Below are 144179 nucleotides of genomic sequence, written 5' to 3' on the forward strand. Positions count from 1 at the left end.
TAGGGTTTCTCGGACGTTTACGGCTTAGCAGTTTGCGGCCCAGCAACACCTTGGCCCAACACGTGTTCGGCCCCCTTGCTCGTTCATGTGACAACCCGAAAGATATTCCGTTAACATAACCCATGTCGTTAATAAAATTTATTTTATTTTGGGTTTTTCCGTTCACTTTCAAATTAAATAATTCATTTAGAATTATTATTATAATTTCCTATGTGTTGAAACGAAATATTTATTTGAGTGAAAACACTCTAAATAATCTTTTGAAAATTTCTAGACTATGACTAGTGCGGGTAATGGCTATTTACCCGGGTAAAATATTAAGCTCCGTTTAATGCCGGTATTGGGTGTATTCCCACCGGGTCACTAACTCTAGTCATATATAAAGGATGAGTGGGCACTTTTGAGCCCTTTTCCCCACTTCAACTTTCTCTCTCTACTCTCTCTCTAGAAATCGAACTCTCTCAAGAAATCTTCACTTTCAAGCTCCAATTTGGTAAGTGATCCTTCCTAACTAGTTGTTTATCCTATCATGCATGCAAATCTATGTTTGAACCTCCCAAAAATCATCAAAAGTATGTGTTTACGGTTTGGGGGAGCCTCTCAAAACCGTAAACTCCTTCAATGGGGGTTTTGAAGCCCCAAAACCCTTCCAAACCTCTTCTAATGCTTAGATTCTTACATGCATGGAGTTAGAACCACAAGATCATGAATTTTTGGCCATGAACATGAGTTTACGGTTCTTGAATGTTCAAGAACCGTAAACACCCTTTCATGGGGTTTTGATGCTCCTTAACCCTTCCAATGCATGTCTAATGGCCTTGAAACTTGCTTGGATGATCTTAGAACCCTAAAACATGTCCAAATGAGCATAAACTTGAGTTTACGGTTTGGGAACATCTCCCAAAATCGTAAACACCTTCCAAGGGTGTTTTAATGCTCTAAACACCTTGCATGGCTTGTATATGAGTCTAGAACTTGCATGAATGGCCTACAAACCACCAAAACACATGGAAAATGGACAAACATGGACAAGGGTGGGTTTACGTCCGTAAACCCATGAGTTTACGACCGTAAACTCCCCAAGGATGGTCCAAGAACCGTAAACCCTAATTCCTAGGTCATTTCATGTCCCGATCACTTCCTAAGCCCTCGAATCAACCCTAGATCCTTCCTATGTGCAAGATGAGACCTTGGATCACTCAAACCACCACACCCATGAGTTTACGGCCGTAAACTCATGGGGGATGTGGTCTTTGAACCGTAAACTCCCCTAAGGGTTTACACTTGAAGAGTAAACACCTTATCTAGGCCCTACACTCCTTAGATACAACCCGTACCATCCCTAACACTTGAATTGAAGTGTTTTCGTGCCTCGGAGTGTATTATCCTGCTATCTTAGTAAATCAAAGTCTAATTAGATACAATTATGTATCTCTTCATGTTACATAGGAACCTCACGCGTGTTCAAGCCCTAAACTGATACTTAGCATCTAAATCGGCACATTCTCGTCAGGTGAGTTCATACCCCTACACCATTTTCTGTGTTTTTCATGTTTTCAGGGGGGGAATACAAGCAAAAGTACAAGGAAACTTGTACTCAAATCTATTATTTCGTATAACATAACTACATGTTCAATATGTTTTAAACATTGAAATCCGTATTAACCAACCGTCTAACTCGTGGAGTTAGTTTTCAAAACCAATTGTGAAACTCATTATAAAATGTTACATTTTTACATTTCACAAGGATTTCATGTCATTTCATAAACCGGGATTTTCTATACTATTACTTGTAAAGTTCATTATTCTTATGATTGGAGACACGTCCTCGGTAACACTCCACATGGATACGAGAGTGGAGGACTACCCCCGTAACCAGAATCTCTTGGAGGGAGAGCGTGACTTGAGTGTATAGATCTATACGGGGCTGACTACCCCGCACCCTGCTGCTAGCTACAGTAGGATCGTCAGGTCCATGGGTGACAAAAGTCATAAAATGATGATGGACTTCTTATTGCCATATCTAGTCTATCGTATGGTTATGGAACTCGCAACTTAGATAATGGAGATTTACCGATAAAGTAATAACGAACCTAGTGAACTAACCTCCTAGTAATAACTGTCTTTGATTACTACTAGTTCACTACTTACTTATTAGTTTTGTGTACGTGTCAAAACTAACATACTTACCACGGGATAACTAGTCATTCAGTATGCTTCACTTAATCGATACAAGTATGGTAGATACTTGTACACATCATTTCAGAATCGATAACCAGCGAATATTTTCATAAGAAAACATAGGGTTTTCTTGGGATAACGTAACTTTTCATAAACAAGGTTGTATGGCACATCTAACGAGAAATCAAATCATATTTTTATAAGGAAACTTGCAGGATTTTCTTAATTCAAATTGTGTAACAAAGGGATAACCAAACTACCTTTATGAGAAAATACGGGATTTTCTTGGATATCAACTGTTCATGAAACTAAAGGAAACTGAATCTTTTTCCAGAAAACAAACCGCTTATGAACTCACCAGCTTTATGCTGATATTTTAAAACTGCTTGTATTCTCAGGGCATCCATAGACAGGTATTCCTACTAACTTTTGAAGAAGACGGAGCATATAGAAGACTCGTCTTTACTTTTGTTCTAACCAATGTATCTAAGAAAACTTGTAGTACTTTATTTTCAAACAAATGTAAAACTTTCTCATGTAATGTAATGGTTGTGTTTACTATGCTTGCTATGTACATTGGTTGTGATACTCTACATGACGTCACTCCGCCCCGGAACGTTTCCGCCATCGGTTTCGGGGTGTGACAGATTGGTATCAGAGCCCTTGTTTATAGTGAACTAAGTATACCGAACCTTACATGGTATACAACTATAAACACTAAGGGGCCTAAGAGCTCTAAACTAAAAGTATGCTTTTAAAATATAAGTATTTTTATAAAAGTATACAAGTATACCCGAGTACCGAAATCCGTATCGCGAAGAAGAATAAAGCATAAGTAATTTGGGTGTTGTGCACTATGGTTAAACCTACGCAGTTATGTAGTCATGTCTAGGGTCAATATAGCCTGATCAACTATATTCATTCGAGACACGGCCAACATGTGCTTGGGAGTGACTGTGGTGTACAGCAGGCCTATAACTTACCTAATATCCATTCAACATAAAATACTATGGGAGCATTTTAGTCCGAACCAAATACCTCATGGAAATCCATTCCGAGTGTTACTACTCATTCCTCCCTTAGCGGTAGTTTACTTACTTTAAGTAATTTTCCTGTCCTATCGCTTAGTAGAACACTCTAAAAATTATTATGAGATATATCCTTGCTTCATATCTCTAAATTCCATCCTCCTCTTTCTTGGTCATTTCAGATCAAGATGCCTCCCCGAAGGAGATCTACCAGGAGAAACAACGACACTCCTCCACCACCGCCTCCTCCCCAATTTGATCCTGTCATGTTTCAGGCAGCTGTTACTGCTGCAGTGGCTGCTGCCATGTCGCAAATAAATTCCGGTGGATCTGGTGGTCAGGGAAGTGGTGTGCATCCTCAATTACAGGAAAGTGGTCAGGGACACCAAAAGGAGTGCTCCTATAAAGACTTCATGAACGCAAAACCCACATCTTTCGACGGCAAAGGAGGTGTTATTGCTCTGACTCAATGGTTTGAAAAGATTGAGTCCATATTCGAGATTTGCGCAGTCTCCGAATCCAACAAAGTGAAGTACGCCGCTTGCACTTTCCTCAACAAAGCATTAACCTGGTGGAACGATCGGGTCAAGTCCTTAACCCTGCCAGTGGCAAATGCCATGGGTTGGGACAAACTGAAGGAACTCATGATAACCCAGTATTGCCCACGGGGCGAGATGCAGAAACTCGAACACGAACTCTGGACCCTAAAGATGAAGGGTTCTGACATTTCCTCCTACACTTCTAGGTTCGAGGACCTAGCACTCCTTTGTCCGGGAATGATATCCCCGGAAAGCAAAAAGATCGAACGATTCATTTGGGGGTTGACCCAGCCAACCAAGGGAAATGTTTTGTCTGCAGAGCCGGAAACCTTCGATAGCGCCAAGTGTTTGGCACAAATTCTGATTGATCATAGCGACGATCCCGAGGAAATAGCCACCGCCTCTGATCCGGCTAAAGGGAGCGTTGAAAACAAGAAGAAATCCTGGAACAAACGAAAGGGTCAGGGTTCGCAAGGATCCTCAAAGAAACAGCAAATTGTGGCGGTCCACGCTGCTACTACCCCTGTTGCTACTCCTGCCACCCAGGCTCCTACCAGCAGGTACAATGGCACCCTTCCTCGGTGTGACAAGTGTAACTACCACCATAATCCCGGCCCGTGCCGGGAGATGTCATGCACAAGCTGTGGCAAAAAGGGGCACACGATGCGATTTTGTAGAACCCCAGCCCAACCAACAAATCAAGCCTCTGGAACGGGTGTTGGTTGAGCCTGCTACAACTGTGGGGAGGTCGGGCATTTCAAGAGGGACTGCCCCAAAGCAGCAACAACCAACAACACCGGGAGAGTTCTAACCATGGGACAAGAAGAGGCAGTCGCTGACCCCACCGTTGTCACGGGTACGTTTCTCCTCGACAACTCTTATGCATGCATTCTTTTCGATTCTGGTGCTGAAAGGAGCTTTGTTAGTCATGCATTCAAACAATTTCTTAAACAAAAATCCCAACCATTAACCGAAAAGTTTACCGTCGAAATGGCTAACGGTGAGAAAGAGAGCACTAACGAGATATACGTAGGGTGTACCCTATCCTTAAACGACCTTTCATTTCTCATTGACCTTATGCCAGTCTCCATAAAAAGCTTTGATGTCATCGTTGGCATGGATTGGTTGAGCCCCAATCATGCAGACATCCTCTGTTTCGAAAAAGCTATCCGTCTCAATCTTCCTTTGGATGAAATTCTTGTAATCTACGGGGATAAACTCAGTTCAAACCTTCGCATCATTTCGTGCATCAAAGCCCAGAAACTTCTGCGGAAGGAGTGTTATGCATTCTTAGCCCATGTCGTTAACGAAAAGCAGGAAGTTAAAGACCTCGAGAGCATCCCCGAAGTCTGCAACTTTCCTGATGTCTTTCCAGAGGATCTCCCAGGAATCCCTCCTGAACGCCAAGTGGAGTTTCGTATCGACTTAATCCCCGGAGCTACCCCCGTAGCCAAATCTCCTTATCGATTAGCTCCGGCAGAAATGCAGGAGTTATCTAGTCAGCTTAATGAGCTGCTCAGTAAAGGATTCATCAGACCGAGTTCCTCGCCGTGGGGAGCCCCGATCTTATTCGTGAAAAAGAAAGATGGATCTTTTCGAATGTGTATCGATTACCGAGAGCTGAACAAGCTCACGATCAAAAACCGTTATCCTCTTCCTCGAATAGACGACCTCTTCGATCAACTTCAAGGAGCTAGCTACTTTTCCAAAATTGATTTAAGATCAGGGTACCATCAGCTGCGAGTCCATGAGGGTGACGTTCCCAAAACAGCCTTTCGGACTCGATATGGTCACTACGAATTCGTAGTTATGCCCTTCGGTCTAACCAACGCGCCGACGGTGTTCATGGATTTGATGAACCGGGTGTGTCGTCCATTTCTGGACAAGTTTGTTATCGTGTTCATCGACGACATACTTGTCTATTCCAAAAGCGAAGAGGATCACAAACAACACTTGAGGCTAGTGTTGGAAACTCTTAGATCGGAGCAACTGTACGCAAAATTCTCCAAATGTGAATTCTGGATCCGGAAGGTTACTTTCCTTGGTCACGTGGTAAGCAAGGAGGGCATACACGTGGATCCTTCCAAGATCAAAGCGATAGAAAACTGGTAAGCACCAAAGACACCCACCGAAATCCGTCAATTCTTGGGTCTCGCTGGCTACTATCGCAGATTTATCCAAAATTTCTCCAAAATTTCCAAACCCTTAACCACTCTAACTCAGAAAGGTGTACCCTTTTGTTGGAGCGAAAAGCAAGACGCTGCGTTCCAAACACTGAAGCGAGCCTTGTGCAGCGCACCTATCCTGTCCCTTCCCGATGGGACGGAAGACTTCGTTGTCTACTGCGATGCGTCCAATCAAGGTCTCGGTTGTGTCCTAATGCAACGAGGCAAGGTCATCGCCTATGCCTCCAGACAACTAAAAGTACACGAAGTCAACTACACGACTCACGACCTAGAATTGGGAGCAGTGGTCTTCGCATTAAAAATCTGGAGACATTATCTCTACGGAACTAAGTGCACTATCTTCACTGACCATAAAAGTCTACAGCACATCCTCGACCAAAAGGAGCTGAACATGAGACAACGGCGATGGGTTGAACTACTCAACGACTACGAGTGTGAAATCCGCTACCATCCCGGCAAGGCCAATGTGGTGGCAGATGCCCTCAGCCGGAAAGAATACTCAGGTCGTAAGGTGAAGGCACTGACTATGACTATCCATTCCCACTTATCCGCACAAATCAAAGAGGCTCAGCTGGAAGCCTTAATACCAGAAAACGTGTCAGGCGAAGCCCTGAGAGGAATGGATAAGAATCTTGAGATCAGAAACGACGGAGTCTATTGTTTCATGGACCGGATCTGGACCCCAAATTTCGGAGGCTTCAGAGAGGTTGTCATGAACGAAGCTCATAATACTAAATACTCCGTACACCCAGGTTCGGATAAGATGTACCTGGATCTCAAGAAACTGTACTGGTGGCCAAATATGAAGGCAGAAATCGCTACCTTCGTGGGCAAGTGCCTGACTTGCGCCAAAGTGAAGGTCGAATATCAAAAACCCTCCGGTCTACTCCAACAACCCGAAATACCTGAATGGAAATGGGAAATGATTACTATGGATTTCATTACCAAGTTACCCAAATCTCCGAGTGGGTACGACACCATTTGGGTAATTGTCGACCGACTGACCAAATCTGCTCACTTCCTTCCTATCAAGGAAAACTTCAAAATGGGAAGACTCACGCGAATCTACATCCAAGAGGTGGTCCGACTGCACGGTGTACCTGTGTCCATCATTTCCGATCGGGATAGCAGGTTCACTTCTAGGTTCTGGCAGTCACTACAGAAGGCTCTTGGAACTAAGCTGGATATGAGCACAGCTTACCATCCTCAAACAGATGGACAGAGTGAGAGAACCATCCAAACCTTGGAAGACATGTTGAGAGCCTGCGTCATCGACTTCGGCGCGTCATGGGATACTCATCTTCCTTTGGTTGAATTTTCTTATAACAACAGCTACCATACCAGCATCAAGGTTGCGCCGTTCGAAGCCCTTTATGGCCGCAAGTGCAGATCCCATCTGTGCTGGGCTGAGGTGGGTGACACGCAGCTGGTCAAGGGACAAGTCCCTGACAGCACTCTCACTGGTCCAGAAATCATCCGCGAAACCACTGAAAAGATCGTACAAATCCGAGAACGACTTAAGGCCTCCCGAGATAGACAAAAGAGCTACGCCGATAAACGACGAAAACCCTTGGAATTCCAGGTTGGAGACCGTGTCTTGTTGAAAGTCTCACCCTGGAAGGGCATGATACGCTTCGGAAAGCGTGGAAAACTTAACCCAAGGTACATAGGACCTTTCGAAATCCTAGCCAGGATTGGTCCCGTGGCTTACAGACTCCGTTTACCTCAGGAACTTAGCAATATTCACCCTGTCTTCCACGTCTCAAACCTTAAAAAGTGTCTTTCTGATGAGACCCTTGTGATTCCTCTGGATGAGATCGAAATCAACGAAAACCTGAACTTTGTGGAAGAGCCCATCGAAATCATGGATAGAGAGATCAAACGAACGAAACAAAGCCGCATCCCGATAGTGAAGGTTCGCTGGAATGCCAAGCGGGGACCCGAATTCACTTGGGAACGCGAAGACTCGATGAAAACGAAATACCCGCATCTCTTTCCAATTCCATGATTTGTATCTAAATTCTAAATTTCGGGACGAAATTTCCTCTAACGGGGGGATAATGTGACAACCCGAAAGATATTCCGTTAACATAACCCATGTCGTTAATAAAATTTATTTTATTTTGGGTTTTTCCGTTCACTTTCAAATTAAATAATTCATTTAGAATTATTATTATAATTTCCTATGTGTTGAAACGAAATATTTATTTGAGTGAAAACACTCTAAATAATCTTTTGAAAATTTCTAGACTATGACTAGTGCGGGTAATGGCTATTTACCCGGGTAAAATATTAAGCTCCGTTTAATGCCGGTATTGGGTGTATTCCCACCGGGTCACTAACTCTAGTCATATATAAAGGATGAGTGGGCACTTTTGAGCCCTTTTCCCCACTTCAACTTTCTCTCTCTACTCTCTCTCTAGAAATCGAACTCTCTCAAGAAATCTTCACTTTCAAGCTCCAATTTGGTAAGTGATCCTTCCTAACTAGTTGTTTATCCTATCATGCATGCAAATCTATGTTTGAACCTCCCAAAAATCATCAAAAGTATGTGTTTACGGTTTGGGGGAGCCTCTCAAAACCGTAAACTCCTTCAATGGGGGTTTTGAAGCCCCAAAACCCTTCCAAACCTCTTCTAATGCTTAGATTCTTACATGCATGGAGTTAGAACCACAAGATCATGAATTTTTGGCCATGAACATGAGTTTACGGTTCTTGAATGTTCAAGAACCGTAAACACCCTTTCATGGGGTTTTGATGCTCCTTAACCCTTCCAATGCATGTCTAATGGCCTTGAAACTTGCTTGGATGATCTTAGAACCCTAAAACATGTCCAAATGAGCATAAACTTGAGTTTACGGTTTGGGAACATCTCCCAAAATCGTAAACACCTTCCAAGGGTGTTTTAATGCTCTAAACACCTTGCATGGCTTGTATATGAGTCTAGAACTTGCATGAATGGCCTACAAACCACCAAAACACATGGAAAATGGACAAACATGGACAAGGGTGGGTTTACGTCCGTAAACCCATGAGTTTACGACCGTAAACTCCCCAAGGATGGTCCAAGAACCGTAAACCCTAATTCCTAGGTCATTTCATGTCCCGATCACTTCCTAAGCCCTCGAATCAACCCTAGATCCTTCCTATGTGCAAGATGAGACCTTGGATCACTCAAACCACCACACCCATGAGTTTACGGCCGTAAACTCATGGGGGATGTGGTCTTTGAACCGTAAACTCCCCTAAGGGTTTACACTTGAAGAGTAAACACCTTATCTAGGCCCTACACTCCTTAGATACAACCCGTACCATCCCTAACACTTGAATTGAAGTGTTTTCGTGCCTCGGAGTGTATTATCCTGCTATCTTAGTAAATCAAAGTCTAATTAGATACAATTATGTATCTCTTCATGTTACATAGGAACCTCACGCGTGTTCAAGCCCTAAACTGATACTTAGCATCTAAATCGGCACATTCTCGTCAGGTGAGTTCATACCCCTACACCATTTTCTGTGTTTTTCATGTTTTCAGGGGGGGAATACAAGCAAAAGTACAAGGAAACTTGTACTCAAATCTATTATTTCGTATAACATAACTACATGTTCAATATGTTTTAAACATTGAAATCCGTATTAACCAACCGTCTAACTCGTGGAGTTAGTTTTCAAAACCAATTGTGAAACTCATTATAAAATGTTACATTTTTACATTTCACAAGGATTTCATGTCATTTCATAAACCGGGATTTTCTATACTATTACTTGTAAAGTTCATTATTCTTATGATTGGAGACACGTCCTCGGTAACACTCCACATGGATACGAGAGTGGAGGACTACCCCCGTAACCAGAATCTCTTGGAGGGAGAGCGTGACTTGAGTGTATAGATCTATACAGGGTTGACTACCCCACACCCTGCTGCTAGCTACAGTAGGATCGTCAGGTCCATGGGTGACAAAAGTCATAAAATGATGATGGACTTCTTATTGCCATATCTAGTCTATCGTATGGTTATGGAACTCGCAACTTAGATAATGGAGATTTACCGATAAAGTAATAACGAACCTAGTGAACTAACCTCCTAGTAATAACTGTCTTTGATTACTACTAGTTCACTACTTACTTATTAGTTTTGTGTACGTGTCAAAACTAACATACTTACCACGGGATAACTAGTCATTCAGTATGCTTCACTTAATCGATACAAGTATGGTAGATACTTGTACACATCATTTCAGAATCGATAACCAGCGAATATTTTCATAAGAAAACATAGGGTTTTCTTGGGATAACGTAACTTTTCATAAACAAGGTTGTATGGCACATCTAACGAGAAATCAAATCATATTTTTATAAGGAAACTTGCAGGATTTTCTTAATTCAAATTGTGTAACAAAGGGATAACCAAACTACCTTTATGAGAAAATACGGGATTTTCTTGGATATCAACTGTTCATGAAACTAAAGGAAACTGAATCTTTTTCCAGAAAACAAACCGCTTATGAACTCACCAGCTTTATGCTGATATTTTAAAACTGCTTGTATTCTCAGGGCATCCATAGACAGGTACTCCTACTAACTTTTGAAGAAGACGGAGCATATAGAAGACTCGTCTTTACTTTTGTTCTAACCAATGTATCTAAGAAAACTTGTAGTACTTTATTTTCAAACAAATGTAAAACTTTCTCATGTAATGTAATGGTTGTGTATACTATGCTTGCTATGTACATTGGTTGTGATACTCTACATGACGTCACTCCGCCCCGGAACGTTTCCGCCATCGGTTTCGGGGTGTGACAGTTTAGCAGCCTCGGTCTCGGTCAGCAGCGTGTGCGAATCTCCGATTAGAGGGTCCGAAGTTCGCAGCATCTTCTTAAAAAAAGGGCGAAACGATTTTGGGGGTTGCAAGGGATCGAACCCGGGTGCCTCGCCTCGTCAACAAAGCACCTTACCAGTTGATCTAGCTTGCTAGATATTACTTTCCTTCCCTTTTTAACTCAAATACCATATTTTCGATTCCAATTTCGCATTTTTAATAGTTTTAGCCCAAAAATCAATTTCCTTTTATTTTAAAAATTCCATTTTCAACCCAAAATTTTAGTTTTAAATTTTTCACTTTTAATTTTGACTTTTTCCTAAAATTTTGACTTTGACTTTTAAAGTTTGACCTTTGACTTTAAACTTTGACTTTTTCGTTTAACTTTTAAATTTTCTAATTTAGCTTTTCGGTTTGACATTTAAGTTTGACTTTTCAAGTTTGACTTTTAAGTTTGACTTTTTAAATTTGACTTTTGAGGTTTCAAGTCAAAGGGCATTTTTAGTAAACAATGAGTTCTTCAAATATCAAAGTCAATGAACTTTCCTTGGAGAATTTACGTGAACACTATGAATTACTACGTAGAGAGAACGAGGAACTAAAATACGAAGGGTACCAACTTAGGAAAGGCCAGAAACCATTGAAAGATCAAGTAGAGGTCAAAACAAATGACTATAAGAAATTACAGGCAGAATATAGTGACAAGTGTGTCCATTATAGATATCTTAAGAAAGAATTTTGATGATGTAACTACCGAACTTGATGCATTAAAAGCCAAATATAAAGATGCTCAATTCAACTTTAAGAAATTTTATGTGTCAAGTAAGGTAGTTGTGTCCATGATAGAAAAACAATTAACATTTAAAGATAATCAAAACAAGGGTCTAGGGTATCATGATGTTCCACCTCCTTTCAATGATCACTAAACTTTCACCCCTCTAACTAAGGAAGGAATAGCAAATGAAGCACACCTTAAGTATGGCCAACCCCCTACTTCAGCTTCAGTTAATAGTGAACAATCAGGGCCAACTGAGGGTGCTGAGATGAAAAATACTGATGTTTCTACTTCTTGTGTAGGTAAAGTAGTGGAAGAAGAGAACAAGGAGAACACTTTTGAATAAACCAATGTCTCCTTGAACTCTGAACCTTTTGCTTCTAACTCAGTCACTCCTAACAAATCTGTTGTTGAGAAGTACAAGCCACCAATTCAAGCCAAACAGCCAGCCTGCTGCAAGTGTGCTTGTGGGAACAATAAAAGACAAGGCAAGGATACACCACCAGGGGCAGGAAGAAACAACTTCCCAGTGAAGAAAAAGACTTGCTTTCACTGTGGAACACCTGGACACATTGCCAGAAATTGTCCAAATCGCGCATACGTTCCCTACTACGCACAAGGCTGGCAGAACGCGCCAAGAGGGAGAAACCCAAAAAGAAGCCCTTCAAGGTCAAAATCGCGAAATGGTGACTGGAATGCGAAAAAGGCCAAGGATTCATCTTCCAACAACCAGAAGGGTATGCCGGCCAAGAAATCCAATCCAAGAGATGCTCCAGCGAAATCAAGATCAGTCAAATCAAAGTTATCTCAATGATCGGCTTCCAGTTCAAAAGCAAGTACTGAGGCACCCATCGGATCGAACAAGAAATGGGTTAAACCCAACTACAGATGGGTACCAAAGGTTCACTCTCCCAAATCTTCTAATGATTCTAATATTTCTACATCTTCTATTTGTGATAAGCAGGACATGTCATGGGAGAGAGTAACTTGCAAAGATGACAAAGGTCAACCCAGTTTCAAAATGGACTGGGTTCCAAAGACCAACTGATCCCGCTCTGTGTCGGAGCAGCTATGGAGGCATATCATCAGACTTCGGTTTGTTGGTAGTGGCTGTTCCACGCACATGATAGGAGACATCTCTCAACTGTACAACATTCAGAACTTTGTTTGAGAGTATGTGTCCTTTGCGGGAAAGGAAGAAAGGAAGGGATCACTCATGGGGTTTGTGCTTAATGATGTGAAGAATTTTCGGATCTTTTCTGAGATTATGCGTGCTGTTCTGAGACCTTCTGGATGCAAATTCAATCGGTGACTTACGGTTTGAGTTTTCTTCTCTATACTCCTGAGCTTATCTTAAACCGATTCATTTTGAAGACAATTTGTTATTTCCTTATATGTCTTTCTTTAGTAGGTTGTTTTAGGAAGTGATATCAAGATAAAGTGATAATAGGCAGTCTAAAACATGTGTAAGGGACAGAATCAGAATTGTCTAGACTCTGTGTTCAATGTGCTGGTAGGCACGAAGGATTTGACAGTGTGGATTTAGATAGGATTGTTTGGACTGACCATATGACGCTCGGGTAGATTGAGCAGTGAGATAAACACGGGAACCCACATGATACACTAAATTAACACGCATGTAGAACTGTGATTCAACTTTGCCTTGATGTACGGACTTATGTCCTTAATTCTGGTTCCGATAGGGCAACTGGGGGGTTCTGATAAACTAGGTCTGTAGGAAATTATTTTCTTGCTTTCTATCTGTCAGTCATATGTTGCTTCCTCTGTGTGATTGGAAGAGATCCGACCTGGAATGCAACATCTGCAACTCTATTTCTATGCATCTTCTTTATCGGTGCAATTCTTCCTATCTGTTAGTCATATGCTGTATCCTCTGCGTGATTGAAATGATCCGACCTGGAACACAGCGTATGCAATATTCTACCTCTCAATCCCTCTATCCTAGTTAGCCATATGCTGTCCCCTCTGCGTGATTGAAAGAGATCCGACCTGGGACACAACATATGCACCTATCTCTAAATCTGTGTTCCTCCTTAATAATTGTTTACTCACCTAAAGTAAGGAGTTCTTTGGAAGCTCTTGATAACCAGGGTATATCGGGAAGTGGGGAACACGTTCTAGTGCAACTAAAATTGAACCATTTAGATGTTGCCTTTAGATCTCGCTGATTAATTTAAGTGGACAACAATACCCGTGGTCGTCGTCAGCTAAATGGTTTATTTAGAAAAGTTTGTCGATATCCTTCGTGTTTAAGTGGACCACAATACCGACAATTGACAAGATCTATTCATGAAGGCGAAGGTACTGATAAACAAAGTTAATACTGTCTCACAACTTTGATCCCAATTAATTTTTGTTTTTATTAAATTTGTTCATTGTTTTCCTCTATGCACAAATTTAGGGGGAGAATTAAAAAATTTTCAAAAATCAAACAAAAATCAGAAAATTCAAAAATCAAACAAAAATCAGAAAAATTAGAAAAATCCAAAAATAGTGTTATTTCTATTTTATTTCTTGTTCAGAAAAATCAAAAATCCAAAAATATTCTTGTTTATGTTTTTATTTTTCCAGAAAATATGAGAAATCCAAAAATATTGTGTGCTAAGTTTTCTTTTAGTTTTTGCTTTGTCTTGAAAATTGAATTCAGATGCATATGAGACTCATGGAGACTGTATCGAGATTTTCTAAGCCAAGGCTTCGTCCGTGATCATCGAAGAATTCTCATTCGAAGGAGCAAGAAATGAAGACTATTCTTTCAACATTCAATCCTTCAACCCCAGAAGCAAGGTGACGCTGACTTGAAGATCATGTGACAGATTGCATTGAAGCCTCCTCAATCAATTTGCTGCTATTCTTGTACTTGCTGAAGTGATCCAGAAGAGTAGATCTCTCTATTGTTCTCTCTGAAGATTCTCAAGCTGAAAACGCCATCTTTCAAGAATCTTTTCAAGAAGCCTCCTCACCCAACGTGCGTTCAGAGTCAAATTTTGAAGAAAAGCCCAACTGCTCAAGATGAAGTCATTCATTGAAGATTCATCAAGTTCATCTTGAAGTTGTGAAAAATTTGAAGATTAATGTTGAAGCCAAGCTCCAACTGAAGATTGACAAGAAAAGTCAGCTACATTTTTAGGGGGAGCTTGTTGGGTGAATTAGAAAAGAAAGCTATAAACCAAGGGGGAGATTGTTGGGTCTAAAATATTGGTTTATACTTTACTTTTCTAGGAAAATGTATTTTTCTGTAAAGTAATATGTGTTTACGGTTGTGTTTACGGCCGTGAACTGGTTCACGGCCGTGAACCCATTCACGGCCCATGTGTCATATATATATAGATGTTAGGTGGGTGATGAGTTAACGGCCAGAGGAGCTTAAGTGTGTGTATTCTAAGGTGTTCTAGAGAGAGAATCAAGAAAAAAAAGGTGCAAGTGTGTGAATCTTGTGTATTGTTCATCATTCCAATCTTGAATACATCATAGATTCATATTATTCTTCTTCTCCTTCTCTTCTATTTTGATCTGGCATCATCCGTTTGATTGGGATTCCGCACCATCAAACGGATCTGATTGATACACAAGGAAATTGGGGATTTACACTCTTTGAGTAAATCAGAATGTCATGTATGAAAACTATTACAGATTTATCGAGTAATGGTTTACAAACCCTTTTCATCAAATCCATAAATGTTGTTGGAGCATTGTTTAGTCCAAATGACATAACCAAGAACTCATAGTGTCCGTATCTCATTCTGAATGCGGTCTTCTCGATGTCTTGCTCTCTTACCTTTAACTGATGATATCCTGACCTAAGATCGATCTTTGAGAAATAGCTCGAACCTTGCATCTGATCAAATAGGTCGTCAATCCTTGGCAATGGATACTTGTTCTTTAACGTTGCCTTGTTTAGTTCCCTATAGTCCATGGACATTCTCATGCTTCCATCCTTCTTCTTCACAAATAACACCAGAGCTCCCCAGGATGAAGAACTAGGTCTAATGAAACCATTGTCCAACAACTCCTGAAGTTGCATCATAAGCTCTTTCATCTTCGTCGGTGCTAATCGGTATGGTGCTTTTTCTATTGGCGTCGATCCTGTCAACAAGTATATTCAAAACTCTACTTGTCTATCAGGGGGCAATCCAAGAAGATCTTTGGGAAAGACTTCCGAATAGTCACACACCATTGGTATTCTTTGCCTATCTTTCTTATCCTTTTTTGCGTCGATCACAAATTCCAAGTATGATGTGTATCCTTTGGACAAACACTTTCTGTCTTTCATCAAGGAAATGATTCCAGAATTTACTCTACGTTAGTCCCCGTACACCATAAACAACTATTTCCAGGTGGGTTTACTCTCACCATCTTCTTCTTACATAGTATCTCAGCATCATTCGCGCTAAGCCAATCCATTCCCAGTATGACGTTGAAACCGTTCAATTCAATGGGTAACAAATCTTCGTCGAATTTATTCCTATTCAAGTCGATGACGATGTTTTTAATGCAATCACTAATAGGTATGAATTTGCCACTAGCAATTTCTATAACTAGAGCATTATAAAGTTTATCTACATGAAATGCTAGTCTTCCACCAAATTTATGCGATATAAAGGAGTAATTAGCTCCAGAATCAAACAATATATTGGCAGACAATCCATTTACAAGAAAGGCACCTGAAGCGACATCTTCTTCATCCCTTGCTGCTTCCGGGGTCATCTGGAATGCTCTTGCCTTTGGCCTTGGCGGAACAATAGGCCTTGTTGCCTCTTTCTTTTTCGGGCAATCCCTAGTAATATGTCCTTCTTCATTACATCCGTAACACACCTTCTTGTTGAATGTACACTCATTGGCGTAATGCTCGGTCCTCCCATACTTGAAACAAGTCACCTGCTCGCCACATTTTCCAGAGTGTTTCTTTTTTCTCTTCTCACACAATCTTCCTTCACCTTCTCCTCCTCCAAACTTCTTAGAACCAGACTTCGAGAATTTTCTTTTCTTGTTGGACCTTGAAGATCCTTCAAACTTCCTCTTCTCTCCTACCTCGGGTCTCTCCAGACCCTTCTCCCTTAACTGGATCTCTATATTCTTAGCTGCCCAGACAACGACTTTCAAGGTTGTTGCTTGTTTGACCATTGGGCCAAAGTCTGCTGGCAATCCATTAGAAAACTTGTTGACCTTGGAGAGTTCAGTTGGAACCAAATAAGGAACAAGCTTCATTTTCTCCATAAAACTTACAGCATACTCGCTGACACTCATCCTTCCCTTCTTCAGATTCTGAAACTCATTGTTGATCTCCAGAAGATCATGCTCAGAGCTGTACTGCATTTTTAGTTGTACCAAAAAGTATTCCCAAGACATCTTGCTAGCTTCTCCTTTGGGCATGGTATCATCTAGTAGCTTCCACCAGCTTAATACCCTAGCCTTCAACAGTGTAACTGCGAGAGAAGTCTTCTGTTTGTTGCTACAGTCGCAACTTTCAAACATCATCTCCATCTCGGAGATCTAATCCATGACTTCCACTGGTGTTGGGCTTCCAGAAAGACTTGGTGGCTTGGATGCCATGAAATCCTTGTACTTGCACCCACGTCCATCATTTCCTCAATTGGGTTGGTTTCTTCTACCCATATGGGGTTCAACTTGACTCACAATACGACTGTCATTACCCTCCTCTGACTATTCAATGTTTAGTTCAGGTTGTATAATGGGCACAATAGGTTCATCCCTATTATTATGCAACATTTGTCTCATCTCCTCCCTTTGTTCGGCCATCATAGCCCGAATCATTGCTTGGATTCCTGATATCGTGATTGGCTCAGGTGCAGATGCTACTTCTGGTGCACACTCAATCCCTCGTGGATTAGGTTCCAGGTTTCCATTAGCATTTCCTAATCCAGTGCGAGTTCTCACCATGTCGATCTATACACAAAAGCATGTGAATTTAGATCTTTATTTACGATAGACGTTTAAATCCCCCTTGTCTCTCCGAAAAGTTACATGTCAGTTCTAATATCGTAATTAAACATTTAGAAATCTGAACACATAAAGTTTACAGATCCGGTTGGCAATAGACCATAGATCCGATCAAATATTAGCATCATAAATCATATAATGTATTTTATAGCTATACGTAAATCACTGAGCATATAAAAGCAATTTAGGCATCTTTCCTAAAATAAGCTAGTGCTCGTTTCTATATATTTCATAAATATAGCAGACACTCATCTCACAATCATCGCTTAGCATTCTAAGTTTAAGTCTAGAAAGCCTACAAATTCCTAGTTCGCTCAAGCTAATGCTCTGATACCAACTGTGACATCCCCAATTTCACAGTCAGAAAAGACCAATTTGTTTATGCTTTATTTTAAAAATCAGAGTATCTTTTTGAAGAATAATATTGCGGAATTTGTTTCCAAAATATAATAAAGATATTATCAAAGCATTTTTGAAGAAATGTATATAACTATATTAAAAAAGTTGGGATGCCATCGTCAATACAGTACATAAGCATACACGGAAAATAACATAGTCCTTACAAACATCTATTATTCTAATGGCCTACAATCCATAGATCTCTCATCTGATCATCACATATGTGCTCTTATGCCACTACATGTAACACAAGAAACTGAGTGGTTCAGGCTTGGGAGCCTGGTGAGCACATAGGGTTTTCAACCCATAATAATTAAGTTCTTTAATTTTCATCAAATCATACAACCCGATTACCCGTTCTCGTTATCCTCACTTTCTGTCCCTAAAGCATCTAATTTAAGGGACCTGGCCTAAGTATTATCTTTAGGATTGACAATAATGCTTAGGGGATTCGTTAGCAGTATATGTCAGCAAGGAAACCATGAGGGGATGGAGTACACCTGGTGAACACGTCGTTCACAAACACCTACAGGTTGTGAGCATGTCAGCGTTCCACTGGATTGTCTAGAATAGTCTGTGGTTGTCATCTATACTCTGCTAGATGATTAGATCAGCTTTAACATCAAGGTCTCACATCATTTATTTCATCTTTCATCATCTATATCATCTGCCCATCTTTACCCAACATAATTATAGGTATAAAATACATAAGTTTAAATGTAGTAAAACATGTATAAATCGTTCATCTAGCATAGATATCAGGAACACATATAATGGGCACATATAGCACATAATTTATATTAAATACTTCATATCTATGTGTAAGATGAAAGTAACTATGCACTCACTTTTTAAAGTGATAACTCGAAATTTGGGCAGCGCTTCGCTTCTAACAATTGTCTTTTCCTTTGACGAAACCTAGTATCATTATCACTAAGTTTTAGTCTATTATTTATTGCAACTATTTATTAGTCTAGATTCATCATTAACTCAAAGTCTACTTCAAGATCTATCAAGTAAGTAACAACCAGGTAGGATCATATCGAAGGTAGGGTCCGTTTGGTATACGAAGTATACTGTTTGGAAATCCCACTTTAAACACCTCACTAAGTCCAACCTAGACATCATCCCCTTAAGTAGATGAATCATTATAACGACTTGGAATCACTGATAAATCTTGTTTATAGGTTCATAATAACGATAATGAACTTAAACACAAGTTATACTTAAAGTATGGTAAGCATAACTCACTTACAAGGGGGTTTAGCGAGGAACCACGCTCTACGTGGGCGGAACTTCTGAGCTGAAAGCTCTTCTTCTCAGGGCCTTTTGGCGCTCCGAGACTCGCTACTAACACCTAGGAGGTGCTAAGGAAAGGCTTAGAGGGTTTAGGGGTGTTTGAGAGAGAAATGGGTGAAGAGGTGTGAAGAAATGAGTGAAAAACGAGCTCTATTAATAGGCTGGGAAATCCACTTACGCGGGGCGTAATTGAGCTGTACGTTGGGCGTACGCATGCTACGTGTCACAATCTCGTTCTAATCCATGGGGAAGAAGTTGTGGCCCAGATCATGCGATGTGTCACTCCGGGGTTTAATCCAAAATTTATTTATCTTCTAAAATCCGTAACTTTTACATACGAGATTTGTTTTTGACGTTCTTTATATCCACGTGTAGGTAGCGACGTTATCTACAACTTTCATTTAGACTTCGTCACCTAATTTTGACTTTATTTTTAAAGTTATATTTTAACAGGCTAATTTTGACTTCCGGTAACGAAGTCAAATTTGGACGTTCTCTATATGTACGTTCTCGGTTTAACGTATACTACGACTTTGTTTAGATCTCTAAGGCTAAAAAGTAGTTTATCAAAAATTCACTTTTTACAATACGCCGCATCGTGCCGGTTTATTCGCGAAACTTCGATTGGTCATAACTTCTTCGTTATAAGTCGGATTTCAGCATTCTTTATATCTCCGGAATCCTTGTTACGACTACTTCAACTTTCTTCAAAGATATTGGGTCTAACTATTATTTTATTTTAGACGCGTATTTTTTTCCTATTTTATTATATCGTTATAAGCATATATATTGCACATAAATCACATAATACTCAAATAAATTTTCTTCATTACATAAAATAGGTTACAACTGTTGACCCTAACTGTTACATCATCATAATAATGCTTAGCCAGAAACAAGGGTGTGACAGCATAGTTGCTTGCATCACAGATGATCTCAATGGGGAGATCCCAATTAGGTGCGTGTATGATAGGGGAGATGTAAGCAAGTCCTTGAGCTTGTCAAAAGCCTCATTGAACTCGAAATCAACTTCCTTTTGGAAGAGTTGGCACATTGGTCTTGTTATCTTTGAGAAATCTTTGATGAACCTTCGGTACAACCCGCATGACTTAAAAAAGAGCGTACTTCCTGACACAAGTCGGGTAAGGTAAGCTTTGAATAACATCAATTTTAGATTTATCTATCTCGATTCCTTTCTTTGACACAATGTGACCGAAAATAAGACCTTGACTCACCATAAAATGTCATTTTTCAAATTCAAAACCAAATTTGTTTCAATGCATCTTTTCAAAACCTTGGTGAGAAGTCCAACACTCTTGAAAGGAGTTTTCGTATACCGTAAAATCATCCATAAAAACTTCAATAATGTTTTCGAAATATTCCGAGAAAATACTAACCATACAAAGTTGGAAAGTGGTCGGGGTATTACACAATCCAAAGGGCATTCTCCGGTATGCAAAAGTGTCAAATGGACATGTAAAGGTTGTATTTTCTTGGTCTTCCGGTTCCACCAGGATTTGGTGAAAACCGGAATACCCGACTAGACAGCAATAATGAGATTTCCCGACCAACCTTTCTAACATTTGATCAATGAAAGGAAATGGTAAATGGTCTTTTCTTGTGCTTGCATTGAGTTTTCGGTAGTCAATACATACTCCCCACCCGTTTTGCACATGGGTGGGGACCATAATACCTTTGTTGTTCTCGGCCACCGTGATTCCTGTCTTCTTTGGCACCACTTGTACCGGGCTCACCCACTTGTTATCCGAGATTGTATAGATCATCCCCACATCAAGAAGCTTCAATATTTCTTTCTTCACAACTTCCATCATATGCGGATTCAATCTTATTTGCACATCCCGGCTTGGCTTGCATTCATCCTCCATCAAAAACTTATGCATACAAGTGGAGGGGCACAATCCTTTGATATACGCAATCGTCCAACCCATGGCTACTTTATGTTCCTTCAACACTTTGAGGAGTTGCTCTTTTTCAAATTCGGTTAGGCAAGTGGAAATAATAACCTGAATAGTCTCTTTCTTTCCCAAATAAGCATATTTCAAGTGTTAAGGTAGGACTTTCAATTCCAATTTCGGTGGTTGAACAAGGGAGGGTGGAAACTTTGTGTGAGTTTAACGCAACTCGATTTTCTTCACACTAAATTGTGTAGATTTTTTGACCTCCAAATTGTTAACCAACTTTTGATTTCCGGTTCTAGAGAATAGAGATTCAATTTCTTGGCTAGTTTCCCGCAATGGAATCCTTTGCCTAGAACCATCCCTAACATGCCACCATTAGTCAACTCAAACAACTCTTGGGTTAGTGGTTCAACAAAATCAACAAAATATAGAAATGAGACATCACTAGGATATCTCATAGCATCATATATATTCAAGCTTATTGTTTCACCATCAAATTCCATTGTTAAACTACCCGCATACACATCGATTTTTGTCTTAGTCGTTTTCAAAAACGGTATTCCAAGCAAGATTAGAGCCGATTTGGAGGAAACTTGTTCCTCTAAATCAATCACATAGAAATCCTTCAGGAAGACTAAGTTATTCATTTGCACCAAAACATCATCTAAGACACCTCTAGGAAAACACTTGATTTATCCGCAAGTGAAATTATGACACCTGTTTCATTTAATGGACCAACATTTAGCGATTCATATATCGAATAGGGCATGACATTAATAGAAGCACCAAGATCAAGCATGGAACTACTAAAGTTGACATCCCCTATTTTGCAAGGAATCGTAAACATTCCCTTTCATTGAAATCTTTTCATTCCGCGGATGCATTTTCATTCATTGAAATCTTTTCATTCCCTTTCAATTTTCTTTTGTTTGTGCAAAGTTCTTACAAAAATTTTGCATATCTAGGGATTTTTTTGAGTGAATCAAGCAAAGGAATGTTTACCTCCACCTTTTGGAAGGTGTCCAAGATCTATTTCTCCTCTGAAATGGTGGTTGAGTGGCTATTGGAGTCACTAGAAGGGTAGTCTTTTTTGGTACTCTGGTTTGTGCATCATTCTTGATAATAGGATCCTCAATGTGAGTGATCTTTATTTCTTCCTCATCTTCCCTTGACCTATTCTTTGAGCTACTATCTCTGGTTTATTTACCACTTCTCAAGGTCACCACATTGACATTGGGATTCTTTTCGGTTTGAGAAGGTAGTTTGCCACGGTACTCCAAATTGCTTAGGGATGTAACTATATCTCCCATTTGTGCTTCAAGGTTGGAAATACTATTTCTTGTCTCTTTTTCGGATTATTGGATGCTAGTGGCAAGGGATTTGACAATGTCCTCAAGAGACATTCTAGGGCTACTTGGTTGGGATTGAGGAGGTTGTTGGTGATGATGTGGAAGGTGTGGTTTGGGTTGATAGTGAGGTTGTGGATGTTGGTAATGGGGTTTTTGTGGTGGGTAAGAAGGTCTAACCAATACATTTTGAGGCAATGGTCTTGGGTTATAGCTGATATTGGGATTTGGCTTCCAACTTGAATTGTATGCATTTTGGTAACCGGATGGTTTGTTGTGGTAGTTTTGGAATTCTATGGTGGCATTTACATGTTCCGCATCTTCTTGGAGAATGGGACACATATCTGTGGGATGTCCCATTGTTGCACATATTCCACAAACCATCACTTGTGGAGTTTGTCCCATGGCTAGCTTTTGAACAACGGATGTTAGATCTTTAAGTTGAGACTCGAGGTTTGATGTCACCACTTCGTTGACTTTTTAATGCGTGTCTCTCTTCATGTCTTGGCGGGGGCCAAAGTGTTGAGAGTTGGTGGCTATGGTGTTGAAGACTTGTCTTGTTTGTTAAGGAGTTTTGCTAAAGACATCTCCACAACTTGAGGCATCAACAAGTCTTCTCTCCATTGGTAATAATCCCTCATAAAATTGTTGAATGAGGAGTTGTTATGGAATTTGGTGTTGTGGACAACCATAACACAAGTTGTTGAACTTATCAAGGAAAGCTCATTTCTAAGACTTGAGACTCTAAAGGCAGGATAGAATTTATCAAGGAAAGCTCTTGGCATATCGGTCCATGAGTTGATTGACCCCGGTGGAAGATAGAATAATCAATCTTTTTCTCTATTGGCCAATGAAAAGGGGAATGCCCGTAACTTGATTTGGTCATCGGTTGACCCTTGTGTCTTAATGCTAGTGCAAATGATGTGGAACATCTTCAAGTGTTTGTGAGGGTCTTCATTCTCCAATCCACGGAAAGTTGGAAAGTGATGAACTAGGATTGACTTAAATTTCGAACCTCCTTCCAAAACGGGGTAATTGATACCGGTTGGAGTTTGTGTTACATCGGTTTCCATCATTTGTCTCATGGTTCTTTCAGGAGCTTCTTCTCCTTCCGCCATTGGAATTTGGTTTATGATGGGTGGATTTTGTTGTAGGGGTGGTGTTTTGGGAATTTCTTGGCGAGGGTCGGGGCTAGAATTGGGTTCTAATTCGGGTTCGGTGTCACTAGAGGAAGCGGTTTCAACCTCCGGGCCCCCGTTAGGTTTTGAAGTTTGACCACGTTCTATTCTCCTTTCCTTTGCCAAATGCCTTGCTTTTTTTTTCAATTTCTGGATTATAAATCAAAGCACATGTATGTTGATATGTGGGCATAGAGAAACAAATTAATTAAAAATAAACCAATCCCCCGCAACGGCGCCAAAATTTGGTGGTTGCCGAGGCCAACAAAATAAATACCAGAAATATTACACACTAAAATAGTGTATAGTGGTAAAGGGATTGTATCCACGAAGATTGGTTCAATTTATATCTCTACGAAAATCACTTGTTCAAGTACTTGTGAAAAAAAAAGTAAAATGGGGGTTTAAATCTTTTTTCTTGTTTTGAGAAAACTAAAACTATGCTTGAATGTAGAAATTACAAATAAACAAATAAATGATTTGATTTAAAATCAATGAAGGGAAATTGGTTGATTTTGGAATAAACCACATGGATTTCTTAGTTAACTTATCATTAGACAAAATGGAACAACACTTGTGATTTAATTTAACTTGGCTATAGCAATTCATAAGCACAAATCACGTCAACTCTGCTTTGTTATTAAAATGGTCAGAGGAGCTCAAAACACATTTCCTTAATCAAAGTCACAAAAGCAATGAAGCATGTAATTTTGTGAAAATCAACTAGCATTAAGCTTTAAGAGTTACCAAGCCTAAAAGATAATCAAATGCTTACATTATCATTATGGAGGAAATATTCCCATGCTTTAAATGAAATGAAAACAAACATATAAACCATTTGTTGCTTAATAATTTGAGGTTCCATTACTTAACCAAGAAATTAGCCAACAAAATAAACATTCATTGATCCAAGTTCATGATCAAGGACAAATAAACACAAGAAGATGTTTAACTAGAAAACATTCCCATAAATTTCAAGCAGAAGTTCATAAGAAGTCTTCAAAGTAACTAATCATCCATAGGTTAAACCAACATCAACCAAAGGTAAATATAGCCTAGCATGACTAAGATTAAAGAAAAACAAGTTTGATTAAATATATGAAGCATTGTTCAAGATGAAAGATGAAAGAAATCCACAAATCTTCAAGTCTTCTTAGAGTGCAAAATGAGTGTGTCTCCTTCAAGAGTTCTCCCTCTTCCTCCCTTCAAAAACCCAGTAAAATGGTTTAATCTCGGATCAAATATTTGCTCAAAAGTATCCCACCAACTTTCCCCAAATAGAGGCTAACGGCTAAAATCTGGGTCCTTCACAACACGATCCACGCAGACTGTTTGTAAATCCACGCAGACCACGTGGGTGCGGCTGAGTGCGCTATTTGGCCCATTTGATTTGTCTTTTAGTTTGCTCCTCTATTTCTTGGTCCAGCCCACAAGCAAGGTTATTGATATCCCAAATGTGTCTTCTAAACTCTCCCAAGATGGCCCATTGCTTCCTTGATCTTCTATAGTTCAAATTCTCTTCACATCATCATCATTCTTCAACAAAGATTAAGCCCACCTTGCTACATCATCATGTTGAAAATAAGTCAAATTGCACCACTTCAAGCCCTCAAGTAAACCACAAGCTTCCAAAGGTCATGTATTCCTCCATGTTGAATAGTCTTCGAAAAGATCCTGTAATTAAGCTCAAAAGACTAGAAAGCACACGATAAATATGAAAAATAACAAAAAGAGAAAATATGCATGAAGATTAACTAAAACGAGATGGAATGAACTAAAACAAACTACGAAAAGAAGTAATAAAATGAAATGATCAGTGGTCATGCATCTTTGAAAAGTGGAGGGGGCGTTGCACAACCCGAAAGGCATCTGACGGTAGGCGGATATCCCATAAGGACATGTGAATGTCATCTTCTCTTGGTCTCTTGGATCTATAGGAATTTGAAAGTAACCTGAAAATCCATCTAAGAAACAGTAGAAAAGGAGACTAGATAATCGTTCGAGCATTTGACCAATAAAAGGCAAAATAAAATGGTCTTTGCAAGTGACATCGTTTAACTTGCGATAATCGATGCACACCTGCCAACCGATTACCGTTCTTGTTGGAATGACTTCGTCTGTAAATAGGGCTCACCCATGGACTATCTGAAATGGAATAGATAATTTTGGCATCCATCAACTTTACCACTTCTTTCTTGACCACCTCTTGCATCTTTAGGTTTAATCTTCTTTGGTGTTGTACCACAGGTTTTGCGCCTTCTTCCAAGTTGATCTTGTGTGGACAATAAGAAGGGCTTATTCCCTTCATGTCAGAAATATTCTAAGCAATTACATTCTTTCGTTTCTTCAAAAACCTCAACCAATATTTCCTTCACTGTAGGTTCTAGATCAGCTGCAATAATGACCAGCATCTGTTCATTTTTTTCTAGGAAGGTATATTCTAAATGCCCAAGCAAAGGTTTTAATTCACAATTTTGAAGTTGCCTAGTTTCCACGGCGTGGGAACTGCCCCTCTACACCGTGGGAATATCTTCAAGCTCGACTGATCATGACTTTTCTGTGTCACACGTCGTGGGAGTTCTTCAAATCAAGTTTACAGCTCGTTGTATTCTCTTTCTTCCAAAAGTCTGTCCAGTTCTTTGAGGATGTTTTCTGCATCAAACTCATCTTCTTTCAATGTCATGTGTTGCTATGAATTGTCCTTCTTCCATTCTTATATCTCGTTCTCCATAAATGTATCAAAAATATAAACCGAGAAGACGGTATCATCACTAATCTTTGAATGCTTCATTCCTTGATCAACACCGAACGTAATAGCATCCGTTCCTACCCGAAGTATCAACTTTGTTCTCTGATATCCACCAATACTCGTGCGGCGCTAAAGAAAGGTCTCCCGAGAATGATCGGAATTTGATTGTCTTCTTCCATATCAAGCACCAGAAAATATGTTGGAAACAAATATTTTTCAATTTTAACAAGAAGATCTTCACAAATACCTCTCGGAAATGTGAACGTTTTATCAGCTAGATGAATTGCCATTTGGATCGGCTTCGGCTCCAGTAGATTGAACGTTTTGTAGAATGAATATGGCATGAGATTCACGCTTGCTCCAGAATCGCCACGAGCATGGCTTGTGACTAGACTGAAAAGGAAGTGTCAAGCTCCTTGGATCCCCCATCTTCTTCGGTAACTAGTTAAGCATAGCAGCTGAACAATTATGGTTTAAGATCACAGTTAAGGCTTCCTCCAATTTCTTCTGGTTTGTGAGAAGATCCTTCAAAAATTTCGCATATTTTGGCATTTGAACAACGGTTTCTACGAACAGAATATTTATTTGAATGGATTTGATATGCTCAAGGAATTTTTTGTAATCTCCAGCTTGTTTATCTTACTTTGCACGACTTGGGTACGTAAGAGGCGATTTGTAAGCCTTAACCAGAGGTTGTTCGGAATTTTTCTCGTATGCCCACGTCGTGGAAGTTTGCTCCCCACGCCATAACGATTGGGTATAATCCTTTTCTTTCTTCTTTTCTTCTTGTTTTTGCACATTAGATGAATTGTTGTTAGCTAACAGAATCAAAGGAGTAATAGTCTTACCACTTCTGGTTTTCACGACTTTAATGTGGGCCTTTGGATTGGGTTTCGTGTTGCTTGGAAGTGTTTCCGGTAGACGCTCGTGGAGTAATCTAGAGAGTTGTCTGACTTGTTGATCTATCTTGAGGATAGAGGCTTGCTGATTTCTTAGGATAACATCAGTCATGTCTTGTTTCTTCGCATATGCAGCTGCAAAACGTGCTAGCATGGACTCAAAGTCGGTTTTCTTTTCGGGGTCCGGTTGCTTCTTTTGATAGAATCCCTGGCCTTTTTTCTTAAACTTCTCTTCCTTATCCTTGCTATACTCATTATAGGGTTTCCACTACTTCTTAGGCTTCCTCCAATCTTCGTCATATCTATCCCCACTCGAATAACAAACTTGAGCCTTCCGGTTTTCGTTCTCGTCTAAGTCGTAATCCTTTGTTAAATGTGGACCGCTACAATTATCACAACCCACTTGAATCGCGTGTATGGATTGACCTATTTTTGTTATCCTCTGGTCCATCGTTTCGAGTTTAGAGATAATGGATGCCAAATTTCCCGATTCTTCATCTCCGTTCGCCTTGCTTCTTGTAACAACGTCTCTTGGATTATGATGCTCCCATGAGTGTTTTGCAAATTTTTCTATGAGTGCCTTATTGGTTGTAAGATCCTTCTTCTTCATAGGCCCTTAGGAATCAAGTAGTTGGTGACGGCACACATTGATTCCATTGTAGAAGGTGGAAATCTCTTGTTTCATGTTCAAGTCATGTTAATGGCAGTTCCAAAGCAATCCGGTGTATCATTCCCATGCCTCGTATAGTGACTCCCCATCGAGTTGTTGGAAGTTTTGGATATTCTTCTTTAGCTTGGTTGTCTTCGAATAAGGGCTAAATTATTGAATAAACTCGGTTCGTAAGTTGGCCCATGTCATATCGCTCCGGGTGGAAGTGAATTTAGACAATCGTTAGTCGCTCCTTTAAAGGTTACTGGAAGCATCCTTAGCAATACTGCATCCTTTGTAACGTTTGGCATGTTGAAGTAGTTCGCGATATCCAAAATCTTTTCAATATGCTTTTAGGTGTCCTCGTGGTCTTTCCCATCGAATGGAATATATATTTGAGCGTAGTAAGAATGCCTCTTGTTCACTTTCTTCCTCTAATTCGGTTTCGGGTTTGTATCCACTCTCGTTCTCGTCCGATTTCCTTTTAAAAAGTGAGATTACGTCTTTCTTTGTTTCGTCTTCTTCTACTTTCTTCTTATCCCTTTTCTTATTAAACAAGGATTTCAGATTGTCAAAACCAGCAACTAATTTGGATGAAGATCCTCGGGTCATGTACTACTAAAACAAACAAGTAAAATGTGCGTAAAACGAACAAAAACGAGAAAAATACAAATTGTTAGAACAGTTCCAATGGCGTGGACAGTCATGTCCTCGACGTGGCTACTGTAAAAAAAAACATAAAATTAACTTTAACATAAACAAAAAATTAACTTCTTATGGAATTAACTCCACAAAAAGGATCGATAACATATAGCAGATAAAATTAACTAAAATAAAACCACTCTCCGACAACGGCGCCAAAAAACTTGATACGAATTATATACTAGTTTTTCATTTATAAACCAAACAAATGTTAGCTAGCTAAAATGTAATAGGCAGTGTACCTAATTGAGCATTAGAATAGTTCAGTTAAGTCGGGTGTCGAACACAAGGGGAACGGAATGATTAAAAGCTAAAATCTCTACTAAAGTTAACTAATCTAAATTAAGTAAATAAGGGGGTTATTCTGATTTTTCAAGTTCAGAAAACTTAATTAATAGCAATAAACAAAAGGTAACTTAAACTTAAGCAGAAAAACGGTTTTTAAGACAATATTAAAGAATACTTTCGTTTAGATACGATTCATCTATTATGTATGGTTGATTTATGGATAGTGCAATGGATTTAAGTTCCGTTGCTTACCGATTCCTAATATAATTAGAATTATGTTCAAAGTACCAGTTCTGTGATTTAATGACATTATTTATTTAGTGATCAAGTGGACAAACAATCTAATAAATCAGTATTGAGTTCGAATTATGTAAAACTTGAAATAATGAATGATATTAATTGTAATTAACACCAATTCTATATATGAATGTTCATCATATACTAGCTACCAAATTAATTTACCAACTTGTCTATTTAATCCTAGGTTTTTTTTATCAAAACACTAGACCTATAATTTCATAAGTCACAAAATCATAAGATTTAAGCATATCAAGATAGATAGTTCATCTAATCCTAATAAAACTCAGCAATAAACAGAAAAGTTGATTTTGTTAACACAATAGGTTCTTTATCAAACAAGCATAATGAATAAGCAACTAACATAAATCCCAAATCCTTTAAATCAACATATAGAAGTAAGGATCCTCTACTATAAATGAAAGTTAGGGTTTTTAGCTCATAACTAATGCCAATAAAGTGGTAAAAACGATATAAGCTTTGCAAGTCATAATGATAACAAAAAAAAAACAAGTGTTTAGAGGTAATTTTGCCTTAGTTCTCTTCAATTCAAGCTCACAATCGAAATCTGGTCTCCAAAGCCTCCAATGGATGTCTCTGGTCATCAAAAGTCGGAAGTTGCTTTATGCATAAGTTAGGGTAAAGAGCATAAATGTCCTTTATATAGTTTCCAAATAATGTATCCCACGTCGTGGAGAATAGGTCTCCACGCCATGGCTTCCACTTTTCATGTGTAATCTCCAAGTCAGCTTTTCGTGATCGCGTATAAACACATTGCCTCGACGTGGTAGGCAGATGTACATGCCGTAGGAACTTTAGAATCCATAGCTTTGGATTTTGGCTGACTCTATCCAATCTTCCTGCTTCGAGCTCCGCATTTTTCTTCCTTTTAATCACAAGCATGAGTTCACTGCTACAAAATATAATTTGATCATTATAAGTACCTTTTATCCTAAATTAGACACAAATTTAGCTAAAAATACTAAGATAGTGCACAAATTATATGAATAAATATAGCAATATCATGTACTATATTGATGTGACATATGGCATGCTATCTAGTTTCCATGCTATGTAGATGTAAATGGTATTTTTGTTATATTATATAATAGTATAATCTTTGTGATGTGATCTATTATGTTTAGAACTCGTTCGGTATTCCATAACAAAGGTGATGTGTCTGAAATTGTCACTCGAAATAAATCCCGACTGGTAGAAAGGGGTTATAGTTAACAATAAGGAATAGACTATGATGAAACATACGTGTTGGTTTCTAGGCTTGGGAAAATAAATATCTTCATGGTATATGTGACACATAAGAATATAAAGGTTCACCAAATGGACATTAAAAGTGTGTTCCTCAACCATGAATTAAAGGGAGATGTGTATCTTCGACAACCTTATGGGTTTAAGAATGTGGATATTCCGAACCATTACTACAAGTTGATAAAAAAAACAATATATGGCCTTAAACAAGACTATCGTTCTTGGTATGAGACTCTAAGAAAGTTTCTTGAAGACTTCAAATTTTTTTACAAGTTGTTGATCCCACCCTTATCTGAAGATCCAATAATAAGCATCTCATGCTTTTCTAGATTTTATGTTGATGACCTTGTCTTCGGGGTCTACAGATGAAACTATGGTTGTTGACTTCTCCATACTTATGGTAAGTAAAATTAAAATGAATGTGAATAAGGAGATGAGTTTTAGGTATGTAGGTCAAACAAACGATGATAGATACATTTTTTATATCAAGAGGTGTAAACTAAGAAGTTATTAAAGCAATATTCTATAGACAATTGTGATGTTGCAAAGGTTGTAACATCCATATTTTGGGAGCTAGTTTTTTTTTTCTTTTCTTTCTTTTTAAGTTTTAAAATGTCCTCCAAAATAGTTAAATCAATGTGCTATATTACGAGTTATAGTTAGAATTCATTAAACGTGAACTAATTATATACATATATTAAAACCCAACACGTCTGTGAACAGTAAACTTCACAACTTTCAGACTTTCACCACGTTACTTTGTATGTATTCACTCTTTAGTCCTTCTATGTTTTCACCATCTTACTTTACCAATCCAAAACCCTACCACCATAGCTTTTCAAATTCTTTGGACTCATGTCTTTCTTCGTTCCCGACCCTATTCCAAGATGTGATATGACATGTAGAGAAAGCACCTAATGGTGGTGGACTAAACATCTCTGGTATGTATAAATGAAAGTTGTGAGGATGAGGCTTGTCATATCCTTGAGCATTGATTCTGGTCCACTCCTCATGGTATTTTCGATCATATAGGACAGCCTTCTTCTCAATAAAAGGTTCCTATGTCATATAGAAATGAAATTCCATGATTTTTTAATATTTAAGTATCATGTACAAAGATACATAATTACAACATTACTCAGAAAATCAGATGATATTTGATACCTTCATAGTTTTTCTTCTCAATATCCATTGTCTTTTTTCTCAGCATCCTGATAGAATAAGGCACCACCCATCCGAAGTTTCATTGAAGTAATGGAATTGAATTGTTGTATATCTCTTGTGTTATGTGTTAAGGTCAGTTTCACCATCTAGGGCAACTGTCTAAAAAATATCTTGTATGGTTAGAAGGTATGATAGGAAATATATAGTAGAAAGAAACAAAGAAAAAATTAGAATGCCAATTTGTTTCTTTAAATTTAAAAGAAACAAAGGGAAAGACTCAAAACTTTCCAATGCTTTAAGGACTGAGACATAAACCTAGAATATGATTATTGTGATGACCGGGTGAGATCAAAGTATTGAAGCATAAATATGTGAAAGGAACAATCTAGCAGAATCAGGTACTTACAGAGTAATTTACATGATGAGACAAACATTTGCTTCTTCCGTATATCTTTAGCTATACCTAAAACAGTTATTACCACAATATGAAATATGAATATAGCTCCCTTGCTTCCAATAACTGAGTACACCAACGTTACCTGAAAAACCTGAGATGGTTCAAGGATAGAGTTCGTGGAGGCTGACTTGAAAGAAATCAACAAAAGTGGCATTGATTTGTCGTCTGGTGGTGGTAATACTGGTTTTCGAGATCAAACCCAGAGATTGGGACCCATCGCACAAAAAACAGAAGGAAGAGCAATTGAACAGAAAATCAAAATCAAATGGAAACAACATACAACATACAACATACCGGAATTCCAAACAGCAACAGAGCACAGGTAGTTGGTGGCGGACGATTGGTGGCGGCAATAGAGCGCAGCCAATTGTTGGCGACAAAAATCGAAATCCTAAATTCTTAGACGGGAAATAGTCAGAAATGTCAAACCCACAAAGTCAGAGCCATCACACAAAAAAACAGAATGAAGAGCAATTGAACAGAATATCATAATCAAATTGAAACAACATACAACATATCGAAAGTACAAACAGCAACAGAGCACAAGCAGTTGGTGGCGGCAATAGAGAGCAGACGATTGTTGGCGACAGAAATCGAAATCATAAATTATTGGATGAGAAGTCGTCGGAGAAGTCAAACCAATAGGGTCGGGAACGAAGAAAGACATGAGTCCAAAGAATTTGAAAAGCGATGGCGGTGGGGTTTTGGATTGGGAAAGTAAGATGGTGAAAACATAGAAGGACTAAAGAGTGAATATGTACAAAGTAACGTGGTGAAAGTATGAAAGTTGTGAATTTTCCTGTTCACATACATGTTGGGTTTTAATATATGTATATAATTAGTCCATGTCTAATTATATAATATTATTAAGTATGAAAATATTACAGATAAGTAAAATTTATTGGGAATGTTACGTAAGAGGTCCTTGTAAAGAATATATTTTGACAAAAATGATCATTGAATTTACAAAAGAAGTTCCTATTTTACTGAATGTTACAAACGACGTCCATGTGCAGACAAGAAAATTTATAGAATTAGTCCTTGTAAGAAATAGAGAAAATGCCCACATGAAAATTTTGGTTCATATATATTATAAATAAATTGTATGATATAGTGTTTTAGTCCCTATAATTTTTAACAGACATTGTCTCAATGTAAAAACAAATTATATAATGTTCTTTAAATGTGCTAACAGTTTTAGAAATGGTTCTTGACTATTTAGATTAAAAAAAAAAAAAAAAAACCTCCTCACAATTATTAGTAATGTTACAAAAAATTCTATGTACAGACAATAATTAATCCTTGTAAAAATAAAGAAAATGCCTACATGACAATTTTGGTTCCTATAGATTTTCAATTTTAGGCAGAATTTCATATACCTCATTGCTAAACAGCTAAATATCCTATTCCCTACCTAAACCTTAAATATACCTCATTGCTAAACAGCTAAATATCCTATTGCCTACCTAAACCTTAAATATTATATTTGTCCTTCCTAATATTTTATAATATCATATATATCCAAATCTATTTTTTTATTATTTGTATTGATTTTTAAGCTTTTTTTATTATTTTAAAATCATTAAAACGAAAAAAAAAAAAACATTTTAAGTGGACAATATTGCCCTTATTTCTAAATTCCAATTCAATACACAGATCACGTTTTTTGTTCCACAATCACGTTTTTTTGTTAATCACGTTCACAACCTACTTCTTCCTCACAATCGCTGCTTCTTCCTCACGATCGCAGCTGCTCCTGTTGTCACACACACATCACGAACACGCATAAGGTAATTGATTTCTACCTTATTCCTATTTTCCATAGTTTCAATTTCGTTTCAGTTGATTTTGTTGCTGTTGATTGATTTGTCTACGTGAAAAGTATTCATACATATATGTGAATGTGTAAAAACCTATCAACTACGCATGATCATAAACCCATGCTATATTGATGATTCAATTTCGTTGTTGCTGATTTGAAAAAAACACTAATAAATACATTAAAATTAGAAAAGAACCTACTTATGAAGGTGACCTATATGAATCAGATTTATGTTTGTGTAGAAAGTCCAGATGTTCTCAGAACTGTCACCTGCAATTAGTGTTCACGTCACTTTCAATAAGCATCCCAGAATTCACCATCATTCTAAAACCTAAATAAGGACAAACTATTTTAATGGAATTAATCATTCCATTCCTTCCCATGATTGTAAATTGAATAGTTTTATAACTTTGAGTAATGAAGGTCTGGTGTCACAATCGAACATACATATAACTACTTCGCCTGGGCTTTTCATCGAATACCTGGAGTGTAGGTTTGGTGACACAATCACACCTTATCAAGAACAAAATCAAACGTGAGCATTTGAAGGAGGAGGCGATGGCACTTGATAAGTTTGACCACATTCAGTAATAAATATCAATAACTTCACGTCGACGATTCAATAAACAGCAACGAAATTGGAGAGATGGAAAATAGGTATAGGGTTGAAGCGACAAAAGGATGCGATTACCTGATGTTGTGCATGCGATCTCATGCCGATGGAGGATTGGAGTCTGAAATTGCAATCGTGATTGAGATGGAGGATTGGGCAAAACGTATCTGAGCACATAAGTATCAAGGGGCATTACTGTCCATTTAAAATGTATTTTTAATTATAATTATTTAATATTATGAAAATGAATTAAAAATAAACAAAAAAATAGATTTTGGTATATATGGTATTATAAAATATTAGGAATGACAAATACGATATTTAGGATTTAGGCCCGACAAATACGATATTTAGCTGTTTAACAAGGGCATATACAAAATTTTACCTAAATTGATATACAGTTTTAGTCCATATAGTTTTAAAGAGACATGATCCCTATCCAAAAACAAATTATATAATTGTCTTTAAATATGAAACAATTATGGAAATAATTATTGTCTAATTTTGTAATGGTCCTTAACTACAAGGACGAACCTAGGGGTTTCCCTTGAATTTCCCGGGCCAATATAATCCTCTCTAATAAATGAATGTTTTTTTTGCCACTTATCACACTCTCATTCAATTTGTCAAATGTTATTTTATGGTTATTTTGAATTAATTTTTTTTTTCACATGTCATTTTATTAGTTTTTCTATTTTATTAAATTCCATATAATATTTTAATATAACAATTGCAATAAATGTAGTAATAAATGGATATCAATTTCATTAATAAACTTACATTTTAATTTCAAAATTTCTAAAATTAAAACTCATTAGTTTATTTTCTTTATTTAAATTATTTGTTTAAATTTAAAAGATAAAAAACATTTTCATTATAATAATTCATTATTTTTCTTATTTTCTTATAAATTGAAAGTTCTCAAATATTTTGACCTTTATATTTAACTTTTTTTTTTAAATTAACTCATGTAATACATGGGTTTCACAACTAGTTTTTATTTTTAAAAAAAAATTCAACGTAATGTAAATTTTCCGACGGATTATCCCTAAAATCCTATGTGCTACATATGAGATTTTGTTATGGGTCACCACAACTTAAGAATGATAAAAGAAAATCTAAGATTACTCCTTACATTTATGACGAAGTAGAAGGGTTTCCCCGCGTTGCGGGGATTGGACAGTGTTGCTTTTATGTGAAACTATAGTACATTGCCTAGCCACTTTTAGGACACTACTTTTTATGGAAAACTATAATACATTCCTCAACAATTATGCTAAATTTAGGACACTTCTTTTGATTCCTGAGGATGCTACCATCAAGATCATCTCCATTCACATGTCAAGCTTCAAACAACCCAATTCCTACATAAAATGAATGAAATAATCGGTATAAACCACGAATGATTTATTAGAATTTCCACATTTCTGAAACTTATGGTTTATCTGAAATTATTACCTGAAACTGATCATGAAAAAAAAACCCCTAAACTATTAATTGACCTTAAAGGGGGTAAGTGAAGGGTGTAGTACCTTTGTTTAGTACTGTTACATTTTAAACAAAATTATGAAAATGCATTACTATTTCTTGTATTGACAACATTATAATTAAATATACATTTTTTACTGCAATTTTCAGCTCTGCTCCAGTAGTTTGCAACTATACATATTCTAAACTAACAATCCAACATGAAATTACAGTTAAGCACATGAAATGGGAACGTACTTTTGTGTGTTTGTGTATTTTAGCATCCTACTTTCACCCATTACTATTATAGAATTGGACTTTGTGAAAGTTATGGTTAGTGTTACCAAGGGCAGTTTGGTTGCTTTTGGAAATTACAGGGGAAAGGAAAAAGTAAGCTGCAGTGAAATGGTTTTGGATTTTAATTTTATTTATATATTTTAGAGTTCAAATAATTTTGAAAGGGCTCTATAACGGTTGGCTGAAAAGGGCATTTTGGTGAAAAGAATCCATTTTTACCTTTCTAAAACATTTTGAAATTGGTACCAATTTAAAAATATATTTATATTATGATAAACATATATGTAGACAAAACTTCTTGAGTACCTCTTCCCTCTTCTTGAAATTGGCTTCCCTAGCTTGCAGCTTCTATGTTTCTTCTTGAAATCCTTCAAAAATAATCATAAAAAACCAACAATTGTTATTAAAAAGAAGCGAAAATACTTCAGAAATAAACATATAAAGAGCACCTTAACCAAAATTATAGGTGATGATCTAAGTGAGCGCTATTTTGTTTCAAGGACTAAAATCAAAATACAATCTTTGATGTTTGCATGCTCTAAAAGAAAGAAAGTACACTTCTAAATTTGGTTATTACAAGGTTATATTTAGGTATATTTAAAAAAAAAAATTGAAAATGCAATGTTATATGATGATGGTTTCGAAAAAAGTGAAGATAAAATGCTAGATTTCTATATATCTTCCAAAATGGGATTAAATACATTGCTATATCAATGTTGTTTAAATAAAATCAAAATACAATGCTATATTCGGATAGATTTAAGAAATTATGATGCAATGGTATGTAAACATGGTATTTAGAAAAATGAAAGAAAAATGGTAGCATTGAATGGTATATAATGGTGCTTTCGAGAGTATAATGTTAAATTTGTGTATTTTGAAAAAAAATCAACATGCCAAAGGTAGGTTCTAATATTTTTCAAAAAAACATGAATATGAAATGTTATATCAGGACAATTTTCATCAAGTGTTTCTGAAAAAGTACCGTGTTTTAATTTCATTTTTTCTAGGAGTTCTCTCAATAGTGGAAACCTGAAATTAAAAGTAGCAAACAACATTAAATTTCCAAAGTTGACTGGGATATAACAAAAAAAATGGATTGATTATAAAACTATGCAGCCAAACCTCCAATCTATAGGTTTCTTCATGAACATGGAGACCTGTCACACCCAAACTTATGTTAACTTCACTGAGAATAATGACCAATGTGTATTTGTTATCAAGAATCCAAGATTAACCACTTACCAGAGTAGTGATGACACTACAATAGTGGGAAAAAAGTGGTCAAGCATTACTATGGACTGTTGATTGAATTTCATAAAGTTCATCCAGCTTAACAACCCAAACAACTCTAAATTTATCAGGACGAACTAGATAACATTAACATGCAATAGTTGAGGCATTTGAATACCATATTCTAAAATATGTACACTATGTAGTAACCGGAACATTTTACTAACTTATACCATTGAATTTTTTTTTTCATAATACTTTGTAATTTTTCATTAGTTCCTTACTTGTAAGCTACCACATGGCAATCTTGAACCCCTCGTCTTCATTAACTCCCAAACTTCATCAGTTTAATACCAGTTCCCTCCTTCTGCAAATAAAAATAAAACAAATTAAAAAAACATATCTCAAAAAGAACGACATGATATAGTCAGATGAAGATGAGATAGAATAAATCAGCTAAAAACAGGTGAAATTACGTGACAATACTTTTAAATTACTAACATCATTGATACACAAACCGTACAGATCACCATGGTTGCATCAATCAAAGGAAAAATATATGTGAAAAAACATAGGGAACGATTGGAACCCTAACCCATCCACTGAGGTACACGCCGACAATGATGTATGTCACATAGATATGTGAGTGGTCGGTGGTGGTAACTGCATTGGACGGAGGTGAAGGCGGTCTACAACTGGTGGCAGTGTTGCTTGTTATGGTGGAGCAAGGGAGTTGCGGTGGGCGGAAGAAAGGAAGAAACTTTACCCGTAATGAGAGCGTCTCTGTCTCCACTGTGGTAAATCAACCCTAATCAAGTCAGAGAAAACTGCTAATTGCGAGTAGTGAAACGGGAAATCGAAAATTGATTTTTTGGAGCAGATGAAGGGGTTCCGGTGTAATCAAACGACGTCTGTCGCACACCCTGAAGATCCCAGACCTTCAATCTCGAAGTAGATCCTTCTCTCTGGCGACGATGGAGGCGAGAAGCCGAGAATAGTGGTAGAGATTGGAGCGGCGGGAAGAGTGGAGGAAAGAAGCGGTGGATTACACATGCGTACATCCGATTTATGCCAAATGTGAGAAGGTGAGACAAGCGGTGGGGCGGTGGGGGATTCTAGAAAAAAGATGAACACTGGAAAATGATATAAAAGGAAGACATGAGCAATTGAGCATCTGGGAGAAAATCCTCCGATCCAAAAAGGAAAAAAAATTAAAAGAAAAAAAAAAGGTTTGGTCCAATCAGATCACATTACTGTTCCGTAAGGAACATGAAATTATTAGTATAATGTATAATGTTACATGACAGGTCTCTATATAGAAATCGTTTTGACATATGTGGTCCTTAAATTTACAGAATAGATCTTTATCAATGTTCTAAAAAAACTAATGAGTTCTAAATAAGAAAAATAATGAATTATTATAATGAAAATGTTTTTTTTATTTTTAAATTTAAACAAATAATTTAAAACTCTTTTTTTTTTTTAACTTGGATTATCCTTATAATTAGTTTTTGTTTTATTTTTAGTCCAAGAGTTGAAATGACTATTACGTGTTAGTGTTATTCTTTAAGTTTTATATCAATTTTTTTTTAATTATTATATAAAATAAATTATTAAATAAACCACCCCTAATCTAAGACACCACCCACACCTCGTCTCTACATCACCCCCACTATAAATTGTCGGCGTTAAAATTACAACTTCCCCATGTTTCCGGAGTATTTTAGTGAATTGTTTATGAGTTTTTCGTCGAACAAAAATTTCACCTATTTTTCTTGCCCTACCTTTGTAAAACCCTAACAAATATAAATCCTACACACGGATCCACCCCATTCTAAAACGCCGACGTAACTTTGAATGGATTGTTAGGGACCAAAATCAATGCCTCTCTTGCTATTGGTTCCATCATATCTGTGTTTTTAACGGTGTAAGAGAACCAAAAGAAATAGTTCTGATCTAGTGAAAGCAATCCTAAAAATATACGGAGTAATAGACAGTGTTCTTTCTCTTTCTCTATAGCGATAATGATTTAGAAAAAAATGGTTTTGATCTACGAATGATGGTGCCGACGAGCTTTCTAATGAGAGACTGTAAGAAATAGATTTAATCTAGATAAGGAAACCAAAATAAATGGGTTACAAATTGAAAAAAGGATATGAAAGATGTAGGAGAGTCAAGTCGTTTCCATCAGAGGCTACACATAGGTGAGAGGTGGAGATGATTCACTCTAGTTATTTTGAGTGTCATAATGATGTCACTTAATGTTGGAATTTGTTTTCTTTAGGTTTATGAGTTTTGAACAAAAATAAGAGAATTATGTTTCAGTTGGGTTAGCGAAATGGTGTTGGATCTATTTGAATTTTATAAACATCAATAAAAAATACAAAAAAAATCTATTAAGGGTAAACTAGTAATTTCAAATCGACCACCAACCAAAACAGAAACAAAACAAAATATTGCGATGATCTGAGTTAAAAAATAGTTAGGGAACAAGAATGAAACTATCCTCAACCATAAGGACCATGGTGTAATTAACTCTTTATTTTATTTCATGAAAGTTAGATAGCAAGTATTAATGGGATTAAAACCTCAATGTTAGTATTTATGTCGCTTTGAACGATTAAAGAAGGAAAAAGGAAAAGATATCAGCGATTTTGAACAGTCAAGTGTGAAGGAGCCTAGATTTGGTCACTATGGTAACCTTTAGACTGTACTTTGTGCTACCATAAGACAAGAATGACATGAAACGTAAACTATTTATTTCAGCCTTCGTGATGTGGTTTTTGGGCAGAAAAGTAAACTAGTTATTTCAGCCTTCGTGATGTGGTTTAAGACATAATAACCATGAATTTCAGGACTTTTCAAGCTAGTTGTTTGACATCTTTTGCAAGCAAAACAACCACACAATAAGCCATAGAAAAAGACACATAGGGGCTATTATGAGAACCATTTGAATGGTTCAAAACATGATCTTTATCAAGAAAAATATCACAGATGAAATTACTAGAATTAGAGATAAAAGAAACAAGAATTATGACACCAAAAGAGAGAAATCGACTTCACAATTCCAACTAATTTTTAAGAATCATCAACAACATATAAAGGAGTGCTTTTAGAAGGATTTTGACAGCAAGAACTAACCTAGAACACACATAATGGGCTAGAAATTAGGTCATCCGTAGAGCCAAAAGGATTGAAGTGAAACTAGGTTGTCAAAACGCACAAAAACATAAAACTTGGCTTCATAAACTCAACTATAAGTTTAGAAATTGAACCCTAGAGACTTGAGGAAGAAGATACGAAGAAAACTTACCAACTAATGATCAATTTTCTGCTTCAATGGCTATACTCCAAAATCCCGTCGACCTCCTACACTCAATGCCTCTCAATCGTCGTCCCCCCTCCTCACGATCGTTATTTTTATTTTTTTTATCCTTCCAACCGATCGACACAACATCAAGAGTAACAACCCACGATTTAGCTTAGGTCCGACTCAATAATGCAAGTAGTAGGCCAAAGAAAGAAATAGATGTATTCAAGTAAGGGCTAATGTCATAAAAACCCTCAAGTTTTCAGGGTTTTGTCGGTTTTGCCTAAAGTTGAATTTTATGTCCGGTTTTTATCCTAACATTTTCCAAAAAATGTTTGGTTTTACCCTTTTACCGGTGATAACAGGTTTTCCAAGTTACCATTATATTAACATCGCAAAAAAACTCTTAATTTTACTGTTTTTTTTACGTTTTTACCCTTAAGTTTATAATTTTTATTACAATTTTACCCTATATATATTTTTTCATATTAAACGTATTAATGTAGAAGAATCATATTTATATACGAAAAAAAATTTAATTAAATATTGTATTTACATTTTTTTAATGTTATTTCTTATATATATATATATATATATATATATATATATATATATATATATATATATATATATATATATATATCCATATATAAGTTTTTTTTCCTAGATAAACCATTTAAAATGTAAAAAAAAAACAAATTAATATGTTTTTAGAACTACAAATTCGTATTTTTATGTATTTAACAATATATATATCAATAAAAAAACTTGTTCAATCATAAACATGTTTAAATAAGTATATACATATATTTTTAGAAGTGTAAATATGTATTTTGATATATGTTTTTTTTAATTATAAATATATTTTTAGAAGTATAGATACATATTAATATTATAAAAATGTAAAAATATGTATTTATACTTCTAAAAACTATATCTATAAAATATGTATTCATAATTCTAAAAATATTATTTATCTTTTTAAATGGTAAAACCTTGCAAACACACACACACAAACAAATATATATATATATATATATATATATATATATATATATATATATATATATATATATATATATAACATTAAAAAAAGTATATAAATACAATATTTAATTAAACATTTTTTCGTATATAAATACGATTTTTCTACATGACTACGTATAATATGAAAAAAAATACTTAGGCTAAAAGTGTAAAAACAATTATAAACTTAAAGGTAAAAACGTAAAAAAAGGGTAAAATTAAGGACTTTTTTGCGAATTTAATATAATGGTAACCTGGAAAACCTGTTATCACCGATAAAAGGGTAAAATCGAACATTTTTTAGAAAATGTTAGGGTAAAAACGGACATAAAATTCAACTTTTGGCAAAACCGACAAAACCCTGAAAACTTGAGGGCTTTTATGACATTAACCATAATATTCTATTCGAATATTCTGAAGTATTTTACAATAATTATTGCATAATATTCTATAATAATATTTTGAAATATTCTAAAAAAAAATTATAATGTAATATTGTAGTAAATTAATAAACGTACATACATATCCATAAACGTACAACTACTATTTGGTTAGAATATTTACATGTATATATCAAAACAATAATTTATTTTAATTTTAATTTATTTTTTTTTCGATAAAAAAAGTGTCAAAAATAGTTATTATTTTTATTTTCATAATTATCCATTTATTTTAATATTGCTTTGTGACAGTCGAAATAATTGGCCAGGAATGTGTTTTTAATGTATTTGGATTGATCTAGAACTTATTTTTAGGTATATTTTTAATATTTCGACTAGTAAAAGTCAAATTCATGATTTATATATGTATGTATGTGTAGGAAAATAGAAAAAAATATGAAAATTATAGAAACCGGTTGACCCGGCGGTCGAACCGGTTAAACTGGAAACCGGTCACCATACCGGTTGAACTAAAAAACCGGTTTTTAAAACATTGTGTCTAACAAAATTCTGGTCACATTTGAGTCAAACGATATATATATATATATATATATATATATATATATATATATATATATATATATATATATATATATATATATATATATATATATATATATATATATATATATATTGAGAGAAAAGATTGTGAACACAAGAATCTATATAGCCACACATTATTTCATTGGCTCTTAAGCATTCATGTGTAACGACGCGATGGGAAATGTAATATTTATATATAAATATGCAACGTCATAACCACCTTTTTCGTGTACCGCTTCCTCCAACTCTACAACCGCCACCATCACCATCACTACTACCGACACCTCTGTCGCTACCTTCTCTACCAACGACAATAATCATATATAAATTGTAACACCCAGTTCCAGGTTAGCATCGCTTTTAATTATCTATTAAGTATTAAAGGATAAAGACCTGACCAGGACATGACCATGTGTATGTCACGACATGGAAGTGGCCAAGGATGAACGCGCATTCCATTAGGTGTTACAATGTGACACTATGTTGGTCACGACGTGACAGCCCTTGCGAGCAAAACCCTAATTTTTCGTGATTATGTCCCTATTTAAGGGAAGTGAGGGCTAGGGTTTGCACACCCTGTAGAGTTCGAAGTTTATAGTGAGGTGTCGAAGTATAGTTAGACCTGGTTTGAGTCGAAGTCATTGTATTATATTTCGAATGTATGTATTACATAAGGCATTGTTAGATGTCGAAGTTTTCATGTCTGGTCCTTATGTTTTTTTGTGTGCGTCTGTATGACCCTATAAATAGGGGGAGAATAGGAGTGAGAGGAACTTTTGCATCCTTGTGAGAACGAGAGCACTTTACTCTTTCAGACGTAATCAAAGAGCCAAAAAAATTATATTTACATCTTTGTTCTTAATTCATTCTGTACTCTGACTTTGTTCTTAATACTCGATACATACGAACTACATTTGGTATCAGAGCAGGATTCAATCAGTCATTTTATGGTTTTCTTGTCTTTTCAAAAGTTTTGAATCCCTATTTCTGATTCAACAGATTTCCGCACTTTTGATTAAGAAAACCTTATCTAATCAACTGATTTGATTCGATTTTGCGTTTTGTTTGAAAAATCGAGTGTTCTCTAATCTTTTTCTGAAAGAATCATCTGTTAGATTTCATCTTCTGAAGTTTTTTTTGTCATTTTGTACGTACATCAATGACACGTTTCAACATGAACACAATGTTTAGTTAGTCTCATCTTCTTGAATCTTCTACCAAAATTCCTATGTTGATTCCAGAATTCTATGAACAATGGGCGGATCGCATTGAGGATTACCTTAACGGTATAGACGAGGATCTATGGCGATGTGTTACGAGTGGTAATTACAGTCCAGGAAGGCTTGAACAAGTTGGAACAGTTGGTTCCTCTGCTAATGTTACATTGCAAGCTGACAAACAGAAGACAAATGACAAGAGATGTTTGCGTGAATTTCGCGGTACTCTTCCACAGGTGGTTTACAATTATGTTCGAGGCTGCAAAACATCAAAAGAGATTTGGGATACTTTGAAAGAGAAGTATCAGGGAAACGAGAAGATGAAGAAGAGTTCAGTAAATCAGTGTCTACTTGAACTTGGTGAATTCAAGCAAAAGGACGGTGAAACCATCGAATTTTACTATGATCGTCTCAATGAGTTGATCTTCAAATGCACTCGTTATGGGGTTACATGTTCAACACTTGAGCACAATCTCATTTTCTTAATGGGACCTCGAAAGGAATGGATAAACATCAGCTTGATGATCAAGACACAGAAAAGCTTCGATAACTACTCATTGGGAGACATTTACAATGTTCTCAAAGCTTATGAGAATGATATCAATGAGATAGCGGAAGACGGAAAGATGAATTCGGGAGGTCCTCTTGCATTGATGTCAAAGGTGTCTGGAAAAGAATTTGAGATCGAAGTAGCTGAGAAAGTTGATTCTGAAGACGAAGGTTTCCTTGTGAATTCGGAGGATGAAGTTGTGGCTTATTACTCAAACAACAAAGTAAAGAAGTTTTTTAAGAAGCCATTTAATCCGAAGTTTAAAGGAAACAATGATTTCAAAGGAAATTCGCCTTCTAGGAAAGGAATGAGACAGGAATCAAAGGTAGAGAAAAAGGAGAGCAAGACTGTGATTGAGAAGGCTGAAAAGAAACTGAATGGAGATTCTGGTTTCGACTGCAACTACTGCAATGGGGCGAACCATCTGGTAGTTAATTGCATGCTAAGGAAAAAAGAGGAGAAGAAAGAAAGAATGAAAGACGAGGCATATTATGTCGATAGGTTGGAGGAAGTAAGAGCAAGGATTAAAGGATTGTCACTCGTTGCTAAGGGAGGTGCTGATAGGGATGGTACATACCAGATCAGGCCGTCTAGCATCGATGATGAGGAGATAAGGAACCCCACACACGGAGCAATGTATGCGAGGTTTTGAAGAAGGAAGTTCTGATGAGGAGAAGGTGACTGGGAAATGCTTCGTGTCGACTAGAACAGACAAATCTCCGATGACATCTAAGGTACGTTCTCTTCTTGAATCTTTTGGTATTCCTTTCAGTTCTTATAATACTATTTTATATTACTTCGAGGATACTCTTTCTTATGTTAATGACATGCTTATTTCTTTTAGTAGTGAAGCTGAGAAATCCAAATCATTGTTGCTAGATACACATAAACTTTTGGAGTCAAAGAAGAGTGGAGTAGATAATCTAGAATTGCAATTGAAAAACATTACTCTAGATAGGGATGTTGTTAGAACAGACAATTTTGTGTTAATGATACAGCGTAATATTTACCACAATAGTGCAAAACGATTGTATGCTAAACTAACAGATCTTCATCACTCCTCTTATATTAGCAAAGAACAACATAGGAAGCTATTTCCCTTCTTGGTTTTCGAAAGAGAGAAAATAGATACAACTTCCTATGATTGTGAGAAAAAGATTTCTGAATTCGACAAAGTCCCCAATAATTCTTATGCTTATGTGGTTGTAAAAATTGATGCATGTTTAGATGCTAATGATTTAGTACATATTGTGAATGAGACTTTGACTAAGACTGAACAAATCAAAATTTTGAAAAAGACTGAGAACTCGACATTTGACTCTAAACACAATTTTGCTGATATCGAAGATGATTCTTACAATATCAGTGAGATTGGGGAAGAGGAAATTGTTGATTATTCTCAGTTGTCTGTCCTTATGTAACTTCGATGGACAAGGGTAAAGAAATTTGTAATGATTCATTGGAAAAGGTTAACACTGACCAACCCTCGAAATCGAAAGTTCATGATTATGATGATGTGGAAGTCAAAGATTATGGTAGTGATAACGAGGAGGACGAAACAACTATTCCCAGAGTTGTTGTCCAACAGATGTATGAGGAAACAGAGAAGTTCGCCAAAGTAAAGAATGAAAGGGTCCTCATTACCTTGAATCTAACTCAGTCTTCTATCTGAATTTCAAATGCACCGATGATGTGGTGTTTCCAAATCAGGTGTTTGTCACGACAGGAAATGGAGACAGTGAATCCTGAAATCAACAAAATTGTTGATGACGACAACAAAGGAGAAACAAAAGAAGGGTTTTCTCAAACCAAAGCACGGTTAAAAACACCCTAAACAAGAACACTTTAACTTTTCAAAGGCAAAAACAAAAAAGAATTTAGGAAGTAAAAACAGAAAAAGCAAAAGTTGATAAACAAACAAGTGAACCAGTTTTGAAAAATCAAAAGACGAAAGCACAAATTTTCAATGAAGAAATTCAAAAAGTTTCAAAAGAAGAAGGAGTTTCGATGTCAAAAGCACGAAACAAAGTCTATTGGAAAAAAGTCAAGTCTTTTAAGAAACAAAAAGTTTTTTTCACAAAAATCGTATGAACAAAAATCGTCTGAACAAAAAGCGACCGAACATGTTAAGACTTTTCCACAAAAGAAGACTTTTTCTCAAAATAAGACTTTTGATCAAAAGAAACCCACTCAAAAGCAAAATGGTTTTTCAAAAAGTCCATCTAAGGTTCAAAAATCAATTCGAACACCAGTTGTTCAAAAACAAAGAAATGAAAATTTTGTTCAAAACCAACATCCAAAGAATTTTGTTCCTAATTCAAAAAATGAAAGGTTTTCACAAAACAATTTTCAAAGAAATGGTGTTCAACATAATGTACAAAGAAATTTTCATCAATTTCGAGGTCAAAGAAGTTTTCCAAAAGAACAAAATGTTTTTAATCGAACATCAGTCGGTTATAACAAACATTTTCAAAATCGGTTTCAAAACCCTCCAAAACCATCAGATCCAAAAAAAAATCTTGAAAAGTTGGAAATTAAAGGAAAAAGAAATGAACCATTTAAACATACACAACCTCACTTTCCAAATCCGGATTTAAAGCAAAAAGTTAAATCTTCATTTGTCAAAAGGAAAACTGGTATAAAGAATATAAACCATTGGCTCGATGGCAAAGGCATGCCATATCAATCAGGAAAGTTTTCTGAAGAGGAAATCAGGTATGCTTACAAAGGCTACTTGAACGAGTCTCAAACTGGAATTTTTTCATCAAAGGAGTCGAATCCTTCAGTTAGAAAATGGAAGGAAATTCCCAAAACAAAGGTTGAGGCACAACGAACTGCTGATAGAAAAGGGAAAGTCAGTGTCAAACTTAAATCAATGAATGATTTCATTTTGATACCTAAGTCTGTAGAAGTTGACTTAATCGATAGTCTGAAATCGAAGGTTCGAGGTTGGGTGTTAGGATCTTCATTTCATAATGCATTTCACTCTAATAACCAATGACCCAAAAATCCTTGGGGACCAAAATTCTTTTAATTGATCGCAGATATTGTGTGACGAGCAATACGATGAACACTGGTATATCGACAGTGGTTGCTCTCGTCACATGACGGGTTGGAAGGAGAATATGCGTGATTTTAGAAGTCTGGACAATGCTGGAGTTGTGAAGTTCGGAAATAACAAAAAATGCAAGGTTAATCGCTATGGGAAAGTAACGAATGGAAATTTTACAGTCAACCTGGTGGCATACGTCGAAGGTCTTCAACACAACTTGATAAGTTTTTCACAACTTGTTGTTGGCACTGGTAATCAATTAGTCTTCAATGAGGAAGGTAGTGTCATCTCGAACAAAGATACAAAAGAAGTTTTGCTCAAGTCTAAGAGGAAAGGTGATATGTTTACACTCGACATGAAGCCCATTTTCGGTGTTCCCTCTGCCTTCTTACTTTCGAAGGCATCTTCTGATCTTAGCTGGCTGTTGCATCGAAGACTCTCCCATCTGAACTTCAAGAATCTTAACAAATTGGTTATACATGATCTTGTACATGGTCTTCCTATTTTAAAATTTGATAACGATTCGTTATGTGCAACATGTGAACAGGGAAAGCAACATCGTCAAGGTCATCCAATCATTATCGACTCAAAGATCATCGAACCTCTGGAACTTCTTCACATTGACCTTTGTGTACCTTCGACTGTCGATAATCTCAATAAGAAGAAGTACATATTGGTCATTGTCGATGATTTTTCAAGGTTCACTTGGGTTTTCTTTCTTCGACGGAAGTTTGATACTACTCAAGTAATGATAGATTTCATCAAAAGCATCGAATTGAGTCTGAGAAAGAAAGTCAGGAAAATCAAAAGCGATAATGGCTCGGAGTTCAAGAATCAAGTTCTTGATTCATTTTTAGTTGAACTAGGGATCACACATAATTTTTCATCTCCTTACACACCACCAAAAAACGGTGTTGTCGAATAGAGAAACAGATCTCTATGTGAAGCTACGCGGACAATGCTGACCTATGAGAACTTGCCTCAATATCTCTGGGAAGAAGCAGTCTCGACAACATGTTTTACTCAAAACAGATCATTCATTCATCGTCGCTTTAACATCACTCCTTATGAAATTATAAACAATCGAAAGCCTAATGTGAAATTTTTCCATGTCTTTGGTAGTAGGTGCTTCATCATGAATCTCAAAGATAACCTTTCAAAATTTTAGTCAAAAGCTGATGAAGGGATATTTTTGGGATACTCACACAACTCAGTAGTATATCGAGTGTTGAATAAGCGAACTAGGAAGATTGAGGAAACATTCAATCTTACCTTCGATGATTATCATGTAAAAAGAGTCGAGAAGACATTTGCACAACTACTAATTCTTTCATAAACAAATGACGAGTCTGATATTGTTAATTCTTTCGATCTTGATTATGAATTAATTTTTGGTGTTCCAAACGGGGCAATAGATGCAGAAGTTCATGCTGATGATAATCGGATTCCTGAAGCATCGATACATTCTGATGATTCGACGTTGACTAGGGAAGATGATGATTCTCATTCTACTTCAACCTCACAAATACATGTCGAACGTCAACCTGATTTGCAGGGTGATCAAGTGGAGGGGGGGAACTTGAGTTCAATATCACAAAATATACATGAGTCTACTGTTGAGGGGGAGCATGATAGGAATGAACATCAATTAGAGTGGGAGCATGGAAAAACTAATGATGAAGTTGACGGGGAGCATCACAATCCAAATCCATTAGTCGAGGGGGAGTTAATTGGATCAAGACATAATGCTGATATCGAGGGGGAGCATAATCATTCTAACGATTTTCATGATCTTGTTGATCATGTGTCTAATGCAGGTGAAAGTTCAGAATCAGATGAAATATTCGAAGATGCACCTTTGGATTTCGATCTTGCATCTCCATCGATGGACATATGGACAAGAAATCATCCTAAAGAACAAGGTCTTGGTGATCCTCAAGTTGTAGTTTTAACAAGGGCACAACTTAGAGCTAAAAATGAGGTACTGAATGTTCATCAATAATTTTGCATGTTTAATGTCTTCATTTCGAAAAATAGAACCAAAAATAGTTAAGATTGCATTGGATGATCCTGATTGGATTGTTGCCATGCAATCTGAACTTGTTGAATTCGAAAGAAATAAGGTTTGGAGACTAGGTCCAAAACCTGATGATGTTTCGGTCATTGGATTAAAATACATCTTTAAAAATAAAACTGACAAAGAAGGTAGTATTGTTCGCAATAAAGCAAGGTGGTTGTTAAAGGATATTCGCAACAAGAAGGCCTTGACTATGATGAAACCTTTTCCCCTGTCGCGAGACTCGAGGCTGTTCGAATTCTTGCTTATGCAACACACAAGGACTTCGATGTTTATCAAATGGATGTCAAGTTCGCTTTTCTAAATGGAGCTTTAGAAGAAACTGTGTACATTGAACAACCACCAGGTTTTGTAAATGATAAATTCCATGATCATTGTTATATTCTTGATAAAGTTGTTTATGGCTTTAAACAAGCACCTCGAGCCTGGTATGCAACTCTTACCAATTTCTTGAAACTCTATAAATTTAAACAAGGATCAATTGATCCTACTCTATTTCGAAAGAAATTAGGGGATCATCTTATGCTAGTTCAAATTTATGTAGATGATATTATTTTTGGCTCAACTGACCCTTCGTTGTCAAGGGAATTTGAGAATATGATGAAAAGCCAGTTCGAGATGAGTATGATGGGTAAGATCAATAATTTTCTGGGATTGAATATTCGTCAAAGCATGGAAGGAATTTTCATTAATCAAGATAAGTACTCTCGTAACTTGCTTGAGAAATTTGGCATGACGAATAGTTCAAAATTGGAAGTACCAATGGCAGTCGGCACACGCTTAGGACCTTTGTTGGATAAGCCTATTGTCGATATCATGTTGTACATGATAGGTTCTTTACTATACTTAACCGCTAGTAGACCTGATATCATGTTTGTTGTTTGCAATTGTGCCAGGTATCAATCGAATCCCAGAAAACCCCATCTAACTGCTGTGAAGAATATCTTTCGATACCTCAAAGGAACTGTGTCGTTGGGTTTATGGTACCCTTCGAAGACGGGATTTTTCATTCAGGCGTTTTCTGATGCAGACCTTGGTAGGTGTCAACTCGACAGAAAAAGCACTACAGGTGGATGTCAACTTTTGGACGGGAAGCTTGTAAGATGGCAATCGAAGAAACAAACTTGTGTTTCGATTTCCACATCAGAAACAGAATATATTGCTGCTGCAGCTTGCACTTCTTGGGTCATAAGGATTCAAAGTCAACTTCGTGACTACGCAATAAATATGAAAAATATACCATTATATTGTGATTCACAAACTGCAATACGCATCTGCCATAATCCGGTGAAACATTCGAAGACAAAGCACATAGCACTTCGATACCATTTTATCAAGGATCATGTCGAGGATGGAAATATCGAGTTTCATTTCGTCAGGACAACGGATCAACTTGCTAACATTTTTACAAATCCTTTGGATGAGAAATCTTTTCTAAGGATCTTGTCTGGTTTAGGAATGATCAATGCAAGCGGTGTTCCAAGTTCGTCCTCATCGTGAAATAACAAGAAGTCAAACTACTGCTGACGGGTTCAGAAGTTACTGTTCACCATTCAACACTCGACCATCCTCGAATTCGAAATGTCTCGGAATGGTTCAGATCAACCTTCATTGTCTAAGAAAAATTGCTGATTCGATGTACACTGTCTGGAAGTTGATACTTCTTACATCGAATGTTAGGTACCCTTTTACTGTTTTTTATTCTCATTTTTAAAAACAAAAATACCAAAAAGACTTTCTTATTTTTGTCTTTACATTTCAAAAACACAAAAACTCCAAAAAGATTTTCTTATTTTTGTCTTTTCAATTCAAAAACAAAAATCCAAAAATATTTTCTTTGTTTTGTTTTGCGTGTTTAATATTTTTCAGTGAATACTTCAATCAACATATTATGGTCGCAATTGCTTAATGAAATATTAAAAAACAGGACAGGTACAATTTCAAATCTTTGCACTAGTTAGGTGTCCCTAGAAGCATATTGTTGTATGTTGACTATAAGCCTCACAGACGCAATGTGTTTTGAAGCCTTAATGGATCACTCACTACAAGGGTTCCTTCCCAATTAGGCTGTATTCACATTAGTTGAAGAGCTACCTTTATCTTCTCATCTTGAGTTAAGAGATTTCTGCACCGTCCATATCATTCGCAGAGGTACACAATGTTTTCTTACACAACCTTTTTCACCAAAAAATGTTCTTCACGAATCACACACATCACTTACATATCCTCGACATCTCTCGTAGAAACCAATTAGAATGTAGACATTGCACAAGTCTGTGTTAATGATCCTGATTCATTTTTCTGTGATGATGGTGAAACCCTACAATCCAAACATACAAGGAATTGACGGTGAACTTTGTTCAAGATTTTCACGAAACTTTTTTTTCAGTACCATCATTCGATATTCAAAATCGTATTCATTTCGTTATGCGTAGTTTTGACAAAATGTTCTTTCACCAAGACATTTTTTCCCAACAAGATCCAACTCTTATTTTTGGAATATGGTTTCCGTATGAATATCTTTTTGAATCTTAGTCACTTTGAAATATATTCTACACCTCACTTGTTCCTAACTACACCGGCCATACAAGTAATTTTGTTCATTTTACTCACATTTATGTTAAGTTGTGGTTTTGGACAAAATTGAGCCTACCTTTGAAGCCTAAGTAAAAGAAGCCCTTCGATACTCATTCACGTGTATTCGATTGTACTTCACGGGAAACCACATTTGCAATTTGATGTCACTATACGCATATTTTCTTTAATTTAGTTCCTGCTATTTCGTTGGTACACATTTGCAATGAAATCCTCGAGGTCTTGGGTAATACCGACTCAAACCTAGATTTTGCAAGTCTGGCTAAGATTTCGTTTCTCATCCCAAAAGCAAATGAGCCTTACCTCGAAGCGAAGTTCAAAGGGTTCTCTTACTGACAACGAATTCTAATGTCATAACGAAGGTCAAGTAACGGTTCTTATCTCTTTAGAGCACATGAAACGTTTGCTGATGTGACAGTTACGCTCTTTCCTGGTTTTCTAGGGAAAAGTGATCATTACTTTTTAGACGTGGCTATTTTAACGGAAACTGACCCACTTTCCAAGACTAGACGTGGCATATTTTCAATGGTGCACAATTCAAATTCAAATTTTACCATGGATCATAATAGGATTTTGATGGTCAAAATTAAAGATTTTACACAATCTTATCTAATTTTCCCCAAAGCTTCACTTCTCAAAATTCTTCAAAACCCTAAAAATGGAGGCACCAAATGGTCACGTTGATCCATGAAACACAACTGAAGAAGCTTCATCTCAACCGTTGATGAAGATTCAGAGTTCAAACTTCCGTGTTCAACCTAATGTTTCGAAGTATCCCGAAGAATTAAAGATGATGATTGTTGCTCTCAATCATTGTGTTTTTTCAACCGTTATGTAGGATTCCTTCTTAGTACCCATGACATGGTTATCATTGGCTGGTTCTATGGCAGTGTTCAACAAGACGTCAAAAGTGGTAACGTTTCAATTCACGAATGATAAGAAGTACAAATTTACTAAGAAGCAGTTTGCATAAATCTTGAAGATTCCAAATACAGGTCCAATTTTTCATCAGTAAGCTTGCATTTGTATATTCGACCCCGTACCCCACACTTAAATGATGCAATGTCGTCATTGCATAATTAAACAATTAAAGAACATAAAAATAAAAAAATGAGAAATTGGAATGGACTCCCCTGGGATAGTAGTGACGAGAAAAAATTCTGAAACTTTTGTGGAAAAGCTTCAACATCTCGTATAATGGCTGGAAACGGTACTTCTGGACTCTTTTCTCGTGAATATAAATGTTTCGGATCAAAATAAATCAAAGAACCATCTTTAAATAGTGTGCTGAACCTCAACCACGATGTGGTAAAGAAACACCACGTCGTGGTATCGAGTAAGAAGCCGTCATCGTGAAAAATAAGAACGCCACGACGTGGTCTAGTGATGTCACGTCGTGGTAATAGGTCTGATGCAGTCGGGATAATGACAAATTCCATGACATGGAGATGATGGCCACGTTGTGGTAACTTCTTAGAACGTCATTAAGAGCCAAAATTATGCATCTTTTCTTCTCAAGGGCTTAGGATCATTCCCAACCTTTTTTTTCTGTAAAATTCTTCAAAACTCTTCTTCATCTAGAGAGCACCCCACACTAATTAAAAAATATGGTCTTCAACTATAATCCTCTAAAAATCTCACTACTTTTACATCAATTAAGCTCCTTCACTTCTTTACTTTCGTTCAATACTACATAATAAGATCAAAAGACTTGAGAAACACATGATCATTCGGTTAAATTAAAATAAAAACTAAAAATAAAAACTACAAAGTTAGAAAAAAGAAAAGCAAATGCAAACTCTCAAAACATCGGGTTGCCTCCTGAGAAGCGCTTCTTTTTAAGGAGTCTTAAGTCGGCTCCTGTTGGATAGGGTGTCTAAGTCCATAACTATTTCTGGTATGTACTTGACCCGACCCGGCATGGTCCATTTGGGTTGCATGGCATCATGCATTTGGATAGACTAAATGAGAGAAATAACACTTGTGGTTTATTAATATATTATAAGTTCTAATATATTAATAATATTATTTAGTTAGTATTGATCAAGAATTAATTTGGAATTAATTAAGTGATCAAAAAGAGACTAACTAAATATATGGGTTGATTATGTAAATCATCCATAACTTGTATAGTGGGCTAAAGGCTTCATGGATTATCAAGTTGGGCTAAGGTCCATAGGATGCTCCATGGGATTTACAAACCCATGGGTCATGGAAATGAAGAGCCATGTTACATTAGGGTTTACATGGTGTAACCCTAATGCAATATACTATATAAGCATACTTATAGCAACCAAAATCGGCTACACTAGTGAGACAAGAGGGCAAGGCCGATTTCAAGTGTTATACAATTCTCTCAAATTTTATTCCAAGAGCATTTGGTGTTGTGTGAAACATTTGAGGCATCACACTTGGGGTGCTAGGCTCTCAAGGTTTTCAAGGAATCAAATCAACTACAAGGTATGTAATTCTAGCCATCTTTTATGTTTAAAGTTCCCCATGTATGCTAGATAGGATTATGAACCTTGGAAAAAGTATTTTGCATGTATTTTAGACAAACATAGATCCAAGGTTTTCTAGGGTTGCATGTACACTTAGGAGTGTTAGAATGCTCAAAAACCCATCAGCTCCTTCCCACTCTACATTGTTGCGGTTGGGAGTGGGATATCCCTTTTCTCCTTTTGCTCTTTCCATCTTCTTTTGGATGTTTGGAATGGTCGAATATATGCCTTCTTCGAGTTTTCTTTCTTTCTTTGATTGGCACTTTCTTCATGTCTACGTTTCATTCCCTTGTTCTTCCCCTTCATCTTCACATTCTTCTTCTTATCTTCTTTATGATCTTCTTTGTCTAACTCCATCTTCGTAATTAATAGCTCCTTTAATTCTTCACCCATTTCTTAATCATTTATCTCAATTTTTTCATCCGAATCGTCTTCTTCTTCGTCACTCACCTCTTCCAGTTGAGACTTGAGTGTAGTGAACATGAACACCTCAAACTTCATAGGAACTGAAGCTCTTGGTTTGGACCATTTTACTTTTCCCACATGAGTTTTTTACCAAACTTTCAACTATTCTTCCATTAATTATTCAATCTCTTCTAACTCATTAAGATTTTGTGCTTCCAATTTATTCATCCTAATCACTTCATCTCTTGGCATGTCATAACTCACTTCTTGATTCATTTTAGAAGTGGTTTCTTCATCTTCTACACGAAGTGTTAGATTTGAGTCATGAATGTCAACAAGGGCTCTTACAGTACTGAAGAATGGTCTTCCCAAAATTATGGGAAGGTCTACATCTTCTTTCATGTCCAATACCACAAAGTCAACCGGAAAAATAAATTTCTGCACTTTCACCAACAAATCTCCAAGTATTCCACGTGGGTTAGTGATTGGGTAATCCGCCATTCGAAGTGTCATATTTTTGTTTTGGAGCCTTGGTAGACCGAGCTTCTTGTAAAAAGAAGATTGATGCTTGCCCACGAATTGGCTAAAGCATTTATGGAGCTGGAATTGCCAAATTCACAAGACAAAGTAAGATAGCCCGGATCTCCCATTTTGATTGGCAACCCATTGGTGAGAGAAGCTGAACATATCTAATTTAGCATGATGGTGGATGATTTCTCCAACTCTTTTTGATTAGTCATCACATATTTTGTAAACTTAGGAAGCTTAGCCATGGATTTGAGGAAATGGGCATTAATTGAGAGAGATAGTACTTGTTCGATGAACTTCTTCTTTCTATGGATCCAGATGATGCTTAATGGCTTGAGATGGGAATGGTAAAGGAGGTTGATACGAATTTAAAAGAGAAGAATTTCGGTTCTCCGGTAACCACTACGTAGCAAGGTCACCACGACGTGGCGACTCATTAGAATGTGACTCAGATTTTTCTTTTTGTGCTTCGGGCTTCTCTTCTTCCAAATAGGAATCGGGCTTCTAAGTAGCTGTTGTTGGATTAGGTGTCTAAGCCCATAACAATAATTGGTATGTACTTGACCCGATAGTAGCATGGTCCTTTTGGGTTGCCTTCACTGAAGCAATTTGATAGGATGGACTTTTGAGAAAGAGGTTGTTTGTGATTTATTAATGTATTATATGAATAATATATTAATTGAGAAATCATATTATTTAATTAGTATTGATCAAGAATTAATTTGGAATTAATTTAGTGATCAAAAGAGACTGGTTAAATTTACGGGGACTGATTAAGTAAATCAGTAATACTTATAGTTTGGGCTAATGATCCATGTTGATTAGGGATGGGCTAAACCTATATGAGAGTCCATGAAGGTTTAACCCAAAGGGCCTAAGAAATATGAAGGGTCATGGTGAATTAGGTTTTGCTTGGAAGTAACCCTAGGATTTCCACACTATAAAAGTAACCCCTTAAATTCCAAAATCGACTAGTGCATTCTAAAGGTGAACCATAATCGATTTTGTGCTTTCTAGCCTCCTCTTGCATTTGGTGTTTGTAACACATTAGAGGCATCACATTTGAGGTGGTAAAGCTTTTAAAGGCCAAGAACTACAAGCTACAATAAGAGGAATTCATCTAGTCTATTTTTATGTTGTATATCTCCAATTGCATGCTAGATAGGGTGTATGCTTTGGAAAAATGAAATTTCATGTATAATTAGAGAAAACTTAGATCCAAAGCATCTAGGGTTGTATGTGCACCATAGGAGTGTTATAGTACTTAAAACCCAACAGTGGTATCAGAACCTAGGGTGTTTTCTATTATATTGATGCGATTGTGTTATTTTCAAAGATGAAAAAATTGCAATTCTGGACTCTGACTGCTGGACTCGACGAGTCCTATGATTGGACTCGACGAGTTGGATAACCTGGTGATGAACTCGACGACTCCATTGCCTGACTCGACGAGTTGAATCATCAGATGGTAGTTTTTCCGAGTTTTTGGCCAGAATTGGATTAGGATCATTACCACAAACTGTTTTGGCTCATAAAATTCGATTTTACTGATATGGTAATGACTATCCTCATCCAATTAAAAGAAAATTATCATATTTTAAGATAATAAGTTGATTATTTGTATTATTTGATTTGAATTGTCTAACTATATAAGTTAAATTAGGTCAAATTGGTAAATGATAAATTATATGATAATTGTAATCGTTTAAAAAATTTGATCTAAATGTTTCTTGAAGTGTTTCATAACTTGCCCTCAAGTTATGGAACATGAAAAGTCTCATTCATGAAACATTAACTACATAAGTTATGGAACTCAAAAGGTTTTGAAGAGTTACAAAACTTTCCCTCAAGTTTTGGAACTGAAAAATCTCATTTATAAAACTTTAATTCTAAACCCTAGATTTTAAACGTTTTAAATTCAACCCTTATACTATTATAATATTAAAAGATTAATACTTATATATATATATATATAGATATATATATATATATATATATATATATATATATATATATATATATATATATATATATAAGACAAGTCAGTCTTACCGTTAGTAGGCCTCATTCAAGAAGCTGGTCTATAAGGGGGGTATAAGTAAATTGCCTATAAAATGACGATTGAATGGGTGTCCACTATCACCCACCACTCCCTTGACTAGTGGAGGGTCGTTAGTCGAACGTGTAGGATAGGACATTAATCATCATTAATAAATATATTGATATTATAAAGTAGTTGAACTTTTATAAATTCTCAATCTTAGTTACTTTACGAAAAATGTGAAAATGATGCTATTCCATGAAATTGCACTTTGCACCTTGCCAAGTCGTTAGTGGAGCGTGTGGTTAACCAACTCACTATTTTGGGACTAACAAGGGTGGCAAAGGGTAGCTTGATGTTTATCATAAATCAATGAAGCGTGTGTGGTTTACCGACACATTAATTAGGTGATAAGTGACATCAAGAGTACCAAACATTTTGCATGCTTATTCACACGTTGTTTGTGATCCTCAGTATCACAGTCACAAACTTGAAGGGCATAATCTAGATTTAAACATGCCATTGAAAAGTTCAATGAATCTCAAAGATCTAGGAATTTCAATACATTTAAAGCTTAATATCTTTTTCTTTTTTCATGGTGGAAATTGGTAAATCGTCATTTACCTACCTTCAAATATTTTGTAATTGGATTATGGCATCCCTCTTCCGAATTGTAGAATATTGTGTTGGGTCCTAGCCTTAATATTTGGTTTGGGTGCTATATTAAGGATTCTTATCTAATCTAAACTTTTCCTTTTCAGATGTCTACCCCAAACAATGCTTCAGGCTCCAACCCTTCTGGCTCGTTCTCCCTCATGAAATTGGTTGGGAGAATTATCTTTGATGGGTTAAACTTCAACCATTGGATCCGAAACATTCATATGACCCTTCGCTACTAGGACAAAAAATATGTCCTCGATAAAGAGCTAAAGGAGATTGATGAATTAACTGCTACTCCCGAGCAAATCGAGGAATACATGGTTCATGAGAGGGACTCGATAAAGCTGTCGTGCATCATGATTGATACCATGACTGCTGAGCTTCAAAAGTCCTATGAGGACTTTTGGCCCTACGAGATGCACCAAGACTTGATGGAAAGGTACCATCAAAATGCTCGACAGGAAAGGTATGAAATTATTGCCTCCATGATTATAACAAAAATGAAGGATGGAGAGTCTATCACGGCCCACTTGCAAAAGATGTAAAGGTTTGTGGACCGCTTGTTGAAGTTGAATTTCAACTTCGATGAAGAGTTGGCTATTGACATTATCCTACACTCTTTGCCTCCTTGTTATGATCAGTTCAGAATGACTTGTCATATGAACAAGGAGGAAGTCACTCTGAGCAAGCTTCAAGGCCTATTAAGAACTGTCGAAAGTAATTTGAAAGGCAAGTTTGTTGTACCCACTCCTACTGCTGCTACCCCTGTTCTGGAACTTGGACATGGGAAAGGAAGGAAGAGGAAGGCTCCTTCTAAGAGCCACAACGGAAAGTCCCATGATGGATCCTCTTCTAGTGGGACCAAAAGTGGTTCTGCTAAACCCTCTTCCAATCCAAAGGAAGCAGAGTGCTTCCATTTTCATGAAAAAGGGCATTGGAAACGTAGTTGCCCAAATACTTGCAGGACATTAAGAATGGGAAGATAAAGCCCACCTTCGCAGGTATTTAAACTATTCTATCTAATAACTCATTACATGCTAATTCTTAGGTCGTTGATATAGGGTGTGGTTTTCACATTTGTTCTGATTTGCAGGGTCTAAAAAGAAGTAGGGATGTGGAGCACGGGAAGATGAACTTAATCATGGGAATAGGAAAGCGTCGTCTGTCACCAAGATTGGAGTTTATTCTTTATTGCTTAGTAGTGGGTTAAATTTAGATTTGAATAATTATTGCTACTCATCTGATATGGTGAGAAACATTTGTTGGGTTATGAGCAAAACATCAATCCTATGGTGCACATGCAAACCCTAAAGCTTTGGATCTAGTTTTTCTATTTGTACATGCAATAATCATCCAAAGTTTGTAAACCCTAATCTAGCATACAACAAAATCGAAATCTACATCTAATGAAGAGTGAAGATAATACCTTTGATTGTAGCTTGATGATCTTGAGCTTTTGAGAACCTAGGGCCTCAAATGTGATGCCTCTAATAGATCACAAGCACCAAAACAATTAGAGAATGCAAGAGAGAGAGGGGGAAGGTAATTTTCGGCTCTTGGAATCCTTCTAGGGTTGTGGTAGCCGAAAATGTGAAGCTAATGGTGTCCTTATATAGCCGAAGAATTAGGGTTTCAGTCAAATACCTAATCAGGTTGCGTAAGCCCTAAGCAGCCCACAAGAATCTTCCAGAATCCCTACTATGGACAAAATCCAATGGGCTTCCACAAGAATTTCGTCCACCCCTATCATTAGGGTTCCTCAGCCCATATTGCAATTATCACAAAATTACAATATCAGTCCCCTTAGTTTAATTAACCTCTTTTGACCACAAAATTAATTCTAAATTAATTCTTGACCAATGTTAATTAAATAATATGATTTCTCTTTTAATATATTATTCATATAATATATTAACAAACCATAATAACCTCTTTCTCCATTATTCATCCAGTCAAATTGCTTTGGTGAAGGCAACCCAAAAGGACCATGCTACAACCGGGTCAAGTACATACCAAATATAGTTATGGACTTAGACACTAATCCAACAACATTACTTCCTTTCATGGTTTGTATAAACAAGGTTTTAGATTTTCGTTTAATAATGAAATTAGTTCTATTAATGCTTTTTATAATGGTACTTTTTATTTTGAACGGACTCTTTACTGAATGATAGTAACGGACTCTTTACTGAACAAAGTTTTTGGCCAATTTTGAAAGAAACGTCTGATATACGATGATGTATCCCTAGTATGTTCGACAATGTACTCCTAGTGTGTTCGACAATGTACTTTTTGTAAATGATCCAGGGCTTTCTGTTTCCCCTCTGATGTTAACACTCCTACGTATCGTACCGCTATGTGCGCATACATATAAATGAGAGTGTTATGATTAACTGGTGATGATACTTTATATCATGATCCTCTTCGGTACCACTACAATCGCCTGTTATATACAAGTTATGAATATTTAAGATGAATAAGACAGTCGACTGAGTAACTCTGCCTCAAATCCACAACCAAACAAGGAACAGGAATTAAGGCGGAATCACTCACTCTAAGCCTGCAGCCTCTTAGTTATTCACAACCATGATGTATATGCCACACCATCATAGCTTCTCTAAACGGATCTTTTAGTTCTCTTGAATACTGTGATCTATTTCAATATGCGAGTTATTATAATTACTTTTTTAGTGTTTTCCCCAAGTTTTAATCTTATATGAATATAAATTAATTTTCAAAGTAATTACTATTTCAAAAACGTACCGCTGCTCGTCGATGACTCCGGGGTAGATTCTCCTGCGGTGATCATCAGAATGCGTCCATCCGCTCCTGAGTTCTTTGCTATCGGGCAGTCCCTCTGATAGTGTCCAGTCTCACCACAGCCATAAGAGGCTTGGTTTTCTTCAGCTCCGGGGACTTGGTGTTGGATATAGTGTCTAAGTCCATAACTATATTTGGTATGTACTTGACCCAACCCGGCATGGTCCATTTGGGTTGCACTTCACCCGAACAATTTATGGATAATCGTTTGAGAATAGTATAAGTTATGATTTATTAATATATTATAAGTCCTAATATATTAATATAAAATCATATTATTTAATTAGTATTGATCTATAATTAATCTAGAATTAATTTAGAGATCAAAAGTATGACTAATTAAATATGGGCTCTTGTATTTATATAGTGTGGGCTAATGCTTATTTGGAATGGGCTAGGCTTGCATGGAAAGTCCATGGATACTCCATGGAGCTTTAACCCATGGATCTCATGGAAATGAAAAGACATGGGTATTAGGGTTTACATGAATGTAACCCTAATCCACCACACTATATAAAGGAGGCTTTGGTTCTTGAAATCACACGAGTTGTGGTGAGTAAAGTAAGAGGGCCGATTTCAAGAAGGTGATTACTATTCTCTCAAAGTTCCAAGTTTGTGGTGATTTGTGATTTCCATTTGAGGCATCCACACTATTGGTGCTAGGCTCTAAAACTCCAAGCAATCAACTACAACTACAAGGTAAGTAATTCTACTAGCTTTATTTGATTCAAGTTCCCCATGCCATGCTAGATAGGATAAGAACCTTGGAAAAATAATTATTTGCATGTATCATAGTCAAACATAGATCCAAGGTTTCTAGGATTACATGTACACCATAGGAGTGTTAGAATGCTCAAAACTAATCAGTGGTATCAGAGCCTGGTTTGTTTATTTGATACTTGATGCAAAAAAAAAAAAACTTGAAAATCGAAGTTTTGTTCAGAAGCTCGTATCAAAATTTCAAGTTTTGTATATGTACTTACGATTCTTGAAATTTTTGATATGAACATTCATAAACATATGAGTTTAGAAGATCATAGAAATTATGTGCTAATAATTGATTAGATTAATTCTTGATCTTTATGTGTTTTAATGGAGTCCATAACTAGTTCTTAAGTTATGGATAACCAAAAGTCACATTTATAAATAACCATTAAAAGAACACATAGGTTACAAAAAATGAAGAGTCTTCATTTTTAATAACCATTAACTCATAAGTTATGAGAAATGAAAAGTTTTGAAAGTTTACAAAACTTGCCCTCAAGTTTTGGAACATGTAAAGTCATATTAAAAACTTTAGTTCCAACCCCTAGAATTTTAAAAGTTAAAATTCAACCCTTATACTTTATAATATTATAAGTTTAATAATATTTATATATGTATAAGATCAAGTCGTCTTACCGCTAGTACGCCTCATTCACGAAGCCGGTCTATAAGGGGGGTATAAGGTTGTTGCCTATAAAATGGCAACTTAATGGGTGTCCACTCTCACCCACCGCTTCCTTGATCGGTGGAGGGTCGTTAGCCAAACGGGTAGGACAAGGACTTATAAATTCTCATTAAAAGTATAATGATAATACTAAAGTAACTAAACTTTATTGAATTCCCAATCTTAGTTATTTTAGGAAAATGTGAATAAGGTGCTAATCCATGAAATTACACTTTACACTTTGTTTAAGTCGTTAGTGGAGCGTGTGTGGTTAACCGGCACACTAACTTGAACTTAACAAGGTAGGTAAAGGCTGACTTAATGTTTATCATAGTAGCGATGGAGTGTGTGTGGTTAACCGGCACATCGATTGAGGGGTAATATATTAAGGGTACCAAGTAATTTGCATGGTTACTTCACACCTTGTTTTGTGATCCTCGGCATCCCAGTCACAAAACTTGAAGGGCACACTCGAGATTGAAACATGTCATTGAAGAAAGTTCAATGAATCTCAAAGAATCTAGGAGTTTCTAAACCAATTAAAACCTAATTAAATATTTCGTTTTTCATGGTGGAAATTGGTGAATCGTCATTCACCTACCTTCAAATATCTTATAGCTTAGATTACGGCATCCCTCTTCTAAGTTATAAAATATTGTGTTGGGTCCTAGCCTTAATATTACATTTGGGTGTTTTGTTAAGGACTATCTCTATATCTAATCTAATCTATTCCCTTTTCTTTTCAGATGTATTCCAATAACAATGCTTCTGGCTCAAACCCTACTAGCTCCTTCTCTCTCATGAATCTTTGTGGGAGAGTCATCTTTGATGGGTCCAACTTTACAGATTGGATCAGAAACATCAGGATGGTCACTCGGTATGAGAACAAAGAATATGTTCTCGACAAGGAGCTGAAGGTACCCGAGCCAACTACTACTCCTGAAGAGCTTGCTGAATATGAGGTACATGAAAGAGATGCTACAAAAGTGGCATGCATCATGATGGCCACCATGACAACCGAACTCGAAAAGTCCTATGAGGACTATTATCCTTTTGAGATGCACCAGGACTTGATGGACCGCTACCATCAAAGTGCTCGTCAAGAGCGATATGAAATAATCTCCTCCATGATAACAACCCGAATGAAGGATGGTGAACCCATCACGGGCCACATGCAGAAAATGCAAAGGTATGTGGACTGTTTACTGAAGCTGAATGTGAACTTCCCTAAGGAGTTAGCAATAGACATCATTTTGCACTCCTTGACATCGTGTTATGATCAATTCCGCATGACATATCACATGAACAAGGAAGAAGTCACCCTCAGCAAACTTCAAGGACTCTTGAAGACCGCCGAAAGTGGTCTAAAGGGTAAGTCGGTTGTTACTACTCCTACTCCTACTCCAACTGCGGCCAATGTCTTGGCAATCGGGCATGGCAAAGGGAAGAAGAGAAAGAACCATTCTAAGGGTACCAAGGGTAAGACCCTTGAAGGCTCCTCTTCAAGCAAAACCAAGAAAGGTTTCGTCACTCCTTCTGCTAACCCTAATGAGGCTGAATGCTTCTATTGCCATGAAAAGTCGCACTGGAAGCGAAACTGCCCAAAGTACCAGCAAGATTTGAAGGATGGGAAAGTAAAACCCAACCATACAGGTATATACACTATATTGTCTAATAACTCACCTCATTCTAAGTCTTGGGTCCTTGATACAGGTTGTGGTATTCACATATGTTGTGATTTGCAGGGACTAAAAAGAAGTGAGAATGTGGAGCAGGGAAAGATAAACTTGATCATGGGAAACAGGAAAGCTTCACCTGTCACCAAGATAGGAGTTTATTCCTTAGTGCTAAATAGTGGGTTTACATTAGATTTGAATAAATGTTATTATTCGCCAAAAATGGCAAGAAATGTTATTTCCTTTCATGCATTGTATAAACAAGGTTTTACCTTTTATTTTGATAATAATAATGGTAGTATTGATGCTTTCTTTAATAATGTTCTTTATTTTAAAGCATTACCTTGTGATGGCGTGTATGAAACTGTATCTGTTGTAGATAATCTAGGAAATAATGTATTGTGTATTAACTCTTCCACTAGCTTAGATAAAGCATCCTTATGGCATTGTCATCTTGGATATGTAAGCAAGAAACGCATAGGCCAACTCCAAAAGGATGGAGTCTTGGAGTCATTTGACCTAAAGTCAGATGATAGTTGTGAATCTTGTTTGCTTGGTAAAATGACAAAGTCACCTTTTACTGGCACTTGTGCTAGGGGTGAAGGTTTGCTGGACCTCATACACACGGATGTGTGTGGACCCTTCAGAACCGCCACAAGAGATGCTAATCGGTTCTATGTGACTTTTACTGATGATTTTAGTAGATATGGATATGTCTACCTAATCAAGCATAAGTCAGAAACCTTTGAGAAATTAAAAGAGTTTAAGCAAGAAGTGGAGAATCAGTTGGGCAGGAACATTAAGATGCTTCGATCCGATCGTGGTGGTGAGTATCTTAGTACTGAGTTCCTTGACTATCTTAAGGAATGTGGGATTGTCTCACAATTGACACCTCCTAGGACACCACAGTTGAATGGTGTAGCTGAGAGGCGCAATCGGACCTTGTTGGACATGGTTCGTTCCATGATGAGTCGAGCTTCGCTACCAATCTCATTTTGGGGGTATGCCTTAGAGACTGCCGCCCATATCCTTAATCTAGTCCCTACAAAGAAGGTTGCCAAAACACCTCACTAGGTGTGGACAGGAAAAGTTCCCAATCTAGACCACATCAAGATTTGGGGTTGCGAGGCTTTCGTGAGACGCGAGACTCACGATAAGCTCGAACCCCGAAGCGAAAGGTGTATTTTCATCGGCTACCCACAGAAATCCTTTGGTTACATCTTCTACAGACCCAGTGATAATGTGGTCTTTGTAGCAAGAAGAGGATTCATTCGAGAGAGAGAATTCATGAACCAAGGAGACAGTGGGAGGCAAATTGACCTTGAGGAAATTCAAGAGTCAAGTGGTGAAGGAACCTCAAACCCTAGCCCTCAAACTGAGGAGAAAACTCCTGTTGAGCCGACTGAAGAATCTATACCTCTGAGGCGTTCCACCAGAGTTAGGAATGCACCTGAGCATTATTATGGTTTTCATATTACTGCAGAAGGTGAGACACTTATCAGTGATAACACACTGGTAAATCTGGATGAGCCTAACAGCTACACGGAAGCCATGGCAGGCCCTGAGGCTGCTAAATGGAAAGAGGCTATGGATAGCGAGATACAGTCCATGTATGACAATCAAGTTTGGAACTTGGTTGACAATGTACCTGATCGTAAGATAGTTGGGTGCAAATGGATCTTCAAGAAGAAGACCGACATGGATGGTAATGTACACACTTATAAGGCACGACTGGTTGCAAAGGGTTATTCTCAAACTCCGGGAGTTGATTATGATGAGACCTTTTCACCAGTGGCCAAGATTAAGTCTATTAGGGTTCTGTTAGCCATTGCTGCATTTCATGATTATGAAATATGGCAAATGGATGTCAAAACCGCTTTCCTTAATGGAAAGTTGGCTGAAGATGTTTACATGGTTCAGCCAGAAGGTTTTGTCAGTACAGAGTACCCCAGTAGAGTGTGTAAGCTCGAGAAATCCATTTATGGATTAAAACAGGCACCTCGCAGATGGAATCTTTGCTTTGATGAGAAAATCAAAGAATTTGGCTTTTCAAGGAGTGAAGATGAATCTTGTGTCTATATCGAGGCTAGTGGGAGTATAGTCAGCTTTTTGGTACTGTATGTGGATGACATACTACTCATAGGAAATGACATCCCAACCCTGCAGGAAGTAAAGTCCTGGCTTGGGAAGTGTTTCGCTATGAAGGACCTTGGAGAAGCTGCCTATATCCTAGGGATAAGGATTTTGAGAAACAGGAGTAAAAGAATAATTGGACTTAGTCAAAGCACCTATGTGGACAAAGTGCTGAAAAGGTTCAACATGCATAATTCCAAGAAAGGAGAGTTACCCATCTAGAGTAACGCCAGATTGAGTAAGACACAAAGCCCTAGTACTGAGGCTGAGATAGCAGAAATGAGTCGAATACCTTATGCTTCAGCTGTAGGATCGATCATGTATGCTATGACGTGTAATCGACTTGATGTAGCCTTTGCTTTAAGCATGGTTAGCAGGTATCAAGGGAACCCTGGCAAGGCACACTGGACTGCGGTAAAGAATATCCTCAAGTAACTACGGAGGACTAAGGACTGGGTCCTTACCCTCGGTGGCAGTGAGGACTTGAGAGTTGTAGGGTACAGTGATGCTAGCTTTCAGACTGACAGGGATAATTTCCGCTCTCAGTCGGGCTGGGTCTTTACTCTAAACGGAGGGGCAATTACTTGGAAAAGTTCCAAGCAGGAGACAGTGGCTGATTCCACTTGTGAATCAGAGTATATAGCAGCAAGCGAGGCAGCAAAGGAGGCTATATGGCTAAAGAACTTCATCGGAGACCTTGGAGTTGTACCAGCTATAAAGGAGCCAATGGAGATTTTCTGTGACAACAATAGTACGGTTGCCTTAGCCAAGGAACCAAGAGATCATGGGAGATCCAGACACATTGACAGAAAATATCACTTCATTAGACATCGAATAGAAGAAGGAATCCTCGTGGCAAATAGGGTATCATCGGATGAGAACCCAGCAGATCCCCTCACGAAGGGACTGACTCGGGCTAAGCATCTCCAACATGCTCGGAGCATAGGGCTGAAGGATGATATTAGTTTTAGTAGTTAGATAATCTTGAAATTTGTAAAATATAATTGACATTTGATGATAAATAAAAGCTGTTATTTATGAGTAAAGTGTTGCTATCTCTTGTCAATCGTTTACTATTATTTCTTTTTGCATGTTTTGACTTCCAGAATAATTATGTTATGGTTTATATCATATTATTCAAACTGTCCATAGTCGGTCATATGTTGGAAGTAGATATGAATCAAGACTGTCATGGGTTGGCTTGTAGAGGTCTAAGATGTTAGACAAAGCGGGGCTACATCATTCATGAGTGCTCATAAGTTCTGAGTCTTGGATTCAACCCATGCTCACTTGTATCACTTCATGGAATTTATCTCGAGTGATCGTGAGACGGTAATATCATATAAGTCTTCAAACCTAGAGATATGATTTGTTGCCTATGAGTTGGTTATGCATTGATTGCACGAAAACGCATTGGTAACTCGATGTTATAAACCGTTCTTTTGTGTGTAATTCAACAAGTAGTAGAGAAAACATATGAGTCGAATTTTATCTGTTCCTTCTAGGATTAGAAGCGATATCTAGGCCCCTCGATGATTTTGTTTTGACCTATGTACCGGGCCCGGTCATAACTAAATTGATGTGTTCAGTTAAGTTCTATGTCAAACAAATCGGAAATCGGGAAACAAATGCTGGACAACAAGCAAGACCATGTTCCATGTATTTGTCCGGCTGATATCTAGAACAGAGGATTATATGATCACTTATCTAAAATGGCGCTTCATAGTTCAACATAGTTTAAAGAGCTACGATTGCTGATCGGTTCTTGAAGTCATACTTGCAACTATAGTTATTAGACTTATCCAAGTGGGAGACTGTTGGATATAGTGTCTAAGTCCATAACTATATTTGGTATGTACTTGACCCGACCCGGCATGGTCCATTTGGGTTGCACTTCACCCAAACAATTTATGGATAATCGGTTGAGAATAGTATAAGTTATGATTTATTAATATATTATAAGTCCTAATATATTAATATAAAATCATATTATTTAATTAGTATTGATCTATAATTAATCTAGAATTAATTTAGAGATCAAAAGTATGACTAATTAAATATGGGCTCTTGTATTTATATAGTGTGAGCTAATGCTTATTTGGAATGGGCTAGGCTTGCATGGAAAGTCCATGGATACTCCATGGAGCTTTAACCCATGGATCTCATGGAAATGAAAAGACATGGGTATTAGGGTTTACATGAATGTAACCCTAATCCACCACACTATATAAAGGAGGCTTTGGTTCTTGAAATCACACGAGTTGTGGTGAGTAAAGTAAGAGGGCCGATTTCAAGAAGGTGATTACTATTCTCTCAAAGTTCCAAGTTTGTGGTGATTTGTGATTTCCATTTGAGGCATCCACACTATTGGTGCTAGGCTCTAAAACTCCAAGCAATCAACTACAACTACAAGGTAAGTAATTCTACTAGCTTTATTTGATTCAAGTTCCCCATGCCATGCTAGATAGGATAAGAACCTTGGAAAAATAATTATTTGCATGTATCATAGTCAAACATAGATCCAAGGTTTCTAGGGTTGCATGTACACCATAGGAGTGTTAGAATGCTCAAAAACCAATCACTTGGGAGATCGGTTGAGTCGGTGCCCTGCAGAAACGGACTGTATGTCCCTTTCTGTGGCAATTCAGATACTGCATCTCCCGGCATACTCCGGTGTGGTGATAGTTGCACTTTCCACACTTCGGGAGGGTTCCAGCATATCGACTGGCAGGTGCTGGAGCAGAAGGCGTTGTAGCAGCGTACATAGTACTCGCTTGTTGCTCTTGCGGGGGTTCCTGTGTTGTTCGCTTCTTCTTCCTCTTGTTCCCCGACTTCTGATTATAGTCCTTTCCCTTAAATGGCTCGGGAACAAGGACTTCTACACCATGGCAGACTCCATGGTCGATGAGTCACTGGCCAGGCGCTTGGCGCTATCAAATGTGGCTGGGTTAGAAGACAACACATCTCCTTGAGTCGGAGCAGTCAGACCCCAAATGTATCGTTCTATCTTCTTGCTCTCCGGGGTAACCATCCCGGGGCATAGTGCTGCCAGGTCACAAAACCTGTCAGTGTAGGCCACTATGTCCGAGCTGACCATCTTGAGCTCCCATAGTTCTTGTTCCAGCTTTTGTACTTCGCCCCTCGGGCAGTACTCTTCCAGCATTAACTCTTTTAGATTTTCCCAACCTATTGAGTTTGCCACTGATAGGGTCAGTGACTTAACATGGCTGTTCCACCATGTCAGGGCTCTGTTGGAGAAGGTACAGACAGCAAACTTCACTTTGCTCTCTTCTGGGCACGAACAGATTTCGAAGACCGAATCTGTTTTCTCGAACCATCGCATCAGAGCGATGACTCCACCTTTTCCATTAAAAGAAAGAGGTTTGCAGTTTGTGAAGTCCTTGTAGGAGCACTCTCTCGAGCGCACAGGGACCTCACCTTGAGTAAAATGAACAGGTGTTCCACCTCCGCTGGAACTGGTAGGATGATATTGAGTCATGGTTGTTGCCACAGCCGCAACTACCGCAGCATTTAGAGTTGCCGCATCGATTTGTGGAGAAGGTATTGGAGTTATCGGAGTAGTGCGTCTGTTTGATCTGCGAGGAGGCATCTTTGCTAAAAGAATACAAAGATGAGACGGAATAAGTCTAAAGCAATGTACACAAGCCGAAAGCTGAAAAGACAAGGTTATCCTAGTTCTGGGTGTATCGGGTCCTGACTTCCATAGGGTTCTAGAGACAATTCATAAAAGAGTCTATACCTAATAAACTCTATGAATTTAAAATGGCTATCCTCGAATGAATATTTGTTGCCTGAATAACTGTTACCAGCTGCATGTAAGAAAATAATCCTAACAGATAATGTGAGCAGTGTCTCCACTCGCTCATTAAGTTAACAAGATTATTATTTATTAGTGTGACGTGTAAGACGTTTTGGTTACTCCTGTTGATCCCTCTTTGAAAGCTCCTCATGAACTTGCTCTTGTTTCCTCCTGACTCTTCTATTGTCTACTATGAGGAAGTGGTTACTTCTATCTGGGCTTGTCGTGCGAGAATGGAAGTGACTAAAGAACCTATGAGATTTATGGTAACTTTATGGGGTGATCCTTACAGAGTCCTTCTATAATTGTACAATGCATACAAGTTATATATAATTCAAGATTAAATAGACCTTCGAATAGGTGATCCTACTCCAAAACCACAACCAAACAAGGAACAGGTAGTGAAGCGTAGATCACAAATTCTAAGTCTATAAAATCTTAATTATATATAACCTTGGGAGTATACATTGCAAGATTATAGACCTATCCGTAAGGGTCTTTTAAGTTATCACATAAGTTGTTTACATGGTCTAAAATACTCCTATAGTACTTTAATGTAATGTACTTGGTATGTTTTAAACTTGTTATCGCATTATGGTATCATAGAATACTCCTATAGTATTCTAACTCTAATGTACTTGATCTAGTATTCTCTTGACTGATGTTTAGGTAAGTTTTAAGACTGTTGCAACACCACATCACTCCCAAACACATGTCGGTCACATCTCGAATGAATATAGTTGATCATGCTATATTGATCCTAGCTATGATTACATAACTGTTCAGGTTTGACGAAAGTGTTCAACCTTTAAATACTTTAGTTCTGTTCTTCTTGTGACACTTGATGTACATGTATAAGCAAGTAGGTATATTTTTATAACTTATCGTTATACTCTTAAAATATATCATTATCCAGAGCACTTAAGCCCCATTATATTTATAGTTGTATATCTTTTATCGGTTGATATACTTAGTTCACTATAAACAATGCTCTGATACCAATCTGTCACACCCCAAAACCGGAACGGCGGAATTGTTCGGGGGTGGAGGACGTCATGTTTAGTATCACAAGATATGTATATAGTAAGCAAGTAATGAAAAACCATTTCATTTTAGAAAGAAAGTGTTTACAAAGTGTGTGTTCACAAAACATAGAATTCATAAGCAAATAACAAAACAAGACTTGAAGCTACTATGCTTCATCTTCTGAATTCCCAGCACGAGTACCTGTCTATTAGTCTCCTGAGAATACAAGTTATTTGAAAGAGTTGATCAGCAATTAAGCTGGTGAGTTCATAAGATTTTGGTGATGTAAGTAAGTTGTATAATGTAGTTAAAAATGTAGTAAGTTGTAGTAAGTTCTGTTTATAAAAGTTTGCATGTTCCTCCAGAAAATCCTATATTTCCTGCTTTGATGAAAGATAAGTAAAAATGACTCTACAGTCCTTTCTATGAGTATTAAATGGATACAAGTTATATAAAACCCAGAGTAAACAAACAATGGATTGTGCGTATCTGCCTTAAGCCCACAACCAAACAAGGAACAGGGAATGAGGCGGAAGGCACACAGTCTATTGGTTGTTTGATCATCGTTGTATATAACCCTGGCGTATTCACTTGGTACTCATGGGGTTAACTGTAATAGTTCCTTTATATTTAATGAAAAGATTCTTTAAGAAAACCCTTATTTCTTATAATAAAATGGTGACCACAGTGATTACTTCTATAATCACTTAGTTTATACTGGCTATATATGATCTAATATCGAATAGATAGTTAATTGGGTGAATCTGCCCTAAGCCCACAACCAAACAAGGTACAGGAAGTAAGGCAGAAAGCACACATCCAACTACCTGTTGGGTATTAATGATATATAACCATGATGTATAAACTAATGTATTATAGAGTTAATCACCTAAAGTCCTTTAAGTTTATACTGGTTTAATAAAATGGATTAAACCCTTTACTAGGAAGTTTCTAGTTTTGTTTACCAAAAGTTCTAATTTGGAAAGTATGTTTTATACTAGAAAACTGTGCATTGACTTTGTGTTCTATGACTTGACCCATACCTGGTACCCTTATGATAACTTAATGTATACATAGCATATATATATATATATATATATATATATATATATATCTAGAATCGAATAGATAATAGATTGGGTGAATCCGTTCCAAGCCCACAACCAAACAAGGAACAGGAAGTGAAGCGGAAAGCACACATCCTATTATCTGTCGGATCCTATTGTTATATATATATATATATATATATATATATATATATATATATATATATATATATATCCTTTGATGTATACATTAAGGAATCATAAGGTTAGCATTATGGTCCCTTTCTACTGAATGTACTAGACTCGACTGTTCTGTTGTCGTTTGTAAAATGTAAGTTTTGCCTAGCTTATAACTATCTTAACTCGAAAATAGTTTGCATTTGACTTTCAAGTGGAACTGTCACTTTATGAAAGTAATGGGAATTAAGGTCATAATGTGAAGGCTAGTACCCCTACTATACGCTCTCCATGTCTGGAGATTAAGGGAACCAAACGCGACTGTTTAGCAAACCAGTTGCTACGCCGTGTAATTCACATTAAAGTTTTATGATCATGTATACCCAATATAACTATCACCTTTTGTTTAGAACAATGAGTTAGTGATTCATTGGTATAATTAGATCCTATAGTAGTTCCATGCTATAGCAACTTAATTTGTTTGTTATGTATGGTATTGTTTGTTTCTCATCATAGTATTCTCTCTGTATGTTATTGTTTCTTTGTATGCTTCATTGTACTAGAAGTAATGAATAGCATCCTCCTAAACTATACCTATTATAGTTTACTAAAGTTTTACTTGAACTGTTATTGAAAAGACTCGTTTATCTACTAAGTTATGCTTGTACTTTAAAAACGGAGTTTTGTATAACTATAAAGTAACATAATTTTAAAAGAGTTTTTGAAATATTTTGACAACTTATAAATGACATAAGTAACATTTTGAAAGATGTTTATAACAAACAGTTACACAATTATCATTGTGTTCAACTTGTATTCCCCCCCCCCCCCTTAAAACATTTAAAACAGTTAAAAGATTCATTACGGGGTATGAACTCACCTGATGTGGGTGATTCAAACGGGTATGCGTGTAAGGATGAGAAGTTCCACGAATGAAGTTCCGAGACACAACAAGTCCTAAATGACATATATTGGCATGAATATAGTGTTTATAAACAACTATATGAAAGGAAACACCTTCTGGGACTAGGAAACACTTTGACCAAGTGTTGGAATCACATGTGATTCATCAAAAGGAAGTGGAATGGCACTAACTTGATTTTACTACCATGGGTTTACGGCCAAAGGGAGTTTATGGCCGTAAACTCATGGTCAAACATGCATAAGTGTTTGTTTGAAGGCTAGGGAGGCTTGAGGGACTTTTGCTCTACACAAGGATGAGAAAGACCAACACAAAGGAGGCTTTTGATGAGTTTACGACCCAAAGGAGTTTACAGCCGTAAACTCATGGTCATTATGCATTTGAGAGTAGTTTAAGGTCCTATTCTCATCAATGAAGGGTTCTAGGTCACAAGCTTTGCATCTAGGAGGGTTTATGGCCAAAATGGCACCCTTAAAGGGGTTTACGGCCATGCGAGATGGCTTGGCCGTAAACTCCTTTTGTCCTTGTGTTCTTGATGTTTTCAAGTCTCTAAGCATGAGTCCTAACTAGATATGAAGTATAGGGAAGAGTACTTACGATCTAGAAGCTTGAAATGGTCGGTTTTGGCTAAGAACACTAGTGTGTGTTCTTGGTGTTTCTTGAAGATCTAAGAAAAGAATGATTTCATGGATGAAATCAAGGAGTGTAAATAGTTAAGAAGGATTTACAACAAACTAGAGCAAGAACACTTACACTTTTGAATATCTAAGATGAAAAGTTGGATGATACTTGAGAGAGAATGAGACTTTCTTGACTTGGAAATGAGAATAATGAAGAATATGGAGGATATGAGTCTAAAAGGAGGAGTTTACGGCCCACCTTGAGTTTACGGCCGTAAACTCAAGTGTTGTGGCCGTGAACTCTCAATAAGAAGGTTAAGGCTTGATTTCTTGGACAGTGTCTCTAGCAGGTACATTCTAACACTTATTCCTTAAGTGTACTAGGCTTAAAACTCCTTAGAATGACCTTTAACTGGGCTAAAACTCATTACCAATGAGTCTGACACTCAATTGAGTTGATTGACTGGGCTTTAAAAGTAAAAATTTTCTGGGTTGTCACATGGATGGGAAAGTACACACTTATAAGGCGCGATTGGTTGTGAATGGCTTCACTCAAACTCCTGGAATTGACTATGACGAGACCTTCTCACCAGTGGCCAGAATCAAGTCTATAAGGGTTATTCTAGCCATAGCTGAATTTCATGATTATGAAATATGGCAAATGGATGTCAAAACCACTTTCCTTAATGGGAAGTTGGCTGAAGATGTTTACATGAATTACCCTGTGACAACCCGAAATTTCTAACTTATACATTCTTCATTTTGATTAAAGTAAGCCTCGTTTCGCTATTTTGTAATGAAGTTTTTGGTCTATATGAGTGCTTAAGGCTTAGTATAACCTTGAAATAAGTCTTAGGAAGGGTGAGAATGTGTGTAGCATCACTAAAACGAGCCAAACACACCCAACAAGGTGTGTGCGGCCGCACACCCGAGTGTGCGGCCAGCCAGCCGCACACAGCCAACCGCACACCCTCTTAGCCTCACACTCCAGCCTATATAAAGGACCCTAAGTCAACCATACACCCTTTTTCACACTCCTTCAAAGCTAGAGCATTTTCTCTCAAGAATTCTTCAAGTTTTCCACTCCAATCATCAAAACAAGTAAGTAAACATCCTTAGATCATTACTACAACACATTTGAAAGCCTTTTCCTTGAGTTTGATCCATGAAATCATCATTCTAGATGATCTTCATGTGTGTACGGCCACACACACATCATGTGTGACTGCACACACATCTTTTGGTCCTAAAATGGGCTTAAACACCCATCCAAGCTTAGCATCGACCAAAACACCTTCTTAGGACCATCACAAAGCCTTGGAAAATCGATTTGGACGCATTTGTATGGGAGTGTACGACCGCACACAGGCCTGGCCGTACACACCTGGCCGCACACGCCATGTGCAACCGCACACACCCTTTTAAGGGTCCAAGGTGGCCACAAACTCCCAATCCGGCTAAGTAATGGTCAAAACACCTTCACTAGAACATCCCAAAGGCTTGGAACCACGTTTTTGACACACTCCATAGTGAGTGTGCGGCCGCACACAGGTTTGGCCACACACTCTGGCCGCACACACACAAAATCCATGCTTTTGTGGCCTTACACTCCAATATAGGGCCATACACTCCTTATGTGCAACCTTATGAGTTGGTAACACCTAACTCTGAGTGTTTTTATGTCATTAAGACATGTCCCTATCACCATTAGTGGTTATATATACTAATGTATTTACATATATGTAATTATATGTTAAATAGGATTCGTTTGTGCTCGAGACTCCATTTGACACCCAACAATCCTATATCGAACTTCCATCCAAACCACTCACTGCAGGTGAGTTCATACCCCTGAATTAACCTTTTAAATGATTTTATATGCTTTTATGGGGGGGGGGGGGGAATACAAGTTGAACACTTCTAGTTATTGCTTTAATCACATGTGATTAATAACTAGAACAAACAAGAAAATTTGCTACTACTTTCAAATTGCTATCAAACTTATGGATTTTTCAAGCTTTCTAACCTTTTATTAAACTATTTAGATGTTAAAACTGTTTTCAAACTCTTTTATGCTTACAATATTTTCAAATCCATATCTACACCAGTATATTTATATAAGTAAGACTTGAAGGACTTAGGACTGATAGCTCACCTTACTTCCTGTTCCTTGTTTGGTTGTGGACTTAGGGTATCCTGTTATTTGTCCGAATGTCGTTGAATTCTTAGTTATATATCATATATATATGTGAGGATATAAAGGCTTTTCACTTCAGTTCAGTACCTTTGTGTAACAAAGGCATCCAAACAACCTTACTATTTAACTATTATAGGTATAGTTAAGGGATTACTACTCACTACTATTATTACAACGACCCATACAAGAGTCAATACATTTATGAGTCACTACTTAAGTACTACATTGAGCGAGAGAACATACTATACACTATACGAGAGAACATACTATACACTATACGAGAGAACATACTATACACTATATGAGAGAACATACTATACACTATACAAGAGAACATACTATACACTATACAAACATTAAATACTAAAGCAGAATGTGACATACTACTTCTCGATACGATACTTCATTGTGCTATCACCGTGTAACCAGAGTCTCCTGGAGGGAGAGCGGGCATTATGTGTATAGATCTATACGGGACAGACACTCCCACATCCTGACTGCTAGCTACAGTCCGAGCCGTTAAGGCCCAGGGGTGACAAAATGTCACCATACTACGTGTGACCTGGAGGGTCATCAGTTATTCAGCCGTCGATCAGCATGCTTACATACGAGTTCACATTCAAACCTTAAATTAACTAAATAAGGATTTAAGGCAAAAATGGACTTTTCGAGGCGTATCGCCTGGAGTCTACATATTCTACTTAGGACTTTTCGAGGCGTACTGCCTGGAGTCTGCATATTTTTACTTTAGGCTTTCGAGGCGTATTGTTCATTCAGTACCACCTGGAGTCTGTATTTTCATTACTTTGTGACTTTGTCACATACTCGTTTCAGTAAACTATATTTTTATACTAATCGTTTTCACTGGGGAAAAACCCTTACATTTACGAAAGAACAAACACACAACCAATCGGGTCTTGGTAGAAGACTACTTTTACTAGGAAACATAGGATTTTCTAGGGAGTATACTATTTCCAAAACATTTTAAATCAATTACTACACTACATCGTTACTAACATTTTTATACAAGCAATGACACTAAATACTTATGAACTCACCAGCTTTATGTTGATACTCGCTTTCAAAATAACTTGTATTCTCAGGTCATCAGTAGACAGGTACAGATGAAGCTTTTGAGAAGATGGAGCACATATAAGACTCATCTTTTATTTTGATTATACTTTTGGTGTCTTACAAACTATACAGAACACGCTTGTAATACAATTAGTATATTAATGCAATGGATGTTGTTGCTTGTTTTTACTATTATGCATTGTTATGATACTGTACATGACGTCCTCCACCCCAGAACGTTTCCGGCGTTCTTGGTTTTAGGGTGTGACATAGCCAGAGGGTTTTGTCAATGCCAAGTACCCTAATAGAGTGTGTAAGCTTGAGAAACCATCTATGGATTGAAACAGGCATCTCGCAGATGGAATCTTTGTTTTGATGATAAAGTCAAGGAGTTTGGATTTTCGATAAGTGAAGATGAGTCTTGCGTATATGTCAAAGCTAGTGGGAGTATAGTTAGCTTTCTGGTATTGTATGTGGATGACATACTGCTCATAGGAAACGACATCCCAACCTTGCAGGAGGTTAAGTCCTGGATTGGGAAGTGTTTTGCAATGAAGGACCTTGGGGAAGCTACTTACATTCTAGGGATAAGGATATTGAGAAATAGGAGTAAAAGGCTAATAGGAATTAGTCAAAGTACCTACTTGGATAAGGTGTTGAAACGGTTCAACATTGAGAATTCCAAGAAAGGTGAATTGCCCATCTAGAGCAATACCAAACTGAGCAAGGCTCAGAGTCCGAGAACTGATGAAAAGATAGCGGATATAAGTCAAGTGCCATATGCCTCTGCTGTTGGCTCAATCATGTACGTTATGACGTGTACTCGCCCTGATGTGGTTTTTGCTTTGAGCATGGTTAGTCGTTATCAAGGGAACTTTGGTAGAGCTCACTGGACTGCAGTAAAGAACATTATTAAGTACATACGGAGGACTAAGGACTGGGTCCTTACCCTCTGTAGGAGTGATGACTTGAGAGTAACATGGTATAGTGACACCAATTTTCAGACCGACAGAGATAATTTCTGCTCTCAGTCGGGTTGGATATTTACCCTAAATGGAGGAGCAGTAACTTGGAAAAGTTCCAAGCAGAAGACTGTAGCTAATTCAACATGCGAATCCGAGTACATAGCAGCGAGCGTTGAAAAATATCATCGGTGACCTTGGAGTTGTACCATCCATAAAGGAGCCTATGGAGATTTTCTGCGATAACGAAGGAGCGGTCGCCTTAAACAAGGAACCGAGGGATCATGGAAGATTTAGGCATATCGACAGAAAATACCACTTCATAATACATCGAGTAGAATAAGGACTCCTCGTAGTAAAGAGGGCATCGTCAGAGGATAACCCAACAGATCCCCTTACAAAGGGACTGAGTAGGGTTAAGTACTTGCAGCATGCTAGGAGTATCGGGCTGAAGGAGGATATTGGTTTTAATGATTAGATAGCTGTTTAGAAACTTGTAATAGATAAAAATGTAATTGACATTTCATAATTGAATAAAAGGAGTTTTATTTATAAGTAAAGTTACTATCTTGTGTCAATTGTTTACTATTGTTTCACTTTTGCATGTTTTGACTTCCAGAATAATAAGATTATTCAAACTATCCATAGTTGATCATACTTTGGAAGTAGGTTATGAGGCTAGACTGTCATGAATTAGCTTATATATTCTCTAAGGTGTCTAGACATAGAAAAAGTTTGCTACAACATTCATGAGTGCTCTTGAAATAAGATTTGAGTATTGGATTAAACCCACGCTCACATGAATCACTTCATGGAATTTATCACGAGTGATTGTGAGACGATAATATCATATAGTCTTCAAACCAAGATATATGAGTTGTTGACTATGAGTTGGTTGTGCATTGATAGTATGAAACCGCATCAGTAACTTGATGTTATAAAACGTATTGTTGTGTATGATTTAACGAGTAGTTAGTACAAGCATATAAGTCGAAGTTTATCTGTTCCTTTTATCCTAAGAGGATCAAAAGCGATATATTGGGCCCCTCGATAATTTTGTTTTGACTTATGTGTCGGGCCTGGTCAGAACTCAATTGATGTGTTCAATTAAGTTCTATGTCAAACGAATCAGAAATCGGGAAACAAACAACTGGACAATAAGTATGACCTTATTCCATGTCTTTGTCCACATGATATCTTGTAGAATATAGTATTATATGATCCCTTATCTAAAGGACGCGCCTGTTGGGTTTAACCCATTTCTTGTGCGATCGGTTGGGTGCCTTAGCACTTGCTTTTGAACTTGAAGCCGATCTTCGAGATGACTTTGACCTAACCGACATTGGTTTCACTGGAGCATCTCTTGAATTGGGCTTCTTGGTAGACATTCCCTTCTTGTTCTTGGGAGCTTGATTCTTGGCCTTTTGCACGTTCCAGTCACCATTGCGTGATTGTGACTTTGAAGGGTTTCTTTTGGAAAATCTCCCTTTTGGCGCGGTCTTCCATCCTTGTGCATAGTAAGGAACATATGCACGATTTGGACAATTTCTGGCAATGTGTCCAGGTGTTCCACAGTGAAAACATGTCTGTTTCTTCACGTAGGAGTTGTTTATTCCTGCCCCTGGTGGCGTACCCTTGCCTTGTTTCTGATTGTTCCCACATACGCACATACAGCAAGCTGTCTGTTTCACTTGTTTTGGTGGCCTGTATTTACCAATAGCAGGTTCATTAGAAGTAACTGAGTTAGAAGCAATAGATTCGGAATTCAAGGAGACATTGGTTTGACATTCAGCAGAATTTGCAGAACTAGAATTATTTATGTTCTACTTGTCCTCATCTCCCACTACTTTACCTGCACATGAAGTAGAATCATTAGAATCCTTCACCTCAACACTCTCAGTTGGCCCAGATTGTTCAGTCTTAACTGAATCAGGTATAGGAGGTGGACCAAACAGAGCAGGTATATCTTCTTCATTGGTCTCAAGAGGTGGGTTATAGTTGTCATTGAAGGGAGGTGGAACACTATGATACGCTATACCTTTATTTTGATTATCTTTAAACTTTAATTGTTTTTCAATCATCGATGCAACTACCTCACTTGACACATCAAATTTCTTAAAGGTAAAATCTGCATCTTTATATTTAGCTTTCAATGCATCAAGTTCGGCAGTCAAGTTAGCAAGTTGTTCCTTAACATATTTATAATTCGCACATTTGTTGCTATATTCCTCTTGAAGTTTTCTAAAGTCCTTGGTTTTGGCCTCTAATTGTTCTTTTAAGGGTTTTTGGGCCTCCTAAGTGTATATCCTTCATATTTAAGGTCCTCATTTTCACTTTTTAATATATCGATTTGATCACGAAGAAACTTAATTGTAGCTTCACAAGATTGAGAGCATGAAGTTTCATTACCCTTAGTGATTAAGGAACTCATTGTTTACCAAAAATTCCCTTTGACTATAAACCTCAAAAGTCAACCTTAAAAGTCAAATTTAAAAAGTCAAACTTAAAAGTCAAACTTGAAAAATCAAACTTAAAAGTCAAACCGAAAAGCCAAACATGAAAGCTTGAAAGTTAAACAAGAAAATCAAAGTTTAAATTCAAAGGTCAAACTTGAAAGTCAAAGTCAATTTTTTAAGGTCAAAAGTCAAACTAGTAAGTCAAAAATCAAAAGTCAAAGCTTTATTCTGAAAACGAAACTTCAAAATTCGAAAAATTGATTTTTTGGGCCAAAAATGTCAAAAATCCGAAACTTGGACCGAAAATGCAAAGCTCCTTGGTTTGGACCGGGAAGACTCGCTGCTGACCGCAAATGAGGACCGCAAACGAGGGAACCGAAAACCTGCGAGGACCAAACACGTGCGAGGCAGCTCACCGCAAACCCTCGCACCCGAAAACCGTTTTCGATCTCCGGACGCTCCACCTATTGTTATGGAAACAATTGAGAACTCATAGAACTCACATGCATAGTCAATCAATTGGAATGGGCACAAAAAAGGAATATGTCAACACGATAGGTTACAAACCTCAAGTCATGTGCTAGTGATAAACAATAGGTTTTATTCTTGAGTAGTTCTTGAAACTTTTCCAAGATCTTTAAGACTCCCACTAACCTCTTGACATATAAGATTCTCTTGTCAAGAACCATTACTTGACAAAACAAATATTCAAGAGTTAGTGGGGATTCTTATCAAGATAAACACTTCACACAATTGGTCTTAGTCGGTCTTTGTCTTATGCAAGACATCACAACTTACCATTTTCAAATGTATAAGAGTAAGAAAACATTTTACTCTACATTTGACAAGTGTTATAAACCTTCCTTAAGATTATGTCACTCAAGTTACAATCTTGGAGTATGACTCTAAATTTGATTTTGGAACGAAGTATGACTCATCTTCTTGATTTAAGCATTTAAACAATTCATGATTCCTCTTCTTAGTCATTCAGTCCTTAGAGGATCAATTGTGATATGATTTTTCATAATCATTAAGATGATCATAAAACACGATACTAAAGCACTCTCCCATCTTTCCAGATTGGAGAAACTTTTATCTTTCTGCCTAATTTGATTCTTCTCATTCGTTCTACCTTACATTTTAACTTCTCCAATGTTTCATAATTACACTTAAACTTGTAAGCATAACCATATTTACTAAACTTTAGTAAAATATAACGAATAGTCTTATCGCTCTTTGTGGTGGACCTGACCAGCGCACAACCAAGTGTACTCAATCCCCTAGTCCTTCACTTGCCTCACATATACATGTGATCAAGGAATTAGTCTTAATTTCCCAAAGATGAAGTTCTCATTCATCATGCAATACAAGTTGTATGATTCCAAGTTTCTATCCAACTGAAACTTGGGTGATGAGAATCTTTCCTTATCTAGTAAATTTTAACACGACCACAAACGATAGAATCAAATTCATATTGCTAACAATAGAAACATCAATTTTCACAAATGTCATTGCAAGGAGATATAAAATAAAATAATAAAACAAAATTTTATTTATTTATAAAGTGCGGAAAAACTTTTCCTTACAATGCAATCACAAATGAAAACTATGTTATTACAAATTTCTAAGAAATCTATCATAACTCCTAAGTAGCAGCTCAAGAATCCGATCTTCGAACCATGCGATCGAAATCCATCTCTTCGCGATCAGATTCAACATGCTCTTACTTTTAAGCTTCCTTCCTTTTGCTTGATCCTACAAAACATCAAAATGCAAACTTGTCACATCATGTATTATGAATCAACAATTAGGAACTTAATAGAGTTAGATATTAGATTTACCTGAAGCAGAACCATAGAATCTGACTAAAGTTCTCAGGTAGTCAGGGCAGCTTCGATTCCAATGTCCCTTTCCTTGGCAATAGAACAACCAGGTTCATTGGGAGTGGCATATGGAACAATCTCAAATTTGGCCTTTCCCTTATGATCAAAACTTTTGACCATGGCAAGTTCCTTTCCTTTAGGAGAAGGAATCATTTTAGGGATATCCATGTCATTTCCCATGTCAGCTTGAGAGGTAGATCTTCCAGTCAAATTTTCTTGACCATTGCGCCAAATCATTGCTGATTCAGCAACAATTAGCAAATAGGTAAGATCAATAAGGGTCATGTCGTGGTCTGTCACATAGTAGTCTTTAACAAACTCACTATATGATTCGGGAAGTGACTGAAGAACCTGGTCAATAGCCAACTTCCTTGGGAACACGACACCCAACATTCTCATCCTGTCAATGTGTGACTTCATATCCAATACATGTGCACACACGGACCTTCCATCTTGGTGTTTTCTATCCAATAGGGCTTGAGTGATCTTGAAATTTTCAAGTCTTCGAACTTGTGGGTCAAGGAGAATAATTGGAGAAGGTGGAGGAAGTGAAGCATGATATTGTGGAATATCATCTTCATGTGCAAGGCTTGTTCCTAAAGATTCGGGAAGACCATAGTTGTCTGAACTAGACATCTACAAGGGAGAAATACAAGTTCATTGATTTAAGTCCTTAATATAACACCCAAATGAAATATTAAGGCTAGGACCCAACAAAATATTTTACAATTCGGAAGAGGGATGTCGTAATCCAATTGCAAAATATTTGAAGGTAAGTAAATGACGATTTACCAATTTCCACCATGAAAAACGAAATTGATCATTAAGTTTTAATTGGATTGAAATTCCTATATCCTTTGAGATTCATTGAACTTTTCAATGACATGTTTAAATCTCGATCGTGCCCTTCAAGTTTGTGACTGGGATGTCGAGGATCACAAAAAAGGTGTGAATAACCATGCAAATGTGCTTGGTACTCTTAATGTTACAAACCACCTAATCAATGTGCCTGTTAACCACACACACTCCACTGATCTATGATTAACATTAAGCTACCGTTTGCCACACACTGTCAGTCCCAGATTAGTGTGTCGGTTAACCACACACGCTCCACTAACGACTTAACAAGGTGAAAAGTGTAATTTCATGGGATAGCACCATATTCACATTTTTCTAAAGTAACTAAGATTGGGAATTTAATAAAAGTTTAGTTACTTTATAATTTTCATTATAGTTTTAATATGAATTATTTTTCTGTCAAACCCGTTCGGCTAAAGACCCTCCACCAGTCAAGAAAGCGGTGGGTGAGAGTGGACACCCATTAAACTGCCATTTTATAAGCAGTAACCTTATACCCCCCTTATAGACCGGCTTCGTGAATGAGGCCTACTAACGGTAAAACTGACTTGTCTTATACATATATATAATTATTAAACTTATAATAATATAAAGTATAAGGGTAGAATTTTAACTTTTAAAACTATAGGGTTTGGAACTAAAGTATTCAAAAGTGAGACTTTACAAATTCCAAAACTTGAGGGCAAGTTTTGAAAGTTGTCAAAACTTTTCATTTCTCTAACTTATGAGTTTAATGAGGTTTTTATGAAAAACTTTTAAAGTTCCATAACTTGAGGACAAGTTATGTAAGACTTTAAAACCAATTTAAAATGACTTTTAAAAAGAGACTCTTGAAATTCCATAACTTAAGGACAAGTTATGGAGTTCATAAAAAAACATTTACAAAAAAATTTTCATTTTCCATAACTTGAGGACAAGTTATTGAATTCATAAATGGCATTTAGATCAAATATTTTAATTAACACTAACTATCAAATAATTTTTCCATGATCTAGATTAAACTCACAAGTCAAGATAATTCACATCAACTATTTACAAGGAATTAGTCTATCATATAAACTAATAAAAATCTTGAAACTACGACAATGATCTTTTAGTTGGAAAAGCATGATCATTACCATATGAAAAAACACATTTCATGGTTCAAAAAACAGTTTGGGGTAATGATCCTAATCCAATTTCTGGCCAAACGTCGAAAATCTGCCCATTGGAGCACCAACTCGGCGAGTACATGAACTGGACTCGTCGAGTTGGCCATTTTATGAGGGGACTCGGCAAGTCGCCCAGTGGACTCGGTGAGTTCACTGGGCAGAAGGCAGAAAATTCGATTTTTTCACTTTGAAAGCCAATAAAACATCAAGTATAATAGAAAACAATCCTAGGCTCTGATACCACTGATGGGTATTAGTATACTACAACATCCTATGGTGCACATACAACCCTAAATGATTTGTATCTATGTTTTCTCTAATTATACATGAAATATTGTTTCCAAAGCATTAAGCCTACAACTAGCATGCAATTGGCATAAACAACATAGAATTAAGTTATATATTTACCTCTTGGTTGTGGCATGTAGAACTTGTTGTGTTTGGCGTTTAAGAACTTAGTACCCCAAGTGTTGCACCTCAAATGTAATCACAATACACCTTTGGACAAAGGATGAATTTTGAGAGAATATTCTTACACTCAAATCGGCTCATGAACTCTTAGAACTCTAGTGCCCAATTTTGGATGCTAAGGGGCTTCTTACATAGTATGGCAAGATTAGGGTTACATCCATGCAAACCCTAATGCCCATGACCTTTAAACCTCCATGGACTATCCATGGACTACCATATTGGTTTAGCCCATCCTAAATAACCATTGGCCCACACTATAAGAATCATTGATTTACCAAATCAATCCCCATATATTTAATTAGTTCTTTTGATCACAAAATTAATTCCAAATTAATTCTTGATCAATACTAATTAAATCATATGATTTCATATTAATATATTAGAACTTATAATATATTAACAAAACATAAATAACCTCTTCTCAAAAGTCCATCCTATCAAATTGTCCTGGTGATATGCAACCCAAATGGACCATGCTACTCTCGGTTCAAGTACATGTCAATTATAGTGTTGGGCTTAGACACCTAATCCAACAAGCTAAATGGTCCATTTAGGAATATAGATTACAATGACTTGTCACTTATAATCTATCCAATTTGTCAAATATCATTTGTGTTTAAGTGGATCACAATACCGGTGATTGACCAGATCTAGACATGCAGGTGTGTGCTGATAAACGATATTAGATTGCCTGACAACTTTGATCCCAAATCAGTCTTAAATTTAGTTATCATTTTTGTTTCTGTTAAATTTGTTCACAGTTTTCCTCTATGCACAAATTTAGGGGGAGAATTAAAAATTTAAAAATCAAACAAAAATCAAAAATTAAAAATCCAAAAATAGTGTTATTTCTGTTTTATTCCTTTTTCAGAAAATATGAAAAATTCAAAAATATTGTGTGCTAAGTTTTTTTAGTTTTTGTTTTTATCTCAAAGTTTCGTTTGTCTTAAAAAGCGAACTAAAAAATCAGAGAACTCAAAGGAAAAAGAGAGTCAAGGAGACTGTATCGGAACTTTCTGAGCCCAGGCTGGGTCATTGAACAACTGTGGTAAGAAGGGTATTTATGATTCTGTGATCCACATGGACTTTTCAGTCATTTGTTACTTTTCAAGGCGCAACAGTGATCATTGAAGAACGTTCATTTGAAGGAACAAGAAATGAAAATTATTTTTCAACATTTAATCTTTCAACCCCAGAAGCATTATGAAGCTGTACTTGAAGATTATGTGACAGATTGCATTAAAGTTTCCTCAATCAATTTGCTGCTATCTATGAACCTGCTGAAGTGATCCAGAAGAATCGGTCTCTCTGTTATTCTCTCTAAAGATTCTCAAGCTGAAAGTGCTGATTTTCAAGAATCTTTTCAAGAGGCCTCCTCACGCAATGTGCGTCCAGAGTCAAATTTTTTAAGACAAGCCCAACTCTTCAAGATGAAGTTATTCACATAGAAGATTCATACGTTCATCTTGAAGTTGTGAAGAAATCGAAGATAAACGCTGAAACCAAGCTCAAAGTGAAGATTGACAAAAAATCAAGCTTCAAACCTAGGGGGAGTTTGTTAGGTCAAAAGAAAAGAAAGATATAAACCAAGGGGCAGATTGTTGGGTAAAAACTATGGTTTATACTCTAATTTTCTAAGCATTTATTGTTTTCGGTCTTGGTCCAAAAACTATCTTGGGTTTAATTGTAGCTTGGACCGAAAACTCATGTGTTTTCGGTCAAGCAATTGGAATTTCGGTTTGGGCTTTGTATTTTGGGTCCTTAAGTATAAATAGAGTCATTAGGAGCACTAGAGAAGTGTGGGACGTTTTTGGTCAAGGGAGGAGCTTTCCTTGTCATATGTGTGTGTTCTACAGAGAGAAAGTAGAGAGAAGGTGCAAGTGTGTGTGAATCTTGTGTATGGAGTTTCAATCAAATCATTGAATACATTGAAGATTCATCTAGTTCTTCTTCTTCCTATTCTCCATTTCATCTCGCATCATCCACTTGATTGAAATTGCGCACCATCAAGTGGATCGGATTGATACATCAAGCGAAATTGGGGACTTACAGAGTCACTGACTACGCCAGAGTTCGACAGCGGCTTATAAGAGCTACGATTGCTAATCGGATTTTGAAAGTGAATTGGCAATTATAGTTATTAGACTTATCCAAGTGGGAGACTATTGGATTATGTGTCTAAGCCCATAACTATAATGGGTATGTACTTGACCCGATAGTAGCATGGTCCTTCTGGGTTGCCTTCACCGGAGCAATTTGATAGGATGGACTTTTGAGAAAGAGGTTGTTTGTGATTTATTAATATATTATATGAATAATATATTAAGTGAGAAATCATATTATTTAATTATTATTGATCAAGAATTAATTTGGTATTAATTTAGTGATTAAAAAAGACTGATTAAATTTACGGGGACTGATTAAGTAAATCAGTAATACTTATAGTTTGGGCTAATGATCCATGTTGATTAGGGATGGGCTAAACCTATATGAGAGTCCATGAAAGTTTAAGCCAAAGGGCCTAAGAAATATGAAGGGTCATGGTGAATTAGGGTTTGCATGGAAGTAACCCTAGGATTTCCACACTATAAAAGTAACCCCTTAAACCCCAAAATCGGCTAGTGCATTCTAAAGGTGAACCATAATCGATTTTGTGTTTTATAGCCTCTCTCTCATAAGCCTCCTCTTTTATTTGGTGTTTTTAACACATTAGAGGCATCACATTTGAGGTGCTAAAGCTTTTAAAGGCCAAGACTACAAGCTACAATAAGAGGTATTCATCTAGCCTATTTTTATGTTGTATATCTCCAATTGCATGCTAGCTAGGGTGTATGCTTTGGAAAAATGAAATTGCATGTATAATTAGAGAAAACTTAGATCCAAAGCATCTAGGGTTGTATGTGCATCGTAGGAGTGTTATTGTAGTTAAAACCCAACAGCTGTATCATGGATCATTAATGGCTCAGAATGAACTCCTTCGTCAGTGTAAATCGCCATAACATGAGGTTATGATTTTGGGTCAGGATTTCTAGGATGTAACCTCTCGTTAACAAGTGTCGTTAATTGGCCAAGTTGAGTCTCAATGTTCTTGATGTAAGCTTGATGATTTCTCACATCAGCATCAGTAGTATCGTGTCTTTTTGCAGAGGCTTCCATAAATCTATTAAGTATTGACTCAAAATCCAATTTTTTTCGGGTGGTGGTTGTTCTTTTTTATAGTAGTCTCGACCGTTTTGTCTATATTTCTCATCCTTTTTCTTCTTGTACTCGTCATAAGGAAACCACTCCTTTTTCGGCTTCCTCCAATCTTCATCATATTTGTCACCACTTGCGCTTTCTTATTCTCGTGCTCATCCAAATCGCAATCCTTTGTTAAATGTAGCCTATGGAAATTGTCACATTCAACTCTTATGGTGTGTATAGATTAATCCAATTTCATTATTTGCCTATCCATATTCTTTAGTTTAGCAATAATTACAACCATGTTCTCGTTCCCTCCATCTCGTTTACCTCTAGTAACATCTTCTCGTGGGTTATGATATTCGCGTGAGTGCTTTGCAAATTGCTCAATTAACTCTTTAATGGTGGTCGATTATTTCTTTGTCATTGGTCCTTGAGAGTCAAGAAGTTGCCTTGTTGTGACATTCACCCCATCATAAAAGATAGACTCTTGTTGTTGGACATTTAGATCATGTTGAGGACAACTCCTAAGCAACCCTTTGTATCTCCCCCATGCTTCGTATAATGATTCATCATCGTTTTGTTGGAAATTAGAAATCTTCTTTTTGAGTTTGGATATCTTTGAAGGCGGGCTGAATTGCTCTATGAAAACTTCACGAAGATTGGCGCAAGAAGTAATGGATCAGGGCGCGAGTGATTTCAACCAAACTTTGGCTTCCCCGGTAAATGTCACCGGAAGCATCCTAAGTAACACTGATTCCCGTGGAAAGAGTTTGGAGCATAGAAGTAGTTTCCGATGTCCTTAACTTCACCGTTGTGTTTGAATGTGTCTTCGTATTCTTTCCCAGAAGAAGGTATGTCCTTGAGCATTGATAAAATGTGCCTCTTGAGCTAAAAACTTCTTTCAGCTAGAATCTCGGGTGGTACAAGACCTAGTCCATTATCCTCATGCATCCGCTTCGTATAATCTCCCATAGTCATTCTCGTTATGTCCGCCATCTCTTCAACCTCGATTTTTATGTCGTTGTCTGTATCACTCTCTGTTACTACCTCGTAACCTACTTATTTCTTGGTTGGAGTCTTCTCAAAGTGCTCGACTTTTCGGATTGAAAAGTGTTACTTAACTTGTCAAACTTCTTGTCTTTCTTCTTATAAAAAGCTGATTCTGGATCTTGAAGTGGTGGAACTATTGGAGTTTTAGATCCTCGGTTCATAAATCACTGAAAAAAAACAAAAAAAACATGTGGTCAAGATGCCCACGACGTGTTGAATGTTCAGACAAAAAAATAAATGCAGAAAAATAACTTTTTGTGGTTTTTACCCCACAAAAAGGATTGAAAAACTAAGAGCAGTTAAACGAAAAATCAAATAAGTTGTTTCCCGGCAACGGCGCCAAAAACTTGATGTGCACAAAAGTACCTACTTGTTTTAAATTTATAACCTAACTAACTTAACTAATATATGCACCTATAGGTAGTGTACCTAGTCAGATTATAGAATAGCTTGGGTAAGTCGGGTGTCGAACACAGGGAACATTATTTAATTAATTAATGTAACTACTTCTAATTAAACTAGGTAAACAAAACTAAATTGGGGGGGGGGGGGGGTTTACTCATTTTTCAAGATCAGAAGAACTTAATTCAAATCACTACCAAATTACCAATTAAGCAAGCAAATAAAAACGAATTTACTTCAAGATTAAAGAGTACTTCTGTTCAGTTCTGATTTCACCTTCTCCTATGATTTATTTATGGTGGACGGAATATGTTGGTTACTAATTTGTTAACTAGCTATTATGATCAAATATCTATATATACCAATTTATGAATTACCATGTAATGCTTAAGCACTAAGTTAAACACCAAATTGATAATGAGTACAAATTCGACTATGAATGATAATATTTACTTTCCTATGATCAAGTTAAGCAACCAAGAACAAATTTAAATTAATTATGCTTTCTAACAAAATAAAAGTTACTAGATTTAAATCTTTATCGAAGACGTGATTAATATTAGCTCTAATTAATTACTGATCATAAAGAATTAGGTGAAAAATTCATGTAATTACAATGATCAACTATCACACATAACTTGATTAATAAGAAATAAAACTAGAACTAAAACCTGCTAGGGCTTAATTATCAAACACAAGTAAAATCAACAAATATCATCCATAAATCGAAATCGACACATATAGATTAGGTTCATCTTCGCCAAATAGAAGTATAAGGTTTTTAACCTCTCGTAATAATAGAAAAACACACAAAATCCTTGCAATTAAGACTAGACATGAGTAATGTTTAGCAAACAAAACCACTTGGGTTGTAGTGACTTGGTAAGGCATGTGGAAGATATGGTGGATAACCTATTGACCCATGTTCAAATCCTGGAACTACTCAGCCCCTGTGGCCATGGAGGTTCGCCTGTAGTGACTCCAGGCCATGAGGCAAAGCCTCATGTTTGCAGCACGGGATTAGTCGGTGCGCGAAAGCTGGCCCGGAAACCCTCGTTAGGGAAGTTCCCTTTTCCAAAAAAAATGTTTAGCAAACAAAATATATCTATGTATAATTATTCTATATCTCTTCAAATCTTGAGCTCCAAACGATTTCTGGTCTTCTCCAAGGTTTCCAGAGGGTTTTAGTCACAATACCTCTCAGATAATCGGCCATACGTCCCTCTATTCAACCTAATGTTCGGATACTTATAGTTTCCTTTTATCTGATCACCACGACGTGGTTAAGATGCATTACATCGTCGTCTTCATGAATATACTGTATTCTCTAAGTTAGCTTATTGGTCGAGAATCTTTCATTTACCATGTCGTGGTGGATGATCACCACGTCGTGGTCTTCTATCTTCAAGCCTTCTTTGTCTTCTTTCTGGCTTAGCTCATTTATTTTGCTTCCAACTCCTCGTTTGCTTCTAATTCATCCCGAGCATGTGTTTGCTACTACAAAATAGATTTCAAACATAATAAGTGTTGGGTTTTGAGCATTCTAACACTCCTATGGTGTACATGCAACCCTATAAACCTTGGATCTATGTTTTCTCTATTATACATGCAAATATTAACTATTCCAAGGTTTCATCCTAACTAGCATATTATGAAGCACCTATACTACAAAGTTCTAGTTAGATGACATACCTTTTGATGTAGCTTGATGTCTTCAAGCTTTAAGAGCTTAGCCCCAATAGTGTGGAAGCCTCAAATGGAATCACAAATCACCAAAACACCTTGGAAGAACTTGAGAGAATATGTATGCACACTAAAATCGGCCCACTCTTATTTTCACACACTTGTGCCAATTTTGTGAGCCAAGGACCCCTTTATATATTATGGAGGATTAGGGTTACATCCATGTAAACCCTAATACCCATGACCTTTCATTTACATAGGATCCATGGGTTAAAAGCTCCATGGACCATCCATGAAAGCTTAGCCCAACCTAAATGAACTTGGCCCATTCCATATATATAAGAGTCCATATTTAATTAGTTCTTTTTGATCACTTAATTAATTCTAAATTAATTCTTGATCAATACTAATTAAATAATATGATTCCATATTAATATATTAGAACTTATAATATATTAATATAAATCATAAATATACTATTCTCAAAAGACTATCCATATAAATTGTGCCGGTGAAGTGCAACCCAAATGGACCATGCCGGGTCGGGTCAAGTACATACCAAATATAGTTATGGACTTAGACATTAATCCAACAGTCTCCCACTTGGATAAGTCTAAAACTATTATTGAGTATGACTTCAAAACCTAACTGGAAATCGTAGCTCTTAAAGCCGCTGTCGAACTCTGACTTTGTCAATGACTTGTCCATTAGATAAGGGATCATATATTCCTCCATTCTAGATATCATATGGACTGAGACATGGATTATAATCATTCTCTCTGTCCATTTGTTGTTTCCCGATTTTCGATTTATGATGACTGACTGATTGAACAAATCAAATCAGTCCTGGCTTGGACAAGCACTCACATGTGTCATCACTAAATCATCGAGGGGCCCACAGATATCGCTTTTATCCCGAAGGTAAAAGGAATGGATAAACTTCGACTCATATGGCTTGTTCTACTACTTGTTGAATCATACACAAAGGCACATTTTATAACATCGAGTTACCAAATGCGTTTTCGTGCAATCAATGTATAACCAACTCATAGTAACAACTCATATCTCTAGGTTTGAAGAATATAATATATTATCGTCTCATGATCACTCGTGATAAAATCCATGAAGTGATTCAAATGAGCGCGGGTTGAATCCAATACTCAGAACTTATGAGCACTCATGAGTGTTGTAGCACCACTTTGTCCACCAACTTGGACCTCTACAAACCAACCCATGACAGGCTTGATTCATATCTACTTCCAACATATGACCGACTGTGGATGGTTTGAATAACTTAATCATTCAGGAAGAGCGACTTAGTTATTCTGGAAGTCAAAACATGCAAAGTGAAACACAAGAATAAATGAATCAAATATGGTATCAAACCCTATGAATATAAATAAACAATTTTATTTATCACCATACTGATTACTCATTATTCATTGTTTCGGTTTTATCAACTTTATACTTGAATTAAAAACACTAGTTGTCCCATGCTCCAAGCATGTACACTATGTTTTTCTTAAACAATAGCTTTGCCATACACCAAGTATGCACTCTATGTTTGTATATGATCCTTACTTTGTGAAATAAACCAATTGAACATAATTTCAATGATTCTAATTTCACACTCCCAAATCCTTATCGAAAAATGTGAGAATTTCAAATTCCTATCATTTATCGAAATCTGTTTAGATTTTAAACTTATATGCACTGACCCTCCTGTAATGAATATGTACAAAGTCACAAAGACTTGTCAACAGTCATTATAAGGTATTCCAATGGAGATCAACTCCATGGAAACTAAGTCTCATATTCAAAGTACATTGCTTTGGACATGCTTCTTGCATTAAGTTTTCTAATCTTACACATATAACTTCCACCTATGGAGACAACTCCATATTCTCATTTTGACTATCACTTCTGAATAAGAGATGCCTCTTTTCAGAATATGTCAATATGGTCCTTCCAAAATTAGCACTATACTTCCAACTGTCCCTGAGCAACCAATCTTTGGTAAACCTCAGATTGTCCTCGACAATTGCTTAATCATTTTAGTCATATCCAATTCTAGACCTTTTCCCTTCTTAATGCCTCTAGGCATTTGGAAAAATTTAGAAATGACAAATATTATAGCACATGCAATCGATCCTGTACCCAAAGCAAATGGTACACGATTCATGATGTCTCACATAAAGACATGATTCTAGACCAGTCTTTTGCTACAATATTTTTATTTGCCATGTTTTCAAAATTTGACTATGAAGAGGGATGCCGTAATCATAATCGAATTTTGAGAACGCAATATATAGAATTTCCTTAAGTTGAACCAATCCAACATGAAATTCATATATATATTCTTGACTAAAGATGATTAAGGTCTCAATCTAAGCCTTTAGAACTGAAATGAAGTATATCCTCTCCCTTAATTATAGCAAAACAACTTTTTCAATCCCTGTAGCCTCACGAATTGAAACTTTTGTTTTCTATAATTAACATTGCTAAATTGCAACACTAACAATAATTACATGCTCCCACTAACATGATGATTATTAGCATAACACTTATGCTCCCACTAGCTTTGACATGTACTCAGAAATCAGCTGGACTTTTAGAAATCAATATTTTATTGACTTTCTTACCAAAGTTCAGATTTCTGATACGAGATGCTTTGATAAAACTTTATCAAAATCATACACCTATCCTTAGATAGCATGCATGTGTGTCTAAACAATTTCAGAACTATGAAAAGGGATGCCGTAATCATAGTCTCAATTGTTTAGACCTTTTGCCATCTGCTTCAAATCTACTTGGTGGAAGTGTTTCCTCACCATCATTTTCATCAATCGGAGAGAAACCTTATGACCCTTAGATTTTATGGTGTATGTGTTCTTATCCATGTGAATCGTCAAAACCATAGTCATAAGACAAGGATAATGACAAATCCAAACTCATATGCACTGAACTTATGCAATCTTAATTTCTTGCCACCTGGCAGTACACGGCCTGCCATTGCTTCCAAGTTGTTATGCAACCAATTGAGAACTTTCAGAACTCCTATGCAAAGCCAACTTTAACTGGAATGGGCACAGAATATGTGAACACGATAGGTTATAAACCTCAAGTCGTGTGCTAGTGAAGAACCTCAGGTTTTATTCTTGATTAGTTCTTGAAATTCTTTTTAGGATCTTTAAGACTCCCACTATCCTCTTGACATATAAGACTATCTTGCCAAATATTCAAGAGATAGTGCGGATTCTTTATCAAGACAAACACTTCACACAATTGGCCTTAGTTGGTCTTTGTTTTATCCAAAACATCACAACTTACCAATTTCAAATGTACAAGAGTAGGACACTTTTACTCTTACATTTGACAAGTGTTTTAAACCTTTCTTTAAGATATGTCACTCAAGTTACAATCTTGGAGTATGACTCTAAGAATTGTTTTGGAACGAAGTATGACTCATCTTCCTGATCTAACCATTTCAACAATTCATGACTCCTCTTCTTAGTCATAAGAATGCACTAAGATGACCTTTAGAGGACTAATTGTGATATGATTTCTAAATCATTAAGATGATCAAAAACATGATACTAAAGTACTCTCCCATCTTTTCAGATTTGAGAAACTTTTATCTTTCTGCCTAATTTGATTCTTCCCATTCGTTCTGCCATACATTGAGACTTTTCCAATGTTTCAGAATTATACTTAAACTTGTAAGTATAACCATATTTACTAAACTTTAGTAAATCAAATAGTCTTAACGAGCTTTGTGGTGGACATGACCAGTGCACAAGAATGTGTACTCGATCCCTTTAGTCCTTCACTTGACTCACACATCCATGTGAACAAGTAATTAGTCTTGATTTTCCAATGCTTGAAAGTTCTCATTCATCATACTATTCAACTTGCATGATTCCAAGTTTCGGTCCAATTGAAACTTGGGTGATGAGGAACTTTCCTGATTTGGTAAATTTAGACACTACCACAAATGAAAGAATCAAATCCATTTTCCAATATTGCTGTCAGTGGAATCATATAAGCAACAATTTTCCACAAATGCCATTGTAAGGATACTTCAAATAAATAAAATTAAACAATTTTCTTTTATTTTAAAACTTTGCGGAAAAACTTATCCTTACAATCCACATGGAAAATTGTTGTTATCTATTCCTTAGCAATATATCATAACTTCTTAAGCAACTGCTCAAAATTCTGATGCGATCGAAATCCACCTTCACGATCAGAATCAGCATATACTTCCTTTAAGATTTCTCTCTATTCTTTGATTCCTAAAACATCAACATGTGACCCAGTCACATCATGTAATGAGGATCTCAGAATAGAACTTAACAGAGTTAGATAATGGGTTCTACCTGATGTAGAGTCAAACTTATTGACTTTAACATCCTTAGGTAAATTTGGCAGCTTTGCAATCAACGCCCCTTCCTTTGGCAAAATAAACATATGGACCCTTTGGTAATGGGACTATCTCAAACTTAGCCTTTCTCTTTACCATTTGGTCAACCGGGTTGACTATGGCCAATCCCTTTCCATTGGGAAGAGAATGCTTTTTCTGGATTTCCAGTGTCACCATTGTCACTGTCCATAAAGTTTTTGGGAAGTTGATCTTCTAATCAAATTTGCTTTACTATCGTTCCAAATCATTGCTGATTCAGCAGCACCAAGCAAATAGATATGATCATTAAGGTTCATGTCATAGTCTGTTTCATAGTAGTCCCAAAGTAACTCACTATGTGACTTAGAAAGTGATTGAACATCCAACTTTCTCAAGACTTTGACACCCAACTCTCCTGACTTGTCAATATGTGACTTCATCTCTAAGATGTGATCACACATAGACCTTGCTTGACATTAGGGCTTGAGTGACCTTGAACTTGTGGGTTAGGGAGAATAATTGGAGGAGGTGGAGGAAGAGAAGTATGACTTCCATGAGCCAAACTCGGGAAGTCATATTCATTAGGAAAGCTTGGTTTGGGAAGATCATTGTTGTCTAAACCAGACATCAACAATGGGAGAAATTCACGTAAAGTTGATTTAAGTCCTTAATATAACACCCAATATGATATATTAAGGCTAGGACCCAACAAACTATTTTATAACTTGGAAGAGGGATGCCGTAATCCAAGCTATAAAATATTTGAAGGTAGGTGAATGACAATTCACCAATTTTTACCAAGATAAACGAAATGTATTATTAGGTTTTAATTGGTTTTGAAACTCCTAGATTCTTTTGAGATTCATTGAACTTTTCAATGGCATGTTTCAATCTCGAGTGTGCCCTTCAGGTTTTGTGACTGGGATGCCGAGGATCACAAAACAAGGTGTGAAGTAACCATGCAAATATACTTGGTACCCTTAATATTTACCCCTCAATCGATGTGCCGGTTAACCACACGAGCTCCACCGATACTATGATAAATATTAAGTTACCCTTTGCCTACTTTGTTAAATCCAGGTTAGTGTGCCGGTTAACCACACACGCTCCACTAACGGTTTAAACAAAGAGCAAAGTGTAATTTCATGGATTAGCACCTTTTTCACATTTTCCTAAGTAACTAAGATTGGGAATTAATAAAAGGTTTAGTTACTTAGTATTTATCATTAATACTTTTAATGAAGGGAGAATTATAGTCCTTGTCCTACCTGTTCGGCTAACGACCCTCCACCGGTCAAGGAAGCGGTGAGTGAGAGTGGATACCCATTAAACTGCCATTTTATAGGCAGTAACCTTATACCCCCCTTATAGACCGGCTTCGTGAATGAGGCCTACTAATGGTAAGACGACTTGCTCTTATACATATAATATATTAAACTTTTAATATTATAATAGTATAAGGGTGTATTTTAGACATTTAAAATACTTGGTGGTTTAATCTATTAATTAAACTAGACTTTTAATTTAATTAAACTCAAACCATATATTTATGGATTAATAAAACTCTTTTAATTAAACGCTTTAATTAACTATTAATAAAGTCCATAAGAGTTAATTTGAACTATTCAACAAAACATCATAATTCCAATTATTAAACTCAAAATTAAAACCATTTAATTAATTGTTTAAGTTATGAACCCAAGAGTTTTAGAATTCAATTCTTTTTTTCATAAAAAACTTTTCTCAAATTCCAAAACTTGAGGGCAAGTTTTGTAATTCTTGAAAACCTTTGGATTCCATAACTTATGGAATTAATGGTGTTTTATGATGAAACTTTCCATGTTCCATAACTTAAGAACAAGTTATGGAATTCTTTAAAACATTAACACCAAATTTTGTAACTCCATAAAAACTTTGTATCAAATTTTTTTTTTTTTTTTAAAAAAAACTTTTATATCCATAACTTATGGAAGTTTCAAAAACCCTTAAGATCACAACTTTAAAAAAAACTTTTGAGCTCCAAAATTTTATGACAAAATATGTAACTCCTTAAAACATTTAGATCAAACTTTTAAAACTAATAAAATAATCATATAATTTTATCTTTTACTAAATTTGACCTAATTCAACTCATATAACAAATGATTCAAATTTTACAAATAATTCGTTTTTCACAAAACAAGTAATTATCTTAAAATTTGACAAACGTCATGTTTTTTTTTCCTTTTTTTTCAACTTGAAAATAAAACATTTGCATCAATATAACAGAAAACAACTCATGGCTCTGATACCACTGTTGGGTTTTGAGCATTCTAACACTCCTATGGTGTACATGCAACCCTATAAACCTTGGATCTATGTTTTCTCTATTATACATGCAAATATTAACTATTCCAAGGTTTCATCCTAACTAGCATATTATGAAGCACCTATACTACAAAGTTCTAGTTAGATGACATACCTTTTGATGTAGCTTGATGTCTTCAAGCTTTAAGAGCTTAGCCCCAATAGTGTGGAAGCCTCAAATGGAATCACAAATCACCAAAACACCTTGGAAGAACTTGAGAGAATATGTATGCACACTAAAATCGGCCCACTCTTATTTTCACACACTTGTGCCAATTTTGTGAGCCAAGGACCCCTTTATATATTATGGAGGATTAGGGTTACATCCATGTAAACCCTAATACCCATGACCTTTCATTTACATAGGATCCATGGGTTAAAAGCTCCATGGACCATCCATGAAAGCTTAGCCCAACCTAAATGAACTTGGCCCATTCCATATATATAAGAGTCCATATTTAATTAGTTCTTTTTAATCACTTAATTAATTCTTGATCAATACTAATTAAATAATATGATTCCATATTAATATATTAGAACTTATAATATATTAATATAAATCATAAATATACTATTCTCAAAAGACTATCCATATAAATTGTGCCGGTGAAGTGCAACCCAAATGGACCATGCCGGGTCGGGTCAAGTACATACCAAATATAGTTATGGACTTAGACATTAATCCAACAATAAGTTATTTATGTTCCAAAATAAACATAATTGGAGCTAAAAGTATTAGAAATAAGCACAAAATACATGATTAAATATGCATATATCAGTTTGCATATGTCGACATAGTGCGGTTGGGTTGAGGCGGTAGAGCTTTGTGCTGTAGTCCAAAAAACCCAGGGAAATCCATCTATGTGTTGTGGGCCTAAGGGCAATTTAGTCTCATTATTGTGGGCCCTATGGAAATCCAGTCTGATGACTGTGGGCCTAGGGAAAATCTTGTTTTATACTGTGTACCCGATGTGTACGCATTTTATATGTATTGTTTGGAGGAACTCACTAAACGTTTGCTTAAAGTTGTTGATTTCAATGTTTTCAGGTACTTTAGATGATCGGGGCAAGGAGAAGGTGTGATCATACACATCCTCCTGTTGTTTTATGTTTGAGAGATTGTTGGATACTTTGATTTCTTTATGGATTTGATTTGTAAACAATATATGATTATCAAATGACTTTATGAAATATCTTTTAAAAATCCAAAAGTTTGTTATTGTTTTGGGGATGTTACATATTGGTATCAGAGCCCTGGTTTGAGAGAATTGGATGAACACTTGTGTGATTCCAGACTCAAACTATGGATAGACAAAATATTTTTCATAATTAATTCTAAAATGATCAACGGAGAGGATGCGATGTGTACAATCAGTCGGAGCCCAAGGAAAGTTATTCCCTAAGATACCCACACTTCTTTTATGTGTATTGATGATATGTAGAAATGCATGTTAGTTTATAGGTTAGGGATCTTCAGGAATTGCATGATAGAATTGCCTGATTTATGATGCCTAATAGCCTAGGGGATTTCTTGACATGTTGTATGAAAATGACATTATTACTGTAGTTATTTAGTGTATGCATCGTGGTTGTACATAACTAAGATTTTATAGCTTGAGAGTGTTTGATTTAGCCTTATTTCCTATTCCTTGTTTGGTTGTGGGCTTATGGTAGAATCAATTATTCGATTGTCTATCGAATTCAGTGTTATGTGTGATTAACATACACAAGGTGACTGTAGGGTTAGTGGAGGTTTCATGGGTGAGTGGGGTTGTTTGTAATCATCAAGGAAGGAAATTGTTAGCTACTCTTGAGAGAATGGATATAGGATGTATTCGTATCCTAGTTGTTTGGGCGTAGTGGCCAGGAATTCTTGATGATCCTTTGAGACAAATACGAGTAGGTATGGAAGGTAGTATGGGTCCGTAGTACAGGAAGCATAGGACCCGTACGCTTAACAAGGAAGTCATAATTTTCGGCGATTGAGTGATCAAATTGTGATGTGTTAGAATGTAATGTGATATTCTGATGTGTTCTGGTTTATTTTTAGTATGGCGATCACGATAGGTTCAGGATCAGGAGCTGACGGCCCAGAGAGGCCAACATTGAACGATGATGAGATTCGTGGGATGATCACCACTCAGGTGAATATGGAAGTCATGGAGGCGATCTCGAAGATGTTTGGGTCTATCAAGACCGCCATGATTGAGTTTTTTGACAAGCGTTATCTTGTCGTCACTAAGGCTGCTGTTGTCGCAACTACTGAAGTCGTTGCTGCAGGACTCTAGGGGATAGGGATGATACAGTACCAGGAGTTCAACAACACAAAGCCCTCAGAGTTCAATGGGGTCAAGAAGCCGATCATTTCCATGATGTGGATATCTGATGTGGAGGGCTATTTCTTCATATGTCCGTGCCTGGAGGACCAGAAGGTCAAGTTCGCCTTGGACCTTCTATGTCTGGGGCGAAGGATTTGTCAAAGCTGGTGACCAATACCTATTCTCCTACAGAGAAGGTCGCAGTAACGTGGGAGTAGTTCATAGAGATGTTCCGCACTGAGTATGTCTAATTGGTTGAGAGGGAGAGGTTAGCCCAGGAGTATTCGTCGTTGAAGCAGACGACAGAGTCGGTGATGGAGATCACCAATTTATTTTCTGAGAGAGCCCATTTTTGTGCTAAGTATGCTGCTTCGGAGCAAGTTCAAATGTCCCGCTACTTGATCATGCTTAAGACGGAGATTCGTGAGTTTCTGTCGACTCAGAGGTATCGCTCCCTCTCTGAGCTTCAATCATTTGCACAGAGGAGAGAGATGGATATTGAGAACCAGGCGGGAGAGAAGAGGTAGACCCCAGTTCAAAATCAGCCAGCAACGAAGCAGTTTAAGCTCGTCGATTCACAGTCTGGAGGTCATAGAAGACACACTTTTGTCAAGTGAGAGAATGTACATGAGGGAGCATGTCTATCAGCGACTGGGTGCCACAAATGTGGCAGGGAGGGCGTCTATGTAAAGGATTGTCGTCACAAGGCCCCACCGTCGAGCACCAGGATTTGTTACCACTACGATCAGGTTGGCCATGTGAAGGCCAGCTATCAATTACTCGCTACTAGACCAGTGCAGGCACCGGTTCCGACTACCCTTCGGATCACAGATGACCGTCAGGGGAGGGATGAGGTCGCGAGGGCCAGGGGTCATGCGTATCAGCTTACTATAAAAGAGGCCAGGGCGGTGCCTGAAGTTGTTACTAGTATGTATTCATTTATTATTCAGTCAAGTTAAATTTATGTATTCTTATGTTGTGTTCTTGGTAGGTACCTTCTTAGTAAATTCCTTGCCTGCTCTTGTACGTTTTTACTCAGGTGCGAGTCAGTCTTTTATATCTCAATCTTTCAGTAGGGATTTCGATATGACCTTCTGAGAGTTGGAGTGTCCATTGCGAGTTTCCATCAGCAATGAGCACAAGGTCTCTACTTCTAGTGTTTTTCGTGATTGTACGTTGGAGATATTAGGGGTTCCCTACATGATTGACTTAATTCCAATCCCTATGGGGGATGTGTGCGTAATTGCGGGGATAGACTGGTTGAGCAGGTTTGGAGTTGTGATCGATTGCGAGAGGCAGCTGGTGGTGGTTCGAATCCTAAGTGAGGGAGAGTTAACCATTTATGGCGAGGTTACCAAGATGGGTTCAAATTTTTGTTCGGATGCTAGGGCTAGGCAGTATCTCCAACATGGATATTCGGTTTATCTCGCGTATGTGGTCGACACTCGAGTCGAGGGGAAGGTTGTGGTTATATATGTGCCAGTGGTTAAGGAGTTTTAGATGTATTACCATAGGAATTACCCGGTGTGCCTCCCGTGAGGCAAGTGGAGTTTAGGATCGATCTAATCCCCAATATGACCCTGATTGCTAAGGCACTGTATCGCCTCGCACCACCCAAGATGCATGAGTTGTCCTCTCAGCTCCAGGAGTTGTTAGGCAAGCAGTTTATCCCACCAATCAGTTCACCATGGGGAGCGCCGATTTTATTTGTGAAGAAGAAATATGGTCCTCATTGGATGTGCATAGATTATCGGGAGTTGAACAAGTTGACGGTGAAGAATCGCTACCCACCTCCTAGTATTAATGATCTGTTCGATTAGTTGCAGGGTGCATCTTGGTTATCCAAGATTGATTTGATGTCGGGTTACCACCATTTGAGTGCTAGAGAGGAAGATGTGGAGAAGACAACGTTTCAAACTCGATATGGACATTATGAGTTCGTGGTGATGTCGTTTGGGCTCACCAATGCACCTGTAGCATTTATGGATTTGATGAATCGGGTATGAAGACCGATGCTTGATTGATTGGTTATTGTTTTGATTGATGATATCCTAGTCTACTCCAAGACCAGGGAAAAGCATGAGGAGCACCTGCAAGAGCTACTTGGAGTATTGCGGAAGGAGAGACTGTATGCCAAGTTCTCCAAGTGTGAGTTCTAGTTGCGAGAGGTTTAGTTCTTGGGACACCTTGTCAATCATAATGGGATTTTGATCGATCCAGCCAAGATTGAGGCAGATATGAAGTGGGAAGTCTTGAACTACCCATCTGAGATCAGGAGTTTTCTGGGTTGGCGTATTACTATCGGAGGTTCATTCAGGATTTCTCAAAGATTGTTGTTTCTCTTACTTGGTTAAATAAGAAGAGTGTGGATTTTCGTTGGGGACCTAAGCAACAAGCTGCTTTTGAGACTCTTTGGCAGAGGTTATGTGAGGCCCCAATATTAACACTTGTTGAGGGTGTTGAGTATTTTTTAGTATTTTGTGATGCTTTGATCATGGGTTTGGGGGCGGTACTCATGCAGCGGGATAGGGTCATCGTGTATGCTTCCACGAAATTAAAGCTTCATGAGGTTAGATATATGACTCACAATTTGGAGTTGGGGTTGTTGTATCTAAAGGGTTTTGAGCATCCTAACAACCTTCAGGTGCACATACAACTCTAAATTCTTTGGATCTATGTTTTCTCTAATTATACATGCAATTTGATTTTCTAAAGCATTACCCTAACTAGCATACAAAACATGGGTACTTGTATAACAAAAACTAGTTAGATGACATACCTTTTCTTGTAGCTTGATTCCTTGGACCTTTAAGAGCCTAGCACCCCAAATGTGATGCCTCAAATGCTTCACACAAAACCACCAACAATAGAGGACTTTGAGAGAGAATACTTGCACTCAAAAATCGGCTATAGCTCTTCCAAGAACACTAGGGTGCCGATTTTAGGAGCCATGGGGTTTCTTATATAGTGTGGCAAAACTAGTGTTACACCATGTAAACCCTAATGTGCATGACCTTCCATATTCCTTAGGATCCATGGGTTTAAACCTCCATGGAGCATCCATGGGTTGTCACATTGGTTTAGCCCAACTTAAAGAATTATGGATCATTGGCCCATATTATAAGAATCAATGATTTACACAATCAATCCCCATATATTTAATTAGTCTCTTTTGATCACAAAATTAATTCTAAATCAATTCTTGATCAATACTAATTAAATAATATGATTTCATATTAATATATTAGAACTTATAATATATTAATAAATCATGAATAACCTCTTCTCAAATGTCCATCCTTCAGATTGTTCTGGTGCCATGCAACCCAAATGGACCATGCTACTCTCGGGTGAAGTACATATCAAATATAGTTATGGACTTAGACACCTTATCCAACAGTCTCCCACTTGGATAAATCTAATAACTATAGTTGCAAGTATGACCTCAAACACCGACTAGCAATCGTAGCTCTTAAAAGCCTTTGTCGAACTTAGACGCACCATTTTAGATAAGTGATCATATAATCCTCTGTTCTCAAGATATCAGCCGGACAAATACATGGAACAATGCGTACTTATTGTCCAGCAGTTTCTTTCCTGATTTCCGATTTGTTTGACATAGAACTTAATCGAGTACATCAATTTAGTTCTGACCGGGCCCAACACATGAGTCAAAACAAAATCATCGAGGGGCCTAAGATATCGCTTTTATTCCTCCAAGGACTAAAAGGAGCAGATAAACTTCGACTCATATTCTTGTACTAACTACTCGTTAAATTGTACATAACAGCACGTTTTATAGCATCAAGTTACTGAAGCGGTTTCGTACTATCAATGTACAACCAACTCATAGTCAACAACTCATATCTCTTGGTTTGAAGACTTATATGATATTATCGTTTCACGATCACTCGAGAATAAATTCCATGAAGTGATACAAGTGAGCGTGCGTTTAATCCAATACTAAGACCTTATGAGCACTAATGAATGTTGTAGCAACCTTTTCTATGTCTAATACACTTCAGACACTCTACAAGCCAAATTCATGACAGTCTTGTTTCAATATTTACTTCCAACGTATGATCGACTGTGGATAGTTTGAATAATATAATTATTCTGGAAGTCAAAACATGCAAAGTGAAACAATAGTAAATGATTGACACAAGATAGTAACATTACTTATAAATAAAGAACACCTTTTATTTAATCATCAAATGTCAATTACATTTCAACTATTACAAGTTTCAAAAACTATCTAATCATTAAAACTAATATCGTCCTTCAGCCCGATGCGCCTCGCATGCTGTAAGTGCTTAACCCTACTCAGTCCCTTCGTGAGGGGATCTGTTGGGTTCTCCTCTGACGATACCCTCTTTGCTACGAGGAGTCCTTCTTCTATTCGATGTCTTATGAAGTGATATTTTCTGTCGATGTGACTGGATCTGCCATGATCCCTTGGTTCCTTGGCTAAGGCAACTGCACTCTCGCTGTCATAGAAAATCTCCATAGGCTCCTTTATAGCTGGTACAACTCCAAGGTATCCGATGAAGTTCTTCATCCATATCGCCTCCTTCGCCGCCTCGCTTGCTGTTATGTACTCTTATTCGCACGTTGAATCAGCTACTGTCTCCTGCTTGGAACGTTTCCAAGTTATTGCTCCTCCATTCAGGGTAAAGACCCAGCCCGACTGAGAGTGGAAATTATCTCTGTCGGTCTGAAAGCTGGCGTCACTATACCCACCACTCTCAAGTCATCACTGCCACCAAGGGTAAGGACCCAGTCCTTAGTCCTTCGCAGGTACTTGATAATGTTCTTAACCGCAGTCCAGTGAGCCTTGCCAGGATTCCCTTGATATCTGTTGACCATGCTCAAATCAAAGGTCACATCAGGGCGAGTACAAGTCATAGCATACATGATCAAACCAACCGCTGAAGCATATGGTATTCGACTCATCTCAGCTATCTCAGCCTGTATACTCGGACTCTGAGTTTTACTCAATTTAGCATTGCTCTGGATCGGTAAGTCACCTTTCTTGGAATCCATCATGCTGAATCTTTTCAACACCTTTTCCAAGTAGGTACTTTGACTAAGTCCAATTATTCTCTTACTCATGTCTCTCAATATCCTTATCCCCAGAATATAGGCAGCTTCTCCGAGGTCCCTCATAGCGAAACACTTCCCAAGCCAGGACTTAACCTCCTGTAAGGTTGGGATGTCATTTCCTATGACTAGTATGTCATCCACATACAACACCTGAAAGCTAACTATGCTCCCACTAGCCTTGACATATACACAGGACTCATCCTCACTTCTCGAAAATCCAAACTCTTTGACTTTCTCATCGAAACAAAGATTCCATCTGCTAGATGCTTGTTTCAATCCATAAATGGATTTCTCAAGCTTACACACTCTATTAGGGTACTTTGCATCGACAAAACCCTCTGGCTGACTCATGTAAACATCCTCAACCAACTTTCCATTAAGGAAAGAGGTTTTGACATCCATTTGTCATATTTCATAATCATGAAAAGAAGCTATGGCTAGCATAACGTTGATAGAATTAATCTTCACTACTGGCGAGAAGGTCTCATCATATTCAACTCCCAGAGTTTGAGTAAAGCCCTTCGCAACCAGTCGCGCCTTATAAGTGTGTACTTTCCCATCCATGTCCGTCTTCTTCTTGAAAATCCATTTGCACCCGACTATCTTACGACCCGGTACATTGTCAACCAAGTTCCAAACTTGATTGTCATACATGGACTGAATCTCGCTGTCCATCGTCTCTTTCCATTTTGCAGACTCGGGGCCTGCCATGGCTTCCTTGTAGTTGTTAGGTTCATCCAAATTTATCAGTGTGCTATTACTGATAAATGTATCACCTTCAGGAGTAATATGGAAGCCATAAAACTCAGGGGTATTTCTAACTCTACTGGAACGCCTCAGAGGTAAGGACTCGTCAATTAGATCGACAAGAGTTTCCTCCTCAGGTTGATCGCTAGTGTTTGAGGTTCCTTCACCACTTGACTCTTGAAGTTCTTCAATACCAATTTGCCTCCTACTGTCTTATTGGCCTATGAGCTCTCTCTCGTGAAAGACTCCTCTCCTCGCAACGAAGACAACATTGTCACTCGGTCTGTAGAAGAGATAACCAAAGGATTTCTATGGGTATCCGATGAAAATACACTGCTCACTACGAGGTTCGAGCTTATCATGAGTCTCACGCATCACGAAAGCCTCACAACCCCAAACCTTGATGTGTGCTAATGATGGAACATTCCTTGTCCACATCTCGTGAGGTGTTTTGGCAACCTTTTTAGTTAGGAGTACATTAAGGATATGGGTGGCAGTCTCTAAGGCATACCCCCAGAATGTGATAGGTAATGAAGCTCGACTCATCATGGAACGAACCATGTCCAACAAGGTTCGATTGTGCCTCTCAGCCACACCATTAAGCTGTGGTGTCCTAGGTGGCATCAATTGTGAAACAATCCCACATACCTTAAGATAGTCTAGGAACTCGATACTAAGATACTCACCACCCCGATCGGATCGGAGCATCTTTATCTTCATGCCCTTCTCCACTTCTTGTTTAAACTCTTTGAATTTCTCAAAGGTTTCTGACTTATGCTTGATTAAGTAGACATAGCCATATCTACTGTAATCATCAGTAAAAGTCACATTGAAGCGGTTAGCTTCCCTTGTGGCGGTTCTGAAGGGCCCACACACATCGGTGTGTATGAGATCCAACAAACCTTCACCCCTTTCACAAGTACCAGTGAAGGGTGATGTAGTCATCTTTCCAAGCAAGCAAGAGTCGCAAGTGTCATCCGACCTTAAGTCGAATGACTCCAAAACTCCAGCCTTTTGGAGTTGGCCTATGCGCTTCTTGCTGACATGTCCAATACGACAATGCCACAAGTATGCCTTATTCAATTCATTGGAAGAATCAATGTGCAATACATTATTTCCTAAGTTGTCTACAACCATCACAGTTTCATATACACCATTACAATGTAATGTTTTAAAATAAAAAACACCATTATAAAAAGAATTAATAGCACCACATTCATTATCAAATGAAAAACTAAAACCTTGTTGGGATAATGTCATAAAAAAACTTAAGTTTGGCAGAAAATGTCGGTTTTACCCTTCGGCAGATTTTTGGTTCGTTTATACCGCAAACTTGTCATTTTTTTGTCGATTTTGCCCTTTTTACCTGTAATAGCAGGTTTCCAGGTTACCATGAATTATTTTTTGCGGAAAAACCCTTAAGTTTACAAATATTTTATAAAAAAACCCTTAAGATTATAAACATATAAAATATAAATATATATTCAAAATTTGATAAAACTAAATAGTGTTTTAAAAATTAAATGTCAAAAGTTATATCAAACTAATATAAGTTTTATTGAACTTATATTATGAAACCAAAATTGAAACATATTTTTAGCTTTACATACGGTAAATTTTTTATTGGTTTGATATAAACTTTTTATATTTAAATTTTAAAAAAGTTACATATTTTTATCAAAATTTGAATATATTTCTTAATTAAAACTTCAACTTTTCAAAGCAAAATTAAAAAACGTCTGTTAGTTAATAATTAATTATGCTAAAATAGTTAAACATATGAATAATATGACATCAAATATATTCAATTAAATTATTTAAAAGATAAATAAAAATATTTTATATGTTTAAAAGGTTTGTATGTCAGAAATAATAATGTATCATATTTTTATATGTTTAAATACATAATAATATTATCATATATTTTTTTATAAAAATATCATAAACATTTTAATCATCAAAAATAAAAATAAACATTTTAAACATATAAAATATAAATATATTTGTCTAATTTATTATAAAAATATATTTATTTTTATAAAAAATATGATAGTTTATTATTTATGAAATACAAACCTTTTAAACATATAAAATATTTTTATTTTCCTTTTAAAAAAATTAATTGAATGTAACTAATGTCATATTATTCATATGTTTAACTATTTTAGCATAGTTAATTATTAGCTAACAGACGTTTTTTAATGTTAATTTGAAAAGTTTAAGTATTAATTAATAAATATATTCAAATTTTGATAAAATTAGGTAACTTTTTTAAAATTTAAATATAAAAACTTTATATCGAACCAATATAAAATTTAACGTACGTAAAGCTAAAAAATATTTTTTAGTAGAAAACTATTTAGTTTTATCAAAATTTGAATATATATTTATATTTTATATGTTTATAATCTTAAGGGTTTTTTTGCAAAATATTTGTAAACATAAGGGTTTTTTCGCAAAAAATAATTCATGGTAACCTGGAAACCTGCTATTGCAGGTAAAAAGGGCAAAATCGACAAAAAAATGACAAGTTTGCCGTATAAACGAACCAAAAATCTGCCGAAAGGTAAAACCGACATTTTTTTGCCAAACTTAAGGCTTTTTATGACATTATCCCAACCTTGTTTGTACAAACCATGAAAAGAAATAAAATTTCTCGCCATTTTAGACGAGTAGCAACAATTATTCAAATCTAACTCTAACCCACTCCTAAGAAATAAAGAGTAAACTTCAATCTTGGTGACAGGTGAAACCTTCCTATTCCCCATGATCAAGTTCATCTTCCCGTGCTCCACATCCTTACTTCTTTTTAGTCCCTGCAAATCAGAACAAATGTGAATTCCACAACCTGTATCAAGGACCCAATAACAAGAATGTGATGAGTTATTAGATAGAATAGTATAAATATTTGCATGGGTGGGTTTAACCTTCCCCTCCTTTACATCCTGCAAGTATTTGGGGCAGCTTCGCTTCCAGTGACCTTTATCGTGACAATAGAAACACTCTGCTTCCTTAGGAATGGAAGAGGGAGCAGCAGAACCAGCCTTGGTCCCACTTGAAGAGGATCCATTAAGAGACTTTCCATTGCGGCTCTTAGAGGGAGCCTTCCTCTTCTTCCCCTTCCCATGTCCAATAGCCAAGATAGGGGCAGTAGCTGTAAGAGTAGAAACAGATTTACCTTTGAGACTACTTTCAGCAGTCCTCAAAAGGCCCTGAAGCTTGCTGAGTATGACCTCCTCCTTGTTCATATGATAGGTCATGCAGAACTGATCAAAACATGGAGGTAAGGAGTGTAGAATGATATCTATAGCCAACTCCTCATCAAAGTTCACATTTAACTTTAGCAGACGGACCACAAACCTTTGCATTTTCTGCAAGTGGGACATGATAGGTTCACCATCCTTCATCTTAGTAGTTATCATGGAGGCGATTATTTCATACCTCTCTTGACGAGCACCCTGATGTTATCTTTCCATTAGGTCCTGGTGCATCTCAAAAGGGTAGAAGTCCTCATAGGACTTTTGGAGTTCAGCTATCATGGTGGCCAACATGATACAAGGCACCTTGGTGGCATCCTTCTCATGAGTCCTAAACTCAGCGATCTCCTCAGGAGTAGCAGAAGACTCATCGATCCTTAAGCTCCCTATCGAGGACATATTCATTGTCCTCATAGCGAGTGACCATCCTAATGTTCCTAATCCAGTCATTGAAGTTGTAACCATCAAAGATGACTCTCCCACAAAGGTTCATGAGAGAAAATGAGCCAATAGGGTTTGAGCCAGAAGCAGTGTTGGAAGACATCTGAAAAGAAAGAAAGACAAAGTTTAGATTAGATAAGAGTCCTTAATATAACACCCAAATGAAATATTAAGGCTAGGACCCAACACAATATTTTACAACTTGGAAGAGGGATGCCGTAATCCAACTTGCAAAATATTTGAAGGTAGGTAAATGACGATTTACCAATTTCCACCATGAAAAACGAAATTGATTATTAAGTTTTAATTAGATTGAAATTACTAGATTCCTTTGAGATTCATTGAACTTTTCAATGGCATGTTTAAATCTCGATCATGCCCTTCAAGTTTGTGACTGGGATATCGAGGATCACAAACAAGGTGTGAATAACCATGCAAATTAACTTTGTAACATCCCAAACTTTAGAAGTATGATTTAGGGGCTTATGTGTAATTTTAGGATCCTACTCGGTGAGTAGGTATGCCTACTCGTCAAGTCAGAGCGGGTTTTGGCCACGTGTTAAGTGACCAACTCGCCGAGTCGGCGGCTGGACTCGACGAGTTGGTGCTGGGAAGAGAAAACCCTAATTTTAGGGTTTGCACCCTATTTAAAGGACCTTAAGTCCTTACCTCAGCCCCCTTATCACTCCTTGACGTCCAGAAGCAGCCCTAACCGATCCAAACCCCCATTTTGAGTGTGTGAAGGAGGGAAAGTGTGTTTTGAAGCAATTGCAAGAAGAAGGCTTGGAGTTTAAGAAGATTTGATCGTAGAGGAGCTGGTGGATTCGATCTCTCTGCTCAGTGGCATCAGTCTGAAGGTAACAAGTCGTTACCTTGACCTTGTTACATCTAGATTTATTCATGGATGAGATTTGGGGGCCATTTAGCATGTTTAGGATCCATTTTGGGTTTTGGGTCTAGATCTGAGGTTGCAACTTCAGATCTAGACTTGTCTTGGTCCATGAAATCATAAAGTATCAGCCCTTTAGCTTTTTTGTGAGCATTCTTGTCATGAACCTTCTCCCTAGCTTGTATTGAGCCAAAATCACCTTGCATACACGTAAAGTTTGCACCTTTACATGAGAAGCATGCCCTAGAAGGTTGGATCTACAATTTGGAACAATTGGTTAGCTCAGAATCGCTGGATTATGGAATAGGACGAAGAGACCGGATGAGTCGGGCCGCCCGACTCGGCGAGTCACATTAGGGTTACGAGTCTTGAGTTGCGATTCAACTCGGCGAGTCTTCTGGGGTTTCCCCGACTTCTGGACACGTTTGAACTCGACGAGTTGCCTAGAAACTCGGCGAGTCAACGAGGGTTTCATGACTCTGTGAGTTTTGGAAGAACTCGACGAGTCAGTATAGTGCACTCGGCGAGTCAGGTCAACATGGACTGTTGACCTCCGCTGTTGACTTTGACTTTGACCAAGAGTTTACCAGTTTGACTTCCAAGGGTATTCTGGTAATTTAGCACTTATAGATATGGTTCCATCATAGTGTTAGGTGGTGGAGTTCGTGGCTGTGATCGGAGGATTTGATCTTATCTCTTCAGTTCGACACTTTCAAGGTGAGTTATCCTCACTATACTCAAGGGTCTAAGGCACCACGGTCGTCCCTTTGATTTGTATTTGGAATTGATATTGTTATGATGTGTTAGATCAGTATCCTGGTAGATAGGATGGTTGTATGTTGGTATGATCTGTTAGGTCGGTATTCTGGTAGACAGGATGATTATATGTTGGTATGGTATGATAGATCGGTATCCTGGTAGAGAGGATGTGGTTATGCTTAGAGACATGTAGTTGGTCTGACTGTCTGTATGCTGGTAGGAGATTACCTGTTATGTGTGCACATTATTGATTGGTAGTTGAGGGTATTCCATCCCGAGGATGATAGGACCCTAGTATGTTATCTCTATAGTCTGTTACATGATTATCTGATATAGGTGCACATGTTTGATTTGTTGTGGGCCATGAGTATTCCATCCCGAGGATGATTGGACTCGTAGTACGTTGGCATTCCAACCCGATGGTTGAGGGGCCTGGGGTATTCCAACCCGATGGTTGATTGGACCCATAGTGTGTTGGCATCCCAACCCGATGGTTGAGCGGCCTAGGGTATTCCATCCCGACGGATGAGTGGACCCATAGTATATGTGCTATGTGTGTAGTGTGTGGTCATTCCAACCCGATGGTTGTGAGCCGAGAGTATTCCATCCCGAGGATGATTGGACTCGTAGTACGTTGGCATTCCAACCCGATGGTTGAGGGGCCTGGGGTATTCCATCCCGACGGATGATTGGACCCATAGTATGCTATTTGTTATTATATGTGTATTGTTGTGTGTATGGGTATTTTGGGGGTAACTCACTAAGCCTTCGAGCTTACATTTATCGATTACTGTTTCAGGTACAATGGCTGACCGAGGGAAGGCGAAGGCGTGACCGTACACTTCCTCGATTTATGATTGTGATTTTTGGGAACTCTGATATTAAACTATTTTGGAAACCTTTTTGTAATAACTATTGATATTTTGAATGTTTTAAAAGTTTAAATTTTGGCATGAATTTTATGGGTGTTACAAACTTGGTACACTTGATGTCATTTATCACCTAATCGATGTGCAGGTTAACCACATACGCTCCACCGATCTATGATAAACGTCAAGTTACTCTTTGCCACCCTTACTAGTCCATGTTAGTGTGCCGGTTAACCACACACGCTCCACTAACGACTTGGTAGGGTGCAAAGTGCAATTTCATGGATTAGCATCAAATTTATATTTTCCTAAAGTAAATAAGATTGGGAATTTAATAAAAGTTTAGTTACTTTATAATTTTCATTATACTTTTAACGAGAATTAATGTCTTATCCTACTCGTTCAGCTAACGACCCTCCACCAGTCAAGGAAGCGGTGGGTGAGAGTGGACACCCATTAAACTGCCATTTTATAGGAAGTAACCTTATACCCCCCTTATAGACCGGCTTCGTGAATGAGGCCTACTAACGGTAAAACTGACTTGTCTTATACATATATATAATAATTAAACTTATAATATTATAATAGTATAACGGTTAAATTTTAAACTTTTAAAATTCTAGGGTTTGGAATTAAAGTATTCATAAGTGTGACTTTATAAATTCCAAAACTTGAGGACAAGTTTTGACACTATTCAAATCTTTTCATTTTCTTAACTTATGAGTTTAATGACTTTTAAGGAAAAGACTTTTGGTTTTCCATAACTTGAGGACAATTTATGGAATCCATTAAAAGGCATTTAGATCAACAATTAAACTAACAAGAAGTGTCAAATAATATATGTGATCTAACAAAACTCATAAGCAAAGATAATTCACATCAACAATTTTCAAGAAATCATATAAACTAATACAAATCTTGAAACTTTGACAATTATATTTTAATTGGACAAGCATGATCATTACCTTATGAAAAAACAGGTTTCATAGTTCAAAAAACAGTTTGGGGGTAATGATCCTAATCAAATTTCTGGCCAAAAGTCGAAAATCTGCCCATTGGAGCACCAACTCGGCGAGTACATGAACTGGACTCGTCGAGTTGGTCATTTAACAAAGGGACTCGACGAGTCACCCAGTGGACTCGACGAGTTCACTGGGAAGAAGGCAGAAATTCGATTTTTTTTTTTCACTTTGAAAATCAATGTAACATCAAGTATAATAGAAAACAATCATAGGCTCTGATACCACTGAAGGGTTTTGAGCATCCTAACAACCTTAAGGTGCACATACAACCCTAAATTCTTTGGATCTATGTTTTCTCTAATTATACGTGCAATTTGATTTTCCAAATCATTACCCTAACTAGCATACAAAACATGGGTACTTGTATAACAAAAACTAGTTAGATGACATACCTTTTCTTGTAGCTTGATTCCTTGGACCTTTAAGAGCCTAGCACCCCAAATGTGATGCCTCAAATGCTTCACACAACACCACCAACAATGGAGGACTTTGAGAGAGAATACTTGCACTCAAAAATCGGCTATAGCTCTTCCAAGAACACTAGGGTGCCGATTTTAGGAGCCATGAGGTTTCTTATATAGTGTGGCAAAACTAGGGTTACACCATGTAAACCCTAATGTGCATGACCTTCCATATTCCTTAGGATCCATGGGTTTAAACCTCCATGGAGCATCCATGGGTTGTCACATTGGTTTAGCCCAACTTAAAGAATTATGGATCATTGGTCCAAATTATAAGCATTAATGATTTACACAATCAATCCCCATATATTTAATTAGTCTCTTTTGATCACAAAATTAATTCCAAATCCATTCTTGATCAATACTAATTAAATAATATGATTTCATATTAATATATTAGAACTTATAATATATTAATAAATCATAAATAACCTCTTCTCAAATGTACATCCTTCAGATTGTTATGGTGTCATGCAACCCAAATGGACCATGCTACCAAATATTAGGGCTGTTCACTATTTAATAAAACCAAAATGTCCAATTGGACAATTTGGATTGGACAATTTGGTTCGGATTTTTGGATTGATTTTCAACAAAACCGAATTATTATTTTGGATTTCGGATTGGTTTTGGTTTATAAATAAGAACCGAATAGTCCAAAAAAACTGAATAAAAATTTATTATTTATTTAGTTTTAATATATCTATAATTATTTATTTTATAATTTATTTTTTCAAATAAGTTCAAAAAGTTTCACCTAATAAAAAACATTAATATGCATTTTTTTCAAAAGTTTTTTATCTATTAAATATTAAACTATAATACACCTTCTTACTTGTTAATAGTTGTTTATAAATTTTAAATCACAACTAAATAATTTGTTTTTACTTCTTCTATAAAATTAGCTAATATTATAATTATATGTCGTTTTTAAATGTTCTGGTTTTTAAAACCGAATTATAAAAATCGATCCAACCGAATTGTAAATGGATCGGATCGAATCGGATTTGCATTTAGTTTGGACTATTCGGATCCTTATTTTGAAAACCGAAATCAATTTGGATTTACTTAATTGGATCGGATCAAACTGATCCATCCAAACGAACACCCCTACCAAATATAGTTATGGACTTAAACACCTTATCCAATAGTATCTGCCCTTAAGATTTGGCGACACTATTTCTGTGGATTCCGGTGTACCATCTATATGGATCACAAAATCCTAAGATATGTTATGGATCATCCGAATCTGAACATGAGGCAGTGTAAGTGGCTTGACGTGGTCAAGGATTATAACTGTGAGACTCTTTATCATCCAGGGAAGATCAACGTGGTCGCTGACTCTTTGAGCCGCAAGACGGATAGTGCTCCCATTCGAGGATTATGTTTGAGGATGACCATCATTTTGCCACTTTTGGATCTGATCAGAGAAGCTCAAGGTGAGGAAATAAGGAGGGAGAATTAGAATAATGAGAAGATCAGGCGCCAGATTGGCAGATTTGTCATCAGTAACCGAGGGCTTATGACCCGGTGTAGGTAGGTTTTGGTCCTAGCTTCTGGTGGGGTCCGACAAACATTGTTAGAGGAGGCACACAAGTCCAAGTTCTCCATACACCTTGGAGCCGCAAACATGTACCGAGACTTGAGATAAATTGGTATGCGGATAGATGCTTGACTTGACGGATGATCAAAGTAGAGCATTAGAGAATGTATGACAAGTTGCAGCCCTTGGAGGTTCCCATATGGAAATGGTAGAATATTACCATGGATTTCCTCACCAAATTGTTGAGGACGACCAAGGGATTTGATGTCATATGGGTTATTGTCGATTGTATGACCAAGAGCACCCATTTTCTTGCCATCCGGGAGAGTTCTTCGGCCGAGAAATTGGTCGACGTTCATATGTGCGAGATCGTTGCTCGACACGGTGTGCCGATATCCATTGTATCTGATCGTGATGTGTGATCAATTATCAGTTTTGGAAGAGGTTTCATGAGGAGTTGGGTATGATACTGCACTTCAACACTCTTATCACCCTCAGACTGATGGTCAAAGTGAACGGACTATTCAGACGCTCAAGGATATGTTGAGGGCTTGTGTCATCGATTTAAGTGGGACTTGGGACTCCTATCCCCCCTAGATGAGTTTTCTTACAACAATAACTATCATTACAACATTGGTTCACCTCCGTATGAGCTTCTATATATGAGGAAGTGTCGTACTCCAGTTTGTTGGGTAGAGGTTGGTAATGGGTCATGAGGAGGATTGAGGTGGTACTTCAGACGACAAAACTTATTCAAGAGATCACGCGGAGGTTGCAGACAAAGTAGAGCCGAAAAAGAGTTATGCTGATAGGCAATGGTCTGAGTTGGAGTTTCAGGTTGGGGATATGGTTTTGTTGAACGTATCACCCTGGATGGGTGTTATACGCATCAGGAAAGGGGAAAGTTGGGCCCCCGATTTATCATGCCTTTTAGAGTGTTAGCCACGGTGAGCAAGGTGGCCTACATGTTGGACATGTGTGTGGAGCTTAGCCATATTCATAGCACCTTCCATGTTTCTAAGTTTCAGAAGTGCTTGGTTGATGATACATCGGTGGTATTGTTAGATGACATTCAGGTGGATGAGCGCCTGAACTTTGTGGAGAAACCGGTGGCTACTCTGGATCGGAAGATGAAGGCCTTGCGCAAAAAGGTGATACCCTTAGTCAAGGTTCAATGGAATCATCAGAAGGGTTCCGAGTGGACTTGGGAACACGAGTCGGAGATGCACGAGCACTACCCAGATCTGTTTACAGCTGAGGATTTCGAGGACGAAATCTAGTTTAAGTAGGGGAGAATTGTAACACCCAGTTCCAGGTAAGCAACGTTTATAACTATCAATTAAGTATTAAACGATAAAGACTTAGCCACGACGTGACCATGTGTGTGTCACGAGGTGGCGGTGGCTAGGGATGAAAGCGCATTCCATTGGGTGTCACGACGTGAAACTATGTTGGTCACAACGTGACAACCCTTGTGAGCAAAACCCTAATTTCCAAGATTACGTCCCTATTTAAGGGAAGTGAGGGCTAGGGTTTGCACATCCTCAGCCTCCATCACCTTCCTTCACCCTCAAGAAAAACATAATCCTCCATTATTGATCTTTGAGCTCCTTTTTGGTGATCTTAAGCCTTGAAGAATAACATAAGGCATTTGGTGCATTATTCTAGCTAGCAAGTTTCTCCCTCATCATCTTGAGTTGCATTTGGAGAGTAAGTGCTCAACTTCCTCCCATTTTAGCTCAAGAATGTTAGATCTAGAGTTTGGTCCACTTTTCTCATCATTACTGGAAGGTTGAGTGTTGGAATCTCATAAAGTTGGCAACTTTATGAGTTCTTGATGCTCCTTAGTCCCCCTTTGTCCCAGATTTGGAATATTAGTGAGCTTTGGGTTCTATGCATGGGATTGATCTCATTTTCCTTTCATTTTGACCTAGTTGGTGGTTAAGACATGCATTGGACATGCATTTCTAAAAAATCAATGATGTTTATGGTATTGAGATGGAGAAGGCCTTCTGGAAAGTTTGGTTGCTTGGCTGGAAGGATTAAGAGCTTAAAACATTAAGCTGTCCAAGAGCGAACCTCACGGCATGACGGGTTGGTTGTCACGTTGTGATGATGGAATGATTCGCGATTATTTTGGCCTCATGCTGCCACGACGTGACCGAAGGGTGGTAACGACGTGGGGATCGACTGAGTGACCTTTAACCGTTAACTGATTGACCTAGTTTGACTTTAGGTTAAATTTGAGAGTTTTGGGTTATACTTTAGTTTTGGTGTTTGTCTGTTGTATAGGTCACCTGTAGTACTGTGATTAGATCTGTGATCAGTGTTGTTATCTTCTAGGCTGCAAGGTGAGTTTTCTCTCTATACTTTGTACTGCAGTAAGTGTCCTTGTGTGTAGGATGTTGGTATATTGTAGTTATGTGTTAAATTGGTAGATCTGTATGATTACCTATATTGTTGGTTATAGTTATCTGTTTGCATATATCGACATAGCGTGTTTAGTTTGAGGCGGTACGACTTTGTGCTGTAAGCCAACCAACCCGGGGCAATCCAGTATCATGACTGTGGGCCCAGGGGAAACCAGTTTTATACTGTGGGTTTGGTATGCAAGCATTGTATATGTAATGTTGTGTGGGGTATTGTGGGGGAACTCACTAAACTTTGGCTTACAGTTGTCGATTTCAATGTTTTCAGGTACTTCAGATGATTGGGGAAAAGCAAATGCGTGATCGTACACATCCTCCTGTTGCTTTATGTTTGAGAGATTGTTGGATACTCTGATTTCTTTATGGATTTGATTTGAAAACAATATATGATTATCTGCTGACTTTATGAAATATCTTTTAAAAATAAAAAATTTTGTTATGGTTTTTGGGATGCTATATAAATATTCATTTGTTAATAGACAATTTATGAATAACTCATACATGAGTAATCAAATGTTAATAAACCATACAATATTCATATATAAATATACTGAATTTTATATTTACTTATAAGTATTATATTTCACATCGTTTCAATATGCTACAACATTTAAGCGACATATGTGGCCCAAATTCTTATCGCTTTCTCAACCTTTTTTTAATTCTCAACTGAACATCTCTCTCTCTCTCTCTCTCTCTCTCTCTCTCTCTCTCCACAACAATTTATGTTTGAAAATGCTGTATTATACAACTCTATAAAACATAAATTATTGGGTATGGAAAAAATGTTGTGTACGAATCACTTAGTTTCGACTGAAAGTAGAAATCAGAATTTTTAATGTTAAAAAAGAGAAGGTTTTCAAATTTTCAAATTTCAAAAATCAAAATTTCAAAAATAATAATGATATTATAATTTTAAATTTTTTATTGAAAACATTACATATTCCATATTTTTCAATCGAATTTTCTGTATGTACCATCATTTTAATATAATGCACATATCCATATTTACCAATTATATATATATATATATATATATATATATATATATATATATATATATATATATATATATATATATATATATATATATATATATATATATATAGAGGTAAGTTCAATTGACAAAATAAAAAAAGTTGAGAATTGAGGAATCAATCTTAGCCACTCATTTATTTTCACCGCAAAAGCCTCCACCGTACCATAGAAATGAGAAAGGAATACACATGTGTTTTCCAACAAAACATGTTCTTTTACGCTATACTAATCATTACCTTAATATATACAAAAACATAGTTTTTTTTTTCTGTAAGTAAACATCAATATTGATATGATTTTAAATATATCAAAATTCATAATTTTTTAATGTCTATAAATAGATATCAATATTGATATAGTTTTAAAATAAAACAAAAATTTTATTTTTTTAATCTCAATTTTTTTTTCTCAATTGAACCCTCATATATATATATATATATATATATATATATATATATATATATATATATATATATATATATATATATATATATATATATAATGAGAACATTTCTTAAAGCGAGGAACAATTTTTAACCATTAATTTATTTTAATTAAAATCATTAAACAATAACTATATAAATAAAAAAACAACTAAAATACACAACACTTTTATACCCACCCACCCCATCTACCATATAAATATCATTTAATTATGTCAACCACCATTAGTCCACCACACTACAGTCGGAACCACCGCACCGACGACGCCGGAATACCATCGGATCGTCGCTGAAAAACAATCGGAACACTGCTGGAATGATCGGAACACTGTCGGAACGACCGGAAAGCTGTCGAAACACCGTCGGAACGACCGGAACACCGCCAAAAACAATCGGAAAGCTGCTGAAGCATCGTAGGAACGACCGAAACACCGCCAAAACGACGTAAAAGTTGCCGAAACACCGCTGAAACAACCGGAATACCGTCGAACTTACCTAAACACTGCCAAAACGACTGAAACATTGTCGGAACGCTGAAACAACCGGAACACCATAACGTCATTGGAACCACCTAACTGCCTGTTCACTCTCTTAGATCTGCTTCTTTGCTACCTCCCTCCGCCTCCCACCGTCGGGAAGCAGCTCCTCCGTCTGTCCTCTTCCTAAACCGTCATTAGATCTCGTTTCACTAGCCATAAGATCCGTCGCGACATTACATGTTTTCCGATCTACTTTCTATGGCCACTGAATCTTCGATCCTCATGTAGTGAAGACAAATATGAAGTCTAACATAGGGAACTCTCGACAATGTTCATCGGGAAGTATTTCTATTTCTGCAATTACATACCTGCTTCCTAGATCCAAATTTGTAAAGCACAAGATGACTTCAAACCATAAGCTATCAACCGGAAGCATCTCTGATTTCAGGCAAAAAGATCCATTGAATTGGAAAAGAAGCAACAAGCAAAATAACGTCGCCTCAAAATCAATATGTTAATGTACACGACTGATTCGATAGTTTTGTGTGTTTAGAAACTATATTTGAAACAATGTTTCTTTACGTCTTATTTTGATAGGTTAAACAATTTAATTATCAATGCCAATGCTCTTTCCTCGAGGTAAATGCTTTGTAAATTGGTCCTTTTCTTAATCCTGTTTCGTTTCCCCTCTTGTTTGCATATTATTATTATTATTATTATTAATTGCTTTTGTTTTTTATGTTTACAAGGAAAAGTAGATATATACATTATATTACACTTTACATCTGCTGTGTTTAGATTTGTGTACTTTATTATTAGTTTTTTATGCAATAATGAGGTCTTTTAGCAATGTAGTCCATGAAAACTGAAAATTGGATTCATTTAATTTAGATGCATAGTGATTTCCATAAAGAGCCTTCTAGGATTTGTTTTCATTATTAAAAATGAGATGTTAATTTAGACAACCAAGGTTTTAAACAGGTAATGAAATTACTTTTTACACAATTTCGAAATTTAAAGTTCCAACTATTTGATGATTTCGTAAATCAAGCAAAACTTCTAAAACTAAAGCTTAACATTCAAAAAAAATAAATTAAAATAAATCATATTAACGAATAAAGTTTTTCTATTATGCACTAGTTTTAGTAACTTTGCTATCTTGAATATGCTCATCAAATTCATACGTTTTAATTGAATTGCATTTATAACTACATAATTGCCCCCTAAATTTTGTAATTTTATTCGCAAAGCATAAACGAATGATTAATGGATAAGATTCGTTTTTGTAATTTCGTAATAATTTTTCTTATGTATTTAATAATATGTAATTATATGTATCTAATTACATATGATTGATGTGGACAAAGATCAATTATCGAATCAATAACGCGAAAACGAATCTTGTGCACATAAATCATATGAGATTAAATATGTGAGAACAACTATTATATCGAGAATGCAAAAACAAATATTGTCCACATAAATCATATTTGATTAAATACATATAATCACATTTGATTAAATACATGAGACTAATTATTAAATCGAAACAGTGAAAACAAATATTGTCCACATAAATCATATATGATTAAACACATATAATCACATGTGATTAAATGTATCCAATAACATATAATTTATATGGACAAGATTCATTATCAGGTTCATGATTCAATAATTGTTCTTTGTCAACTTTAATCATATATGGTTAAATACATTTAATTGCATGTGATTATGTGTATCTAATCACATATGATTTATATGGACAAAAAAGAATCTTGTCTACATAAATCATATGCGATTAGATACATCTAATCACATGTGATTATATACACGAGAAATACTATTGAATCCAAAATGCAAAAACAAAATTTTGTCCACATTAATCATATGTGATTAAATACATATAACCATATATGATCAAATACAATAGAAAATTACCAAATGGAAAACATATAAACTAATCTAGTATATATATATATATATATATATATATATATATATATATATATATATATATATATATATATATATATATATAAATTATATGTTATTACATACATATAACCATATGTGTTTATATGTATCCAATAATATATGATTTATGTGGACAATATTCATTATCGTTTTATCGATTCAATAATTGTTCTTTATCAATTAATCAAATGTTATTAAATACATCTAATCGCATGCGATTATATGTATCTAATCACATATGATTTAGATGGACAAAAAATAATATTGGCTATACAAATCATATGAGATTATATACATATAATCATATGTGATTATATACACAAGAACAACTATTGAATCGAGAAGGCATAAATGAATTTTGTCCACATAAATCTTATGTAAATAGATAAATATAATCACATTTGATTATAATTTTATCCACATAAATCATATATGATTATATATATATATATATATATATATATATATATATGATTATATATATATATATATATATATATATATACATATATATAATAAAATGTTATTATATGTATCTAATCACATACAATTCATTTGGACAAGAGACCAACTATTGAATCGAAAAGGAGAAAATGAATATTGTCCATATAAATCATATATGATTAAATACGTATAATCACATTGATTAAATATAGTAGAACAACTATTGAATCAAGAACGCAAAATAAATCTAGTACTTATAAATCATATGTGATTAAATACATATAACCACATGTGATTAAATACACGAGACTAATTATTGAATACAAAACACGAAAGTAAGTATACTTCATATAAATCATATGTGATTAAATACATATAATCACATGTGATTATATGTATCCAATCACATATAATTTATGTGGACAATATTCATTTTCACATTCTCGACTCAATAATTGTTATAATATGTGCTTAAATACATATAATCACATGTGATTCTATGTATCTAATCACATATGATTTTATTTGGAAAAAACGAACATTATCCATATAAATCATATGTGATTAGATGCATATAATCACATGTGATTATATACACGAGAACAACTATTGAATCAATGATGCGAAAACAAATATTGTCCATATAAATCATATGTGATTAAATACATACAATCACATGTGATTATATTTATCTAATTGTATATTATTTATTATGACAAGATTAATTATCGCGTTATCGATTTAATAATTGTTCTTTGCCAACTTTAATCATATGTTACTAAATACATCTATTCACATGTGATTATATGTATCTAATTACAAACGATTTATATGGAAAAGAAAGAATCTTGTCAATATAAATCATATGCGATTAGATACATATAATCATATATGATTATATGTATTTAATCACTTGTAATTTATGTGACTAAATACATATAATCAAACATGATTTATGTGATTATATGCATTCAATCACATTTGGTTGTAGATAGTAGGTGGTGATGGTATGGTGGAAATGGGTGGTGGTGAAGGTGGGGGAGGGTGGTGGTCATGGTAGGTGGTGGTGGTTTTGGTGGTGGTGGTGTTGGTGTTGGTGTTGGTGGATGTTGGGTAGGGGTGATGGTGATGGTGGTAGGTGGTGGTGTCATGTGGTGATGTTTGGTGGTTGTGGTGGTGGTTGGTATTGGAAAGTGGTGTGTGGTGATGGTGGTAGGTGGTAATGGTGGTGGTGAGTGATTGTTGCAAGTGGTGGTGATGATGGTGGGTGGTGGTTTTTATTGGTGGGGTGGGGGTGATGGTGGTTAGTGGTAGGGCTGGTGGTGGTGAGTGGTAGTGATGGTGGTGTTTGGTGGTTTTGGTGGGTGGTGGGTGGGGGCAGCGGGGGCGGTGGTGGGTGGTGGTGGTGATGGGTGGTGGTGGGTAGTGGGTGGTGGTTCTGGGTGATGGTTGGTGGCGGTGGCGGGTGGTAGGTATGGGTGGTGGTGGCAGGTGTTGGTGGTTGGGTGGTGGTAGGTGGTGGGTGGTGATGGTGGTAGCGGGTGGTGGTTTTGGTAGGTGATGGGTGGAGGTGGTGGTGACGGATGGTGGTGATGGGTGGTGGGTTGTAATGGGTGGTGTTGGTGGTGGGTAATGGTAGGTGGTGGTGGTTGGTGATGGTGATGGTGATGAAGGTGGGTTGGGGTGGTGGTGATGGGTGGTGGAGGTGGATGGTGATGGTGGGTTGTGGTGTTGGTTGGGTGGTGATGGTGGTGGTGTTTGCTAGTGGGTTTTTTAATTGTTTGTAACTATTTTTTGATTTTTATAAATATTATTTTATAATTTTAATTTAAAAAATTATATGGTCCAAATTTGTTCTCAAACGTTCTGGTAATAAGAAGTGTTATCGATTGAACACAACCATATATATATATATATATATATATATATATATATATATATATATATATATATATATATATATTTCTTCGTATACATGTTTCTAGAATGCATATTTGCTTCTTCATATACATGTTTCCAGAATGCACGTATGCATAGTTCTAGGATGCATACAAGCACTCTCTCATCTCATGTGTTATGTTATCTTGTGATATCCACACATTAACTATTAACACCATATTTTATGTAAAAATATTTAAAATGATGTCATACAAATATTTTTGCTGTTATAAGAGAAATTATAAAAAATCAAAGACATCGCAACAAAATTTTATAAAAATATTCATTTTCTTTGTTTCTTGAGTTCCATGTTATCTTTATTTTATAATTTTTCACTTCATCAATTTTCTCAAAAAATTATTGCAGATCTACAAGAAGATTCATAAAAACAAACGATAGAAAAATATTTATAAAAAAGTGTGTGTACATATCGTTATAGACATATATGCTTATATGCAAGTACAAACACATGTGTATAAACAAATATACATATACGCACATATGTACGTTGGCCTAGCGGTATGGTGAGGCGCCCTCCTCCCATTAGGTTGAGGTCAAATCATATATGGGACATATATTAATTCAAAGAGTAGCTTAGGAGTAGATTAGAAATACCATAGATTGCTTGATTACTGACAATTACATAAGAATATATAAAGAAAATACCTAAACCCTAAAGACCTTAGGCTTAAACCCTATCCCTACACACTTACATCCCTCCGACACAGTTTGCTAACACAGTTTGCTATGGAGTGGGAGATTAAACTGAAAAAAAAACCAGAGAACGTGATAACATTAATGAAGATAATACATAGAAGAACATAAAAAAGCAGAAAAATAGGGCTCCGTCAAAGACGGTGATAAGAGTAGCAAGGGTTTCAACGAAGTCGACGAAAAGATTTACTAGGATTCCGACAAGATATGGTCTAAAGGCATGAGCAAGAACATGGACACAGTTGTTGACCGTGATCCAAAGAAGTTATGGAAGACGTTAGACAAAGCAATAGAGTCTACGGGATTGACAGTAATAATAAGAGGAGATGCTGATAGCTCTTGGAGTGACTGAGGGATGGTGGTGTGCTCACAACTGTGATGATGAAGATAGATAAATAGATTCAACAGAGGTCTGGCGATGGAACGTCATTGGTCCAACAGGTTGAAGAATCACATCAGCGACTACAAAACAACGTTTAAGGGTCATCGGTGGTGGTAGTTTCGAAGAAGAATAACAAAGAGAAAACGCATCTTTGATGACTTGAACAACAGATAGTGTTGGCGACGGAAAACAAAAGATCCGAGAGATTAGAGGGGAAAGGGATATATATATATATATATATATATATATATATATATATATATATATATATATATATATATATATAGAGCTAGGTTCAAATGTTTTAACTAAGTATTGTGTTATTGTATGCATAAATATGGGCCAATCATTTCAAAAGGGTAAATATGTAATCTTATATTTAATTAATTATGGTAAATATATAAATCAATTAATATCCCTTTAATTTAGGAATATCAGTTTTAAAACTTAATATATATCCTCACGTCCACCTCTTCTTTCTTCTCTTCTATTCATCGTCGCCCCCAACCTTTTCACTCTCATCTCCCTCTCGTACACCATCAGTAACCATCGAGAAACCTTCATCGGATTTATCATCTTATTCCTTTAAACACCACCGATTTCAGAATCGGGAAAAACTATTTACCCAATCGAGGTCTTTTAGATCCAGATTATTGCCCACCATAACTCTATGTTTTACCAAAAGAAACACCATTGCCATCTCCAGAACCAATCGCAACTCTTCTTTCCCCAATTTTATGGCAGGTCTGTGATCATCAATTAAAAAATTTTATCTTTCTGAAACTTTTATGCAGGAAATTTAGGGTGGATTCATTTTGTTGCAGCTAAACAATCTGGATTACACAGGTGGATTGAAGAAGATGTTGACACAGTTGGGGCACTCGACCACCGTGAACGACTGCACGGCATGGGCGGAGGCACATGAGGGCTAGGGTAAGAGAAGAAAAACAACGCCAAATCAGAAGGTAGATTCGGAAGTTTGATTTTTGCTTTTGTTTCTTCATCAATCGTTCCAGCGATGGAGTAATGCTCGCCGGAATGATGAGATTTCTTCCTATGGTGAATCGGAAACGAGCAATTCAGCGCCAAATCAATGTTCCTGACTTGTAGAAGCATCTCCAGTCCCCTTCGTGTTAAGTTTGATTCTATATTATTTATCTCAACTTTTAAGAGGTTTTACTTTTTTGTGGTTGTTAGGTGTAGAGTATTGCTCTATATGGAACAAAATAGTTTTTCTACTTGCAAACTATATGACGATCAACTCTCCTACACTATTGCTCTCTTGTTCTTGTAAGGTTTGTTAATCAAGAATCACTACTCTAGATACAAACTAATTGTATAAATCAGTTGTTAATTGTATTTGTTTATCAACAGGTGAGAGGTCACGCGTGATGCTAATGGAACTACTTAAGGATCAGGCTTTATTTCATTTTCCACTTCTGAGAAAGCTTCTAGAACAGTAAGCAGATATTTGCATTTATTATTTTTATTATATTCGAATAGTATATGTAAAAAGTTAAAATTTTGTATCTAATTTTATAGTTGAATGAGATGAATGGAAAGATGGTTGCTAGCAAGCCTCTTTGTGTTGCATTTTCTCAACACAAAGAAATTAGAAGGGCAACATTGCAGGTTTGTCTACTTTTTTTTTTGTAAACTGGATTTGTTGCATATATAGTATTCTATTATAAAAGAATGTTTTATTATGATAATCATGAACATATTCTGTTAGAATGCCCCGAATTAATATAATTATTGGTAAATGAATTCCAATTCTATCAGAATGGAATCACGAATTCCAATTATGCTGGAATGGAATATGGATATTTTTCTCACTAATTTATTCATTGGATTTGTTTCCATAGAAGTTGATGCTTGAAGAACGGACCACGAAATTTGAACGACGCCTCTTAGCAACATTATTCTTTTAGAATAAATTAGTGTATTTGTTAGATTTTGATGTTTTTTTTCCCGATTTGAAAGGTTTTTAGTTTTATTCTTTAACAATAAATGTAATTCTTAGCAATTGTTACATGTATTCTATAAGAATTAATATAATTTTTGTTTTAATTCTTCAATTGTTGGTTCGAGAATTTGTTATTCTACAAGAAAAATATATTCACGAATATTTTTATTATTTTATGGTTCAAGAATTTTTTTATTTTTGAATATATTCAAACATATTCTGTTAGAATGTCCGAATTAAAAACCTAATAATTCGTAAAATCAGATTTTTAAAATTAATAGAATCTATGATCCCTTAAAATATGCAAACTTCTTTTATTAAATCTATGTTAATTGACTAAAATACCCTTCTAGTTAAATTAGATGGTATTTTTCGATTATTTTTAATTCAATAATATGTATTAATCACTTTCTTAAAATAAGTAAAATGATTGACCAATATTTACGCATACAATAACACAACAATTAGTTTGAATAGAATAACCTAGGCCTATATATATATATATATATATATATATATATATATATATATATATATATATATATATATATATTCTAACTATGTATTATCTGATATTATGTGGATGTATGAATGACTGTCACCCAATCATTATGTAATCATAGATTTAATTAATAATTTTAATTTAGTTTATTTGATATTTATATCAAATTAAATCTCTTTAAACTAGATAACTATTTATGAATATGTTAATTATAATTTATATAATAAACTTACCACTCTCCGATGCTTAGAATTCTTCATCGAAGGTCTGTGATGTCCACGCCTCTCTCCTACTGTCCGACCACCATCGCTGCCCAAGACCATCGTCAACCATTAATTTTTTTCACCATAACCGGAACATATACTTTCATCCCCTTCCTTGTTTTTCATTCTTTTCCTTCCGACCGATGAATCGAAGAGACATAGAGGGGATTTCCATCTTCAACATTTCCCTCTCCATTGTCAAGCCACCATCACTAACCATTAGCAGGTTATCGGATCAAAGTTTAATTTCTTTTGGTACTCATTTAATTAATCATCAGTTACGAAAGTTATAGATATCAAATCCCCTGTTTACCATGGATTAAGCAAGCTACCACTTCTTTTAAAGGTTAGCATCGTATAATTTACTTGATTTCAATTATTTGCACTTGATCATTGTGATTGTATGGTGCTTGATTCCACACTAATCGATTTCTCTTATTTAATTTAGTAATACAAATTAGGTCGATTCTTGTTGATATAAGAAAAATAATATTATAAATTGGGATTTATTTTTGAAAATGCGTAATTGAGTCGAATTTTAAAAATTTAGAAATCTTTAATTGAGTGATTTGTAGCAGCTACGATGAAAGCAACATTGATGGCTCTGTTCTTGAGGGTTGTGTCATCAAAGTGGAAAAGGTAAAATATTTCTCATTGCCTGATGTTGTTAGTTGCTACTTTTTGATTTATGTATTTGCTAAATTGATCGAGAGGATGAAGATCATTATCAGATTAAGGCATTATAAGATTAAGGTGCTGTTTGTTTTTTCTGAGGCAAAATGTGTGTAGTCTGCGGACCACATCTGTAGACCTCTGCAGTAGAAGTGGTGGACCAAACGTCTGCAGTCTGAAAAAAAAAGACTGTTTGTTTTTTTAACATCTGCGGGCTACTAAAATAAACTGAAATCTAAATAAACTGATTTTTTTAAATTTCAAAGTGATTTTTTAATATTTTTATGACGTTGTTATAAATAATTAACGAATCTAGATCAACTTTTATGTATTATTGTATAAAAAATAAAAATAAAAATGGTATTAATTAACGTATATATTTGATAAAAACCAACAACTTTGGTTGCAAAGTTATAACTAAACATTATAATTAATGATCAAATAATTTGATACATAAATGGATGGAAATAAATTTCAGTTTTTTCAATTAAATCCATTAAAAACATACCATAAATATTTTCTCGAGAAATTGACGATACTGTATTAAATAATGTTTTACAAAATTTGGCAAAAAAAATATAAGAATATATTATGATTTTTTTTTCATATTTATATAAACAACTTCAACGACTATTATTGTAATAAATCTTTATTTATAAATTTATCAAAAATATCATGTTTGTATCGTCGAATGTTTTTTTTTAAGCTTTGTAATTTTTTTTCAAATTGTTTATCATTAATAAAGTTGGAAAAAATATAAATTAAAAAAAACTTAAAAAAATAAAGATATATATGTTTTTTTAGGCTAGAAGATGTCTGAAGATGTTAGAAGAATCTGGTCCACATCTGCGCTAAGAAGAGGGCGCGCAGACATTTTTAGGCCTGCAGTCTTCAAAAAAACAAACAGTCTGCGAAGGCTAATGTCTGCGCGTGGTCTGCGCGGCGCAGACAGAAGAGGTCACGCAGATCTGCAGACAAAAAACAAACACTACCTAATTTTGGTATATATTTAACTTAGAATAGTAGTGACTAATACATTGAACTGTTATAATAATACATAACTTTAACTTTATTTAAAAAGAAGATCGTATTCCCTTCCAGACTTTCTTAGATCTTGTTTGGAAACATTTAATAGGGAAGGATTTCACAAAAGCGTTTGATGAAACTTATTTTCCTCTTACTTTATTTTCTACTTCTTTTGATCCTGGTTGGGCATCAGCAACTGCAATTCATGGGTTCTTGTTCTCTTCCTAAATCCACGAACCCACACACATGTAAGTAATCCTTTTTTTGTACTTTTCATAGTCGTTCTTAATGGAAGTTAAATTAAATTTTATTTTGAGCTTAAGTGTTGTAATTTGTGAGAATTCATCATGCCCACTATCTGTTTGATGTAATTATTAAACCAAAAACACAACAAATTATCTCTACCAATGTTATTATTTTTGTAATATAATGTTATTAATTAGTGATCAATTAACTGAAATAACATCGTTTTTGCAATTGTAATATAAACAAATTGTAGGTGAAGAGTTGCATGTTGATTGTTGGAGATGTATATAGAGCAACTACAGTTAATCAACTTCTTAATTCCCGTGTATGCAGTAGGGAGTGATGTGAAACCACCAACATGACAATGACATTGTATTCTTACAGAATGGATTTGTTATTCTGTTAGAATGAATTAGAAACAATATTCTCTCAGAATGTATTAGTTTTTTATTTAGATTTCAATGTGTTTATTTGATTTTTAATCATTTTCAATTTTATTCCTTTAAGAATAGATGTAATTGTTAACCATTATTAGTTGTCTTCTTTCGGAATGAATGAGATTTATGTTCATAGTTGTCTTCTTTAAGAAAGAATGTAATTATTGATTCTAAAATATTAAAATTCGTTTCATATAAATTTGTATTCATTAAAATTATTAATTTTGATAATATATGTTTATAATATTCTGTCAGAATAGAATGTTTTTTTCAAGATTATCATGAACACATTCTTTTGGAATGTCCGAATTAATATAATTATTATAAAAAAAATCAGATTTTTAAAGTTAAGAGAATTAATTCTTCCCTAAAACATGCAAATTTCCTTTTTTAAATTTATGTTAATAGACTAAAATGATTGATCTACAATCAACTCTACATCCACATAATAGATAGTTAGAATACAATAACCTAGCCCTATATATATATATATATATATATATATATATATATATATATATATATATATATATATATATATATATATATATATATATATATATATATATATATATATATAGGGCTAGGTTATAATTTGGATGGACAACTATTGTGCGGACAATGCTATTCTACTAAGATAATAGGTTGTTTGCTAATGTGAAAACGTTCAAACTTACACAACTATCGTCATTTTCATGCATTCTCACTAATTCTTATTCATTTTTGTTCTCACGCATCGTTTTTTACTCATTTTAATTCTTACAGAATACGACTCAATAAACATTGTGCCAGAACGAGAATAATAAAAAAAAAGTCTATAATAACCTTATAGACGGTTTAATTAGTGAGAATGTGTGATAATGACAATAGTTATGTAAGATTGAACGTATTCACATCACCAGACAACATATTTTCTTTGTCATTCTCACAGAATAGCATTGTCCACACGTCCGCACAATAGATGTCAATCCACATTTGAACCTAGCTCAATATATATATATATATATATATATATATATATATATATATATATATATATATATATATGGTTAGGTTAGTGTGTTTTTGCTAACTATTGTGTGCATGTGTAAATGATTCTAGGCCAATCATTTGTGTTAATTTAAGCAAGTGATTTTCTTTTAAAATTAAATATAAAAAAAAAAAACAAATTACTATTAAATCACCGGGCATTGAAGGGTAGTCTTGTACATTACCATCATCATTATAATAGAAAACGTTCGTTTCTTTTGGAACTGTTTCACTCATCCCAAATATCTCGCAAACAATCAAATCAAAACCCATTTGTATCGGAAATCAAAACATATTCTGATTTTCTATAATCAACTTTCAAAATCGGAAGATTCTGTGAAGGTATTTTATATAAATATCGACTATTAAACCCTAGAAGACGGACGAGGCATTGGGGGTTTTCTGTGAAGTGTATTCCTAAAAAATGTGGAGTACAAGATCGACTTGATTCAAGTCCAAGTTCAAGAACACAGTAGAGACTGTGTTGAATCTTGATGATGATGATGATGATTTCCATTCGCAACCTGAAGGTATAAATTTTTTATTGAAGTGGATGTTTTATGACTTTAAATATGTATAATAACTCGAATAAATATAGTTAGACTGATTTATGCATGTATGATTTGTGTTTTGCAACCATAAAGTATGATTTTGGTTTAATTCCTTAAGAAATCTAACTTTCGAAAGGATGGGTTTGATTATAACGATTTTTTTGTTGTGATATTTACAATAAAAGCTAATAATCTGATAGGATCAATTAGTTATGGTTTTTGTTCCGCTAGAATGTTTGATGCATATATGATTGTGGTATAAGCATTTCTTTTATATTAATTATGATTGTGGTTTTTTCTGTGATAAGAACTAAGAACAAAAACTAATAGAATCAAGTATATGTTATTCTAAGAGAATATCATATATATTTATACTGCAAGAAAAGATGTGTGATATATGTGAGATTCCGTTAGAATGAGACTTTATATTATTGTTGAGTAACGTGTAAAAGTGAAGTGTTTGAGATTCTATTAGATTTAAAGTATGTATATGTTTGAGATTCAATTAGAATTAAACTTTTTATGATTATTGATTTATGTTTCATAGTGATATGTGTAAGACTCTGTTAGAATAAAATTTTGTAGATGTATGAGCTTTGATTAGAATGAAGCTTTCTATGAATAATGATTTATGTATCAGGGTGTAATGTTTGAGATTCTGTTGGAATCAAAATCTGTATATGATTAATGATTTATGTACTTTCTATGAATAATGATTTGTGTATTTTCTTTTATCAAGAGTATTACTACAACAACAACAACAACAACAACAACAACAACAACGGGTGGAACGAGAAATAAGTTCGAAAAGAAAATTTGAGAAATCAACACCAGAAAAGAAAACTCCTAGGCCTTTGAATGTTTGTTTTTATCTCATGACTGTGTTGATGTAGTTTTTATTGTATGGAATGTTGTTGTTTCTTAGTAAAATATCATTCTGTAAGAATATGTTATACTTTATTATTATGTCTTAATGGGATGTTTCTGAAAAATGTAGTATTTATACTATTAAGTTTATCTAATGGAATGTTTGTTTTGATCTCATGGTTGTGTTGATGTATTTTTTTATTGTATGGAATGATGTTGTTTCTTAGTAAAATACCATTCTGTAAGCATATGTTATAGTTATTATTACGTCTTCATGGGATGTTTCTGAAAAATATAGTATTTGTACTATTAAGTTGATCTAACAGGTTATTTGGTTTGATTTCATGGCTTTGTTATGTATTTTATTATATGGAATGATATTGTTGTTTGTTATTATAATCACATTCTATAAGAATATGTAATATTTTATTATTATGTGTTAATGGAATGTTTGTTAAAAAAGTTATTATTTATACGATTAAGTTGATTTACTTTTTTGGTAATGATGTTTTTTGGTTATTAAGTTTAGCTGCGTAAGTGAAGAATATATAAATGATAGTATATTATGTCGGAATAAATTATAAACATCGTTAATATACTGTAAAAGAACAATACAAAATTCTTTACATTGTTACTGCTGCATCCTATGAATCAAAATTTGAGTTGACTTTTGGTTTGATATCGTTAGAAACAACCGGGGTCGAATAAAGTGAGCCACCATGAGAAACGTAATCATGTGTAGCATGTGATTGTTTTTCATAAACATAACAAATACATTTTTAAAAATTTACGTATAAAATTAACAAAGGAATGTCGAAGAATATAAAAATGACAAAAAATAGTATTTTGCAAGAAATTTATAAACATTATTCTGCAAGAATTTTATTTGATGATGTTACCATTATTGAAATCAATAAAGTTAAATAAAAATTCATACATATTCTTATAGAATAATAACCTTATGCATTTCAATATAGTTATACATATTCTAACAAAATATCATAAAAATGAATGAAATTCTTAAAAAATAACATTCTTAAATATACAATTATTGAACAAAAACACTTGATCTTCTTCAATGGTCCAAATAATCCACTTGATTCCAACTATTCTTATGAAAATGTGTTGTATTATTGTAAGAATGTAATTCTTCGCAAATATACTTGTTGTTGAACTCGATTCCAAGTCTTTCTCTTGTATAAGAAATATTTGATTCCTTCTTCAAGTCTTTCTAAAAGAATAACATGCATTACTCGTTAGAATGCATACCAAGTACGAGATCAATCTGAATAATAGAAAATAAAAAATTAATAAAGATTACTAAAACTGATGATTAATCTTAAATAAGAAAAAAAAAATAAGAACCTTTAAATCGGGAGTACTCCTATATTCCTTCAAAATGCAATGATGTATTTTCTCAGAATTACTCATTTGTTCCTTCAAAATGCAATGATGTATTTTCTCAGAATTACTCATTTGTTCCTTTAAATTGGGAGTACTCCTCTGTTACTTCATAAAGAAAAACCTTATAAAGATAAGCTGCAGAGTTAGAGTATATAGAAATTGGAACCATTTTTTGTTTTTCAATCCCATCATCCACTAGTTGAATAGTCATATCAAAACGACAAAATAACTAAAAAATAAGAATATAAATACCTATGGTCTTGGATTAAACCAATCTAAATCATACATGTAAGATGATAAAGAGTCATCAAGGTTTATATTGAATAAGTATGCATCAAAGTGGCTTCAAAAGATCCAAAAATCAAGAGATGATTATTCTTTGGAGCAATATGTCGAACAGTTGGTGTGCATAGTTGCAAAAAGAGCATATGGGTGGTCTTCACATGATTCACATGACAAGCACAGAACCAGTGCCCTAAGAGTGGATATTACCCAAAGAGTGGATATTAACTGGAGTTTCAATTTAAAAAACCAGTTGAAAAAGCGATGCGAAAAAGTGGATTAAATGATCAAATATGTTATCGCAAACAACCAGGTAAACTGATCCAAAATGACATACGTTGAACAATCAATTAACTTAAAAATAATTTTGAAAAAGATTAAAATTGAGTAACCTACCTAACCAGGAAGATGCAGATGAACAACTTTTGTGGATTCTACAATCAATTTAAATCCTTCATTGAAAACGAGTTTGCAAAATCGAACAATCAAATTCTGAGTTAATTGACGTCGACGATGAACAACTATTTTAGAAAAAAATAGATGAAAAATAAAATGGGTATGAGAGAAAAAGATGCGATTTTTCTTACCTAGAGATGTAGATGTATGGATGCACTCTGTCTATTCGATGATTTCAGCAACATCAAAAGAAACTGTGTATGTTGCATGTGAAGAAGAAGATGCATCGTCTAATGATATAAGAGAGACTAGGTCAAATATTTTTTATATTCTTTCCTTAATTGAAGAAAATCAATTAAATGATCCCATTAATTAAAAGTACAAAATGTCCAAATTACCCTTACTTATTTAATAAATTATTTAATTATTTGCTAATTTGTTATTGATGCATTAAAAAAGACAATAGTTGTTAGAAACATTTGAATCTCTCTCTCTCTCTCTCTCTCTCTCTATATATATATATATATATATATATATATATATATATATATATATATATATATATATATATATATATATATAATTTTAAAGTAAAATTAACCACAAACCAATTATACACATTATAATATTATCCAAATAAAAAAATTTAATTCTTTTATTTATATATATATATATATATATATATATATATATATATATATATATATATATATATATATATATATATATATAAACACACTAACGCCGTATTTGATTTTTTATGTAAGTAGGGAGTTACATATAATAAGACCCTAAAAAAATCCAAACCTAAATTGTGATTACAATATCTTTGATTGTAGTATGTATGGTCATATCTATTATTTGTTTTCTATATATAAAATATCTTTTCTATAACGTATTTCGAAAACAATGAGTTTAGTAATATAAGATTTATCCTATAACTATGATAAACAAGCACATGCAAGAACAAAGTGTTCAAAGTGGGCCAAAAGATTTGATATTTTCTAAGAGCAAAAACATACACTCTTTAATTTTATAATCGAATTCTATGTCATTTGATTTAAACTCTCAGTTATTTAAAAAAATTGCATACATCTTAATATTGTTAGGCAAATTGCTAGTTGGTCAATATGATTCATATACCCCACTCTTTTTATATTTATATTTTAAAAAATAAAAAAAATGACTTTTTTGGCCAAATATTACATTTACCGCATTAAATTCACTTTCCTTTAGTTTTTGGAAAATTTTAATTTTTGTAATTTTTTAGCTTTTAACCTCTAGTAAAAAAGTTGTGTTCAACAATAGGAGTTTTAAGCTTTATTCTAAACAAAAAATCCTACTCCAAAGACTACCGAAAAATATGTTAATAGAAAGTTCTTTTTTATAAAACAAATTTAAAAAATTAACCTTAAACTATTACTTATATATAGTTTTTAAATAATTCTATTTTAATATAGTTTTATACATTTTAAAAGATTCCAAGTACATTTGTTGAAACTTTTATATATATATATATATATATATATATATATATATATATATATATATATATATATATATATTGTTATGAATTAAGCGTAATTAATGTAACTATAAATCAAACCAAACTAGTAAACTTTGATAAAAACTTTAATTGAGAAGAAAGAATATTTAGAGAGAATATGAAAGTTATATCTCTTATAACTTTTGGTGTGTTTCATTCTTTACAATGGAGGGGTATTTATACTACAAATTTTACTAACATATAATTGTAACTAGTTAGAAATGTTGGCAAATTTGTCATGCACCAATTATTATGTCATCCACCAATTATTTACAACACTCCCCCTTGGATGACATCATTTTAGCATTCAACTTTGACGTACTGCCTCATTAAAAACCTTGCTAAAGAAAACCCAGTGGGAAAAAATCTTTAGCGAAGGGAAAAAGAGTGCAGTGTATAGTTGACTCCCCCTTATTTAGACATCCGTCACATTATGTTCTATGCACATGTCGCGTTCCGATGTCATGGACATGTTTCCTGAAGATTGCAGTAGGAAGTGCCTTCGTAAAAAGGTCTGCTGCATTGTTACTGGATTGAACATATTTGATTTCAACTTGATGGTTCTTTATAAGCTCTTGAGTGTACTCAAAAAACTTTGGAGGTATATGTTTTGTCCTGTCGCTCTTGATATATCCCTCTTTCATTTGAGTGACACATGCTGAGTTATCTTCATAAATTAAAGTTGGCCATATATCCTTTTCAAGTCCACATGAAGTTAAAACTAGTTGTGTCATCGATCTTAACCATGTACATTCTCTACTAGCTTCATTTAGTGCAATTACTTCAGCATGATTTGAGGATGTGGCAACAAGTGTTTGCTTTTGAGAACGCCAGGAAATTGCAGTACCTCCATTCATGAATACATATCCAGTTTGAGATCTAGCTTTATGAGGATCAGACAAATAACCTGCATCTGCATAACCAATCAAGCCTTGTTTTGAATTGTTAGGGTAAAATAACCCTAAATCACTAGTTCCTCGAAGGTATCGAAAAATATGTTTGATTCCATTCCAATGTCTTTTTGTTGGGGTTGAACTAAATCTTGCTAGTAAGTTTACGGCGAAAGAAATGTCAGGTCTAGTACAATTGGTAAGATACATAAGAGCTCCAATTGCATTTAGATATGGTACTTCTGAACCAATGACTTCTTCATTTTCTTCGCATGGACGAAATGGATCCTTGTCAATATTTAATGATCTAACAACCATTGGAGTGCTTAAAGGATTTGCATTTTCCATATTGAAACGTTTCAAGACTCTTTCTGTGTAATTTGATTGATGCACAAGTATTCCGTTAGGCATATGCTCAATCTGTAAACCAAGACAATATTTGGTTTTTCCAAGATCTTTCATTTCAAATTCTTTCTTTAAAAGTTCAATCACTTCAAGGATTTCTTTATTCGTTCCAATGATGTTTAGATCATCAACATAGACTGCTATGATCACATATCCAGATGTTGTTTTCTTAATAAATACACATGGACAAATAGTGTTATTTTTATAACCTTTACTTGTCAAATAATCGCTTAAACGATTGTACCACATGCGCCCAGATTGTTTTAATCCATACAAAGATCTTTGTAATTTTATAGAATACATTTATTTGGGTTTTGCACTTAACGCTTCAGGCATTTTAAATCCTTCAGGGATTTTCATATAGATATCACTATCAAGTGATCCATACAAGTAAGCTGTAACAACATCCATAAGACGCATCTCTAAATTTTTAGATACTTCCAAGCTGATTAAATATCTGAAAGCGGTTGCATCCATTACCGGTGAATAAGTTTCTTCATAATCAATTCCAGGTCTTTGAGAGAAACCTTGAGCAACAAGCTTGGCCTTGTATCTTACAATTTCGTCTTTCTCATTTCTTTTTCGTACGAAGATCCATCTATATCCTAATGGTTTCACAACTTCAGGTGTGAGGATAATGTTCCCAAAAACCTTTCTCTTGTTAAGAGAATTTAATTCAACTTGCATAGCTTCCTTCCATTTAGCCCAATCATTTCTTCTTTGACATTCAATGACAGATTGTGGTTCGGGATCATCATTCATAATATCACATGCAACTGAATAAGAAAATATTGCACCTATATTGTCAGTTTCATTTTGGTCACATATTCTATTTGTCTGACCATAATTTAATGCATCATCCTCCTTTCCTGGGGGAATTTGAATAATTCGTGTTTCTCCAGGAACACTTTCATCGTGATCTAGTGCATTTTCTGCTCCTCTTCTTTTTCGTGGGTTCTTATCCTTAGAACCAAATGGCCTTCCATGCTTCAGGCGTGTTTTAGACTCTTGAGTGACTTTATCATCAGATTGTCCATGTGGAATGTCAATTCGAGCTGGAACATTGACAGCTGGTATATATGATTTAGTCACCCTTTTTGTGTCAGTAAATGCATCAGGTAATTGATTTTCCATTTCCTGGAAATGCATTATCTTTTGAACTTCCATGTCACATTGCTTTGTGTGAGGGTCAAGATATGATAAAGTAGGCTCATGCCATGACACATCCTTTTCCAGAATCTTCTTTTCTCCACCTATTGATGAGAAATTTGCCTCATCAAATTGACAATCTGCTAGGCGTGCTGTGAAAACATCACCTGTTAATGGTTCAATATATCTTATAATAGAGACTGACTCATAACCAACATATATTCCCAACCTTCTTTGAGGACCCATTTTTGTCCGTTGAGGTGGTGCAATAGGGACATATACTGCACACCCAAAAATTCTCAAATGGGATATATTTGGCTCTTGACCGAAAGCAAGTTGTAGTGAAGAATATACATGATATGAACTTGGTCTTATGCGTATCAATGATCCAACATGTAAGATTGCATGGCCCCAAACAGAAACAGGAAGTTTGGTCCTTATTATCAATGGTCTAGCTATTAGCTGGAGACGTTTAATCAGTGATTCAGCTAAACCATTTTGTGTGTGTACATGAGCAACTGGATGCTCAACAACAATTCCTACAGACATACAATAGTCATTAAATGCTTGTGAAGTAAATTCACCAGCATTATCAAGTCTCACTCTTTTGATAGTATAATCAGGGAAATGTGCCCTTAATTTAATAATTTGGGCAAGAAACTTTGCAAATGCCATATTATGAGTTGATAATAGGCAAACATGAGACCATTTGCTGGATGCATCTATTAAGACCATAAAGTATCTAAATGCTCCAGATGGTGGGTGAATCGGTCCACATATATCACCTTGAATTCTTTCTAGAAATCTAGGTGACTCCCTTTCAACTTTCATTGGAGAATGTTTTATAATTAACTTTCCAAGGGAACAAGATGCACATGGTTTTATGCTATTGGATTGAGGAAACTTTTGGTCCTTCAATGGATGCCCGTGTGTATTCTCAATTATCCTTCACATCATTGTTAATCCTGGCTGGCCCAACCTATCATGCCATAAACTGAATGTCCCAGGATCACAATGTTTTCCTTCTACTACCATATTTGATTCAATCATATGTATATATGTATAATGCAGACCATAATCAAGTGTTGGTAGTTTTTCAAGCACATGGTTTTTGTCTATAATATACATATATTTCTTATTTTCAATGGTCACAGTTTTTGTGTCATAACCTTTGAAATATATGTCATTGAAACTTAATAAGTTTTATTAGACTTTGGAGAAAATAAGGCATTTTCTATACAAAAGCTTGTACCATTTGGTAATATAAAATGGGCTTTCCCGGTTCCCTCTATCAAGTCTGCAGGACCTGATATTGTATGTATGACTGTTTTTGTTGGTACTAATTCTGAAAAATATTTCTTTGATTTCAGAATAGTATGTGTACTACCACTATCTGCTATACAAATATCTCCAATCTTTTGTGCTCCAGTTGGACTCATATTAAACTTCACATATAAAAGGAATAATAAGTGAATAAACATAATCATAATTATTATTAAAAAGAAAGCTCATTTATTGTAGGAAAGACATTACATGAAAAACAAACGAAGGAAAAACAGTTTTATTAGAACAATAATAGATTTTTTTTAGCTTATGTCTTCCATGTCATTGCATAAATCAGCAACATTTAGTGGAGTGAATTCAACATTATCAATGAGGTTTGCTTCTTTTCCTTTTCCTTTAATGGACTCTTGATAAAGTTGACAAAGATGTGCAGGTGTGCGACAGGTCCTTGACCAATGGCCTGTGCTACCACATCTATACCATGAACCATTAGATTTTTGTGATGTCCCAGTGTCATGCCTTGCCACTTTGGCCTTATATTGTGTGTGGACATTGTTTCTTTGTGAATATTGGTAATTATTTCTTTTCTGGCCACGATCACGATTATTACCTTGTTCACGACCAGAATTATGGTTCTGATTATGGCTTTGGTTTCGATTAAAATAGCCACGGCCTCGCCCTCGACCACGACCTCGCCCTCGTCCACGTGTATTGTTTCGATGACAATCAATATTTGTAGCATTTGCTTCAGGAAGTGCTACTGATCCCGTTGGACGAGATTCATGGTTTTTCATTAAGAGTTCATTGTTTTGCTCTGCAACGAGCAGACATGCATTCAGTTCAGAATATCTTGTGAACGTTCGCATCCGATATTGTTGCATCAAAGTAATGTTTGTTGCATGAAATGTTGAGTAAGTTTTCTCCAACATATCTTCATCAGTAACCTCTTGTCCACAATACTTGAGTTGTGAACATATTCTGAACAAAGCTGAGTTGTATTCATTTACTTTCTTGAAGTCTTGAAACCTTAGTGTTCTCCATTCATCTCTAGCATTTGGAAGTATAACTTCTTTTTGATGATCAAATCTTTCTTTCAAAAGATTCCAGAGAATACTTGGATCAGTAACATCAAGATATTCAAATCTCAACATTTCATCAATATGCTTACGAAGGAAAACTTGTGCTTTTGCTTTGTCTTGTATCAAGCAATTATTAATTTCATATATAGTATTTGAGATACCCATGGATTCAAGATGCATTTTTACATCTATCATCCATGGCACATAGTTTTTCCCACTAACTTTAAGTGCTGCAAACTCGAGCTTTGCAATGTTGGACATAATGTAACTATAAATTTTAAACAAAATAAAAATTAAAATTACGATCCATTTATTTCAATAAATATTACACAAAAAAGAAGCGGTAAAGCTAACATTGCCTACAAGCCTAAAAGTAGATGAAATTCCATATTATCTTCAATGTTAAGGATTGGGATGAAAAGTAACATGACTATTATAGTCATGATTATCACAAAAGGATGAATCATCTTGAAGCTTGATTTCTTGAAATTGATTTATTTGATAGAAGAAAGAAATATTTGTTGTGGGTAAAATAAGCAGGGTAAAGATGTTTATTTATGGTAAAAAAATATAACCGTTGTTTTTGCTGTTTATAACCGTTGCATATATATTCCCGTTGTGTATATATGTATATGTATTTTATAAATCATATAATAAGACTTATAACTAATACATAACTTTACTAATTAGAAACATAAATAAATATTAGTAAATGTTTAAATAAAATTATGAAGAGTATCTAAAATATAAATAAACATTGACATGTATAAATAAATATAATTTAAATGTTAGTATGCACAAATAAAAGTTAGTAGCATAATATAAATGTTAGTATTCATAAATAAAAGTTAGTTGCATAATGTAAATGTTAGTTTGCATAAATAAAAATTAGTTGCATAATGTAAATGTTAGTTTGCATAAATAAAAATTAGTTGCATAATGTAAATGTTAGTATAAAAATTAGAATACATAAAGAAATGTTAGTATAAGAAATAAAAATTGTTAGTAGTCCATAATGTCCATAATGTATAAGTTTCATTAATTCATTAGTATTATTATTTTAATATGATTGAGGTTTTTATAATTAATAGTGTTTTTACTAAGTAATACATACCTTGATTAAGATAGATGTGATTTTCCACTTGTTTAGTAACCTTGATTAGAGCTTTCGTGCTGATAACGTGTTATGAATTAAGCCTAATTAATGTAACTATAAATCAAACCAAACTAGTAAACTTTGATAAGAACTTTAATTGAGAAGAAAGAATATTTAGAGAGAATATGAAAGTTATATCTCTTATAACTTTTGGTGTGTTTCATTCTTTACAATGGAGGGGTATTTATACTACAAATTTTACTAACATATAATTGTAACTAGTTAGAAATGTTGACAAATTTGCCATGCACCAATTATTATGTCATCCACTAATTATTTACAACACCACCAATTATTTACAACATATATATATATATATATATATATATATATATATATATATATATATATATATATATATATATATATATCAATAAATGCTACAGCTTCCGACGTACAACCACTAGATAACTATAATATCCCTAATTTTGGGTTAGAATTGATCATTTAATTATTTGTAAAAAATAAATAATTAAATAATTACTGCCAATATGAGACTTGCCACTTAGTAGAGGCTTTGTCTCTTAGATTGTAGGTCTCTAGTTGTAATCCGGGCGTTGAAGATGTCTACTAAGTGATTACTTGTAACCACTAACCAACCGTTCAAAAAATTAAATAACTAAATAAAAATTTCAACGTATTAAATTAATACAAGAAGAATTAGAATAATAATTATTGAAATTTCAATATTTGGAAATGAATGAGTAAATATGTAAAATCGTCAAAAGTATTGCTGACAAAGCTTTTTAGTTACTTGAATGATGTTTGACCATTTAAGTCATGTAAAAGACGGAGATAGACTAGAAAAGTAAAACTTCAAAGTATAAATCTAGGGTTTTAAGGTATGAATATTCCTCATTTACATTGAATTCGAGTTTTAAGCTTGTAGAGGTGTGTCAACCCGAAACTTTGTCCGTTTCCGTTACGCGAGTTTCGTTAATAACATTTCGAATTTGTTAATTTTCCGTCAAACTTTTTGGTTTAGAAAATAATCTAGTTATATTTAATTAAACTATTTACGAGTTGGAACCAAAAATCGCGCGGAAACCCGAATATCTCGAAAAATCAAGCATTTGCGGTCTAAATGAGATTACGACCGTAAACGTGTTTACGGCCGTAAACTCGTTTACGACCGTAAACCTGTTTACGGTCAGTGAAGAGTGGACCCCCCACTACAACCCTATAAATACGATGCCTCCACCTTCATTAGAACATTTCTGGCCAAAAACTCTCTCCTTCTCTCTCTAAGAATCTTAACCGTAAACACTCAAAACACATTCAAGCTTCGGAAAACATCGAGAAACCACGTTTGGAGTCACTTGGGAACGCCTGGAAACGATTATCTCTTCGAAACCAGCAAGCAGAACCATTTTTCTTGAGTTTACGGTCCACCTTCAAGAACCGTAAACCCTGTTCTTGAGTTTACGGTCCAACCTTCAGAAAACGTAAACTCTGTTCTTGAGTTTACGGTCCAAGCCTTCTGAAACCGT

At 35.8% G+C, this 144179-nt stretch overlaps 2 protein-coding genes, 2 long non-coding RNA genes and 1 other non-coding gene across 15 annotated transcripts; 4 read left to right on the top strand and 1 right to left on the bottom strand.

The window, feature by feature from the left end:
- Nucleotides 1-31126: 31126 nt before the first annotated feature.
- LOC145166981 (uncharacterized) lies at nt 31127-38776 on the bottom strand. 7 transcript variants are annotated; one of them, XR_013740826.1, is made up of 11 exons: nt 38150-38776; nt 37839-37921; nt 37447-37481; nt 37307-37353; nt 36628-36689; nt 34636-34724; nt 32417-32513; nt 32205-32302; nt 32072-32128; nt 31666-31824; nt 31127-31560 (listed from the first exon to the last, which is right to left on the bottom strand). It is a non-coding gene; the product is annotated as an uncharacterized LOC145166981 (long non-coding RNA). The 7 variants fall into 7 exon arrangements; XR_013740832.1 differs by having other exon boundaries at nt 31666-31820; nt 32205-32513; nt 38150-38771; XR_013740827.1 differs by having other exon boundaries at nt 32205-32513; nt 38321-38768.
- Nucleotides 33777-64663, top strand: LOC145166980 (uncharacterized). Of its 4 annotated transcripts, none has more exons than XM_079086051.1 (3): nt 33777-33912; nt 63495-64401; nt 64494-64663. In XM_079086051.1, the coding sequence occupies exons 2-3, from the start codon at nt 63495-63497 to the stop codon at nt 64508-64510; spliced, it is 924 nt and encodes a 307-aa protein (XP_078942177.1). In that variant the 5' UTR covers nt 33777-33912; the 3' UTR covers nt 64511-64663. The 4 variants fall into 4 exon arrangements, 3 of the variants coding, with proteins under 3 accessions (XP_078942177.1, XP_078942178.1, XP_078942179.1); XM_079086052.1 differs by lacking the exons at nt 63495-64401; nt 64494-64663 and adding exons at nt 44115-45374; nt 45485-45721; XM_079086053.1 differs by lacking the exons at nt 63495-64401; nt 64494-64663 and adding exons at nt 44115-45374; nt 45488-45721.
- A 24243-nt stretch (nt 64664-88906) lies between these two features.
- On the top strand, nt 88907-89013 carry LOC145168181 (small nucleolar RNA R71). Its single transcript, XR_013741753.1, has one exon. It is a non-coding gene; the product is annotated as a small nucleolar RNA R71 (small nucleolar RNA).
- Nucleotides 89014-116618: 27605 nt separating this feature from the next.
- Nucleotides 116619-116975, top strand: LOC145164402 (uncharacterized). Its single transcript, XM_079083124.1, has one exon. The coding sequence runs from the start codon at nt 116619-116621 to the stop codon at nt 116973-116975; it is 357 nt and encodes a 118-aa protein (XP_078939250.1).
- An 11283-nt stretch (nt 116976-128258) lies between these two features.
- LOC145162830 (uncharacterized) lies at nt 128259-130641 on the top strand. 2 transcript variants are annotated; one of them, XR_013739362.1, is made up of 4 exons: nt 128259-128616; nt 128846-128909; nt 130078-130216; nt 130468-130641. It is a non-coding gene; the product is annotated as an uncharacterized LOC145162830 (long non-coding RNA). The 2 variants fall into 2 exon arrangements; XR_013739361.1 differs by having other exon boundaries at nt 128849-128909.
- Nucleotides 130642-144179: the final 13538 nt, after the last annotated feature.

This window comes from Lactuca virosa, chromosome 3, assembly GCF_052849685.1.
Source record: "Lactuca virosa cultivar CGN04683 chromosome 3, Lactuca_virosa_CGN04683_v6, whole genome shotgun sequence".
In the NCBI taxonomy this organism is placed as follows: Eukaryota; Viridiplantae; Streptophyta; class Magnoliopsida; order Asterales; family Asteraceae; genus Lactuca; species Lactuca virosa.

Excerpts from the sequence above, each read along its gene's own strand:
- LOC145164402 (XM_079083124.1), top strand. The coding sequence starts at position 116,619 with ATGCCTTTTAGAGTGTTAGCCACGGTGAGCAAGGTGGCCTACATGTTG.
- LOC145166980 (XM_079086051.1), top strand. The coding sequence starts at position 63,495 with ATGTATTCCAATAACAATGCTTCTGGCTCAAACCCTACTAGCTCCTTC.